The sequence below is a fragment of the Diadema setosum genome, chromosome 6 (assembly GCF_964275005.1).
Source record: "Diadema setosum chromosome 6, eeDiaSeto1, whole genome shotgun sequence".
Classification (NCBI taxonomy): Eukaryota; Metazoa; Echinodermata; class Echinoidea; order Diadematoida; family Diadematidae; genus Diadema; species Diadema setosum.
This window is the reverse complement of record NC_092690.1, coordinates 12504324-12648502: the sequence shown is the minus strand read 5'-3', so window position 1 is coordinate 12648502 and position 144179 is coordinate 12504324. Positions and strand designations below refer to the sequence as shown.

General features: G+C 37.7%; 4 protein-coding genes across 4 annotated transcripts; 2 read left to right on the top strand and 2 right to left on the bottom strand.

Annotated features, from left to right (window-relative positions):
* The first annotated feature begins 18751 nt into the window (after nucleotides 1–18751).
* On the top strand, nucleotides 18752–51250 carry LOC140229537 (orexin receptor type 2-like). The gene is made up of 6 exons (XM_072309785.1): nucleotides 18752–19099; nucleotides 43240–43398; nucleotides 45115–45216; nucleotides 46859–47103; nucleotides 49089–49222; nucleotides 51027–51250. The coding sequence occupies exons 1-6, from the start codon at nucleotides 18752–18754 to the stop codon at nucleotides 51248–51250; spliced, it is 1212 nt and encodes a 403-aa protein (XP_072165886.1).
* Nucleotides 51251–57752: 6502 nt separating this feature from the next.
* On the bottom strand, nucleotides 57753–77641 carry LOC140229958 (conserved oligomeric Golgi complex subunit 8-like). Its single transcript, XM_072310158.1, is given in 17 exon segments — nucleotides 57753–58990; nucleotides 60186–60429; nucleotides 61847–62015; nucleotides 62709–62896; nucleotides 63751–63835; nucleotides 66803–67002; nucleotides 70818–70981; nucleotides 71426–71452; nucleotides 71455–71518; nucleotides 71520–71639; nucleotides 72378–72549; nucleotides 72954–73057; nucleotides 73919–74025; nucleotides 74028–74042; nucleotides 74748–74805; nucleotides 74807–74820; nucleotides 77575–77641. Coding segments are annotated over 17 exon segments (1926 nt in total). The 3' UTR covers nucleotides 57753–58862.
* Nucleotides 77642–86800: 9159 nt separating this feature from the next.
* On the top strand, nucleotides 86801–108899 carry LOC140229535 (sodium-dependent phosphate transporter 2-like). Its single transcript, XM_072309784.1, has 11 exons — nucleotides 86801–86838; nucleotides 87441–87792; nucleotides 88513–88653; nucleotides 89615–89700; nucleotides 101600–101696; nucleotides 101927–102067; nucleotides 102578–102643; nucleotides 103729–103827; nucleotides 106556–106820; nucleotides 107507–107692; nucleotides 108654–108899. The coding sequence occupies exons 2-11, from the start codon at nucleotides 87450–87452 to the stop codon at nucleotides 108889–108891; spliced, it is 1662 nt and encodes a 553-aa protein (XP_072165885.1). The 5' UTR covers nucleotides 86801–86838; nucleotides 87441–87449; the 3' UTR covers nucleotides 108892–108899.
* Nucleotides 108900–131181: 22282 nt separating this feature from the next.
* Nucleotides 131182–132228, bottom strand: LOC140229534 (allatostatin-A receptor-like). Its single transcript, XM_072309783.1, has one exon. The coding sequence runs from the start codon at nucleotides 132226–132228 to the stop codon at nucleotides 131182–131184; it is 1047 nt and encodes a 348-aa protein (XP_072165884.1).
* Nucleotides 132229–144179: the final 11951 nt, after the last annotated feature.

Sequence of the window (144179 nt, the reverse complement as noted above, 5' to 3'; positions counted from 1 at the left end):
CTTGGTGCTATTCACACATGAAATTTCTAATAATCTAGCAGCTGGGTATTGAGTGTGAGAAGTGTATGAAATCTTACTCTCAGAAACGGAGAATTCGAATGTTGCTTAGAGAAGGCTTGCTTTGTGCAACATTTTGTTCATCTTTTATTTGTATTTGAAAAAAAGAAGAAGATGAATTTCCGGCTTGATAAGTCATGTTACTTTCTTTCCCTTGTCTTCCTGGTAACATAATATGTCGCGGAGTTATTTCCAACCAGTCTACAGTGTAGATTCAGTCTCCGATAAAACGCCATCCGGTCGAAATTAAAATGCTAATCCTGAAAGAAACGCGTGGAAACAAGTGGCAATTTTCAACCGCACTGCATTCCGCAACCATCGGGTTTTGCATGTCCCCGAATGAGTCACTTCGGTATCAAGGAAGGAAGCCCAGGTTTGAAAGCCAACCTAATTTTCCGTTTTATTTCGACTGCGCGGTCTTCGTAATATTGGGAATATTGCGTTTCAGATTTCCTCACAGTCTACAAGTGACAAATGCGAGGTTTACTAATGAAGATCCCTTCAACAACCACGTGCAGATAAGAATGTGTCAAGTAGGCTACAGGGGTAACACGTTATATTTTGCAGGAAAATTCATTCATGCACTTTTGCACTGAATGAGGCATCAATGTCTACCAAGAACGATATCGTCCATATCGTTTAGAATGTAATATATACTACCAGCAAAACGTAAGAGATCGTGTACATTATGTACCCAATATTTGCATTGTATCTTCTTCGATAAGTACCACGATACCCAGCTATCTAATATCAGTACTTTTGTTTATCATAAATGACAAAACATCGAGAATTTCTCACAGGTATAAAGTATCCATAAGCTTTAAAAGTTGTGTCTTGAGTAGACAATTTGCGATTTTCAATTTTGGTGTTTTCAAGCAGTAGAAACATTCCTTTCATCTCATCAAATTCACAGTTTAGAATCATAATATGAAAACATGAACAGTTTTTCGTAGTCCCTCCTCTTTTTTCAGTCTGACATTCGTGTTTTGTCTTTGTCATTTTCCGATCATAAAACAGACAGTCAATCCCCCCCCCCAAAAAAAATACTGTTCCAAATATTCAGCACACTAAAACTGAATTTTTTTTTTTTGTTTGGGGGGGGGGGGGGGGGGGTGGGGCTTTTGATACGTATAGAGTGCGCATCATGAGTGTGCCAAATTGCAGGTGTATGATTTATAATCGTTTGAAAGTGGTTACTGAGGAGTCATAAAACAATTTCTGCGTGGGCACATCGGTAAGTAAATCAGCGCGCTTCTTTCGAACTTTAACTTTAAGCCCCACTTATTTAAAACAATACTCTATTGCCAGTCTTGTTAAAGCAGCATGACGTCATTCTAATGTTAAAAATCTCAAATATTCCAAAACGTGTTCTACCATGGAACCCCCCCCAAAAAAACCCCTATCTTTGTTATATCAAAAACCAACAAAAGAAATATTAAGAAGGTTCACACTCGCTACACAATTTTAGTCGTTCTGAAAACGTTCAAATTCTCCGTAAGTAAGGCGGTTGTGCTTTAAACATCCTCAGTGATAATGTTTCGAACGAATAAACTAAAGAATATGAATGTATTTTTATGCTATTAATTGCAGGACATTAGTATGAGTCTTCCTCATTTTTTTTTCCCTTCTTTTGTGCTCTATTTAAAACAATGTTAGTTATATTGTGTGACACATACACCAGGTGATGAGGTATCCCTGTGTGGCATTTTGAGCGTATTACCTCAACGTGTATCACATATGCGTAATCACTCATTCATTGTTGGGATATGGTCCAGATTTATTTAGGATGACCCTTTGCTCGGTGTTGACCTTTCGGTGTCTAAGTGCGCAACTACACGTGGCTATCTAACGTAGATGTGAAATACCCATAACTTCACCATGCATTGCTTCGACGGGGAAAGTGAACTTTAGTGCTGACCCAGACTATGATATGGTATGTCATGAATATGCATATATGTAAATTAGTATATTTATGTATTCTTGGATGAAATGTTTCTGGAGAGAAGGAGATCACACGCATGGCCGTCGAGAAATAAATTTGGTTTTTCGACTCCTATACATTCGATGGTGATGCAGCTTTACCATCGGTCGAGTGTCACAGAAATGGCGCTGGAGCTGTTGGCTCATCTCCTTCCTATCTACTTGAGATTATAACAGGTAGTTGATTATTATGCCCGAATTGGATAAAAGTCACCATCGGCAATTTCTTCCATGCGAATCTTACAAACAGGAACTGATCATAGAAGTTATCAAAAACTCGAGATATAATCATGATTCTATTGGTGGAAAAAAAAACATGTCTTATATGCAAAGAATACTCACACTTCACAAGGCTTGTCTTGAATACCCATGACTACAGTATATAGTCGATGATCTACAGCTTGGAAAGATTTCTTTAAAATATTTGTCCTGGCATGTTTATCATCAGGTTTGTTTGTTTGTTTGTTTGTGTGTGTGTTTTATATTCATAATACGAATTTAATCAACCGTTTTATAGAAATGATTTTTGAAAGAGAGTTTCTCAGAAGCTATACTGTACATCATTAAACAACGGACTAAAGGACGGACTAATATGAATTACGAGCACAAACTTATGGCATGAGAAATGTTTGATGCAGAAAAAACGATGTGCTGTTAGGAATCATTGTAACAAGCATATGGAAAGAGAAGACAACACAATCTGGAGTGAGTTTCAGAACAACACTTATAAATATGACCTCATCGCTACGTCAGTTAAAAAAATGATGTGCTACACTTAAACACACACACACACACACACACACGCACACAAGATATTTACTATTTGTACTCATGTATAAATCAAGAGCTCGAATCGACTGTTGTTGACAAAGATGCGTTTATTCGCATTCACTGTGATAGGAAGTCCTTTTTTTTTTTTAATGCAGCCCCCATTATAGTGATGCTGGTGGCAGAACGTAGTAACTATAGTTGTTGACAATTTGTGGGTCGCCTTCTTCAGGAGCGGACTCTAGAACCTACTTTTCTGTGAAGTGATATTAAATTTGAAACTCACAATCATCATCGGGAAAAGTCAATCTGAAGTGTCCCATCTTTCATTGAGGGTTAGAGAGAAGGACTGACTTCATCTTCGTATTCGTTTCATTTTTGTAATAATTTTGCTGTTCCCTTTGTTATTTCTACGTCGTTTCTTTTATGTTTCTTTTCTTTGAGATATCTGGAGTAGTGCCATATTTTGCAGGATGCTCTTTAGTATAAAATGTCAAGTGGGTGTTTAAAAGATCAACCGACTGACAAAGTTTGTCTGTTTGGCTGTGGTCTTCAGTCCTCCCCCTCCCATTTAACAAAAACACAAAAATAAAACCCAATTTCGCATCTAAAAATGTTGGATTGGACTAAGGAGGGAATGGACGTTTATTCGACGAAGTGAAAGTGTTGATTAATTTACAAAATACCATTTTATTTGCATTTACATATGTAATAAGATACACCATACATACGTTTTGATGTATGTATCGGACCGATTGGATGTTTCAAATGCTCCTTGTTTCATATTTCTCTGAACAAAATAACATCTTTTGCATAAGAGAGTGCATAGCCGGAACCGTATTTTGCATACCATATTACAGAGACTTGTACCCGCAGCACTGCTGGGGATAACCTGGCAAGTTAGATAGAAGGTAAATAGAGGGATAGTACTGTAGTATTTAGATAGTAGTATCTCGCATGCAACGGGTTAAAAGACAAATTTCGTGCATCTCTGACAAGTCGATTCCCCCGTGCCAGAGGGACTTTTAACTTTTCCTCGATGTCTTCAATATTGACTGCACGGATTCACTTCCCTTTTCAGCTCTGTAGTATCGGAAGCTGGCACTCCTCGGAAACTCTATCTTTCGGCACTCGACATTGTCATTCCCAACATCCGATTTAATTTGCCCGGACACTGGAGTTAAAAACGCGAGGCGCGCTTTCATTGGACATCCAGTCTCCATAATGTTTTTTGTTGCTTTTCTTTTATAGATGAAATATTTTCCCTTTCGTTTTCCTTTTTATGATTAATTCACTAAAATTGTAATGATATCTATGGAAGCTTATCTTCAGTGCTTCTTCCATTAATTATTAATACTTCATTCCAAGTTAAGTAATCAACTTTGACACATGTTTTCAACTGTTTTACTCAAGGGAAGAATGTCAAAATCATTACACTTTATATCTTTTCAATAGAGTTACTAACGATCGAATCTCAATGTCCTGTAAGATTAGCTTAATTATAATAATTTCTGTGAAGATGGCACCTGCTAGTTAATTACATCTGTCGAGATTATAGTTCATGGACTATAATGCTGAAGAGATTTCAAAGTAACGACATCAAAAATAAAAGTATGAAATGCAAAGCTGCTGAATGTCGATGATGCTACTCCATGGCATGTGATTGTATGATCTGTATTGGCTGTCGGATATGAAGATAATATTTGAACGTCTCAAGATAAACAGCAAACAAATTCTTATGTTTGTAAAAGCATCAGCTATATGGAGGAAGTTTTGAAACAGAAATCGTTTTCTTTCACCAGTATGCGCGTGCTTCACTTCTCCACAGGTATAGCGAAACTCTTGATATCACTTTACACGTAGGAGAGTACACATGGGTGATACCACCTTTAAAAAGTTTTGATATTATCTCAAGTACATTGCAAATAGTGACGAATTTGCTAATTTGACATATGAAACTTCGCAAATGTTTGCACGCTTGCTCAGATGAGTTCCACTACATTTGTCTGACTGCTTTTGTTTCATTATTGCCATTGTTCATATGTAACAACGGATTATATTGCGGGGAAAAACACCATTCCACTAGGTAGCGTCATGTGGTTTACAGTAAGACTATCAGTTTCCACATAACTGCTTTAGAATCGTACATGAATAGTGAGCCTATATGTTTTGTTGTTTTCTTTTAATGGCACTTTCCCCTGTCTTGTGTCAGGCATTTGTTAGAAATGAACTGCCGTTGCATTTGACAGTCTCTTGTTTGTTTAGCATGATATTCCAAAGTTCCAAAGATGAGAAGAAATATATTTTATTGAATTCCTGTGAAAACCTACCTCGCGAGAGAAGATGCGAGTGAGTCTGCATTTTTCTCCTGTGCTGACCGGTTGGTTGTCCAGTCTTGTTGACCGCTGCAAATCATCCGGTCATTCTTGGGTGTATCTCTTCAGGTCCTTCTCCTCAATATTAAACTCACTTGTGCTTTCCTTTGTTGTTGTTGTTGCTTTTTTTTATTAAAACCGAGAGAATGATTAAATTGCCGTACACTCGTCTTCCGCTCCGGCCAAGTGGTATTAAAGTGCGAAAGGCGCTTATTGTATCCTCCATGGCGTTAGTATGTTGACCTGTCGAATGGCTGCTTGTAATTATATCCTTGATGCTCTGGATAAGTTTTGTCCTTTTTCTTTCTCCTCTGGATAAGCGAGCAGAAAGACTTAAGCCACGAGTCCATCTTTCCGACACCTCGTGAGAATATTTCTGCCCTTGTGGATGTTTGAAATAGAATAGAATGGATGTCAACATGGAAGATGTCTTTACACACTGTTTTCGAAATGGCTGCATATATCATTTTGGAAAAAAAAGGAGATTTTAGAAAGGAAGCACGGCATCTCCGAACGGAGTAATTTCTGCATAAAATAATGTTTCAAGCAATTTTCTAATCTCCAAAGAATGGTTCCCACCCCTTGTAATTTTCCCCCTTCTATAATCTGAAGTCTGAATTAAGCACTTCCCTTACCACGTGGTTAAACAATGCCCCGATGCTGTCGTGGAGTTATTTACATAGGTGCTTGTCATTCTAGTGAATCGCTCCGTATCATTTCCATGTAAACGAACGCTTTATGACAGCCGAACATGTGGAAGGCATCGCACCACCCCAATTATTGGCACAGAACCCTGTCATCGACTGACTATGTCTTTCGATACCGTCAAATCAGCACAGGCAAATTACACCGCTGGATGGGGTCGTTCACTCTACACGACATGAAGCTCGGTGTCCACCACTATGTAGTGTCGACTCTTGTCACATCCATCATTATTCCATGTTTTCCCGCGCTGGGGTATAATTTCCACATTACGTTGCCTGGTGAGGCGAGTGTTATACCAGAGTCTAACGGAAGCTACGGACCGCATACAACCTGGATGTTTCATGTTTCAAATGGCGATTATTAATCTGATAGGATTCGAGTGGGGCAGGTAAAATCAACGTGGAAACGAAAAGTGGATCCTTCTCTACCCCCCCCCCCCCTCCCCCTCCCGCGCACTTCAGGTTCAACGGCCTAGATGCTATCGCGGTACACTTTCATTCATTCATTCATTCCTGTTTTATTTTCAATTCCAAACAATATACATGGACAACACAGACGTCAAAGTGATGTATTTTATTATTCTTATAACGTATAATGTCGCATGATCCGTAGAAATATATTTGTTTCATCAAGGACTTGATAAAAATGAAATGGAGCGTCTGCTAAAAAGCGAACTTGTATTAGTGCAGTCGATCCCCTCAGTTACTTACGTTATATTTATACAATACATTTATGCAAAGCTTAGAAAACTACAACACATTTCCGAACCGGCGGTGTTACCCCGATTGTCAAAAGTCTCTTCATTCAAACGTTTGTAATATTAATGCGGATATGAAGTCTGACTTCACTCCTTAAAAGGGAAAATCCAGTCCAGATATATATTAGTCTGATAAGAAAGAATAAAATATTACGAGTTCAACGGTATAAATTTGATTGAAATTGGATGAAATTTGAGGAAATTATGACATTTTGTAGTTTCGCTACTTTTTCAGGAAACAGTTCTTGAACGGTCAATATGAATATGTAAATGGCAAAGTTAGCATGTCATCCTCTCACAGCTTACCATACCTATAGTTTGTTCATAACAAATGTTGAAATTTCCAGTTTTTCATTCAAACGCAATTATGCTCGAGGCTCAAGTCCTCGTATATCAAACTGATCACTATACTGAAGTTATTCATTCAGGAATAACATCATGTTACAGACTTCAATGACAGAAACATTAAATTTTCATCATTTCTTTGCACACGATCAATGGAAAATTGTGGGGTTAGACATTGTTAGCTCACTCATTTGCATATTCATATCCACTGCACAAGAACTGTTTCGGAGAAATTGGCAAACTTCAAAATGTCATAAATTCTTTATTTTTCATCCGATTTCAGTCAAATTTTTACCACGGAACTCGTAAGATTTTGTTCTTTTTATCAGACTAACTTATATTTGGACTGGATTCCAATTTAACAGCACCTGTCAATCAATATGCAAAATTCGTGAGGTTTAAGACATCAAGTTGTCCCACTGTGGTTCTGAGAGCTTCTTCACATACATTTACACGAACACGTTCTATCAATGTCGTTGTTATAGTAGCGGGGTGTGTACATATATTTATACTCAATTAAAATTTGAAGAGAAAGAAATAGCTATATAACAATCACTCAAATTGTCGACTTGCTGTTAACCTGATGGATGAAGAAAAAAATTCGGAGTAATATCAGTTGAAGAACAAAATCTTTGTGCATATCATATTGATACGTTAAATGTTAAAATAATAGATTGACATGGTAAAATATGACATCTATATAGTTATTCTGCAGGAGCCACTACATATCAGTCTTTACTTTGGAGAATAATTCATTGGACGGGGTAAAAATAGGGCACTCTGTTCAATGCCCAAACTGTATTTTAAACATAAACACATACACAGCCCCGCACACACGCAAAAATAATATGAGTACGCACATACACGCATAATGCATATATAAAGGCTTACAATAACCGAAAGTCAGAGGTAAATATTTTGAAGTATTGTGGGAGCAAAGTTAAAAGATATAAGAAAAGGCGTCATTTGCTTCAATAATGTGAGAAACCAGTTTTTCCACAATAATATAGAAAATGGAAAAAAACAGAGTAACAACAGCAGCAACAAATTATTTCAAGCAAAAATGTGCCGAGTGATGAAGAGTTTCTTTTCAGTGAAATTACAAATGAGATCACAAATAAAGGCACGGTAAACTCACAGAAAGGATTAATTTACTTTTTTTTTTTATTTCTTTCATTTATGAAATGTTTGATTTTTGGGATGCCTGACAGCAGATAAAACCGTATTCAGCTTCCAGAAAGAAATATTCCCTCGATAAATGCTATTTTCCTTCTTATGCATGATTTTTCTTTTCTTCCCACGACGCATTTCAAGTGTCTGCAAGTCGGTGCATGATGAGGTCTTGTTTAGGGCAGTCGTGAATATCTTTAAAGGGGCATTCCACACGATTTTTTTTTTTGCTGTAAATTTACATCATCGCACATAAATCAACAGTTCAATGCATAGATAATATGTAGAATTTATTGTGGTCCTTGAGCAGAGAAACCAATGCTCTTAAAATCTTATATAAATTACATTGGACAGTGCTGATGACGTAGGAGCCTCACATATTACAGAAATGTAGCAGTGTAATTTCATTACAATATCGCTTGCTTAACAAGTTCTTCTGTGTAGAATCTATTCATGCCTTCTCCTCTTGTTCTACTTCCTTGAGCCCCAACTCAATGCATTCTTATGGTGAGGCTGCCATGTCATCATCCTTGTTCATTGTAATTTGTTACAAATTTTGAAAACATTCTTATTCCCTTTCCCAATCACTATAAATTCTGAAAATCTCTACACGTGTACTCAGTCCGTCAGTGTAACTAATCTAGGTTTATATATATATATATATATATATATATATGTATATATATATATATATATATATATATATTTCAAATGTAAAAGTGTGATAATCATCTGGAGGTCTCCTTTAATACGTGTGTGGAACTCAATGGCCAGGGAGTTTCGCGTATTCCTCCGCGAGGCTTTTGTTCCCGATTTTGCCACGATAGTGTGGGCACTGTGTGGTACAGTGGATAACCCTTGACTTTGAAAAGGAGGTCCTAAGTTCAAGTCTTGCCGAGTCCTTACTTCCGTGGGGAAGACGTTTTTACACCCACAATGTTCCTCTTGATCCGCCACGTGTAAATATTGGTAGGTCTACCTGGCAGTGCCGGGATAATAATAGAGACAAGACCCTCCGGAAGAACAGTAGGAGCTATGTAGTAACTATGCTATGTTATCATCATTATTTATTCATGTCTTCTTTAAAAAAAAAAAAAAAAAAAAAAAAATATATATATATATATATATATATATATATATATATATATAGGGTAGACACACTCAGTTTGCTAATCGCTTTACAATGCCGCCCTATACAGTATGGTATAGTATAGTACACTCTTAGAAAAAAGGTTCTTTCGAGCACCATTAAATGGTTCTCAGCACTGTCACAATAGCGACACCCTTCTAGGTGCTTGTGAGAACCTTTTTTAAATGGTGCTTGTCGGCACCTTTTGCAAAAGGTGCCCATTAGAACCTTTTTCCCGATGAAATGGTGCTCGTGAGTACCATTTAAAAGGTGCCCATGGGCACCTTTTTGACTCTTTTTCAAAAGGTGCTCATGCGAACCATTTCATTGGAAAAGGTTCTAATAGGCACCAATGTTAAAAGGTGCTGACAGGCACCATTTAAAAAAAGGTTCTCACAGGCTCCAAAAAAGGTGTCGCTATTGTGACAGTGCTGAGAACCATTTAATGGTGCTCAAAAGAACCTTTTTCTTTTTTCTTAGGATGTAGTATGTGAATTGATGTCTGTGTATTTTTGGTGTGTTTCACATGCAGTGCTGGTAAGGTGCTTCACTGGCACCATTCTTAAAGGTACATATTATCTGCATTGAAAATGTGCATCACAAACTCAGTTGAAATGAAATGAATTCATCTGAGTTTCATCTCATCAGTCAAACATACCTTCAAAACATGTATATTTAGCAATACATTAGCATGTCATACATTATCATTGACACTGGGAAAAAAAAAAGAGCAAGGATAACACACCCATGCACACACAGTTTCACAAGCATGAATTCATGTATATGACATTCACCAATATTTTTTCATGAAACATTACTCAATAACTGAAAACCATTTGAAATTTGCTCTTTCACAAATTCGCAGAAATGTATTTATTCACCTTCACTTTTACAATCTAAAGGTGAGGTTTGTATTTGTCATGTTATAATCTGTCAAATATTCTTAACAAAATATTTTCATTTGTTCATTAATTTTTTTTCACAATATTTGTCATTTGTGTATCGAACAGTTCTTATAACACCATCACATATCTCTGTACAGATGATATGAAATTAACAAGAGGTGCATCAGGCTTTTGAAATACATAACAAAATTTCTAATTCTCTGTGAAATAATCCCTGCGTGGATGAGATACAGTAATTGTGTCAGTCTTAAGATAGGCAGAAGTCAAGTACATTGCTTAAGTAGTATGAGGCACTTTTTCGACATATTTGCTAGTTTGTTCGGTGTTGTTATTGTGTTTTTTTTTTCTTTTAAAGCATATTTGTCCTAAAAGCAAACTACAAAGGGCAGGAAAATAATTCCATTAAACAGGACCTTTGGTATTGTCACAGAAAACATACATTATATTGCTGGTATGATACTTGGGATAGGATAAGCTTTACACTTCTTCACTTCACTTCACTTTACATTCATAACGTCGAGTACTTGAATTAACTTATCTTTGTTTGTATACGAGTGACCTTTTTGTTGTTGTTCTGCAATTTGAAAGCACATAGACACATCTATACAACTGCAAATACAAGAAGAGTATCAATTTAGGTTAATCATGACTTCTGACAATTTACAGCATGTCCTACGAAAACACACACAAAAAGAAAAGAACACATTGTTTTATAATGTGAAGGATAATAAGAATCCCAAGGGGAAAAGAGCTAGGATACCACACCCACACAGTTTCACAAGCAAGAATGAACAAAATTCCTCAACCATGATCTAAAATATATAACATTGGGAATCAATAAAATTTTACACTTTTTTAAAAGCAGAGCAACAAATTCATTAGAGTAAACTCTGATACAATGCAGGCCTAAAGCTGAGGTTTGAATTTGCTGTCCTATAACCTGCCTATGACAATAATATGTTGTTAGCATTTGTCATTTTGTTCACCAAATTTGCCAACAGTCTTTTAAACACCACCACCACGTACATGTACATTTTGTATTTCTGCAACAGCAATATAAACTGGTGACAAGAGGTGCATCAGTGCTTTGAAATGAATTACATAATCTTCAATTCTCTAGAATACGTAATTCCTGCGTGGGTATGAATGCAATAAGTTTTACCAGTCTAGGTGCAAACTTTAAAAGTGTGCAGAAATCGACCACACAATGACTGGAGAAGTATAAAGAGCATTTTCCGTTTGTGCTTTTAAAGTTTAGAACTATGAATGACTCCACTTCTCAGATTGGCATCTGGTCTGATCTCATTTACGTCTACCCCCCCCCCCCCCCATACAGTTGATTCAAAGCTGTTAAATGCAAATTATAGTGAAACATTATCACTGGTACATTGTAAGTTGCAAATACTGTATTGGGATCATAACAAAACATATGCGACCCTCCATCACACAAACCAACAAAAAGTCGCCTGACATGAATATTTGGTTGACAGCAGATTCTGAAAGAGCAGCTATAAAATATACTATAAGTCAATGCAAACGGACTTACCTATCCTATCTACATATTTCTCAAAGGTTTTCTCTTGCAGCATCAGTGTTTTTTCTTGGACTCAGCTCATTCTTGGCTAGCGTAGGTTTCTGGTCGATGCTGTCAACGGGCTACCGGGATAAAATTGTCATTCTGATCGATGTATTCTTTTGGTCACCCAGCTCATTCTTGACTAGCCCAGGGTTCTGTTTGATGCTCTCAACGGGCTATCACGGGCTGTCATTCTGATCGATGTATCGTCTTAGCCACACAGCTCATTCTCGACTAGCCCAGGGTTCTGGCTTATGCTGTAAATGGGCTATCCCGGGTTCTTATTCTGATCGATGACACACACTTGTGGCCGCCCAGCTCATTCTTGGCTAGTGTTTAGCCTACGGTTCTGGCCGATGTTGTCAACGGTCTGTCACGGCTGTCTCTCTGATCAATGTAGAATCTACCTTTTTCCCTAACCGCTCCAGCGACCCAAACACGTACGTTCTGCTTCATCGTCCCGGCCGGAGTTACTTGTTCCCTGGTTTCTGTGCATGTTGGTGTGTCCACTTCCCTGACATATGAATTGAAATATACAAAAGACCTACACCGCGTTAATAAAACAAAGTCATTGCTATAATTCGATAAACAGAAAACGGCATTACATGACGTGACTCCTTGCTTAGAATAAGCCTGAAAACATACTTAAGAGATTTTGACCAAACACATTTAACAGTCAGGCCTACTGGGCTGTAGACAGACCTCTATTGGCTCTAACGTTTAAATACCGACAGTTAAACGCATACAACAAATTTCCTTATTGCATGTACCGGTATAGACCTTACCCCGGGGCGCTCCTTGTACACAGTTATCTTTGCGTTCGGGCTGTGTTTCGGACTTAGTAGACTTTATAGGCATAAACGTTACATGCAGGCCTATATAGCTAAGTAACTTAGCCCGGCCCAGTCGCTGTAAAAACGTGACAGCCATGCTCCGCCCCGCACGGCGTCTGTTCGGGCTAGCCCATGGGCCATTATTGCTATGCCAAATTTGTAATTGTAAAGTGTTAGGCCTAACATGTTATTGTTAGATCTGGATCTACTGTACCTGGTAAACATTACACAAGATAGCAGCTTCGATCAAATTAGATCGAACATTAGGATCTAGCTAACCGTTAAAGGTTAATCACTGACTGAAAACGAAAACTGAGTGATGAATCTAACTTGATTTTGTGCCAACGAATGTCATCTAAAAATGAAATAAAACCACCTTAAAACTAAAAAGCTTACCTATTCTCCTAAATTGTGATGACTGCCATGGCGAAAATGGAATTGACAGTGACACGTTTCCAGTCCACTTTGACAAAATTAATGTCTAACGTTACCGGGTGCCGTTCGTTTAATGGGTGTGATACTGGTGATGCACTAGCCCGACCAGACCCCGTGCGCTAAGCTAGCACGGGGTCTGACGGTGTGTGATACTATACAAATGATGCACAGGATAGAGTGTGTTAGTGAAGGTGCGGCGCGCTCGAGAGTATTGACAATGGTGCGAACTAACGCCACGAAATAATCCTGTGCATCATTTGTTTTATAAAATGGGTCGAAAACTAACAGCATTATTCACGTACCTATGTGGGTCAATACCAGTCAGCTACATGTAGCACTCGCTCAAAAGTCAAGATGTCCGAAGTTCGTCCCAAACATTTACGCACGTCGCACTCGGAAATCCCGCACATAAGTACTGTACGTACGTATAAGAGTATACGTATGCCACGTACTAGTTATGCACAAGAAAGGCAGCCGGCTGTTGTGGCAGCCCGCGGCCCGAACTAGAAGTTGTTTACAGGATTGACAGCGCGTATAGTAGCGCGTGACGCACTTGTAACAACTGATTGAGTGCGCACTGATTGCACTAGTGTAAACATTGTGACGTACGTCAGGCCAGGGAGGTGGAAGCAAAGAGATTATAACAATCTCTTTGGGTGGAAGAGAGACGATACCTGAAGAAATTAATGCACGCACACGTGACTCATTTCAGCGCTTCCAATTGGCTACATTCTTGAACCCATTTTATAAACATATCTACGGAACCCCATGTATCTACTAAACCCCTCGAACACGGCCACACAACAACAAAACTATTGAGAATTTCGGTAATCATGTAGAAATGCACACCTACCGTTCGCTTCGCCGTTTGTCAATCAAATTGTGTGCAGCTATTGGAGATGCTAAATTGAACCATTATCAGAGAGTTTTAATGGAATTAGAAAGCCGAAAAGAGAAGAAAAATGAGAAATCGGAGTTGAAAAGTACGTCGGTCGCGAACATAGTCTCCGGCGTAGTAAGTAGGCATGGATGTCAGCGTTTATAATCGATGCTGGTAGTCTCTAATTAGCCGCTTACTAACAATATCGAACACGACTTACGCAAAACGTGTAGGGCCTACTTTCTTTTTCGTATTTTTTTTCTCATTTTCATTGCCACTATCAATTTATATCATGATTATCAGTATCTGAATATCTGATCATCCATCATGCTACGCTGACACAGGGCGTACTTTTGAGACAAAATTAGCTACTTCTTCTGTAATTGGCTATGAAATTTCATGAAACCGTCAGATATGGTCTATTTGACATTTCTGATAGCCAAAAGAAGTTTTCATTTACAAACTGAGGAAGGAAATGGTAGGTGTGCATGGTGTGCATTTCTACATGATTACCAGAATTTCTACATTCTTTTCACAAATTTTACGAATCACTCACGTGAATTGAGATACTTGGACTATGAGCATGGTATTTCAGTCCATAGTGAGCCCTCACGCAACATACACTGAGCAAAAAGTCCAATCTTAACCCGGAATGCTGTGATCATCGCGGGGCGGGGCGGTTACTGTACACAGTCCTACAGTGCAGTGCAGTACTAGTATGTGTACGTTTACGCGTACGCATATCTGATCGAGCGCTAAAATTGGATGGTGGCAGCTGTCAGTTGGCACGCAGCCAAGAGAAGTCTTTAGTCTACGATAAAAACAATATGTACTTTTTATTATTACAGCAGTAGAAACACATACAATATTTTTGTACAATACCACAGTTTTGGTGATTCTTTCATCTGGCATTCGAATATACAGCAAGGGGGAAAATTAAAAGTGGACCTAAAGATATTGTTTGACCTACAAGAGTACCACAAATAACACTCGGGGACTGGGTCGCATACTAGCAAATGGTGACGAACGGAACCATTTCGATTGGGAACCATTTATAGGTGCTCATCAGAACCATTTTGCGAGAACCATCTGATGAGAACCATTTTGGAGCCGACGAGAACCATTTGAGAATACAAAACAGCGTAAATAAGAGAAACAAACTTAACTTTACTTCCGTTAAGTATTGTACGATTTTCCAATTTAATTATCAATATAATAATTGTAATTATTGTCATAATATTAACTATCATTATCTACACTTTTATTACCACTACATGTATTATTATTATTTTCATAATCAATAACATCATCATGAATATCCAAAGTGACTTTCTCATAAGCTTTACGGATTGCTTCTTGAGGGTTTTACGTCACTGTGACGTATATTAATCCATATATATGAGAGCGCGGCTGTAGTGCATCTTGTTGCGTGGTTTGGTTCTATTTTGTTGATGGCATCTGGGTTATGGAGTTATGTTGGAGGTGGGTGACCCAAAGGTTGATTATTTCCAGCTCAGGCACGTGTAAGGTCAAACAGACCCACACTCGATCACCGATACGGAATAGCGATTAGCACATGGATATGACATTTCGCCATCCCGTTTTATCGTTGTTGTTGTTTGTTGTCGTTTAATGTGTGACCAAAGCTTTCAGAGTAATGCCTGTAGTCTGTTTTCAAGTCTTAGAGTACATGTCGTTTGTCTTGTTTGTGTTTCCTTGTACCCTATTCTCTTCTCGGTGTGCGTCATAAGAAGCAAGTTCAAAGACGATATTCCATGGCTATGCTTGAGGAGTTGACCTATTATTTTGTGACATCTATTAAATGTGACCAGAGAAACAGTATTCATCAGCGAAGCAGGATCAAACATGTCCAGCACAGCGGAAAGGTCGCGACGTTTCCTATCATAATAGAGTTCGCTTACACGGACCTTTCCTCCAATTTGATATTTTAAAGAATGATGTTACCTTTAAAGCATCAGGAGTTGTGTGGTTTAAGGCTCTAGATTTAAAATCAGGAAATTACGAGTTCAAATCCTGCATTGAGAAACTGATAATCTCCATTTTAAACTGTGCTTCCGGATTGTTCTTTATTTCTTTTGTCCCCCCCCCCCCCCCCAGCGCGTAGAAACATAGATTACCATGCGGTGCATAATCAATGTACAATTATTTAATGTTCATAGTCATTATGATTATAATGAGATGTTATTGACATTATCAATTTCGTGGCTGTGGATTATTGCATTGTTATTATAATCCTAATATTCATTATAGTCGTGTAATATAGTTGCAAATACTAGAAGAAGCAGTAGTAGGCCGTTGTAATTTGCTCATTTTAACATTTCCAAAACGACATTTCCTACTTTTTTAATTGATCAGGCACTTCACTTGTCTTTTTAGCGACATGTCTATAATGCATAAGCTTGCCCGACGTACTCCAGTCTACGGAATTCAGGCTCAAACAAAAAATTAACTTGGGCACAGTTTCATGAAAGTCGTGTGACCTGACAAGTTGTCACTCTTTGAAAATTTCAGTAAAATCCTTGGTTTTGATTGGCTGAGATGCTCTGGTCACTGACTGTTACTATGGTAATTGTCAAAGACTGACAACTTGCCAGGGCTTTCAAATCTCATAAACCGGTGCCCAGGTGACCGAATGGCTCGTCAATTAACAATTGGGAAAGCTTCCATTTCACCGCCTCGCATTTGTTGTAATTTTCGATGCATTTTTTTTTTTTTTTTAGTATTGTAAACAACGGTAAAGTTTTGATATCAAGAGCACTTTCTGCGCGGAAGATGATATCATGTTCATGATAAACTGAGCTGTAAACATGTTTATACCGCACCGTTATCCATTTTGATGAAATGTTCAAAGCGCTTCCCTCGTCCTTTAAAGAAGGATGCATTCAGATTTTACCCGCATAACGTACACTTTTATTGTACATAGAGATCATCATTGTGACACCTCCCAATGACACACATGTGTAATTCATCCCAGTATAGCTTCTTGGAGCTGCAAGAGGGATTACAGTATCAAGTTAGTATCAAGTGACAAAACAGAAATGATAATGACAATATTATTATCATCATCAGTATTATTATTACGTATATTATTGTTATCATTATTACCATTATCATCATTGTATTAAAACCTTTTTGGTTTTGCCGAATGCTAGGCGTTAATGGCCACTTTTTTTGTTCTTAGTTTTACTGTCTGGTTGATCACGCTGGCAAACATCATTTATAAGGATAATACTTGAATCATTAAAACATCATGGTTCTTTTCTTAGATAATTAAAAAAAAGTGCTTGCTATCGCAACAAACTTTTTTCTTCTGCTCGTTCGCAAAGGCAAACTGTTTTATTGCCGTTTAGTTTGTCAATTTGTTTTCTCTTATTTCCTCTCAAAGCAAGCAGGTCTGTGTCGGATATCCGAAGAAAAGTATATAGTTATCTTATCCCGAGAAACACTGGGTCATTGGCTGCCTTAGAATTTGTGCAGCTTTCTTTTTAATCCCTTTTGACAACACACATTGGTTAACAACAGACTTCAAAAAAACTTTCCGCCTCGCCCAATATTCGGCTTGTTCTTTAATTAACAACGAGTGCTCTGGCTGTACAGGCGCACGCTGTACATTAATCTCTGGAGCAACCCAACGTGGCTATAGTAATTCTTTCAAGATTGCATCTTTTCTTTATTCCTTTCTCCTTCTTTTTCCTCCTTCTCTTTTCCCTGAGTTCTTGTACACTTTTTTTTTTCATTTTTAAGATGCATAGCCGGTCCTAAACTTCACACGAAAGCAACAAAATAGGAAACTTATCAATTAAGAATAACATTCAATGATTAAAAAGATCTATTTCTATAATGTGACACGGAAAGCTATATCAATAATTATGAATGCCATGACACACAAATTTTGATAACTGATAGGAGAGAGTCATGTTTGTAAAGTCACCATCATGGTCACAGCATAATTAAACACTTACTTACAAGAATGAAACTAATAACAATGAAATATTCCATTTTGGGTCATCAAACTTTTATTAACTCACTTGAATTAATTACATAAAAATAAATATTTGTAATTCAAGTCAATTCAATTCATGGTTTATCAAAATTATTGATGGGCTTAATTGCGATAATTGTGCACTGCTTAATCTATAGTCTATTAAAGCACAAAATATGAAATTAGTGTATGATTGTACTTTACATTCCACATATTTGTTACAGTTTTAAGTAACGTAATTAGTTAATCATAAAACTAATAGTGAATGGATAAATACGTGCTTATTAAACACTTTATCTAAACATCTAATCAAGAGCACTTTCATATGAGATGTACAAAAATAAGTTCACAATTGAAATGTAACACAATTAAAATTAAAAAAAAAGATCTTAGCTGTTAATATAATAAGATACAGTATACAATACTGCTGATACTATATATTTTGTTTTACTTATTTCAAAATCAAATGAAATTAAAGCCTAATATGAAAAATCTTAACTTTTCGAAAATGATAAAAATAACGAATTATCTATTCATATCAATTTATATCATTTTCTTTGATATGATTTTGTCTGTATTTTGTAGGGGGACTACATTTTAATAACAGGCAGTGCTTCTAAGTCTTCCCCTCCGCATTTGTACGTGGCGTAATTTTATCTAAAAATATCACAATATTTTGTATATATCATACTCTGTATAGTTATGATATAATGTCCACTATGTGTTATACTCTATATATTTATGATATACTGTCCACTATGTGGAAAATGAATAAATTTCTTTTCATTTCATTATCTCGCATCTACTTTCCTTTCTAGGAGTTATCGTGAACAATGAATGAGTCCGTGGCGATGGATTTGAACTCCACCTACCAGGAATCAGCTGACTACATGTATTTCGTCGATTATGTGCGGGAAAAGGTCTTTCCCCAGACCCACGAATGGTTCATCATTGCCCTCTACGCGCTTATCCTTCTTCTCGCGCTGGGCGGGAATACGCTGGTGTGCTACGCGGTCCTGCGAAATGAGCACATGCGCACCGTAACGAACTACTACATCGTCAACCTCAGCGTGGCGGACATTCTCGTCTCTCTCCTCTGCCTGGGACCGACAGCAGCTGTTGACGTCACGGAGACTTGGTGGCTGGGCAAAGTTGGGTGTAAAGTTATACCGTTCTTTCAGGTAAGCAGTTTGGTGAACGCCACGAGCTCGACACCCACGAGCCATAAAGCCCACGTGTCATGATCGAACATGAGTTATACAACCCACATGTTATACAGCTCAGGGGTTAATAGCCCACGAGCTCGATATCAAGTAAAGTAGACCCACGGGCTATATTGTCCACGAGCTATACAATAGGTAAACAAGGCCCGCGTGTTAGACATGAGAAAAATAAGGCCCACGAGCTCGACATTACATCATGGGGCTAATCATCCAGGGTCAAGATCGTGGACCTTTTTCACCAAGTGTCAAGCTCGTGGGCCTTGTCAGCCTAGTGTCGAGCTCATGGGCTTTAATTGCCCAGTGTCTATAGTTTGTGGGCCTGTATGATTTATGAGTGTATGACTCATGGACCTTTTTTTTTTTTTTGCCGAGCTCGTAGGCCGTATTACCCGTCCAGGTGTTTTGCTCGTGGGTTATCATGAGGGGGTCATCCCACAAGACCGACACCCACGAGTTCGACATTGAAAACAGGTCAATGATTCATACAGCTCACGAGTCATATAGCCCACGTGTTCGACACTAGGTAAAAACAGCCCACGAATTCGACTCGGGGCTTAATGTGTCGGTCATGGCAGTATATACATTGAATTTTACAATTATTTACTACTTTTCGAGGATTGTTGATTTTATCGGGTATAGTTGATTTTACATTCCCGATGGATCTCAACCCCATATGTTATGACTCGAGAAGCTTGCTGCGGGAGTCATAGCTGTAGCTTTGAGTTGAGATCCTGACACTGCCTGAGGACAATAATATCAATAATGCCGCGAGTAGAAGCAGTCTATATTTGTTTTATATACGAAACGAAATTACAGGAGCATTCTGGACACTTTATGTAATTTCACTTACACTTAAAATAGAAGAAAATAACAAATAAATAGTATGGAAGCACACACACAGGCGAATATACGCTCGGGGGAAACGAAGACCAAAAGTCCGGTGTTAAATAAGAAACTGGTGTTAAATTTCCGGTGTTCATTTATGGTGTTAAATTAACACCTCCGGGTGTCATTTCAAAATATAAAATTGTTTTTGAATAGTTTCTTAGTTACTGTTCTTCTCGTTGATTTTGAACTTTAACAAGACGACCAAGAATGTTCAGATAAAGTACTTGATTTTTGAAGAAAAAAAAAAATTGTGAACACATTTACATCACAGTAACACCAGTTGGTGTGGTCTCCTATTAAAGCTGGACGGGTGTTAATCCATTCGCAATAACACCAGCAATATCAAATCAACACCATGTGATGTCATTGTTGAATTAACATCAGCGCAGTGTCAAAAATATCGCCAGCTACAGTGTCAAATTAACACCACGAAGTGCCGGGTGAACACTTTTCAACACGATCACAACATACTTTCTACACCTGTGGGTGCTTTTTGGTCCTCTATTGACACTTGATGTGTGTTAGATTTAACACCCATGGTGTTAAATCGAACACCGATGTTTTTGCAGTACAACCACTATCCATTGGCATGGCACAGTAATTTACATGAAATAAATCATGCAGCTGAGATGGAAAAAGACAGCAAAACCAAATGTTATGTAAATGCTCTCTACTAACCAAACAAAATTGTCTTTCATTTTCGTTTGTTATACAGCAAAACGTATACTACTGCGAGAGCCGTTTGGCATGAAGGTGCAGTTTGGCTATACAGAGTGTATACTATGAAGCTGCGGTGCGAACAATAATTATTTCTTAGTTTACGCCCGTGATTTCACCCAATCGAAATCGAGGACTCATCAAAACCTGATGTATGGATAATAGATATCAGTTATTGATAAGGCCCAAAGTTTGGAAATTTTTGCAAGGGAGAGAGACCACTCTTGTAAGTATTATAAAGTAGGACAATGCCATTCGAAGATGGATGTAGATATACACTAAATCCATTTTTTTTTTCATTTTTAGAAGCGCCATGAACATCGAAAGGCGGACCTGTTACTGTTGTGTTTGTGTGTCGATCCGGCATGTTCAGAATATAGATTCTATTGCTAAACACGTTAGTAATCATAGTTATGACCCCGTAACTTTTGCTGGTGTTTTGCCGAGGCTTATTGATACCCGAAAGACAATTCTGCAACGCACCTCACAACTTGTGTGATTGTGTTGTATGTCGATGATGGGGAGACAAGAGCAAATATTAGATTCCAGCTTTAGCAGTAATCAGCCAGCAAAATTGGCATACCTTGCATAGAGCTCGCGTCACGTGTTGTCTGGGCGTCACGGGTCGCTTGACTTTACACATCGCACTTCTCGATGTTTGACGCATTAGCATCAGCACGGCGAAGCGCGGTGGAATATTTAACACAGAGTATTAAAGCCGCAAAAAACAGCTTGGTATGATATCTGTCCTGCGATCGAGTTCCATCACGCTCGCATCACGGAGAACAATAGGAGGAATCCTCACTTGATAATGAAATGAAATGAAATGAAATGAAATGAAATGAAATGAAATGAAATGAAATGAAATGAAATGAAATGAAATGAAATGAAATGAAATGAAATGAAATGAAATGAAATGAAATGAAATGAAATGAAATGAAATGAAATGAGATGAGATGAAATGAAATGAAATTTATTCATATTCCACATAGTGGACATTATATTATGATAAAATATACAGGGTATAACACATAGTGGATATAATATCAATACTATACAGAGTATATTACATGTATATACAAAATATCGTGATATTCTGAGATAAAATCACACCATGTACAAATGTGGAGGGGACTACTTAGAAGCACTGCTTGTTAAATGTAGTCCCCCTACAGATTATAGACAAAATAATATCAAAGATAAGGCTGAGTGGAATAACAAAAACACCATATATACACTATTTACAAGGGCACAATTATTATGAACCGTACTATGGATATACAACAAGTCATGTATATGTTACAAAGCAAAGGTTTATGTATAAAGTGTTTACAGTGTACATTATATACCATTAGAATAATGAATGAAACAGAAGATAACCTTCCGAGTATACTTAATGAAAGTGCTTCTATAGAAAACATTGATTGAAGTATACATACGTTTTATTACCATAAAACTGTTTATCAATACTTATCAAGAAACAAAGTTTTGAGCTTATACTTAAAGCTATTCAAGCTCTGAGCTTGTTTTAGTGAACGATCAAAGGAATTCCAAAGCTTAGGACCAGTAAACATGAAATTTCTGTTACCAAAACTAGTTCTATTTTTAGGAAGATGATAATCATTCGCATTCCTTGTTGAGTAATTATGTATAACATTATTTTTTCGAAACATTTCCTAAAATACAGCAGGGGTAGCGTTAATTTCTACATTGTACATAAAACAACCCAGCTGAAGACGATATAAATCAGTAATCTTAAGAATACGGTTTTCTTTAAACAAGACATCAGTGTGTGATCTATAAGCGGTATTGCATATCAAACGCATCGCTCTTTTCTGCAAGAGAAGTACCCTGTCCATTTTTGTTTGTATTGCATTTCCCCATGCCATTACGCCATAATTAAGGTAAGGAAGAATAAGAGTTGAATATAACATAAGAAGCACTGACTTGGGGAGAATCCGTTTAACGTGATTATTTAACGTTTGTGTAAGAAAAAACAAGAACATTTAAGGACAGAAACGTCATGTACCGTGAGTTATGGTTTGTACTTTTCGATGTTTTGGTTTATTGAATAGCTTGGCTTATTCCCGTGTTTCCATACCTTTTTTTTTCTTTTAGCACAATCCAGTTACCATTATTGGTGTGTATGTTAACCTTAACTATGAGTTGAAATCTACAGGAGATATTGGACTATTGGACATTCAATCAACGTAAACGAAATCTTTGTTGGAAACTATATTCTTATTTTACTGTCAGTCTTTTCTTATATAAAAATCAAATGCATACACAACACAATAATTTCTGATATTTAGGCGGACATGTACATAATATATACACACAAATGTGTATGTGTGTGTGTTTGTTTGTGTGTTTGAGTGCGTATTGTGCTCGTGCACAAAGAGAGCCATGGAGGGAGAGAGAGAGAGCGCTTCCTGAAAACCATTAAGCCGTCTATAAAACAATATCAAATATTTTCGCTGCCGTAAACCTGTCACTGTGAATACAAGTGGAGTCTTTATGAGATTTGCCAATTTGAAACTTCCATGAACCCGCGTCCTAAAACCGAAGCTATGTATAGACGTTGTCTCCCCCCACCCCCTCCCCACCCTCTCCACCGCGCGATCGTCCTCGGAATATTACGTAAGAAAGTGGACGCGTGGCCTCAACTTGTTGGTCGTAAAGCTCATCACCGAAGAAATTAGTCACCCGCATTAGTGAACGGCATCATGAAGGATTAGAATGTCTGGAATCTTTTCATTGATAAATGATGTTACTTACACTGAGCGGCATGTACTGCGGAATTATTCTTGAGACTGTGACGAGACGAGGTCGCAGTTTTAAACAATGTGCGCAAAAAATCGTGATGGGAGTGGGAAAATAATTGTGTAAAGCGATTTTATCGCATAAGAAGGAGATAAGTTTGCATTGCAGTGACGTAACGATGCGAAGAAGTCTGAAAACTGTACATGCGCAACGGTTGATAGATTTTTATCATATCAAGCATTCTTTTTTTTTTTTTTTAGGACTTAGGACGGTCACTTTGTTTCATTGTGTTCTTGGGTATCTAATTTCAAAACAAATTTCTCTTAGAATTGTTTGCTCTTTAATATTTCAGGAGTGGATTCTAATTATCTCGTCAAAAAGATAAATTCTGAAGCCACCATCTAAATCCAAACTATAACATCCCTTCAAGAGGAGACATTCAACTCATCCACCAGATTTTGGAGTCATTCTTTGGGATAGCACTAAACACACTGTTGATAATACATAAACTTTACTGCCATTCGATGTCAGGTCACGAGCTTTTAACCTGACAAAAATTGATTCCTAATGACTTTGTTACGAGTATATTATTAACACCTCCATCACGCAATTGTTGACGTCCTGATAACATAAAGACAGGAGAGAGAAAAAGAAAGAGAGAGAGAGAGAGAGAGAGGGCGGTTGGGAAGTGTGGTGGGGTGGGGCTTAGGAATGCGAGTGTTAGCTTGGCTAACGGCCCTGAAAGTCCGCTGACCATTTATCATTTCGTCGACACTTCAATAGACGCGCCTCAGTAAACCGTATCCTCCGACCAGTCTTCCAGTATTATGATACAGGAGCGATTTAAAGTGATGACGCCGCACCGTGCATTGCGTCTCTATTCGGACCACACTGTGCCACCGCATCGCTGCGCGCACTCAGTCTGCTGGCAGACAACAAAATGTGAGAAGAAAACGCGGGCACTTTATTCGTCTTCAGAAGATATCAACTCATTATTTTTAATTATTTTTGCTTTGATTTATTCTGTTGCTTCTGTAAATGAGCTAAAGGCAGTGAAGCTTAATCTGCCATTTTATTTCAACACATTGTTACATATTCACACACACACATACACCCACGCTCGCGCGCGCGCGCACACACACACACACACACACACATATGTATATGTATATATATATATATATATATATGTAGCATGCCCCCCCCCAAAAAAAAAAAAAATTACAATCAGATTTTCGCATTGATAACATCCAATATGATTGATTATCTTGTCTAAATGCTACTTCAGGGTCTTAAAATATAACATTTTAGCTCTATTTTGCAGAAAACCCCATTAGATTTGGTTGAGCGGTCACAGAGAAATGTGGATTGTTGTCAAGCATGTCATGAGTCTGATTCTTCCAAGTTTAGCACTTCGATAATCTTGTGTGTCAATACAATACACAGAACTTGGAGGGAAGAGATTCCCGACATCCTCTACAAAATTCCTCATTTCTCTTTGACCACTGAAGCCAATAGAATGGGGTTTTCTGTAAGATGTGGGCAATGAGTTATAGTTTCATACCCTAAATTTGTATGTAGATTGATTCTATATTTTTAAAGATATCATTGCGGAGGGTCCCATTGTAACCTTTTTTTTTTGTAACCTTTTTTTTTTGGGGGGGGGGGACATACTGTATATTGATATGTATACGTATATACCTATTGATTATGTATACATTAATTGCATGCAGTGTGTTTATAAATACATGCACATGCAGATACATTAATGTGCATGGGTGTGTGTGTGTGTGTGTGTGTGCGTGTTTTTTTTTTCTGATTTTTTTTTTCAAACTAAACCATATTAGCAGTTTGATTAACAGTGTTGCTGGTTGCAATAGGGGATCGCTGGCTTCCCGATCCAGAACCCCGTGGACCATACAGGATGTGCATGAGTTCAGTGATCAATTATTGGTCGTAAATCCGTTCCACCGCGCTGATATTTTGAAAGTGAAACGCGCTGATCATAAATCCCATCGCGAAGCAGAGCAATTTCTGGAATTGTCACCATGGTTTAAATCAAAACTATCTTCTCCAGGGGAGAAGAGGGGGATGGGGGGGGGGGGGGTTGGATGGATGGGTAGGTGGGATGTCACTACAAGAAAAAAAAAGAGTCAAAGTTTATAATCAAATACTTCTACTAAGATGATACAATGACCGGTTTCACTCGCACGCCAATGAACCAGTGAGTCCATGTATATGGTTTCAGCATAACGACCATGCTGATAATTATGATATTCTGATACGGCCTGCTTTGTGTCGTCACTTGTAAATGCATTGATCAAAAACATTTCGGCACGCATAAAATCACGTCATGAAACATTCGCCCTGGATTTGTTTACTCACTATCAACACAGCGGTGACATACAAAGTAAATATTGCATGCTGCGACACAGGAAACAGACGGAAATGCGGATAATAAATAATTACCTGGGAGGCAGCTATATAGAGTGGAAAAGATATATTGACTCAGGTAGACACGATCAGACAAGAATTAGAATGAGATAGAGAGAAAGAAAGAGAGAGAGGGAGGAGGGAGGGAAAATCAGAATGAAAGACAGGGGCTAGAATAGGGTTGATCTTGCAAAACACGCAACGCTATGTGCGCAGGGCTTTCGCTATTTTTTGAAGAAATCAAATCTGTTTCTCCACTTGTTAGACAAATTAGACAAATAAACAAACAAATAAACACACAAAAATACGATGTGACAACGATCAATGAATGTGATGAAAATATGATATAGATTATGCAATCTTTTATATCCTGGAGGGACAAAGAGATTTATGCTGATAACTCTAAGAAATCAATAGATTTACCCCTAATCTACAGCAATAGAATAAAAACATTAAGTTTTGTCAGAAATGAAAGGATCGTGATTTAATAATATTAATGAAAGTGATATGTGTCTCTTGAAGGGGTGCATAAATAACAAAGACACAGGATGTATATAGGGTCTTTTACACAAGTTTAAATGTGCAGGGAAGTGACGACCGGATTACCCCGAAATGCAATTGAAGGAAAAGAATCTAAACTGAAGAAAAGTGAAGTCGTGTGCATGTGGTAGAAGAGAGACTTCGCGAGAATTAGGATATACTAGGGAGGTAGTTTTAAAATGGGCAGTGGAAGTCATTTAAAGTTAGAACGCTTCATTATGTCTCACCTGTCACGCATTCTTTCTGCACCAATAAGAAAAAACGCCCTTTCTGCACTAGCTGTCACCCTGTAGGAGCGGCTTTAGGGTAATATACTTCCCCCTCTTCCCGTCCCCCCCCCCCCCATGTCTCACATGTTCCATGCACTGATTTAGATTCCGCCTTAAAGCCTCCCTGCGCTGTGTTGACCTACGCGTAATGATACTTCCAGACTAGCTTTAAAGCCCAAGTCACCCATTTTTCGGCAAAGACCATCAGGAATTAGAGTAATATTGAGCAGAGTGCCCATTGGTACAGATTGTGGATAATGGATTTATACAAACAACTTTTAGTCTCGAGTTTGAAGTCTACTTGGTATCTGCCTACTTCATTATTAGACCTTTCACACTAATGTTCAAGGTTACTGTCTAAAAAAGCAATGGGATTTTGGAGGCAGTGGTACTGAAATAGTTAAATCACGTTTTAGCAACTCGTGCTTATATCCTATGGCTTTGAAGGATGTTGATAATGGGATAACATTGATCACACAGACGAGGCTACCCTGAGTGAATTACAGTAGATCGTTGTGTTGACATCAAGATCTATGCAATCGTACATTGAACTCCATTTACATTTGTGTCTACGCCACTTGCTGTGTGTATGTAAGTATTTACAAGCCCCTCAAAGCATGTTCAGCAATGTTAAAGCCTGATACATCGTATTTCTCATTATCGAAATTAACTATGACATCCTAAGAAAGCCTGATTAATTGCCTTTAAAAATAACACCTAACTTGCTGTGATTGGGTGTTTCTGGAATATGAGCAAAACAGCTGAGTATGGGGACAGATCAAAAGTGAAAATTCTCAAAAATATTTGCTATTGATAATGTACTTTTTCGATGAAAAGAAAGAGCAACTGGAATAGGCAATGCTAAAATGTGAGCACTTTCAAAAACTCCTTTTCCATAAGATTAGATGATTGTTTGACCAACATTTATGCGTAATTTTAATTTTCAGATACTACTGCAGTTCTTAATTCATGGATGAAGCCTGGAATCTAATGATAATTTCACGATGCATTCTTTTCACTCACATGCCTTCCCTGAAAAGACGAACCAAACGGGCATTACACTGCTGCTGGCTTGACATAACACATTTTATTTTGCTCCATTTTGCAGCATTTCAAATCTAACCTTTCTTCATACTTTCTGTTTTACTATGCATGCGAGGAATGCATGATATAAACAAAAGTTGTAATTTGTAAAAAAAAAAAAAAAAAAAAAAACACCTAGTTAGGCTTTCTTATTACGTCACATTTGAATGAAACTATTTAGTCCTAAGAACATCAAACTGAAATTGCAAGACATTTTGAGGAGTTTATTTACCTGTGGATATTCACATCATACATTTAGATTCATAATATATTTGTGTATACTTTGAGGGGTCGACATTAACACGGAAATCTTTGAATTTGACATTCTGATGGCCCGAAATAAAAGGAAATAATATAAAAATCCATTTTGAATTAAAGCTGCCCAGTCAGGCCACTACACGATTGGTGGCCCAGCATCAAGTGTTAGTGGCCTCGGGCTACCGGGCCACCGCTAATATGGAGCCTGTATGTGTGGGTGCACGTCACGAGACCGACAATAGCGAGTCATACAGTTTACAAGTCATACAGCCCATGAGTTATACAGCTCACGAGTCATACAACCCATTAGATCGACGCTATTTAAAGCTAGCAAGACCCACGAGACCGACACATTAAGCCCCGTATTGCATCTGTCGAACTCGTGGGTTGTTTTTACCTAGTGTCGAACTCATGGGCTTTATTTGCCTAATGTCGAACTCCTTGGCTGTATGACTCGTGAGCTCTTTGACTCTGTTTTCAACGTCGAACTCGTGGACTGTATGACTCCTGGGTGGCGTTCTAGTGGGATGGCCCCGTATTATTATATGCATAATTATAAAAGTATTGTCCCACACTCAACTGCTAAATAAGATTGATTGCTACAGGGTTAATTGAGTGAAGTAATGCGAGGCTCGAATCCACAACCTCCTCAATGAAAGCGCAGTGCAGCTCAATAAAAACAATCTGAAACTGAAGGATTCGTTACAGATATCAGCTATTTTTTTTTTCGTCTTTCTTTCTCAAAGCTCTCAGGAATATGTGATATTTCGTCGTCCGGTCATTCTCCAATTGACACATTATAATCCAGAGTGATGTTTTGCTTCACGCCTCTACATTCGGATGTTCAATCGTCGAAGCTGGGGAATAGGTCGCACGGGACCTTTCCGGAGGCTTCTTGAGGTGGGAAACTCGAGTGAAGATGGAAGGTCCACCTCTTTAGCTTCATCCTTCCTGGCGAAAAGAAAGAACGAAAGAAAAGAAAGAAAGAAAGAAAGAAAGAAAGAAAGAAAGAAAGAAAGAAAAAAGAAAGAAAAAAAAAGAAAAAAAAAAGAGATGTTGGGAGTCTTTCGCCTATATAGGGATAACCCAACTAGGGGAGCCACCTCCCTGACCCAACAAGTTGTACATGGATACGAGAGAAACAGGATGTGGGTTGGATGAGAGGACGCGGAAAGCCGGTAATTCTGGGATGAAAAATATGAAATCTTTATAGGAAAGGTAATTGCTCCCATCGGTAAGATCTAGAGGCATTTTTTTTGTCTTCCCCTCCACGTTTTTTCCAGACGTGTTGAAAAAAAGAAGAAGAAAAAACAAACAAACAAACAGGATATCTAGATTTTGATACATGTTTTCGGAACTTTGATTCGTCTTCTGCATGTGTAATGTTTTCAAGACTTGAAAACGGAGAAAGAAAAAGGACTGTTTAATCAGAGAGAAATATGGAGGGAAATATAAACAGATTAAGAAACAAAATATCATCGATATGGAAGAAACGAATAAATTTTTATTTTATTTTGCTTTTCGAACCAAGGAGATAGGGGGCCTACTAGAAGGCTCCTCCGTGATAGTACCTTCTTGGTCAAACTTGTAAAAGTATTCTTCATGCATCCATCCATATAATGCCCAAAAAAAAAAAGAAAGAAAGAAAAATGCATAAGACTAAATTTACTATGACAGAAGAAACAAACAGATTGTGAAGAAATGCACACAAAAACCCAAACACATGTATACATATCTGTGATCCAATTTCATTATTAAAGTCACTTTTCTCTAATAGTTGTGTTTCCGGAGTTATCAACGATCCAGCGTGGTATAATGTTTGGGTTGTTTATGCGGTTACAGCTCGTTATTCCGAAGGTTCGTTATTCCGAAAGCTCTTCAGTCCGAAGCTTCCTTATTCCGAAGGTTCGTTTTTCCGAATTTCATTTTCAAATAAACAAATCTTCGGAATAACGAACCTTCGGAATAACGCCACAAATGTTCGGATTAACGAACCCTTTTTCATTTTCGGATTAACGAACCTCTTATAGGTATAGGGAATTTGCGTGTTTCGGATTAACGAACCTTCGGAATAACGAACCTTCGGAATATCGAACCTTCGGAATAACGAACAGCACCCGTTTATGCAAGGTATCGTTGCTTTTATCATCTAGCAGACATCTGGATTTAAATTTCCCTCAACTTTGCCCTGGTTTTAGTATTTTAGTATTCCGCCGAATGTAGTGAAGTACATGATTCAGTTGATCTGTTATCTGGTTATAGGAAGTAAAAAAAAAAGGATGTTGAAAATAGAAAGAATAGAGAAAATATATCGGCAGCAACCAACTTTTACAAGAATGCCTGGATACTGGTAGTTAATACTGAAAAGAGCCCAAGTTTTGTCTGACGTGTTTGTGCCAAGGAACGTGCTGTCCTTGTACTTTTTGCTGTCGTACGTGATCACTGCAGCGTAAAGCGGCTGCGAGGCGAGGTGGCCTCAGGCGCAGCCTCGTGCCCAGGTCGGGGCTAAGTGAATTACATGACGTTAACTGCCCGTGCTAACATGTGGTATTGCGGCGGTCAACATGTATGAATGGAGACGAAAGCTTACCACTGGTTTGCTGCAATTCAATAGCGCGAATTACAGTTACATTTCATGTGAGGAAAAGAGTAAGAAAAAACAAACCCAAAGAAAAACAAATACAAAAACCAAAACTAAACCAAATAAAACATCCCTTTAGTTCTCTAATTTTTAGTTTCTAGCTTTTAAAGGGCTTTTTTTTAATTGTAAGTAATCTTAGCGCTTGATTTGTAAAAACATGGATTTAAACCAGTCTTAAATTTTAAACTAAAATCTTGTTCCAAAGTCATTGTGTTCGAGTCAATTCTATCAAAAATTCATATAATTTTACAACAGGATACAAAATAACACGGAATGTCAATGACTCTATATATTGAAATTCTTCTCAAAATATAGATATACCTCCCATAATAATGAATAACAAGTTTAAGAAATGTTCAGAAAAAAAATGGTCTTTGGACCCAATGGTAGCGAGTGCCTGCATTGAACTTGACCATCAAAGAAAATCCGCACCAATGGTTTAGAAATCATTTAACTTCACAAATAGATATAACTCGGATGTATATTATTGTTTTGATGTATATACAGTGATGTGAATCTTCCTAAAACCGATAGAGCAAATGCATGAGGCAAGAAAAAAGTGAGGGAATGGTACCTTTCTGTATTCAAAGGTGAATTCTTCCTCAGTGGAATCAGTGAGTACAGAAATACCGGAAGAATACATCAATGAAGCTTGATGTAAATCGGACTATTCGTTTAAAAGTCTGACAGTTTTTATTCAATGCATGTGTGTTCCGATATAGGTGGATGACAATGCTGTGCCATAAGTATTGTCACAGTATAGTGGAACGATATAGAAATGAAGAGAATTCCAGAAAAATTCATATTTTATATAGAGTACACACACCTCAAATTCATTACTGAAAGAAAATGTGACGAGAATTCAAGAAAACGTGGTATTTTATATGAAGTACACATACCCTAAATTCATAACCGACACAATGGATATTCTGTTATCCACCTGCCTTTATAAAAGAGGCAAATCAAGTTATCTTTCATTATGCTAAAATAAAACTATATAAAAAAAAATGTGGAATTATCTTTACATTTCATTTGTATCAGTCCACTACCATGATAGCACGATCTGTTCTAATCTTCTTATCCAGCTATGGCGGTAACATTCCCAAATTTCTTCAAGCAGAGAATTTTGTTACTTTCTGCTTGAGAATGATTTTGTTTTTCGTCGGTTCTCTTTCTGTTTTTGCACGTTATTTCTACACCTTTCTCGAGCCTTTCTTTTAAATCTCGCGAGACGCCATCAAACCGCTATGCCATCCATTTTAAGACACATGTTTTTGCACCCGAAATTGGTAACAATCCATCTCTTTTTCCCTCCTAAAATACGGCTCAGTGGTGCAACTCTTCCATGCCAATCTCGACATTAAAAAAAAAAGCGGGAAAAGCGAGTTGAGCACTCGACTAAGGTGGCAATGAGATGGATGCGATAAACCCTTGGGATGATTTCTCGGGGATGGTGTATACTGAGATTGTCTTACATCATTCTTGTATTTCGCTACCTGACTTCCCTCCGTCCCTCTGATTCCCCCCTCCCTTCCTACCACAACATGCAAATAACTCCCTTTACGTCATTCCCGGGTACTATTTGAAGTCACCTATGCCTCATAATTATGGATAATCATTTGTTTTGTAACAGCTGATATTCCTCTTTGCTTTTACATTGTTTTGGGGACATGACTTTATAGCTATTCATGCTACATTTATTTGTAATATTTCATATTATGTATTATATATAATATATTATATGTTATATATTATATATTGTATATTATATATTATATATTATATATTACCATATATTGTATATCATATGTTATATATGACATAACTATTTGATGCACGCGTCTCTAATCACTGCACACAGACGAAATTATACAACAATTGCATCAATCGTTAATCAACCATTGCTTTGTCATTCTTTTCAGTTCATCTTACTTCTGGCCATTGCAACGAATTTGTTTGTTTATGATTTGTTAGCTTGTTGTTTTTTATCTTATTTACATCGAATCGCTGCATCTATTACATGACATTAGTGTCTGTTATATAGACGAGTCTAAGTAATCAATAAATGATCAATCTTTTGACCTAATGTAGCATATCTTATATTCTATTACTTATATAGTTATATCATCTTCTCTTACATTTGTCCTTAAAGGAATAACAAAAACTCATTGAACTGTCAGCGTGTTGTTGTTTAAGCGCGTCGCTCATCCTAGCTCATGTTTTGCCTCAGTAATGCGATGAAAAATAGTTATAAAAACATATCAATAATCACTCATCCTCCTTTCTCTTCATGTTATTTTTTTTTTGCAACAAGTATTACGAGCAGACAGGTGAGTAATTGGGAGAGATCGCTAACCGAAGCGACGTACTCGTCGCTCCTTAATTTGACGAGAATTCGAATAGAGTTCACAGGAATTCGCTTTCAGAAGTCATTAGAATTCTTGATGTTTGGCCCCGGATGGAAAAGGGAGGGATGAAGAGGAAACAAAATAGATGTTTTGGTCTCGCACTGTGGCATCCATCGGGGATAACGCTTTCCGCATCTTTCGTGGCAACACATCCGGAGAAACAATCGAGTAGCATCCTTGTGCCGCGTGGAATCTATTAGCAATGTCATGACATGCTGATCGCTATTATGTCTTCAAAATGATATCGGGGAAGACACTTGAGACACGGAGACAACTACCAACACGGAGCACCATGCATGGTTCTTGAACCCATAAAGGAAAACCTTCTTTTGACAGTGTTGCAACTGCTCTACCATTAATGACCTTGCAGATACACTATACCGCAGCGTTTCCAGGTACCCGATCTGTTGGGGTCATCCCACAGCTTGACACCCACGAGTCATGCGGCCCACGAGCTGGTCATTGAAAGAAAAACAAGTCCATGAGTCATACACCCACGATTCATACAGCCAGCGACAATCCACGATATAGACATTAGGTATGATAGACCCACAAGCTATGTAAACACTAAATGAAACAGGCCCACGAGCCAGACAAAAGGCAAATTAGGCCCACGAGCTCAACACCAGGCAATGAAGGACTTCGAGCTCGACTTGGATGTTGAGCTCATGGGCCTGTTTATTTATTTATTTATTTATTTATTTATCCTTTTTTTTTTTTGGGGGGGGGGGGTGTCTGGCGTTGAGCTCGTGGGCCCTATTTGCCTACTGTCTACCCCTTGGACCGTTTAGTTCGTGGACCTATTTTACCTGATATCGAGTTCGTAGGCCTTGTTCATTTTGTTTCTATAGCTCGTGGGCGGTATGATTCGCGAGCTGCATAAGTCATGGGCTGTATGATTCCTGGGCAGTATGACTCGTTGACTGTATATTCTTTAGGCTGTATTACTTGCAAGTGTAGAGCTCGTGACTTACACTAAGATATACTCACCTTCACATGTGCATGAAGAGGGACAGAGTGATTAAAAGCAATATACCCTCCAAGAACGAGAGTTCTTATTGTGGGATTCGAACTCGTTACCTTATTGTTTGAGTGTAAAGTATCATATACCCACTGTTTCATAGTGTCCGACGAAGTATACTTCTGGAGAAGTTTGTCCTTTTTAAAAGCTCAATTTTCTCTCAATGTCTCAAAGAGTCAAGCGTTTTCATCAACTAACGTCATCGACGCAAAAATACTAAAGAAACAAATAATCAGTCACCAAGAAACTGATGAAGTCCCTGAATATCAATTTCTGATGTTTGGGTACTTCTAAATTCTCAAAGCAAGGAGCACAATGATGACCCACGGCTTGCTTTATATCTTACATTAATTTTGCTGAAATGATCTTCTCTTATGTCATGAGTGTAAATCAATATTATTTTGTTTTATTGTGTATACCAGTCATCGCCCGATAAAAGACAGAAAATGAAGTACTATTCTCATTCAATAAGCATAATGTATAAAGGAAACGAGCATTTGCTGCAATCGTTTATGAATATGAAAATGCTTCAATGCGATTTCACGAAGTCTAAAGGAATGAATGCAAGTAGGTCTACCTAAATACAGAGATGTATAATGCAATTATTATTAAAAAAAAATACACAGCAACGATAAGTGCATAAACCACTTAAATAGCAGCATGAAAACATTTGATCACATGTTATATATGAGATGGACAAGAACATTTCATGCTTTTATTGCTCGAAATTCCTTGCTCCTAAACAAAGTAGAGTGTTCAATTGAAGCGACGGGTTATCACATCTCCGTCTCTCGCAAAACTGAATCATCACTTCGCATATTTGGAGTGCTTTCTACAAATTTACATAAAAAAGTTTATTTTTTTTTTTTAGGCATGAGTTACCATATTCTACTGATTATAAATCGATTGAGCTACAAAACGGTAGTGTGTTGCTAAAACCATTATAACTCAATGATCGCGAAATCATTTGACTTGTGAACTTCCGAAAGAGATGGACTGAAAAACCCAGACTTCTAAACGTATAAATAATTGACAGAGCGACTATAGCCGAAAATTAGCATATTATGAAGAATTCATACAAAACTAGAACCAAAAAAGACTAAACAGTCGACATCACCATTGTCGGTATCGTAATATGGGATGTAATTTTATTTTGACTGCCTCTTTGAAATGCTGCAAACATCAAATACTGAACATCATAATCTTTATTTGTGAATTCTAAGCGTATGAGAGAGAGAGAGAGAGAAAAGAAAGACAACTTCTGCCGTATGTCTTGTTTCTCGCTTTATTGCAGCGTATGTCATTGTCGAAGTTTGAATTCTGTAATACATGTTCGTAACAAGTACATGAGAACTTGCACATTGGATTCCCAACAACCATAAAATCATTGGGGTCCGTAAAAGCGGTTACGTACTACATACGAAGCACATCATCATAATGCATTCTATGGACCGGTGTAGAATAAAGAGACTGTCTGTAATCGGCCTTTGAACTTGTCTATTATGCTCATAATCCCCGACTTTTCAGACGGCGTCTACGAGTGCGTCTTAGGAATGTTTTTGTATCATCATCCTGTCTATTCAAGGAGGTACAATGTAACCTGATACTCTGGCCACCTGGTCTATTCAAAATGTTCTTGCCTATAACACGCGCACATGTTACGCTGTGTTTCACCATGATGAACATAATAATTGTAAGACCCCATAATGGCAATATCGGCTCTTGCATTGTATGAAAATGATGACTATTATACAGTATATCCTCTATTTGGTTCGTTGGCCGAGTAGATTTTTTGAACGATCTTATAACATAATCACGCTGTCATTCATAAGTATGAGAGAGAGAAAAAAAGCTTCAAGCAACATCGAAGTTGAGTTTCTCAAACCAATCTTCCATTTGAGTTTGTTTCTTGGTTTTGTTTCAACAATTTTCATAATGTTGACAAGAGCCTGATGGATGTTCGATATTCAGATAAATCGTTGCATCTTTCTTGCAATCTTTGACAGCTAATGGTGACTAAACCTGCGAACTCCATGCATTTTTGTATAAAGACGTTTCCTTTGTGAAATTATCCATCATGACTGCCTCCAGATTTCGACCATAATTATATGACTTAGGTTTCCATGAGATGAATAAAGGAGATCAACGAGCGCATTTGTAAGTTTACTGTCGGGTTTTATGTTGCAAATTTTATGTGCAATCATGATTCCCTTACAACTCTACCGTAATGGCGGGAATGTATCGTTCACTGCACATCACTTGAGATTAAACGTCACACAGTGATATGATAATCATCAGCAAACGGGATAGATTATTGTTTTATATGTATATATATAACACCTATTCAAGTCAGTTGATGGAGCATTTATGAGCTCTTCCGGTCTGCAAACGAAACATCGGAGTCTATGCGATAAGAAGAAAGATTGAGAGATAAAGAGAAAAAAAAAATAGGCTGGTCTTCTAAATTTAGTTCCATGGACGGTAATCTAAACACACTTTTGCAAACGAAATGAAATATTACACACGGCTATGTTTGCCTATAATCTGTGTTATGGTGATATCTTATGAGATTATATATAATAATACGGGCAAAGTATCTTGGAAAGGTGATCGCCACCATCAATGGGGATATTCAATCTAAACGATTAATTGTAGATGATGGGAATGAAGAAGTGGATAGCTGGAAAGGAAAGTAATGAGATGCAATGAGATAAATCGAAGCAGCACTACTCGAGGCAACTGTATTACAAAGGAAGAGCAAAACGGCATATTCGAGTGTTCAAAATGGTCAACATTATGCAAAGATTTTGCAGTCATTGTGTGTGTGTGTGTGTGTGTGTGTGTGTACGTACGTTTGTCTTCTAATTTCAGTTAGGTAATTCAAAATCGCCTAAAAAAAAAAAAGATCGCGCAATGAAGATGTTCATTCAATCTCAGTTTCCTTTCACTATATATTATCACTTCAAATTACGTAGCCTTAACACAATTCAAATTAGAATGTCCATTGAGAATTCAAATTCGTCTCAATATGAGAGAGCGTCTTTTCAAACAGGGTCGCAGGTGAGCATTCCCGAGTTCGACGGAGAAATTCATTCAATTTAGCAACAAAAAAGGTTGGCCATCCGGCAGCTGTAGAAGAAGCCGACATGATCATGGAAGTATGGCAAGCACAAGTTACACAGGCTTCAGGGGCGGACCCAGGGAGGACAGCAACCGGCGCACGCCCCCCCCCTTTATTTTTTGTTGAAACAAAAGAAATAAAAAGAAAATAAATGGGGGGGGGGGTGCGTGCGCCCCCCCCTTTATTTTTGTAAACACGCCCCCTCTTTACGGAATTCCTGGATCCGCCCCTGAGCTTGAAGGCCTAAAATTATTACATCACTTCAGAAAATAAGGAAAAGACGATATTTTTGTTGAAATAAACGACATTTCTCCCGGCATTCTTTGATATCTCATAACAGACGGCTAATTTTGCTGAAATGATCTTCTCTCATGTCATGAGTGTAAATCAATATTTTTTTTTTTATTGTGTATACCACTCATCCCCCGATAAAAGACAAAAACAAAAATGAAGTAGTAACAATCTCATTCAATAAGCATAATGTATAAAGGAAACGAGCATTTGCTGCAATCGTTTATGAATATGAAAATGCTTCAATGCGATTTCACGAAGTCTAATGGAATGAATGAATGTAGGCATACCTAAATGCAGAGATATACGTAGACATAAAAAAAATACACGGGCACGATAAGTGCATAAATTACTTCAATAGCAACATGAAAAAAAAACAATTGATTACATCGATAAACATGAGATAAGACAAGAACATTAATTGCATATTTTTATTGCCCGAAATACCTTGCTCCTAAACAAAGTGTTCAATTGAAGCGATGTGGTTATCACATCTCCGTCTCTCGCAAAATTGAATCACCACTTCGCAAATTTGGAGCGCTTTCTACAAAGGAAAAAAAAATCGGGTTTTTTCGGTATAAGTTGTCATATGTGACTGATTATAAATGGATTGAACTCAATGATCGAAAAAGAATTGACTCGTGAACTTACGAAAGAAGTGGACTGAAAACACCTCAGACTTCTAAATGTATAAGTAATTGACAGAGCGACTATAGCCGAATATTAGCATATTATGAGGAATTCATACAGAACTAGAACAAAAAAGACTAAACAGTCGACATCACCATCGTCGGTATTATCGAAATGTGGGATATTATTTTATTTTGACTGCTTCTTTGAAATGCTGCAAACATCAAACACCAAACATCAGAATTATATCCACAATTTTTTGGCGAATGCTAAGCGTATGAGAGAAAAAAAAAATGCCATATTTCTTGTTTACTCGCTTTATTGCAGCGTATTTCGTTGTCGAAGTTTAAATTCTATACATATATGTTGGTTACAACCACATGAGAACTTGCACATTCGCTCCCCAACAACCATAAAATCACTGGGGTCCGTAAAAGTGGTTACGTAATACATACGAAGCACATCACTACAATGCATTCTATGGACCGGTGCAGAAAAAAAGACACTGTCTGTAATCGGCCTTTGAACTTCTCTATTATGCTCATAATCCCCGACTTTTCAGATGGCGTCTACGAGTGCGTCTTAGGAATGTTTTTGTATCAACATCCTGTCTATTCAAGGAGGTACAATGTAACCTGATACTCTGGCCACCTGGTCTATTCAAAGTATTCTTGCCTAAAACACGCACATATGTTAGGCTGTGTTTTACCATGATAAATATATAGGACCCCATAGTGACAATAGCGGCTCTTGCGTTGTATGAATATTATACAGTAAATCCTCTATTTGGTTCGTTGGCAAAGTAGATTTTTTGAACGATCTTATAGCATAATCAGGCTGTCATTCATAAGTATGACAGAAAAAAAAAAAACTTCAAGCATCATCAAAGTTGAGTTTTGCAAACCAATTTTTCATTTGAGTTTGTTTTTTGGTTTTGTTTCAGCAATTATTCTTTTTCATAATATTGACAAGAGCCTGATGGGATCTTCAATATTCAAATAAATCACTGCATCTTTCTGGCTGTTTTTGACAACTAATGATGACTATATCTGAAAAATCCATGCTCTTGCGGTACCTGCCATCCACACTGAAGTTTGTGTGTATAAAGAAGTTTGCTTTCTGAAATTATCCATCACGACTGCCTACAGATATAACTTAGGTTTCCCTGGGATAAATAAAAGATATCAACGAGCGCATTTTTGATTTTATGTTGGGGTTTAAATGCTGCCAATTTTACTAGTGCAATCTTACGATTGACTTATAACTCTATCGTACTGCGGGGAAGATATTGCTCATTACGAATCACATGAAATAAGATTTCACAAAGTGATAAGACATAAGTTATTCATCATATGATAAAAAGTAATCACTAACAGGAAAGCTGATTGTTTTGATGAATATGTATATTTGATATAACATTTATGAGGTCTTCCGGTCTTCAGGCGAAGCATTGGAGTCTATGCGATAAGAAGAAAGATTGAGAGATAGAGAGAAAAAAAAAATAGGCTGGTCTTCTAAATTATGTTTGATGGATGTAATCCGAACACTCTTTTGCAAACGAAATGTAATATTATACACAGCTTGGTTTGCCTATAAGATATGTGTTATGGTAACATCTTTTTAGATTGTATATATATATATATATATATATATATATATATATATATATATTCATAATACAGGCAAAATATCTTCGAGAAGTGATCGTCACCATCAATGATAATATTCAATCCACACATTTGTAGATGATAATGAAGAATTGGATTACGGGAAAGAGAGGGAGAGAGGTGGAAAGGGGGGGGGGGAGAAATATGGTGGTCTTCTAAATTTTGTTTGGTGGATGGTAATCCGATCAAACTTTTGTAATCGAAATGTAATGTTACACACGGCGAGGTTTGTTATGGTAATATCTTTTTAGATTATATATATGTATATATATATATATATATATATATATACAACGGGCAAAATATATTGGAGAAGTGACCGCCACCATCAATGATAATAACCAATCTATACGTTTGTAGACGGGAATGTAGTGGATAGCTGGAAAGGAAAGTGATGAAAATAATTTAATGTAATGAGATAGAATGAAGGAGCACTAATCGAAGCAAATAATGTGTCATAAAGGAAAAGCAAAATGGCAAACTTTAGTTTACAAAAAGTTTACAAAATGGTGCATTATGCGAAGATTTTGCAGTCGTTTTTTGCCTATGTTTGTCTTTCAATTCATAGTTAGGTAATTCATAATCGGTAACAAAAAATATAGTTCCATGAAGATGATCATTCAGCTTTGTTTTCCTTTCGCTATATCCTATCACTTCAAAAATGTAGCATGAACACACTTCAATTTACAATGCCAATCGAGAACTCACATTCGTCTCTATGTGAGAGAGTTTTTTGGGTTTTTTTTCAAACAGAGTCGCAGGTAGCATTTCCGAGTTCGTCGGAAAAGTTCATTCAATTTAGCAACAAAAGGTTGGCAACCTGGAAGCTGAAGAAGTCGTCATGATCATGGAAGAATGGCGAGCACATGCCACACAGGCTTGAAGGCCTAACATCGTTACATCACTTCAAAAAATAAAGAAAAGACAACATGTTTGTTGAAATTACACCATATCTCCCGACATTCTTCGATCTCTCATAGCAGAGTGCTAATTCCACTGAAATGATCTTCTCTTCTGTCAAGAATGTAAATTAATATTTATTTCATTGTGTATACCAATCATCCCCCGATAAAAGACGGAAAATAAAGTACTTTTCTCATTCAATGTGCATAATGCATAAAGCAAACGAGCATTTGCTGCAATCGTTTATGAATATGAAAATGCTGCAACGCGATCTCATAAAGTCTTTAATTCGATTGAAAGTATGTACCTAAATGCAGAGGTAGATAGAGAGAAGACACATGCACAATAAGAGCTTAAACCACTTTGGTGATAGCATTAAAACATTAATTACATCAAATAAAGAGAAGAGCATTTCGTACTTATATTGCTCGAAATACCTTACTCCCAAAAAGTCGAGTGCTACAATTGAAGCGCTCCATAATCACATCTCCGTCTTTCGCAGAATTGAATGACCGCTTCGCAAATTTGTAGCGTTTTCTACTACAGTGTAATTTGAATGAAATATATATATATATATTTTTTTTTTCGGCATGAGTTGTCATATCCGATTGACTGAAAATGGATTGTGCAACCAGTGGCGTTTGGCTGAAATCCTTGGAACTCAATGATAGCAAAATCATTTTGACTTATGAACTTACGAAAGAAATGGACTAAAAACCCAGATTTCTAAACGTTTAAATAATTTATATAGCGACTGCATCCGAAAATAAGCATATTATAAAGAATTCATACAAAGAATAGAAATATAGACTAAACAGTCGAAATCACCATGAACGTAATGAACATGGGATATAATTTTATCTAATATACTTTTTTGAACTGCTGCAAGTCCCAAATACCGATCGTTTTTTTTTCCATAGACAATTTCTCGCAAATGCTATAAACGTATGAGAGAAAACTTGTGCCATGTGTCTTCTTTATTCGCTTTATTGCAGCGCATTTCGTTGTTGCACTTTAATTTCTATAATAAATTAATGTTTGGAACATGCACATGAGAACTTGCACATTCAATTCCCAACAACCATAAAGCTATGGTTACATATACGTACGAACATGGACCTAAGGTCCATGGTACGAAGCACATCGCTAACATCCATTCTATATGGACCGGTACAGAAACGAAAAGACTGCCAGTAATCGACCTTTGACCTTCTCTATTATGCTCATAATCCCCTGCCCTTTTAGGTTGCGTCTACGAGAGGGTCTATCTAGGAGTGTTTTTGTATCTGCATCCTGTCTATTCATAAATATACAATGTAACCTGATACTCTTGCCAGCTGGTTTATTTAAAATATTCTCGCCCATAACACGTGCACATGTGACGCTGTGTTACGCCATGATGAATTTACGACTTCGATGAAGTAGCACAATCGACTGCGTTGTTTGTATGCAGTATACAACCCCTACTCGGTTTGTTCTTGGCCAAGTGGTTTCTTTTTTTTTAACGATTTTATAACATAATCAGAATATTATTCATGACGGTAAAACTCTTCAAACAACTACAAGCAACATCGCTGTCATGATAACAAACAGACACAAAAACATTCACACATATCACATGCATGCTGGGACACGCAAAAGATTTACTTTTGAATTTATTCAATTCGCCGAGTTGTGGTAAATCCCAGGACTCGGCAGCGGAAGAAGAAGGCCAACATTTCATGCCAATAATGGTAAGCAGGTTGCCATGCCGAGATGGCTTTCATAGAAAATCCATAAGTACGACATTGCATTACTGATATAACACGAAGTAGTATGCTACAATACTTTATCATGTAAATGTGTGCTAATAAGGTAGGTGCGTGCACGCAACGGTCTTGACCGCCGCACGCACGCTTTTCACTTGAGTGTGACAATTTGCATACCGATGCAAATGAGATCGCCAGAGCGTGCGGCTGGTCGCTCGTCATTGGTCAGTTTCCGGACCGTTGCGAAGGTCTGAATGTCGTGAAAATTGCACTCATGTTTGTCAATATTTTGCTTGTTTATAGACATAAGATATGACCAATCATCACAAAATGTTCACAGATGGCAACTTTGATGTATGTAGTCCCACAAAATATAAATCATTTTCAACATAGGCATCGTATTGTTGGTGAAATTCTAAGTTTAAAAATGCGTGTTCATTTCACTCTCTCAGCCCGAGTATACTCGGGACCAGTCCACAGCCTGGAAAACGTCAGCCCGAGTATACTCGGGACACGTCCTAAACGGGTTAATATGAATCTTGAATATCAAGTATGTGTGTTGAGTGTGTGCATGTGTAATGTCTTTCTACTTGTCTATATCTCACTTTGTTTGTGTGTGCCCATTTGCGCGTCTTTGTGTTTTTGTGTGTATGTTTCTGTGGCATGTGGGCTTTTTAATACAAGAATTCCATGTTATTCTTTCGTCTCACCATACAGCACGTGGCAGCATGTGTATCGATCTACACCCTGACTGCGATAGCTGCCGATCGATACCTGGTAATATGCCATCCCCTCAAATTCCGTATCAGAGCCTCCCGTACGGTCATCATCATCTGTTTAATATGGATCTGGTCCGTCATTGCAATTTTGCCTCAGGTGATGTGTAACAATGATCATTAATTTTTGTCTCATTTGCATGTCAAAACACGACAATGATGAATCGAAATGGAGATGTTGTTTCCATTTTCATGGGCAGGGAGAAATGAATGGATATTTTGGTTCTTTTGTCAAGTGGAAGGCATTAATGGGGGATACAATATTATGGATAGGATATTTTAACTGTATGCCTGGTTGCATGTTTCTCACGAGAACCAAATTGCGCATGCGGATCAATTTATTCTTGTTTTAAGATGAAAAATGGTGCTCATCCTGACATACAAGTTTGTGGGGTTTTTTTGTCAAGAATTTTTGAAAATGACGAATATAAATCATAGGTCTGAGTTGGAAAGGGCTGCGGGGTGGTCTTTTTTTTTTCAACATCGAGACAACTTAAGATTTTTCACTGTAAATTAATGATGTGCTCTAGTGGTATTTGAATAGAGCAACGATTTTAAGTAAAATGTTTGATTTGTTATGATAACATTAAAGGTACTAGCCCACATTTGCAAACCCACGAAAATCAAAACTGCATAAAACAGGTCCAATATGACTTCAAGTACAAGTTATAACAGTAACATACCTCACCTGTCGCTCTTTGTCTATACCATTCGATAAAAGAGAGAAAAATCATCGTTTTAAAATCAATTTTCAAACCGGGACAACCCGACCCAAAATCGAATTACGAGCGCGGGCTATAGCTACGTACGTTGTACATGTAACACTTACGTGGACCGGAGCTAGCGAGCGTTATACGCATGCATACGGATTACGGTGCATTTTCATTTATTTTTATGAACGTAATGGACTAATTGGAACGAAATTTTGCACAGGTGTTACTGCAATCATGCCCAAACTCCATGCTAACTATGAGACCAATTGCTGCAGGTTTACAAATGTAGGCTAATACCTTTAAGCACTTTATGTTTTAAATGTTGTACTATATTGGACATGTCATATCATTTATATATCATCTCAAATTACAGGCGGTGGTTATGGAATTCCAAAATCAAGAATACATCCTCGAATTCAACCTGGAACCGTGGCTTTCGAAATGCTATGAGGTACATACAGACAAAAAAAAAAGAAGAAAAGTTTTCAAGCCGTTTGTTCATGATTACGTCCTAACTATTCTCATTGTTGTAATTATCAGTACTATAGGCTATTACCATCAATGTATTATCATCAATACTGGCATTATCTTCGTTGCAATTAGCATAGATTTTATTATTTCATATAACATCATATAAAGCAGCAGGATATAACTGATATTCATGGCAAAGTTCAATGGCTAAATAGTGGTATCTGACACCCCTTGGTTCGCGTGTGTGTTCTCTGTGTACAAAGTTGACGGAGATGAATAGCGTTTACCTGCAATGACAATTTAATGAAAGGCACAGTGAATGGTGACAGATATTCATATGTATTTCCACACGAAGGTGGCAAGAAATGTGATTAGGAAACACTAAAATATTAACGTACAAACTGAATATTCTAATTGTTGCGTGATTTTCTCATTGACTGGTCAAAAATGTCTAAAATATTTCTGCAAGGGAGTCTCCTTGCCCCCGCTTGGTACAGGCGTGATCACAGGTGATCGTCATAATCACCGTAATATGCTGAAGAGTATAGAACTAGGAGTATAAGTGAAATTAAAAAAAATGTTTGCGTCTGGACAAAGTCTTAATTGTGTTATCTTTTATCTTCCTTGAACAGATGAAGTGGCAGGGCTCTATGCTACAAAAGGTCTACTACGTTGGGATTGCCATATTCACCTATCTCTCTCCTCTTTGCATCATAACTGTGGCTTACGCTAAGGTGAGTGAATGAATGCATGAATGAATGCATGGATGATTGCATGAATGATTGCATGAATGATTGCATGAATAAATGAATGAATTAATCAATTAATCAATCAATTATTGAATGAATACATTAATGAATGGATAACTAGGTTAATAGTGTATGAATGAATGAATTAATTAATCAATTAATGAATGAATGGAATAATTAATGAATAATTAATAGGTTAATAAGTCATGTAAGTTTATGAATGAATGAATGAATGAATAGTCAAATGAAAACTCACTGGATAAACGAAAAGGGAATACATTGTTGACTGATTGAGTGAATGAGTGACTCAACTAATGAATCATTATGAATGAATTAGATGAGTGAATGAAAGACTAATGGTGGAAGATTCAGTGAATGAGTGAGTGAGTAAATGAATGAATAACTGAAAAAATGAATGAATGAAACAAGAAAAATGAACGACCCATCGATTGACGAAGTAATGATGTTTACCTCTTTTAATCACACTACAGAAAACAGCATCGTTTATTAATTCAAAATCACTGGGCCGAATGGCATTTCCACAAATTCGAAATATGTCCTATATAATCGATTTATTGTGTAAAGATATAAGCTGCTAAGCAATCAATATATCAATTTGTTGAAATGCAAATAGGTAAAAGAGGATTTGGCGTATTCCGTGATTTGACAACGAAAACTTTAGATGAAGATTAGTGGGGCATTGAATGAAAAGTCTTGTTACATGGGTTGTTGTTACAAGACCAGTATCTGATTGTGCCAATTTTAAAACATCGAGATGAGGTCAAACAACGTGCTGCGAAGGTATGGTATCATTGTTGCAACTAATCTCAAAGAGGTGATTTATAATGGACAAATAAAAACGAAAGACCCTTGCCCCCCCCCCCCCAAAAAAAAAAAAAAAAAAAAATGTGTGATCACAAGATCAAGGTAGCCCAGTTGTTTCTCTATCTAGCTCAAACCACTCTGCACTAGATTGTGTGACCACAAAGAAGGGCATTGGGCTTGGGTATATGGTGAGAGCCACCAAATCTTGACCAACATCGCGGTAGGAGCGACTCGTCGGCTTCGATACGCATCTTAAAACAGACCAACTTTACCCCAAATTCGGGCAGAACATGGTGGGGGGGGGGGGGGTGTGAGTGGGAAAGGTGTAGCTGAATAAAACTTATCAGAATGGTAAATTACCCCTTTTATCGATTTGCACACTGCGGTATCAAGTAATAAGTTTCACCAAAGGTTTCCCACCAGTAAATGAAATGAACTGGCCCTAGCCCCATCATTTTTTTTTCGTACCAAAGATACTAAAATGACATGGAAAAGAAGCCTTACAAGCCTGTCAAAGAATAGCTTTTTGTGAGTAATTTGAGGGAACGGGGCCGCCAGATGTCTTTGAACGCATTTCCCGAGTATCGAAACTTTCTGCAGTCACTCAATGAACATAGATTATATTTGGGTTTCATTTCATTTTAAAGATTTTCACTTTATTTTACTGGTTTTATCTCGTACGTGCGCATAGTGTAGAGTTTTCCCTGTATACTTTCAAGAATGTTTTGCAATGTTATAAGCCATGAAGGGTTCATTGCTATAAGGTCAGATGCATTCCCGAACGATTTTGTCCAATCAACAGGTGTGCATACGTCTTTGGTCGGCGATCCCCACCGAAGAAACAAGTCGCACGAAGCCCAGCGAGTCGAGCGGCAACCAGTCAGCTAACTGGGCCGCCTCCGAGAGCGGCGCCACAAAGCCCGGAGCGGTGAAGACGGGCACGGAGACTCAGATCGCATCTCGCCGCAAAGTGGCCCGGATGCTAATCGTCGTAGCTTTCATCTTTGCAGTGTGCTACCTGCCCATTAATGTCACAAACACAATCAGGTACGATATGGGCTGAGGCATTGATTTTTCTTTCTTCCCTGCTTTCTTTCTTTTTTCTTCGTGATTGCTCTTGTTTTTAGTTTCTCTTATTCCCTCTTTTTTTTTTTAACTAAACCTTTCCCTCAAATTCCATTTCTAAATATCGCTTCTTCTTCTTTTTCATATTGCTTCTTCTTCTTCTTCTTCTTCTTCTCCTCCTCCTACTACTACTACTACTCCTTCTACTTCTCACTTTTGCTATTTTTTGAAGGAATAATTATATTAAACATAATTATTCAGGAGGCGACTATAACAGTATGTTTTACAAAGATACGAAATCGTATAATAGTAATGACACATCGTTTCCCCATGACAAAAAGAAATGGTGTAGATGTTATACTGAAATACTACCATTAAAATATTGATATTTTAATTTAAAAAAATTGTTGCTCAAGACAATGATATACTGATATACAGCAATATCCGTTAAAGGGATCGTATATTTTTGATTGAGACCTAACTCCAGGTTTCAAAAATTTTTTGGTGAGATAATGAGAAATCTCTTTTAAAATATGAAAGAGCATGTATGTCCAAGAATAATTCAATGTTTATTTGACGATAATTGGTTTTGAAATGGCTGAGATATCCAAAACAGAGCAATGATAAAAGGTTGGACCCACCTTTTGGTACGATCGCTTTGTTTTAATTTGTTTTTTGATGTCTTACCCATTCAAAAAATAGATTTTCAATGAACTTTAAATTCCTCTTAGAATGGTATGCTCCGTACTATTTCATGAGTGTTTTCTTGGTATCTTACAAAAACTTAAACCCAATCCTCACCTCAACCAATACTTTACCATCCCTTTAAGCTTTAAGCATTCCAGTTGGTGCTCTCTCAGGTCATACGTTCAGTTATACTTATGCAAAAACTATAATTATGGTTATTCATTGTTTGTCTGATTTTAGTTTGCCGAACTCAGTTGCAAAGTATTTGTTTTTGTTTCTGCATTGTGTTCAGTTAATTTGCATAACACTCCGCTGGTACACATTTCGTACTCGCGAATTCGGAAAGAGAATTTTGTAATTACTCAGTACATTTTGCTTTTGTATTGTTTGTCTTTATTTCAGAAGTATTTTATTCTCTATAGAGGGCTTCCTTGAAAAGCAGGTTTACTGGTTATCAGCAAATGAATGAAAGAAAGGAATGTCCCTTTTAAAAGATGTTGTGGATAGATAGATAAATAACGAAAAAATGCTCTGTGTCCTTGCACTTCACTTTGGGTTTTCTTAGCCAAAACCTTGTAAATTTCGTCTCTAACTTGTTTGGTAATACTTCCTCTGAAAATGACTAAATCAGATCATAGGGCTATCAAACCAAAATCGTATACAACGAATTGAATAATAAAGTAAAAAACGGGTAACTGGAATTAATGTGATGATCGTGCTTGGAGCGCCACAAATTTGTTCCAGTAGTAATAAAATAAGACAAGATTTTTTTTTTCATAATACATTATTTGAGGAGTCCATTATTAAATTGATAACGGCAATGTTACTTTCTTTAATAATCAATAATCTTGAACTAGTTACTGTGAATACATGTACCCATTTTGCATTTCCATCCACCAAACTGTAACAAAACATTTACGAAACTGCCTGTCATATCTAGCACCCGTTAAGAATAATACCCGTGAATACGTTTGACTGACTAGGTTTTGATTTTGTTTCTTGGGCACATATCGTAGGGATATTTCCCATCAGTGTACGATGCCCTGATTGCAAATTGATACTGAACCAGCGGCAAGTAAAATATTAAATGATATTCAATATTATTAGATATGAATATCATATGATATATATAAATCTAATAATAATATAAGGAATCTAAATGATGATATATTATTACGCACAAGTAATTATCATATTTCTGCGATAAAGTCGAAACTTTCCCTGTAATTATGAAGATGATTATTTTTGTTTGTTGTGTCCATTTTGTCATTAATTTTTAGGCACTTTGGTCTGATGGATACAAATACTCATGATGTTGCGCATAGAACGCGGGTTCACTTGAGCTTTCTCGCCTCGCACCTGCTCGTATACATCAATAGCGCCATCAACCCTTTTATCTACAACTTCCTCAGCGGTAAGTCTCGGGCTCACACCTGTAAATAAAAATCAATATGGAATGTCTTAAATAATTGAAGAAAAATGAATTAAAAATCAGAAATGCAAAAGGTTTGGCAAAACATTGAATAGCTGCAGATATTGAGTATGAATTCTTCTAGAAACCTGCATTTTCGTTGGAAGATGAAAACTTTTCTTATGGAATTTGAAGGGCCTATTGGGTGCATGCACAGAAAATTGGTGATTTTTTGAGTGAAAAGAACTTGTAGTCTGTCTTGCGAACCCTTGAACAGAGTTTGAGCTGAAGAACTCCCCTTGGAAATTTGATGAATGAAAGGGTATATCTCACTTTTTCAGGTTGGTGAAAATAAAAACACCTCATTTCTCCCAGTTATTTTACATTTCTTTTTCTTTTTTTGAATTTTGAATTTCAACACACGTCTCTATGGGGAAATATTAACCCGACAGTATAGTGTGAGCACTCTAATGGCGCGTTTACACCGAGCACGGTACGGGCGGTTTTTTTTTTTTTTTTTTTTTTTTTTTTTTTTTTTTTTGCTATGGTACGCTAATAGGAATCATGTGTTGTTTTGTTAAATAGAATAAGTAATTCAGTACAAAATCACCCAAAATGTTATTCTTATGTCAAAATCAACAGCAACAAAATCAACGAGTAGAAGATTAATTTTGTAACATTTTGCGGGGAAGTGATATTGTAACATTTATGTTGGGGTTACAGAACCAGACACGGTTCCTCTTGGCGCACCATAGCAAAAACCAGTTCCGTGACCCGTGTCGGATTTAGTGTAAACGCAGCTTAAAGAAGTTCGCCAATGGGAGTAAAAGTCGGTTTGTAAGCACTGTAACTTATTTATCGGCCATTATGGAGGACTTTTTGAATAGAACAGCTGATTCAATGTGTTATGCAATGAGTCAGGTGCATTGATATTTCAGTGCATTAACTACAACATTGTAACTACTGGTATTGTTAGATATGCCCCTCCCCTTAATGCTGAATATATAGGCCTACTGGTATATTCATAATCATAGGTTTGTTTGTTTGTTTGTTTGTTTTTCGTATGATGGGCAAAATTTATAAGCTTATCCAGACACTTGTTGAGATATAGTTCGAACAACTCCTGGCAAACCTTAGGCAAACTACATTCCGGTTTTCTGGAAATGTCTTTGTTTGATAAAGGTATAGAAAAATTTGGTTATAGTAAACTGGTTTATTCTCATTTTAGTCCATGGGCCAAGACCCGAAAAGAAGAGCACTGTCTTCCGTATGTCCACAGGTGTTCTGTTGTAAACGCGGTGCGCTTAGTCTTTATTCAAGGCAGCGAAGGGAATATCCAAAGGGTTATGATGTCCACAGCTGTCACTCGGTGCGCTTAGTCTTTATCTAGACCAATGTACCGTTATCATATCTAAAATTCCTAATCAAAGGGATAATCTATACTGTTTTTGTACTACCCTCTCAACAAATACAGTATCTTTCTCATTTTGATTTTTGAGTTGTTGTTGTTGTTGGTAAAAGCTGTCCTAACATTTTACCCTACGATACCATGGTTTGCGTCTTTCGAATGCCTTACCGCAAGTGATATATTTATCAACTGCACGGGTATTCTTGATATACTCGACTATCGCGTCATTATTTTCATCATTATTTTACGTAACAGCGCCATGAGCATCATTCTTGATGGACTTCAGTGCATTATAAAATATTACTGTTATTGTTGTTATTATTATTATTATTATTATTATTATTATTGTTATTATTATTATTATTATCATCATTATCATTATTATTATTGCACACACAGTCAAATTTCGACGGGAATTCCGCATGGCCTTCTCCACGTGTGTGTGCTGTCGCTCTCGCAAGCGAAGGCCGGACACCATCGGCCTGACGAGCGCCAGCACGACGGCGAGTCGACGGGCTCACCGCACGAACACGACGGGCCGGACAACGAGCACGGAGTACACGCCGATGTGGAAGGTTGCCCTGCGGTCCAATCGACCGCAGTCGAGCTCGTCAGAGTATTGAAGAGAGGTCATCGACGTCGGTTTGACAAGAATCCGGACGGTGTCTCTCATTTTCGACAGAATCGGCCTTGCTAACGCGGCCGTACATTTTGTGGATTATGATATTATGATGTAAAAGATGTTGCCTCCCTGCTGGGACACAACTTTACTCACTGAGAGTAAAGTGCTACTTTCTTTGATCGACTTTGATGAATAAATCACAGGCAAACAACCAGACTGGAAGACGTTTTGTAATTAAACTCGAATATTTTGATGATAACGAAATTCGTTGAATTTCTGATTTTTAGATTTTACATCTTCTCATGTGGTATTTCATTTGTTTGTATCAAATACTTTCAATCACAGACAAAATAGATAACACGAAGGGGGTGATGACATTCCGTTGCATTTTTGATAATTCTAGTTTGTGTAAAGAATACAATTTATAGTCTTTAATGCAATTTCAGAAATCGAATATTCAATGTGGGTTTGTGTCCAGGTCAAAACGGGTCATCCCACGAGACCGACACCTACGAGTCACACAGCCCACGAGTTCGACATTGAAAAAAGGTCCATGAGTCATACAGCTCACGAGTCATACAGCCCATGACTTGACAAATAAAACCCACGAGTTCGACACTAGGCAAAAACAGCCCACGAGTTCGACAGATACAACAGGGCGCTTAATGTGTCGGTCTCGTGGGCCTTGATTCTTGTTTGTTTAGTGTCGAACTCGTGGGCTGTATGACCCGTGAGCTGTATGACTCGTGGGTGTCGGTCTCATGACGTGCACCCGGTCAAAATGGGGGGGGGGGGCACTTTCCTCAAGAGAGTTGAGGACTGCACCGTTTCGTTTTGTTTGCAGAATGTGGTTATAACCAATAACTCCCTTGCTCTTAGTCAGTTTTCACCAATCTTTTTTGTCTGAAGTTGGCTCTACATTAATATGAAAGTCTGCTTGAAGATGAGAGTGTGAAGTACAGGTCTTTTCAATTCATTCTTTTTATACACCACGTACGTCTCTGTCGATCGTGACGTTGATTTGTAAGGTAACTTTAAATAAAGCGAATTAGGAAAAAAAATAATGTATATATAAATTCCACAAGTCTGCTCCTATTCCAGTGAGCAGGACTCGACATTGGTGGGGCCCCGGTGGACCGCGGGGCCCACGGGACCACTAAAAATTGATGTCGGGCCACCAATTTACAAAAATTCAATATAACTTTTTTTTTTTAATTTCCTTTTATTTTTAGCCACTACATTGCATTTCTTTTTGTCACCCAAATTCAAATTCAAAGATTTTAGTGGCCCAAACGGGCCACTAGAAAAAAAAAATGGGCCCTAAGTGTCGAACCCTGATATGGGTCTTCACTGTGTCATAATGTCGGCGGCACAACTGTTATTCTTTTAATAAATACAACAGATTACTAGTAGAAGTACGAAATAGAAAATTGTGGTGGCGGGAATTATTATCAGTAGTTTTAGAAGTACATGTAGTCTGTCAGTTAGTGAAACCATTGGAAAATTAACCACTGTTCGTAATATGGTTCTCTTCTTTAAAAAGGAAAAAAAAAGAAAAAAGAATACTCTCCGTGATCATCGCGACCTGAAAATTGGACGCAAATGCGACGTAAAAGACTGGCAAAAGTGTGTGTGAATGTACGTGGGATTGTGTGTGTTTGGGTGTGTGTATGTGTGTGCATGTGTGGGTGTGCATCTGTGTGTATGTGTGTGTGTAATATTGTAATGATACAACATATATTATGACCTGACTGAGTTTGTATATAGACACACACGGGGACTCATCTCTACTGCCTTGCCCGGCCTGTTCTCTGCGCCGTCCGTTGCCTAGGATACCAAGGAGGTACTAGTGGAGCTCGCCTAGTAGTACTTCCTCGGGATAACCACAGTGTACTAAATCAGTGTACACGTGTATAGTAAATATGTTCTACACCTATCACTGGGTTTACTGTAGTTATGATACCAAACATGAGTTTTGTAGAAATTGTTCTGATGATCGCAATTTTATGAGAAAAGACCGTGAACTTTACCAGCTTGACAGCTTTATGAGTTAACCATCAGCACGCAACCCTAGTTTATGGTAAATTGCTCAGTGGCTTTAAGATAAAAACAAATCTCTGTATCTGCAAACCGTCCGTTCACAACCACGAAAGGAAACGACCTCTTAACATCTTTTATATCTGAAGCGGGTTTCCCTTTTGATACATTCAAAGATATCTAATCGAAAACCTAATACATTTACGTAGATTTTTTTTTTCTTGCATAGTCACTATTATACTACCAGCTCCAGGAATGTCAACAAGTTATCAATCATGATTCCGTTAAGGTACCAACGGCGATTTTGTACACAAGATGAGGAACTTTGTAGTAGTGTATCAATGTTTCAGCGCATTCAGCAAGTTATATTTATTCTTGTACATAATAGATATTTCATGTATATACAGGACAGTGAATCGAACAATCAAACATAAATGTGTACATAGTCCAGAAACATGAGACCTAGTCCGAAGATACAGTGATGAGGAGGAGAGAAAGGGAAAGAGTGAGAGAGAGTGAGGGTGAGAGTGAGAGAGAGAGAGAGAGAAAGAGGGAGAGAGAGAGAGAGAGAGAGAGAGAGAGACTTAACTGATATGACAATCTTAGTTATGAGATGTACACGTGATGCATTGATTTATACGTAAACCAAAACATAACCGTGGAATCAGGGAGGTGGAAAGCGATGCATTGCTACAGAGAGATGATAAAACCCAGTCAGTGACATTTGAATGATTATTTGGTAAACGTCATCAATTTAAGGCTTTTAATATTGCTTTCTGTTTGTTCTTCATGCTATTGATATTGCCACAACCATGTTTGTTACGGTGACACGGCATTAATTGCTCCTGTGACAATATTGTTCCGGTTTTATTTTCTCCAGGGATTTATAGTTAGGATTGGGGTCGTGAAAGGGATTCAGGTTAAGCTTGATTGGAGGATTAGGATGCATACGGTTAGATTATGTTTGTGGGTAGATCATAATGTTATATGTTTGGCTTAGCATGCAGCAAACATGTTACTACTATATGTTTGGCTTAGCATCCCATTTCATGGGAGCAATTTATTGTAGCAGGGGCAAAACCGTTTGTGACAACCTTCTCAAAACCCATTCTCGATCTCGACTGTCTGTATATCATGTAAACCGAGGAGGGCCACTGTGCATAAAACCATGGTAACTTTACAGTAACTGCAAAGGTATGGTAACCCTGTAATCAATGCAGCCAATCAAAGCCAAGAAATCCTTGATGGTTGCCATAACAATTACCATAAGCATTGTTAAGCAGCGGGACCCAGATGCGAGTCTTGAGGCGCAAAAAAAAAAAAAAAAAAAAAAAAAATGAGCGAAAAATATGGCGCAATTTCGAATCTTGTTTACGTTTACTGTGCGGAGAATTGTGCAATGAATCATATGGTATTAAATGTCGTAGCGCGATTCATTCATTTTTCTTTTCTCTCCGAATGTAGTACATGTAAACCAGAATGCGTTCATAAAACGACTGTCATAATTTCAATGCACGGTGCTGATGTTCTCCACACCAATTTGCACATCTGCAATATCACCCATAAATCAATTATATGAGTCTGCAACGACCTGCCCGTGTAGACAATGTGAATGATGTCTGTACAGAATGATACTCGTGAATCTGTGAAAATATTTAGGGATCCGTTTCCATAAAAGGCTGAAATAAAGTGACTTAATTTAACACCGATTCTAACCCTTTGGTTTCTTTCAGATTAAAAGATTTAAAGTATTCTAGCGATAAATAATTTGTCCGGCCTTACCAGAAATGAAAGCGATTGTCAAAACATAAGGAAAAAAAAAAAAAAAAACCTTCAAAATTGTAACGATGAAATAAAGAATATACATGTACATGTTTGTAGTAACATAATATACACGTAGTACATTAATTTTATTTTGTAATTCAGGTGAAGGAGAATAGGCATACTAGAAAAAAACAAACAAACAAACATACCAGTAGTTCATTTCAAAACACTACAGAAACGGGCTGAAAGAGATCCGAAATTTGTACAGGATATAGCCAAGATATCAGGCCTTACGGGGGTTTAGTGACAAAGACATATTGGGAGTATACAATCGTGAAGTTTGAGGAAGATCGGACGATTCGTCCGAAAGTTATGAATTTTTAAAGTTTTAATTTGATCCACGTGCCATTATCGCTGGATAAGAAGACTACAATTCGAGATGTCACAGTTTGAGTAGCCAATGACAATACAGAAAATTGAGAAAATTCACACAATTTATATTTTATTAAGGACATCACACTCCTTCTACTTGTTACTTACATGAAGGATAATTTAACATCCTCATGCTTTCTGAAAGAGCTGCATCGATGCCCTTCTCATGACATGAGAAAACGGGGAAAAAAAAAAACACGTGAATTTTCGTGATATTTACCTGTTGGTTGTTGCCCTACTATGACGTCAGGAATTGTTGTAGTCTTCTCATCCAACGATTGGATTTAACCAAATCACACATATCACTTTTGAATATTGGCATATTCAATAATTCAATAGATATTGAATTGATTTTCCTCAAACTTCACTGATGAGCACTACTAACATTTCTGCATTGCTGCATGAAAATCATCCATGGGCAATTGATGGGGGTTAAATTTTTGCCTTGACAATTTAAACTTCCCTATCCCCCCCCCCTTTTATAATAAAGCTTTCTCGCTGTAAATGCTCGCGACTTCATTAATTAATTAATTAATTAATTCATTCATTCATTCATTCATTCATTCATTCATTCATTCATTCATTCATTCATTCATTCATTCATTCATTCGTTCATTCATTCACTCATTCATTCATTCATTTTATTCAATCACGGTACTAACATTAGCCACGGCTGTTTTTCAGTTAGTCCGTGCAGTTCGGTTCAGTTAGACTTCATCAGGGATTTAGAATCACAAGCTAGTCATTCAGTCTTACTCGAATCGATTGTGAGTAACATCATTGTACAGCTGTATTATGTAAATGACCATAGTGTACACTGGAAATTTATGAAGGTTTGGCCAGGGTTCTGTACACTTGTTTGTTTGTTTGTTTGTTTGTTTTCAATTCACTGTAATGTTTATCTTACTTTGATACATTGTTTTTTGATACTTTTGATGTAAATATATACTGGAGGTATTTAGACTAAAGGTGTTTGATAATTTTCCATACTTGTTTAAAAAAATGTGTTTTATTGTTAGATTTACATTTTTACTTTCGAACAAATGCTACTGATTACTACTGTATTAGTCATTTCAATAAACACACACACACACCCAAAAGCTCATCAAAAGCAGGTAATGTGACATGGTCATTTTGTTTACCAGTTTGTAAGGATTGTAGGCGTCTATCTTGTGTTTTTAAGCATTTGTATAATTTAGCTTCTGTGATCAATAAATAAGTTTTATATTAACTGTTACGCTATATTCATTTTTATTTGTTTGACTGACATATTTCTTAGTATGCATTATTGTGCATTTAGAATACTGTTTTTCGGTTTAATCAGTTGAAAATCATGAAGTCACTGAGCCGGTCTATATGGTCATGTGTGCCGATATAACAACTTGAAACTGTGATATGTTATGTGTGTTCGTATGAGTAATATCATTTTCATAAAAGTACAAACATGTACATTACTGTAACGGTGAATAATAATTACGATTAGCTTGAAATACGACTGCTTAAAATCCAATCAACAAAACTAATAAATGAGATCATAATGACTGAAAATTAAAACACGAGCGAGGGTCATCGACCAGGTCATCGACCGACATTGTACATAGCTTTGTATCCGACTGTGTACAGGCTGTGGCTCCATGACAGTAACACATGCAGTCGCATTTAGTGATTCTAATTTATGAAATTGTTGTTAATTTGCTTATTTATTTTAGATCTCCTCCCGACAATTATAATTCACCCTATTCTTGTCCTAAGTTCTTAATTCCAGTTTACATTTCAGGTCGTCTGGCTAACCATTTCATTCCCTATTCTCTTTTGTTGTACTGAATTTTCTTGTGCCACAGTAGTGTGTATACGAATTCTTCTGTATATTGATGATTGTATGCAAATGAGATAATCTGGTGTGATGTACAAAGTTAAGAAATGTTATTTGTAAGTATCAACAACTGCGTGCACATTCTATAATTGGAAATAAATTATGCACAAAACTTGAATTGTCGTTATGTGTGCAGTGTTTCTTCAAGAAAGCTTGTCAGTGTGCGTAATTAACAAACCACAATAAAAGTGTAAAATTGCATCTGAATAGACTAAGAATATGTATGCAAGGAGCACATATCATATTTTCTGAAATTGACTAATGTCTTGACCTTGACAAACAGGGTAAACCCAGTGTATAATGTATCTTAATCCTGACCACTCCCTCATTACATTCTACATGTATGTCAGAAACTCAAAACAATGCATTGAGGCAAATTTTGTCTTGGAATCTTTACTTTTCTTTACTGTAATCTCCTTTTTATTTGAAGCAACAATAATAAAAATGTATGTATTACATTCTCAAGAACAGGTATGTCTGTAATGATACTTGTAGCTCAGGCCCTGGTCTATTCATGTAATGATATTCTTCCTTCTACAAATTCTGCCATGGATAAGTTTCATATTATTTACAGATAAATATAAAGCTTTAAGTCTTGTTTAAACTGTCTCAAACAAAATACCTTACATTTTCAAGGAAAACAATGTGAATACACTTCAAAAAATAGAATAAAGTGTATTTTTCTGAAGCTGATAAAAACAACCTCTCCCCCGAAAATATAATCATTTATTAAATTATAATGTCTATCTCACAATGACTTCATGATCCATACCTTCATAGTGTTGCAAGGAGCATGAGCACAACCTCTTTAAACTTATATATTACATTCACAAAAAGAATCTACTCGCAAAATTTTAAAACTTTCTGAGAATGATGTTACAAACTAGGTTCAAAGAAGAGAAGAGAAACTTAAAGAACATGAGATTCTAGCCAGAAGTCTGTACTGTTTTCACACTGCATCATGGGTCACCTTGATGCATCAAGAGGTGGTCCTATCTTTCTTCAAACCATCCCGGCATCAAATACATTGACTTCAATCACATCATAGACTTCAAAAGGGCTATGAAACATTTAAACCTCTATGTCTCTCCAGTTACCGCGTTCTTCCCACAATTTCCTTCCAAGAACCCTCAAAGCCTCCAAACGAGATTCTTTTTGAAGGCTGACAAAGAACGGACAGGTTGGTATCAAATCTACCTCTGCAAAAACATTCAAGTACCTGTAGCCTGTGTCCATGGTCAACTGCCTATGCCACAGAAAAATGTAGATAATTGATTGGATTTTAGATATGAATGGAATGTGCACTTGGCTCTTCTGTTTACACACATATAAGGGCACCTGAATGGGGTCAGCGAATGTCAAAATCTAGTGAGCTCAGCCTACAGACTGAATGAAAGGTCACAGCTCAATGTTCATTCAGGTAGACATATGCATGTCTCTGCAGTCTGTAAGTGATTGTAGCAGTCCATTCTCCATTATTTCAGACACTTGACAAACTGTGATGAGTTCAGTCCTTTTTCTGCCGTAAAATCTCTGCACTTGTTTCCGTCCTCTCTTGATGGATATCTCGGACAGGTTCTGCTGGTTCATCTGACTTGCGTTCTTTTGAAGCTACCACATCGGTACTGGCAATCCCTTTTAACAGAAAGATCAAAAAGGCAAAAACACAACAAAATGATGGACATGAGACATGGCAATGACAAAAAAAAAAACAAACAAACACACAGATGTCTGATATAGATATATACATTTAAATTTACAGGATAATAAAACTCAAATATACTGTATTTTGTGGATTGAGGGAATGCAGAAATATTAGTGGAACTCATCAGTGAAGTTTGAGGAAAATTGGACAATCCATCCAAAAGATATGAATTCTTAAAGTTTGAGTACCACAATCACTGGATAAGATGACTACAGTGCACTCTCGTAATACTGAACATGGTTTTAACGAAATTCCGGCAACAACAAAGTAGAAATTTGTGCCACAACTTTATCCACTCTATGCATATTTATTGTTTGTTTGTTCAGTTATAACAAAATATCAATAAAACAAAAGAAAACTGCCAGTCCAGAGGACTTCGTTATAACAGGAGTCACCTGTCCAACAATTCATGATGTCTGAGCAAGATGCCAATATAAAGAAAATATATACAAATTCCACAAAATATTCGTTACTTAAAGGGGAAGGCTAGTAACTGATCAGTGGGAATCAGTGGAAATGCTGGGAGATGATTGTTCCAATCCTTATGGGATTCATTCAAGAGTTCATTGCATATCTATTGTTGTGTGAAAATTATTTGCTTCAGAACGGTCTCATATTCAAGTAATGTGCAGATTAATGCTCCGTCACTGACCAGGGACGCTAACCTGGAAGCATTAAACTGCACATTACTTGAATATGAGACCATTCTGAAGCAAATCATTTTCACACAACAATAGATATACAATGAACTCTTGAATGAATCCCATAAGGATTGGAACAATCATCTCCCAGCATTTCCACTGATTCCCACTGATCAGTTACTAGCCTTCCCCTTTAAGGAAAAGTACACATTCCTATCACTTGTTACTGACAAAATGTTTCCCTGCCTTCTGAAAGAGGTGAAATAAGTGGTCTTTCATTATGCTTGAAAAACTGCAACAAATTACAACAAATTGTAACGTGAATACTGGGGTACACTGACCGTAGTCCTGGGGTACTGTACACTAATGTGTGTCTAAGAGTACACAAACTTGTGTCTTGGGGTACGTACACTAACCTGTATCTTGGGGGTACACTAACCCACTTCTTAGAGGCACACTAACCCCTGTTTTTGGGTACACTAACCTGTGTCTTGGGGAACTGGCTGAGTTTCTGCTTCTTCCACTCTCTTTTCAGTCTCTGCTGTTTTACCATCTGTCAGTTCAGCCTCCTTCTTCCCCTCTTCTTCTCCCCCTTTCCTTTCATCCTCCTCTGCCTGTTCCTCTTCTTCCTCCTCAATATCTTCTGGTACAGCTGGCTGCTCCTTTTCAGGAAGCAAAGGTTGCAGTGGGCTGGTAATTGATGAGACATCCAGCGATCCCACCTGACCCTTAGAAAATAAAGATAGCGTAACGATATGCCAGTAATAATGATTTTCATTTTTTATTTTGTACACAAGAAATTTCTTTGTTATGTTTGTTTCATTCTCCATCTGAGAAGATGGCTGGATAGTCTATATTCAGCTGCAATAGCTGGTTTTTGCGATGAATGAATGAAGCGGGATCTTTTACTTGCATGAGTTGCTACTCTCTCACACACGGGACCTCCATTTTATACATCCTATCGGAGGGACAGAGTGTTTTGTCTCTTACTAGAGAGGACAGTATGATTGCACACAACATTGCTCAGTCCAGATTCGGGTTCGAACTCGGGTCCTTAGGATCATGAGGCAGACATGGTACCGACTGAGCTAACTCACCGCCCTGAATAAGTAATAGCATGAATTTGCAGGATCTTCAAAATCAAGCTTAAAATCTTCCAGGCAAAATCAGGATGCATATTATTCAAAACAACATCTTGTGGAGGACAGTATTCTATAGCTATTTTCTGTTTCCATTAGAGAAGTATATGTTGGTTGGAATATGCATCAGAAGATATGAGATATCTGCTATGAAAATTTGAGATACCTAATTTGCATTCTTTGCTGGCCATCGCCAAGATCAGTACACAGATATACTACAGAAATCACCAGAATCATTTCAGCAACCATACAATCAGCCAATTAGCTTTAATATCTTTATAAAAAGCAGTTCCGTTGCCATGGTAACTACACTTGTACAGTTTTGTCTTTCAAATACCACGACAGTGGGCTCGCATGTATGTGGGAATATTCTAGGTGCAAGAGGCAGAACCTTGTTTTACTGTCTGCCCAATGTTTTATGATTAAATGGTAATACCCGATTTTGATGGTGCTGAATTTGAATGTGGATGATGCACATTTCCCATTCTTGATGGTTTTGAAACATTCAAGATGGCCACCAAAATGGCTGCCAAAATGTGAAATTCATATATATTTCCTTATCAATGTTTAAGATTGTAAAGATTTTACTACAGTTTGAGGGCGCTGAATCCAAATCTGGAAGATGCAACCGTTGCATATTTGAGAATGTTGAGATATTCAAGATGGCCACCAAAATGGCCACCAAAAATCTTGAATCATCTCAAGATTTGATTACTAAAGATTTTTGTTGGCCCTTTTGAATATCTCAAAAGCCTCAAGGATACAAGAGCTTCATCATCTGTATCGGGATTCAGCACCTTTAAAATAGAGTAAAACCATCAAAAAACACTGGGTGGACGGTAAAACAAGTTCAGCCTCAAAATATAACCCATTGAAGATGGACTGATTTTCCTATAACATGCATTTGCCATCTAGCCCAGCCTAAGAATCCTCGGGACTACTCTTAAACAATTAGTTGATTTTGGAACAGACTAAAGGCTCAGACAATGAGGGGCCCAAGTCCTACCAGTTTCTGGAGCTCTGTGAGGGAGATGCCCAGGGTCTGTGAGATGATGGCCGGTGGGAAGAGAGCCAGCAGGCAGCGGTTGAGGAAAGGAACCATCTGGGAACTGGCACACTCGCACAGGGACTGGAACTGGTCCCGTTCCCGCTGGTTGAACGTGCTCTCTTCAGCCCTGGTGGAGGCATAAGGGGGGAAAACACAATCACAGAATATGATTCTCATGCAGAACCATGTCACACCAACATTTGCATAGGTGATGGATATGTTATGGTATACTGTCCTTGGCATGACAAGACCTTGTATCTCAACAATTATGAATTTTCAGAAAAGGACCAAGACTTTCAATTTTTTGCAAAAAAAAAAAAAAAATGGTTAAATAATATCATTAATAGTGATATGTTAATGTTAATGTTACATATCACAGAAAAACTTTGGACTACATAAAATATTGTTGTGTCTTAAAGTTCAAATCAGTATTTTCTCTTTTTTTAATCATAAGGATGGAAGAAAATAATCCGGGTTATATGGCTAGGTAAAGATATATGGAAATGCATTTGATCTGGTGTAAACATTTGTGAAACATCCATAATAAACATCATCTGCCCGAGATTGCACAAGAAAAGCAAACACAAAAACAGTAATTGAAGTAAAAAAAAAATCAATGAGTTAAATATTCCTCAGTGAGAGACACATCAACTTAAGGAGTAAAATGAGATGACTCCTTCAGATTTGTAAAGTTTCTTTATTACACACACTAGGGAGGGGGAGTTTTCTGACCTCAAATGATATGAATGGGCATTTATACTTATGGGAATAATAAAAACAAATAATAAAATTCAACAACTACAGAGGGACTGAGACCCACCTATGGAAAGCAACAATGGAATGAACCACTGTCTGAAGTGACTGCTGCAGGGCATCAGAGACGTGCTGGGCCACTGCCACAGGGGCACACAGCCTGAGGTCGTTGAACCCGGCTAGGACGCTATTGGTGTAGGTCGCCAGTGGGGGGTGCTCCATTAGGGACTGGGGTGGGCTGGTGACACTGTCCCCCTAGGATTGATGCAAGCACAATCAAATGCACCTTGGTTAACTACTTACGCCTCTTTGCACACTACAGGAGTACCTTGTTATAAAGAGGTCCTAAAAACCATGATAATTTTGCAAATCACTGTTGGACCATAAATCTAAAAACATGGAAAAAATGTCGCCATGCCCTAGGGCAATAGTTCACTAATGATAGCCTCGTTGTGTCAGTTCACGAAAACTGCATCTCGCAAAAATGCTTGTGACCTCCTCATTTTTTAAAAAAGAAAAAGAAAATCTGTACGCAAAAATAACAGCTTATACTGTACACTAGTACAAGCTATATTAAGGTATTAAAAGCAAGATACCAACAAACTCCATGATGGAAACAGGAAGAGGCAAAGGCAACATGTTTAAAGTAGAATATGAAATTTGTCACAAAGATCAAATTTGCCACGAATAAATGAAATAAACGGCAGAGCTCTCAACTTTATACAATGTAGCAGGTAAATGAAAAGCTGAAAGACATTGTTTAAAAAATATATAATCAGATACATATCAAGTATTACACTTGCCTGCTACTTATGATTGCAGGAATATACCACCCAGAAACAAGATTTTCTGAATTTAAAGTGGCAACTTTGAGATAACTTGGAGGTAACAGAAAGATAACTTTAGAATGGGCGCTGCTGCTGTCGGTTAAGTATTTTATGATGGATATTTCTTGAAATACACATACCTTTGAATTAAGCACAATCTTAAGTACATTTTACTTGTTCTTAGGAAAGGGTTTACAGATCCCTGAAAGATGTCTAAGGTAACATTAGAGAAGATATTCTGGAAGGCTACCATCCAAAAATAAGCCAGCTTTCCTTCTTTACCTGGATACTTGGAAGAGATACTGATGACATGGCAAGAAATGCCTGAGAAGCCACAGGTGTGTATGACTGCATTGCCCCCTCAAACCTAGAAAGTAGAAAAATGTTTCAAATTTAGGGTTAAGGAATACTGACTGGCAAGGACTTTCCTTTTATCATTCCACAGATACACCAATCATAAATCGTCGCTGTGTTCAGGAGAGCAAAAAAACATGGCAACCAAAGCATTATATCAAATGGGAGAGCCTTTCCTTTGATGTGCCGCGGTGGCTTCATTTTTGGGGTAAGACAGCTAGGACATCACTTTCTGATTATCTGACCATTAATCTAAAAAAGTCATATTCACCAAAATTTTATATGCGAGGTCTTGTCGTCCCAGCGACAAAATGTAACTATGGACTTCATTCATCTCACAATATTCCTAACGACTCCAGTAAAGGCAACATTAAGTGTTTGTGCAATCCTTTGCCATGTTGACCCACTGTTAGTGACAATGTATCACTTTATGCAAATCACTGCAATGTAGAGCAAAATATATTTCCAGTTCTACATCTCAAACAAGCAAAAAGCTGAGGACATGTTAGAGCTTCTCTCGACAGTATAATAGTATATCAGGAAGCCAAAGACATCATGTAATAATTACAGATGAACTCCTGTCATTTATTTATTTATTCAAGATTTCATGCGTGTTCACAAAATAGGAATGCATACAAATGTATGCAAGTACATCTCATATAGCCAAGACAGAATATAATACAATAAGTATACATTGATAAGAAGTAGTTACAGGATAGTATACAACTCCACTAAGAGAGCTACATTATTCAAGGTAACGAACACGCAAAGGAATTGCAACATAAGCTTAAAGCTTGAAAATCGTTGCAAACCCCGTGAACACAATCTATATGCTTGCAAATAATTTAAATGATACTTGATAGGAGTTAGGGGGGGGGGGGTATTTACAAAGAGAGCATGGGCACATGAGGGGGAAAGAAGAAATGCATGTGTGGTGCCTATTTGTCCTGTCGGACATTGACAAGAGAGAGAGCAAGAAAAAGTTTAAAGTGTCAAGTCATTATAAGCAAATTATACTGATTAAATTGATTAAATTTCTCATAAATCCCATTCAAATGTCGATTTCAGGGGAAATTATGATCACAGCAAGTTTAATAGTTAATAGTATCCAGGAGTTCATGTATGTAGCTCCCTAAGCATTCTACCCCTCTTCAGTCTGGGCATCATCAAAATATTTCCAGTTCTACATCTCAAATAAGTGCACAGCTGAGACATAACACAACTTCTCTCAACTATATGCAACTGACATAAGCTGGCACATGTCATTTGCATACAATACAAGCCACAGACAGACCTATACTCAAATTCAAATTCAAATTCAAATTTATTTCACATGCTAAAAAGAAAAAAAAAACATCACGTTCACAATCAAACAGAAGAGAAAAATATACAATCAACATAGCACGTGAGGGATCAGTAAAGGCCGTATGAGGCCTATCGAGGCCGATTCCCTTACATGTACCACATCTGTACTTTTCAGAGGGGAATGAAATCCACCCAATTGGATTGAGAGAATGGAGATACATAATATACAAAATGTACATATTAGTAGAACAAATCAGTGAAGTTTGGGGAAAATTAGACAATCCGTATATTAAAATAAAAAATTACACATTCTTAGTTGTTGGTACTGCCATCGCTGGATGACTACAACAATTTGTGATGTCGCAGAAGGACAATGATATAAGAAAATGTAAAGATAATCCCATGAAATCAATGATATTGGAAAATATAAAGAGAATCCCATGAAATTAATCATTTCTAGTAAAATTGCACATTCCTTTCACTTGTATTTGATGTACACTGTATGTTAAGCGTTATATTATTTCCCCTGCCTTCTTAGTCAAGTGTTCTTTTATTATGCTAGAAAAATGAAAGCATGTCGAATTCTCTTCATATTTTCTTTATATCGTTGTCTTAAAGGGATCATATAGTTTTGGTTGAGACCTAATTTCAGGTTTCTAACATTTTTTGGTGAGCTAATGAGAAAGCTCTTATGAAATATGAAAGAGCATGTAATTCCATGAGGAATTCAACATTTATATGATGAAAATTGGTTTTGACATGGCTGAGATATCCAAAACAGACCGATTCTAATAAGTGTGGGACCCACACTTTATTACGATCGCTTTGTTTTACTTTGTTTTTGGATGTTTAAGTCATTCCAAACCCGATTTTCTTCAAATAAACTTTGAATTCCTCTTAAAATGGTATCCTCTGTACTATTTCATAAGTGTTTTTTGGTATCTCGCAGATATTTAAATGCCCAATTCTAATCTCCGCCAATACTGTATCATCCCTTTAAAGCTGGGACATTATCAACTGTTGTGATCTTCTTTTACAGACAGTAATGAAAATTCATAACTTTTGAACAGATCCTCTGAATTTCCTCAAACTTCACTGGTGTGTACTGCAAACACAGTATTCATTCAATCCACATGTTATATAGGTTTCAATCATTTCCTTTCTCTTTAATGGTAACCAGGGTCTTTGGCTGGGGTTCAACAAAATAACACCAACAAAACAGACTGATACAAATAATACCGCTGGGATTTATGCATTACCACAGCCCTTGTGCAAGCAACAAGAGGAAATTTTCAAATAGAAAAGTAACGTCTTCATTTAAATGTCTACATCTTTGGCATTCTCCTGGAAGAAATCATCAGCACTCCATGGCTTCACAACAGAAGAGGAGAGTGCTGAATAGATGGTCACATGGTCTTCCAGCTAAGACCAACGTGAACCAGTCAAACATTCAAATGCCTTCAGCATGACACAAATCGCCCCTTCGAATCCTGTCACAATTTGGGGAGGGGCATGAAAAATACAGAATGCAAAGGCTATTTTGTTGTTAATGCGGGGGGGGGGGGGGGGGGGGGGCGGCATGGGGGAACCAACATAAAACAGCAAGTCATAACACAGCATAACAGCACCAAGGTACCTGGACACAGTGTAGTTTGACATAAGGGCGGGCACTCACTTTTCTGTAGCCGACTTGATCATGGCCAGAAAGCTGTGCAGGGCGGCTCGCTGGAAGATTGGAGCCAGGAGGCCCCGAAAGTCTGCCCCCACTCGGCTGAAGGAGAGACCAAAGTACATGCACTGGCCAAGCAGGGAGTCCAGTCGATTGCCAATCCCCCTCTCCAGGTCCTGCTCCAGTGTACGCAGGAACTGAGACACCTGGATGATAGGGAAGAAAGAGACACATATATTCAATTCAATTCAATTCACTTGTAATATTATTATCAAATAATTGGGGATTTTTTGACAGGTTTTTAAAGGGGAAGGCTAGTAACTGATCAGTGGGAATCAGTGGAAATGCTGGGGGATGATTGTTCCAATCCTTATGGGATTCATTCAAGAGTTCATTGTATATCTATTGTTGTGTGAAAATGATTTGCTTCAGAATGGTCTCATATTCAAGTAATGTGCAGTTTAATGCTTCCAGGTAAGCGTCCCTGGTCAGTGACGGAGCATTAATATGCACATTACTTGAATATGAGACCGTTCTGAAGCAAATCATTTTCACACAACAATAGATATACAATGAACTCTTGAATGAATCCCATAAGGATTGGAACAATCATCCCCCAGCATTTCCACTGATTCCCACTGATCAGTTACTAGCCTTCCCCTTTAATCTTTCATTAGGTACATACGTGTATATGTGACCCGCCACAACAAAAGGATCCTAAAGTCGCTGACGGCTGAGGCGAGAAAATTGAGTTTGAAGTCAGATCATCAAAATCGATCAAAATGATTGGATTTCTGTCCTTGGCATGATTTTGTAGTCTAATGTATCATCTATCATCTGTCGAAACTTTGAAGCTAAATGATCAAAGAAAAGGCAAGAAATTAGCGTTTTTCTAGGCCGTGATTTTCTGACTTTCAACAGAAGAGAAACATGTCCGAAGATTTGGATTTAGTGCCGCAGATAGACTCTGCCCCTAGTAACAAGGGAGTGATCTTATTGGTCAGTGCATGGCACCCTGGTTACTGATTGGTCATGCGTAGACCGCTGGCACTATAAAGCTTGAATGAACATCACGGAGGTTGCTATGAGCAGACCTTCTATTGTCAAGAGGTGAAAACTGTCTTCACTCCCCTTGATCATGATTGCATCGGAAAGAAAACTTTGAAGGTGGTTTTCTTGAAACGCTGATTTCCTAGACCACTCGACATGGTCTCATAAAATCATCAATATCTTCGCAACCGAGTACTTTTATGAATAGTGTTATACATGAAATTAAAGGTAGGGAATCCCATATCCATGCCTTAAATGAAGAGTTGTATAAATACAGTGGTATGTTGAAGAGAGTATCATTTTAGAAACTCCCATAAAGTGTTGAAAGTGGAAGGTAACATTTAGTACATTTTTATTGACCGTTAGATTTTGAATTGAATTTTTTTCGGGGCTCACCGTAAATTCCAGTACATTACTAGGCTACCTTTGCAGACCCATGCACTGCATGTGTGTCTATCATGTATATTTTGTGAAGAAAGTTCATTAAAACTTACAAACATTTCTATATACATTCTTGCCACTCACTCTATATGTTATTACATCAGCTCTTAAATACTTTTAGATTTGTGTTTATAGATAAAAAATACAGAAGACTGCAACAAAAAGGCTTAAGTGTGGCTGACACACAGATCTACTGAGTAGTTGAGTTTTGTGCATTATTCAAATTGTAGATAACTGTTGACTTTCAAATTTCTCAGCAGTGGCCGAAACAAGTCCCCTGAGGTTCATATTTAATTAATGTTTTGCTGCATTTTGGGAGGTCTGTAAAAGGTCTCCCCTACCTTTAAAGCGGAAGAGTAAGGGAATAATGTCATGTCATTTTCAGAAAATTGTCCTCCGGTGACTTCCGTATCCTTTTGTTTTAGTGGGTCACATATAATCAGTAGAAATCACAACCTTAATATTTCTTTTTTGTTTTTTTTTTGTCTTTGTCCATTCTCACTGTGCAATATTTACGATAAATATCATTGATATAAATTGTTTAATTATACATATCTTTTATTGTTTTGTACACATTCCAATGTACTCAAAGTGGTTTCATGTAAAAAATGTCTGCAACTCAGCCTGCAGGCTGCCATGGATAACTCTGATAATACCTTTCAATCTATCAGCCCTGGATGAAAAGACTACAGTGCAGGCAATTAGACTGCTGCTCCAGGTGTCAAAAATGGTGACAGTGATATTGCCCCTTTTATTTTAAATAAAGACAAGTCAAGGACCTTTTCTTCTTTCTGAAATCACCAGTGTGAATAACTTGTCTCCTACACAGGATGTTCTGAAGCTGGCAAACAAGTTTTGTATTTAAATAAATTATCATATAAATAGATAAAAACAATAGCACAGAGCTGAGATCAATTGGGGCAATAATATCAACAATGGCCTGAAAAGCAGTCCATATCTGTACACTAAATCTTGCCAATGGACCCAGACATGGTGTTCGAATGAGCTTTCATGAAGATAAACCTGTCACAATTGTTCTTCTGTTTATAATCTTGGCTGAATATTGTGGCTCCTCTGGCAAAAACAAAGCTTCAAGGGCTCCTATTATCAAACACTGTACTGTATGTGCATCATGTGCTAAATGTTTTGAGAGTTTTAATAAACAGACCAGAAGAAATAAACAGTGTATCAAAAGTGCTGATGCCCTTTTCTACTCATGAGATTGACTCCGCACGAGCCTACCAAAGGTCAATGCAAATGAGAATTATATTTTTCAAACAGCTGCCTGTAGAAGACTGTAAGGCTTCATCACATGGCTCTATTTTCAACTTTCCGTGCATCCATCGTGCAAAGAAAGCCATCAAAAAATGATCCTCGTTACTAAAAAATTTGCACTTTATAAACCTACTGCTTTCTGCGACACATCAAATCAAAAAGCACACATGTTCCTGTCACACACAGAGTACTGCAGTGATTCAAGGAAAAGGTGCATGTTTTGCTTTGTACCGTTTACCTCATCAGTCCCAGATGCCTTTCCTCAGAGGCTTTCTAAGTTAGCAGACATTTCCAGCAAAAGCGATCATACCTTCTGAACTTTCATACATCTGAATCAGAAGAACAGCGTTCAAAATCAACCTTACAGAAATTTGATCAAAGCAAAAATCAGATGTGGTGAGGAAAAAAAAAAAGTAAATGCATCCTGTTCATTGCATGTTTCCAAATATCTGATATACAAATAATGTACTTGAAACTATCATGGCATCCACAACGATACTATTTGAAAATGCAAGAACCAATCTATCCGACAATACACATATTATGGATTCTAGAATTTTGCCTTAATCTGTTGCTAGGTTCCAGGGAGCAATACTACTTGTCATTCGAGACATGCTGCCTCCCCCAATGCTGAAGTTGCTGTATATTCAAGAGAGGGACATACATGCATCACCTGCATGTTGCACCTAAAATGTAGCACACTATACAATTGTATAGCATACTGATGATGCCACCACAAGTCACCACAGTTCCATGACATTTGCTCCTGCAACAATGCTCCCATGAAATATCTGCATGCTAAGCTGAACATAAATTCTACTCTCAAACATAGCCCTAACCCTAATCCTAATCCTCACATCGAACTAAACCTAAAACCCTAACACAACCCTAACCCTTATTTTCTACTGGTCCGACCTGTCTGTCAAACCAGTAGGTACCCAGTTCTTCAATTTTTCACTGGTCCATCCCTGAAAAAGTTACTGGTCCAACAGTGATTTTTACTGGTCCTGGACCGTCAGACCAGTCCCAGTGTGCAACACTACCTAACCCTAAGTCTTTGTAGAAAATAAGAAATAATATTGCAGGAGCAAATGTCATGTCATCATCACAACATCACTGGAGAACCAGCAGCCCTTGAGACAGCACAACCCTCTCCAGGACAGCATCTATTCTTTTTGGGAGAATACAATTAATTTGTACTTTTTCAAGGTTCAAGGTTCAAGGTTCAAGGTAGAAATGAAGCAGCACTCCTTACCTTCTGCACCACCCATCCCTGGAACAACGCAGCCTCGTTGGTCACCGAGTCATGACTGGTGGCTAGGATGGGGTCGTCGTCTGAGAAGATGGCCCTATACTGGGTCACTATGTCGAACAGGTGGACCCGGCTTGCCTCTATGACCTTGGTGATGTGTGTATATGCTGCAGAATGCATGAAAAGTGGTAACAAACACTCTTTAACGACTACATCTAACACAAATACACACAAGAATACAATCAACATTCAAGAGCCAGTTTGAACTGTCTCCCAGTTCTTTTCTTTTTCATTCCTTTTCACTGCTGGTCTTTGTTCCTTGTTTTTTATTTCTGTATTTTGCTTTTTTGTTGGCATTTGAACTTTCATCAGTGATGCTCTTACTTTCCCCTCACTTCTCTGGTGTATGATTACCAACTGTATCGATGTTCACATGTTGTACTGTGTTATTATGCTAAATGAATCAGATGCTCTTATTTCTACTGATATCAAGAGTTACTGATTTTGTAATGTATGTTCACTGAGAAATGTGTAAATGAGAATACCTTTGTTCTTCTGATCAATAAAAATCCAGAAACAATAACAAAAAAGTCATTTCTCCCTCATCTCACCATCGTCCGTCTGGATGGCTGCCAGATGCCCTGGAACCAGGCGTCCCTGGCCTGCAGGAACTTGATCCGGAGCTCCGCCTCTGTGAAGAGGTCCCATGCGGCGCAGGTAGCCAATCAGGCGGAGACAGGCCGGCAGCTGGATGGCAGAGCGAAGCTGCTGGATGAGTTGGTTCAGCATGAGCTGGCTGGATGAGTGCACCTCTGTCACTATGTCCTGTGGGTTAACAGAGATAAAAGGAGTACACACAATGATAAATTGATTGTGATGATGATGTTGATAAGGATGAGGATGATGAGGATGATGAGGATGATGATGATGATGATGATGATGATGATGATTGATGATGATGATGGTGGTGGTGGTGATGGTAATGGTGGTGGTAATACAAATGGAAGTGCCATTAGCGGCAGTTGCAGCAGCAAATGTATATAATGACAATCACCATTATATCAATGAAAGTATTTCTGACGGTATCACTAATATTTTTCAAAATCTGCCATAAAGACGGGGACAAAAAATTACTATTCTTTGAACACAAGCACTGCTCTTTATCTCCGGTACTTGAAAGTGGATCTGAAATGAATTTTCACTTGAGATGAGGCAGGTATTACATTTGATTTTGTTCTAATGTAGTATACCACTGACCACCACTTGATTGTCAAGAAAAAAAAGAAAATTTCAGAGGTAACAGGAATACTTTGTCTTCTTATACTTTGCATATTAATTTATAAAATGTGTGTTATTTAACAAATTGATACGCAATGCGTATCAATCATTAAATGCGTGTTACAGCAAAATCAGTCCGTCCTCAATGGGTTAAGGAAAAAGAAAGGAAAAAAGCAAAAAACAACAACAACAATATCATTGTAACCCTATGCAACCAAATGGTGGCAAAGTATTCGAACAAAAAAAAGCAAATACAAAAAACAACAACAACAAACAGAAACAGACCTTGATGACAGGTATGCTGGCGTGTTTCTTCTCAAGCCTCTTCACGTACGCTGCAAGCTCCAGTGCTTCGTCATAGTAACCGTTTCGCACGCAGGTGTCCATGAGCTGAGGTATCTCTAGGATCTCCAGGAGCTGGGTGTGCTTCGACAGGGTCAGCGAGTTCATCCGCCGGCTAGTGAGGGGAAAATGACCAGGCCCTCATTACTGGTTTTGTCAGCATTGATGTCACAGAATCAGGCGATACAAATGATATAAAGCAAATACAATGGTAATAGGAGTGCACTGACAGGGTTATTGACAGGTTCATTGACCTGTCAGATAGGAAGTTGAAGTACTTAATATCTTGAAGTACTTTATATCCCTGGGCAGTATCTAGTTGAATCTAAATGTATGCAAAAGAAGAGGAAAACAATCTTATTCTTTTTTTTTTTGAAGAAAAACAAAACAAAACAAAAGAAATGACTGCAAAACTGCAAAGAAAGATGATCACTGCAATATCCTTAGCTTGTCTCATTGAAACTTTGCAAGAAAGAGAGTTGCTTGAAACAAGACTAGCATGTGGAACAGTTCATTCACCTTGTACTGATCTGCTGTGCCTCTTTCAGGAACTGGTTGCATCTTTCACCAAAATCAGGCAGCTTGTCAAGAAGGTTGTTGAGGTGCTGCTCCACATCTGTGAACTGCAGGCAGAAATTGCTACATCAGATGCAAAATGACTGTTGCACATGGCATAGCTTAAATGTATTTGATATGTTTCTGAAGCTAAGTCAATACTTTGTTTTTAGATTGTGGTTACTGCAGTTCTTTCCTGCGAATACAATGTACATTCTGGTTTTTGGCTTTGGTGCTACATTTGTATTTTGTTTCTCTGGCTTGTACATGATACTTACACATGTTAAAATTGCATGTTTACAAGACAAAGAATTTACCCATGAATGTTTGCATTGCTAAATCTTTGTTAGTGTTTCAATAATCTCCCATTATAATTTGATCCTTTTTTTTTCTTGGCATAAATGCATACCATGTGAAATCAATGATGAAGAAGGTTCTGTACAAGTATCCAATAATAAATGTCACCACATCTGAGGAATTTGTATCACAATTACAACCAAAGGAAAATGAAACATACAGTTGGATCACTCTTCAGTAGGGGAGCTTTTAATTTACGAAGCAGACGTTTAAAAGGCAATGTTGGCATTTAGCGTTCTCCTGTCTCTCTGCATTATGTCGCAAAATAGCTTTAGATTTTGCAAAGACGCAGACTAAAACATAAAGTAATGGACCCATGTTGTTCCTCATAATGGCATCAAGTAGCTCTCTGCATCATGATATTGAGCGGAAACTAATAATGCTCAAACCTGTTGTGAAAACTCAGACAACTTGAGTTTGATTCGATGAGCGGTCTTGCGCATGCACAGAACATTTAAGTTTTTCCTCTTAATATCCATGTTACAGATCTTAAAGCTACCTTTCAAAGGGACAGTATGAACATCTTGCACTCTTCTTGTAATCTAAATCATCTATCATTGAGATACACTCACATCTTCCACAATCTCTCGAGAGCAGTCTGCTGTCTCGATGAAGGTCTTGTAGTTGTCAAAGGCCAGCTCCTGGGTCTGCTGCAGAACTTGAGCTCTCTCATCTGCCACCTTTCAGGTTCCCTGGCTGCATCACAACACATTATTCACCAGGATTTCATTTCATAGAATACTCTGTCAAATTTTAAAGTTTATCTGAGTCCATTCCTGATGACATTCTCAAGTTGCCAAAGGCTTCCTACAAGACTCATCAAGTTCTGATAGGAGATGGACTAAGCAAACAGCATCTAATAATCATATCATCCAAGCTACAAGGTAACTACCTGGATTTTGGAAATACAGTCGACCTTGCTCTTAAGTCCACCTCGCATTTAAGTCACAAGCAAGGTGAAGGTGTTTTCAAGTCCTCTTCTCTTTTAATATATTTTATTGATTCTAATCCCTCATAAGTCATATTTTCTCTATAAAGTCGAAGCTATTTCTTCAGTCCAGATTCGACTTAGGCGAGGTTGACTGTACTTGGAAGGTTTCCTTATGTTGCAATAATTGTAAAGGTAAACATGGAACTATATTTTTGTTAAGCAAAAATATTGTATTCTCTACTTTATGTACCTACCCGTAGACAAAGACTTAAACATTCAGGACATACATAACATCATCATCTGTGGTAAAGTCTAATCTAGCAACTCACTTTTAAAAAGTAGCCTGAAGTATGTAGTTTATGAGGGTCAATTCTTAGAGGTGAATCTCCATAGTCAGTAACAGAATGGGAATCAGCAAGTAACATATAGATACACTTACTGTACGAACAATAATGAAATCACAAACTTACATAACTTATCGACTCCACATGAGCTCAGTTCAGCTAGATAGATTGCAAAATCCGGATTTTTCCCGCCATGATTCTGTGGATATATGAAAAGGGGGGGGGGGGGGGAGGGGGGAGAAGAAGTAAATTATGCCATAGAGAAGTCAGAGAAGTGAAAAAGTAAGCATATTTATAAATAAAATATTTTGATATAGTCTGATTTTCTCCAGCAGCATTTACTGTAAGTACCGGTACCATATCAAAAAGCCTTTAGATCTCAGTGCAACACAGCCAATTAAGTACCATCTGTTAACCCATTGAGGACTATGGGAAGTGCATGTTGTAGCAAAATCAAACCGTCCTCAACGGGTTTTTTTGTAAGTGTTATCACACTTGGGGAGAGAGAGAGAGAGATTTTGTTGCAATCCCTGGTGTGTGACTGGGATACACTCCTCAAAAGAAAGGGGGGGGGGGGGGACAAATGATAGAAATACAGACAACATACATTTTATATCATTGGTTCCTTGTTGCATCTAACTAACTTGATTACTGACTCAGATTGGCCCTGAAAACAATTTACACTGTTGACTTGGCATCTAAAAACACAGAGATCCAAATAAAGATAGCAAAAAGGAACCAACCACCCACCTTACCTGGAAATGGCTACAAGGTACTCAGTTGTCAGTAACATTTGTTGATTTGTCGTAAACAAAATTCTTGCAACCTATGATCTGCAACAGCTCTTGCTCTTTATGTTACAGAGCCTCTACGACTTAGTTTGAAATGATTACAAGTAGAGGCAATCTAAGGCAAATTGTGGTGAAAGGCAGAGTCCACACAGCCTCAGGTGCAGCCTTCCATTTTCAGAATTCACGGCATATTATCACTAAATTTGTGCTAAGTAATCATTATTTTCTGCCGTCAAGCCGACAACCATGTAAACTCTAATTTCTGCCAAGGAAGGTTTAAAGCATTTTTAATATAGCTAGAAACTCTGGTAAGATACTCTAACTTTACTAAAACCTTTACTTTTAGGCCGAGCCCTGGCCGATTGCATGTGATGTACATGTAGGTCACTAGGTGTCTATAGTGACTAAAGTGAAAGACAAAAAAAACAAAACACACACACACACACAAAAAAAAAAACTGAATTAAAATGTAATTTTACACACTAAGGCAAGGGGGGGGGGGGGGGGGGGGGGAGGCCACGGGGGAGTAAGCCTAAATTAAATAGACAAATAAACAAATAACAATTTGTAGTTTTGTTCCCCCTTTAGACAGCAATATAGCTGGGATCCAACTTCAGCATGCCCATTCAAGCATTCCATACTGGTATATGTAATTTACCCCCCACTAAAGATTGAAAAAAAAAAGAAGAAGTGATAGGTCCCATGCATCAAAGTAATACAATGGTTAAATTTATGTGGTTTTAAGGGTTTAATAGGGTTAAAGTTTACGGTTAGTTAGGGTTAGGGTCGAGTTTAGGCCTAGGGTTAAAGGTAGGGAATCCCATTTGCACACCTTAAATGAAGAGTTGTATAAATACAGTGGTATGTTGAAGAGAGTATCATTTTAGAAACTCCCATAAAGTACTGAAAGTGGAAGGTAACATTTAGTACATTTTTTGACCGTTAGATTTTGAATTGAATTGTTTTCGGGGCTCACCGTAAATTCCAGTACATTACTATAGGCTACCTTTGCAGACCCATGTACTGCATGTTTGTCCATCATGTATATTTTGTGAAGAAAGTTCATCAACACTTACAAACATTTCTATATACATTCTTGCCACACACTCTATATGTTATTACATCAGCTCTTGTACTTTTAGATTTGTGTTTATAGATCACAAATACAGAAGAATGCAACAAAAAGGCTTAAGTGTGGCTGACACACAGAACTACTGAGTAGTTGAGTTTTGTGCATTATTCAAATTTTAGATAACTGTTGACTTCCAAATTTCTAAGCAGTGGCCTAAGCAAGTCCCCTGAAGTTCATATTTAATGTTTTGCTGCATTTTGGGAGGTCTGTAAAAGGTATCCCCTACCTTTAAGGTGGAGGGTTAGGTTTTAACGATAGGGGCTGTGTACTGTGCATGTGTTGAAGTTAGAGAAGGCAAAAATAATTTAGCTCCTAAAAACCCACGGCTAGGATAGCCAATGTTAGGTCTAGACTTGTCCCTTCGGCTTAAAAGGCTTTATCTCAGTGACCCGGCGTCCCATAAGGGCAAAGGCATGCATTTTTGACATACTGAGATTACTGTATCACAGTATAGTGTTGTCTAAAGCATTTCTGTGCGATGAGAAGCTGGTTACCGACAGCTCCAGTTAAAACTCCACAGGAGATGTTTAGGAGGTCTACTTATCCAAGATCCAAGATCCAAGACACTGACTCACTCAATCACCATGATCACTGGGCAGTGGCAGTATTCCCCGAGACCGAAAGTAAATTCTCTTCTCGTACAACACTGAGCCGTCTGAAGATTTGTGTGCAGGCATGTTCTCTGTCATAGTCAATCTGCATTAATTTATCTGTATTCTGCAGAGTTGAGTGTTATTTACTGTTAAACAACGACTCAGGGCGCTCCTTGTAGAAACTCTAACGAGTTTGTTAGTGAGGCTCTACACACAGTTTGAACGCAGAAGGCCTGGGCCAGGGCAAGGTCTAGATAGTACAACAAACACAAAACTCAACGAATGGGACTACATAACACCCACAACGGCGATGATCCGAGGATATGACCCATGGTGAATACTAGTACCAGCCACAAATGGTCATGTTATTGATAATTACTAGCCAAATGAATATGTACGAGCATTAGAAGCCGAAATATGTCATATCTTTTTCTTACCTGGAAAGGAATCACGAAAAACAGCGGTCAATATAGTCTCATCTTCCACGTCCACAAAGTTTGCCATTCTCGGTTTAAGCCATCGAATCGGTTACGGTAACCGCGCCGCGCCGTACGTCAGATATCCGGATTGCGCGCGGTCCAGCAGAGTCCCCCGCCCTCCTTCCAGCTCCCCCCCCCCCCCTGTCTTTTTTTTTTTTTTTTGCTTGTTTGTTTGTTTGTTTGTTTGTGTTGTTTGTTTGTTTGTTTGTTTCTTTGTTTCTTTGTTTCTTTCTTTCTTTCTTTTTTTTCTTTCTTTCTTTCTTTTTCTTTCTTTCTTTCTCTCTCTCTCTCTTTCTTCAAAACCACCGACAAGTCTATAAAGTTTATAAGCACCGCCGAAAGTGTGGGGGGGGGGCACTTCCGGGTTTCATGAGAGAAAAAAAAAAAGAGAGAAAAAGGTCTTCAGCGCAAAGAAAAGCCTTACCGCACACTTCAAGGTTTCTATCTAATGTTACATGTATTTCTTTCTAGTGCCACTTACGCATTTCCGGGGTAAAAAAAAAAAAAAAAAAAAAAAAAAAAAAAAAAAAAAAGTGGGGGGGGGGGGGGGGGCAAAGTAGACTTGACACCTTATGTACTCCTTTGTATGGTGCAAAAATATGTGTGTGTGTAGGGGGGGCAGCCCCCCCCCCCCTCCCCCCTTCAGTTCCGCCGGCCCTAATAGGCCTATACAGGCCTACTCGCAGCACATGCAGGCCTACTCACAGCACTGCTCGAAAGGTGCTGTGTTCATAAGCCCCTGCTCACAATAGATGAGCTCATTATTTACTGTAGGCCTCCATTGAATACATGTACAATGTATCATGTGAGACACAGAGGTTTAGACATTTTTTTTTTTATATCATCTTAATAGCAATAAGTATCTTACATGCAAATACATAACAGATCGGTCTTTTAAGCTCTAAAGGGTGAATGAGGCTATTTCTATAACGATAGGGCCTAATGTGATCTCATAATCATACAAACTTATATAGGCTCCCTACTACTATTAACCCTTAAACCCCCCCCCCCCGGGGGGGGGGGGTCCCCCTCCCCTCCCATGCCACTTGTTTATACATCCTCAACTAGACTTCAACCAAATTTGGTGATTTTTCCTAAGTGCAAACATTTGATGTAGGTTATATAAATTACGATTTACCTATGCTGGTTTATATATTATATATATATATATATATATATATATATATATATATATATATATATTATATATATATAAATATATTGCTGGTTCCCATGGCAACCGTAAACTTAGAACCATCTCAGTCAGATGTCAATGCGTGTTTACTTTTCTTTTTGTTCCAATGTCAGTTAATGTAATCTAGTAAACAAAATGGAGTTTTCTTGGCTATGATTTGAAGACCAAATTGTGGTTGCGATCGGATTGCCCTGAAGTGATCTACTTTCTTTATCTTTGCTGCCCTTACTGCCCTTATCTGACGAATGAAAGACAAATCAACAACTTGTACCGCTTTGAATCATGTTCTCTTTTTCTTTTTTGATGATGAAAATAAATAAACTAGTGAATTAGATTGAATTGAATGTGGCAAAAAAAAAAAAAGGTTTCCCTATATTATTTTGTATCATTTTCAATGTTTTACATACGTTTTGCCTTTAGTAAGGGACTATCATTTCCTGTATTAATTTGGAAACTCAAGATTTCCGAAATTCTGGAAAATATGGAATGTGACACCTATACAATCATGTAGGGCCTACATGTTCCTACCCTAAACATGTCCTCCCCCCCCCCAAAAAAAAAAAAAAAAAAAATACTGGTTTGTATTTCTTTATAATGAATAGCGCCCCCAAGTTGCAACCTCACGAGAAATTTAATCACGTAACAAACAGTGCAGTTATAGTGTTGCTCTTCTTTCCTGGCAAATATCAGGGAGGTGGACCAATCTTCCACCTCCCTGCAAATATGAAAGTAACTGGTGTAAATATAATAAAACACTTTCAAGGGAAAACATGATTCTAGCATTATTTTTTGTGTAGATACATGTATTTGTGGTCAAAATAGCTCCCCTAATGGGTGACCTTAAGAAAGTTCAAAGGAGGTATCAAGTGTAGGGCCTGGTACAGTGTGAGTTGCTCTATGGATATGCCAAAATATATATTGTGATAGCTTTATGTTTATGAGCCTAATTAAGCATCAAGACTTGGATTTGAGATCATTAAGACTTTTTTTTTTTAATTGGAACTGATTGGACAACTTAATTTTCATTACAATTAATTTGCTTATAAAAGGTTAATCAAAAAGGATGTGGGACTCGTGGTCGCTCTCAGTTCGTTTGATGACGGCTAGGAAGATAATTGACTTCTTATATCACTGTATACCATGCTACGTCATCGCATAACTTTGATGACGTCTTTGCAGCCGGGAGTTGACAGATGTCACGTCTGCACTGTAGGGTCCTAAATAGATCGCAAAACAGAGTATGAATTTAGATGTCAACGGAGTTCCCAACGTGTCCGTCTGAAATTGCAATATGGAGTGTATGATTGTGTTTGTGGACAATTTAAAACGAGTATATTGAACAGTAGACTTTATACTGTTTGTCATTAAGGTAACCGCAGCATAATATAATGCAATAAGAAAAAACAAACAAACAAACAAACAAAAACATTGCTATCATTCATTCTAGCTGATGCAAACATAAATTATCAGGTTATATTACAAATCATTGCTATCAAAGGAATTATAACAGGCACCCTAATCCCATTGTTACTTTGATAAGCCTTTGCTTAATGAAGGATGATACCCTCATTTCCTGTTTAGTTTGTCTGTGTGTCGGGTTAGCTGTTTTTTTTTTTCAGTTTTCAGTTCGACCTATCGGTTTTAAACGTTCTTCATTTTCCAATAAAAATCAGGGGCGAATCGAGGAATTCCGTAAAGGGGGGGGGGGGGTCTCCAAAATATTTCTGGTGCCACTTCGCAAAAGAAGGGCATCAGCGCAATTTTCTGGTGAAAAAAAAAATCACTTATTCATTGACTTCATTTTTAATTTTTTTATTAAAAAAAAACAATAAAGGAAGGGGTGCCCCCGTTGCGCCCCCTGGATCTGCCACTGAAAATCATGATATAATCAATGATGTGCAGATAATAATGCAACTATTTGGTCTATAATAAAAATCATAGCTTCAAGAATCGGCCGTATAAGAAAATTAATTGTTTTGCGTACAGTAAGGACGGTTCTGAATGCTCCAAAAGAAGGCAGTAAGATGATGCTGCTGATCAGTGATGATAATGTATAATATAAACATAATTATGTCTATAGCATTTCATTCCATTTTTCGTTTTCATTTATTCATTCCCTTATCAACAGCAACGCACATCAGATGTGAAAAATAAATATCAAAATATTCTTCATATGCATAATTTGTATGCATATAATAGTGTAATTATGATTGTTTAAAGGTTCTACATAATATTAAGTTTCCTCAAACTTATTGCACTGTTTATGTGTTGGTTCTGTAGAATGCAGCTCATCAGTGAGTGTTCCTTAATCCACTTAACTTCCCCATTAATTCGCTGCTTGTTGTGACTTTGAAATGACATTGCTTTGTGATAGCCCATCAGACTTTGACCAATCACAGTGCCATTCCCCTTAATTGCAAATCTCAAGAATGTAAATATTATGGGATGCTCACTGTACGCTCTAGGCTCTGCATAATAGGCAAATAATGATAAGAATTGAACATCACTCGGGAGCAAGTGCATGCTACAGATACCTCCCCATGATCACTCGTGCAGTCACACCCCCCCCCCCCCCAAAGGAAAAAAAAAAGGAAAAGGAAAAAGAAATTCGCAACAGATCACACTCAACACGGAATATTTAACTTATGTAATCTATATAATCAATCATAAAAATCTATAATCTAAAAATCGTAAAAAGCCATTAGATTTGTTTGTTGTTTGTTTTTTTAAAGACACTCTGCAGTCATCTTCAGGGCATATTGGACAATATGATATTATCGTGTTTAGGCCTATACCATTGTGTGGCAGCTCATTATATATTTTATACCAAATACATACGAATGTTTGCATAGGTCTATAAATGGGTATAGGGGTAAAAATATATGCCATTGTCATCTTGTTTTATTATTAGGGCCTTGTAGAGCAGGAGAGGCCTATGCGTGACATCAACGACTATTGTTGTGGCATTAAATTGCCAAATTTGCCCCCTGCCCCCCCCCCCCAAGGAGAGAGACAGAGAGGGATAGATTGGGAGGGAGAGAGGGAGAGAGGATCTCGCTCCCAACGCATGCATCACACGCGGTGGGGGGGGGGGGAATCTTGTAGACCGCAGCCCATTACCCCCCCCCCCCCCCCCCATTGAGGGTTTCAAAAGAGAAGAAAAAATATTTACAATCCCACCCTATAGACAGCAGGGGACGCCTTTACGAACGCCCCCCCCCCCATTTTCTTCTTTTTATTTCAGATTTAGATTTAGATTCAGATTCATATTTAGGAATTCTTCTTGTTGGCATATGGGCGTACACATATGATTATCTTCATACATACATACATACATACATGCATGTTATAGTCATGTACATGTACACATATAAATAAATACAATTTTCAATACATTTCTTTTGTTTTAACAAAAAAAATAAATAAATAAAGGGGGGTGCATGGGGGCGCGCCCGGGATGCGCTAACCCTGGATCCGCCATTGGACAGGACTTCATTCCTCACTTAAATCTAGGCCCTGTATACTGTGTGGTGATGCTGAGCAGCTCTTGTAAAACGCAAGTGTTTTATTTAAAAAAATACATAAAACTTGATTTTATTTATTTTTCTCAATGGGCACAGGTAGAACTTTCGTGTTGTAAAAAACAGAACTCATCCGGCCGCTGCTATAGATAAGACAGGCACGAAATGAAGGCTTACTTTTTAAGGACAACATATGGGCCGGGAATTCCGTAAAGGGGAAGCGCCCCCTCTCCCCTCGATCATTCTTTTTCCTTATAAATGAAAGACAGAGGGGCGTGCGCCCCGTGCTCCCCCTTCTGGATCCGCCACTGATTCAGAGACATGTGGATTGAGTAAATGCAGCAATAGCAGAACACATCAGTGAGAATTTGAGGCGGAAAATCAGACACTTCCGTTCAATTTAGTTAAAGTTTTCAGTGCCGTCATCGCTATGAACGGTATAAATAGGAGACAAAACGACTTACAGGTACTTACATGACTGAACAATATACTCATCGTATATGACGAAGTATGTCTTTTCATTTTTTTTTTTTCTAGCATTATGAGAGAGAGCACTTGGCTTACCTCTTTCAGAAAGCAGAGTATTATCCTTAACTTAGCTCGGGCCCTGGAATGTGTACTTTCAATTTAAAGAAATAAAATGAAATTTCGTGGAATTCTCCATACATGTACTTTCTTTATACTGTTTTCCACAATACGTCATGAGCTGTAGTATAGTCTCCTTATCCAGCAACACTGCACTGTAAATTTAAAAAAAAAAATCATAACTTTTGAATTTACTGTCCGATTTTGCTCAAACTTCAGCTGATAGGGCCTATACGTAGGCCTACTTTAATTCGCCCAATCCAAATTCATCATTTTGTTGTTGTTGTTGTTGTTTTTTTGAGGGTGGTGGTTTCTACTCTTTGAATCAAGAATTACCACACGTCTGAAGAAAAATTAAATTGGGAAAAAATGTTAATCTGTTGTTTTATACAATTAACTAACGTAACAAGATGGAGAACTGAATGTTCAACACGTACCATACATCACCCACATGCGTTGCTGTTCATATTCAAAGTGTCTGATTCACTTCCTGATTTATAAAGTCTGTGGTTCATATAGACTATAGGCCTACCACACACCCGTAGAAGAAATATTGAAATAAAACCAAAGCGTCTATAATGCGGTTTTTCATGTTTTTTTTTTCTTTTGCGTTATATAGGACCTAGGTTCGCGCTTGTCGTTCAAGTGTCGGTCCCTAAAAGTAACATACAAACAAATCAAATAGGCCTACAAGCACACAAACAAAAAGTGGATGGGGATCTTTCTATTCTTGACAGTTTATAACAGAAAACCAAAGCAGATCAATAACAGAGCAAATTCCCCCGTTAAGTTCTTGAGAAATAGACAAAGCCACAAAAAAACAACAACACCCCAATGCAGACACAACATCTAGGTCTGTGAAGACAACTAGGAGTTGTCAAGCAATGCATTCTTTCTTTTCATCTGTTCGATCACATGTACATCACATGTGGGAACGGTGGCTGAATGAATGATAGTAGACTGGTATATCGACATATCTTTCAGTCATGCGTGATCGTGGTCCTCGGTCAGCGGTTGCAAAATATGATGAAAGTTGAGTTGTTACCAATCTTCTTTCTACTACGAAAACGTGCTTGCATTCTATGATTGAGCGCGCCTGATAATTAATCTCCCGCCTTTTACCGGGACTTCGTTCTGTGCAAGCTGGTGAGCTGAGATTAGATGTAAACATAAATAAAACCGTGTGGCCTGCTGTTTTTATTTGTCTCCGCAGCCTATGTAGGATACTTTCTGTGAGGAATTCATATCAGACAAGAAGTAACAGGTAAAGTGAAACCAAAAACTTCTTTTAATCAAGGGCAGCTAGCTGGCAGTTGTGCAGTTATCATGGTTATTTGACCTCGGTAGTCGCCTATCGTTAGGTAGCTAGCCGATGAATTGAAGTTGAACATGTTGTTTGAAGAATCGAATGTGTAACGTTAGTCATATGGTAGTAGGCCTACGTGAATCATAAGAAAGGGAAAGCGAAAAGAGGGTATTATTTTGTTGCAACTGTTAGGCTTAGGCTACACTATTCACCAAGTCTCCACAGTGTTAGATAACAACACTGCCAAACAGAGTGTCTAGGCCCTAGGGCCTATTTCTGCAGATATTCGAGTGGTTTTCAGTGGTAAATTTACAGTGCAGTGGTAGTCTCTGATCTTTTTTTTTTTTTGGAGGCTTTTTTTTATTAAAGTCTGTAAAATTCATGTAACGTTAGGCCTAACGCCCTACGCGCACGCCTAAAAAGTAACGTTAGTCGTTGACCGAAAGATCGGTCTGTATCTGGTCGTCGGGGAAATGTTCCGCGGAGACTGCGTCTGGCACACAGATCCCCTCCTTATACAAGAGGAGATCGAGTGATATCCTTATACAAGAGGAGATCGAGTGATAACGTCAAAAAATAAAAGACTCCTCCGGACAGACGGATCTTTCCGTCTACGTCTGTCGTTAGTCTTTAGTTGTACCGATATTCGATAAAGTCAAGGCTGTCTATTAATGTCAAATACAATGTTCAGAATGTGTTTTGTAAACAGTGCATGCGGGCAGCCCCCGCCGGCCCTGGCGCCTCCCGCACGCCCACGGCTGCGTTTCACTGCACAATGCCCTGTGGCACGTGCATGTGGTGGTTATGGCCATGACCGGTCATCCGTGTCCATCCCAAGGCAGAAATTGATTGACCGAGGATTTACTTACAACAGTTAAATTTAGATCTACAACTGACCGGCCCGTGGCGAACATGAGTTCACCATGTGCGTGGTCATATCTCTCACTGAGCCACAACTCCTCATATCAGCTGTTTGGATCAGGCGTCTTGCGAAGTTGTGTTGTGAGTGGTTGTAGAATATCCTAGAACTCAAATGTTGCATATTTAGACTCGACGGAGGTCAGTGACATTGTCATTTCAGCTTCATACAAAGCTCATGGATGCTCTGAATCTGTGAATAGAACTTGAAGTTACTAGATGTTGGGATTTGATCAACACTCACACTGCGTGTCTACGGTAGGCCTAGGCTTGTAGGGATATTTGTTTCTATATATAAGAGTCAAAATGCAGATAGACAATCTAGTTACTTCTAGATATGTTTTGGCCAAATCGTGATATCGGTCCCCTCTTGTTATGCGTGTGTGTCTCCACAAAATGTGCAAAGTATTGAGGTTGAAGGAAGTCCCCAGCCACGACGAAATGAATGGCGGTGAATGGAGCTCAGCTGGAGTGGGGACCTACAATTGTATTTCGCGATATATAATTAATGCCTTTAGTTTTGTAAAGAATCTAACACTAGATAGACAAGTGACATCTGAGAGTGTTTTTTTTTTTTTTTATTTGGTACAATATTGTCAACACAGTCAAATGTTTACTTCAAATAATGTAACATTGAAGGTGTACGTCTATAGGCCTACATTTCTGATTATGTACACTTTTGTACATGTAGAATGAAACAAAAACCCACATGTACACTGTAGGTCTTGACCAAGAGCCTACATTTATTGTACCGTTGGTTTGTAGGAATGTAGAATTCTAATAGATGAGAATAGAATGTTGTATATAACTATAAGATTTGCAAATAAATACAACTGTATGTGGTCTCAAAAATTATAGAATTGTATATTTACAAGGTGGCAACATGTTGTTCAATTTACAGTTATGTAAAGGTGAGGTAAAATGGAACAGTATTGTCAGCACTGCCTCAAAGTGGCTTATTTACAGCTGTATGTTTAAAGGTGCAAATATTCAATGAGTCGTCTGTTATTACATCCCTGTGCATAACTGTCTGTACTGGGTACCTGGTAACAAAAGTTATTTTGATACACTACAGTGAAAACCACCATCAGCACCCTAGATACACTGTATATTAATTTGTAGAGGAGAGCAAGGTAAAGACAAGAAAAAGAAGGGATTTTTGAACAATTTTTTGTATTTATTTGTTTATCTTTTTTTCGTATGCAGCTGGACATGAAATCTTTCACAGTAGGGACCACAATCAACTGATTTTTTTTTTTTTTTTTTTTTTTTTACTACTAAAATTGATGTGAAATGCATGACAATAAGATTGTCCCTGATAAAAAGAAGAAGAAGAAAAAAAAGATGACTTATTTTGACATTAGGTAATATTTCTTGTTGACCTTCTGATGCCTACATGTTGGAAAGCTTTAGCCCTCCCTGTGGCAGCCTGATAGGAACTGACATTGTGTGGAAGAGATATCAAACTGAAAGTCATGTGACCAGCGTTTGCTCTGATTGGCTGGAAAACCAGGCAGGGTGGTCGGAAAGTTTGGTAGTGGGTGGAAAGTGGAATCGCGTCCATGACGATGGCAGTACAAATACAATTTTTGTGAGCTGACAGCACCACAGGGTTAGCACAGCCTAGTGGGACGTGGTAGACTCTGTCCGGGGATCTTGTCATAGCTCCTGAGCTCTCTTCTTATCAGGTGGCTGAGGTAGACTTGGTACTTTTTAGCTCTGTCAGCTTGCCATCATTTTTTTTTTTTTTTTTTTTTTTTGTAGTTTGAAAATTACTTAGGGGTTATGATGTAGATATAGATTGGGTGATCTGAGAATCTCCTGTAATCTTTCATTATTTTTCCTTGTCGTGCAGTGAATGTTTATTTTGTGTTTTTTTTTTTTTTAATTTGCTTGTATGTTTCCATTTGTCTTTCCAATTGTATTTCAAGTTAGATGGCCTTCAGATTGTTTGTTATACATCAATGGAATGTTACTTCAGTGGCAGACTACGTCTATAGGCCAAATGCTGACTTTGACTTTTCTATTGTATTTCAATCAAATGGTATTCAGATTGTCTGTCATGCATGGAACATAACTTCAGTGGCAGACTTGGCCAAAGAATATTCTGAATTGAAGAAGTTTGATGTGAAAATGCTGAGGTTATGATCTCAAAAGAGAAATATTGTACATCTTTTATACGAGTATGCAATACATTATTTTAGCTGACACTAAATAAAGGAAAGGGGTAGATTGAGAGTATAGTAGGTTGTACGTACAATCCATAGTTCTTCAAAATTGTGTTCTGTTAATTATCCAGAAATTCATCATGGAAACGACAACAGACTTTTACGGAACCGGCGTGACGACCGTGTTTGGCACCATGGAGACAGGCGATGTGCTATGGATGCTAGTGAGTGGCTTTATCATGTCGTTCATCCTCGCCTGCGGGCTGGGCGCCAACGACGTCGCGAATTCCTTTGCGACGTCCGTCGGGGCAAAAGTCCTGACCATGTCGTGGGCGTGCATCCTCGCGTCCATCTTCGAGACGGCGGGAGCGGTGCTGCTGGGGTCCAAAGTCTCCGACACAATAAGGAAAGGGATCTTTGATGTCACCCTCTATGATGGGAAGGAGGAAGTATTGATGCTGGGACAAGTGTGCGCACTGGGAGGTACGCTATCGTGAGAGATTGTAGAATAGACTGAATTCTGAATGACCCTTTGAAGGAATCTCAGAAGTACAGTTTGCCTTTGAAAAACACATTCAGATTCATTATTGAGAACAAGTTTAGATTTCGGTCGCGTTCCCAAACTCTTCTCTTTGTATTCATGCCCAGATGCTAGCATGTTTCTTAGTTTGGGAAAGTATTCAAAGCATCTCATAATCTAAAGATTTCACGTATTATGTGTTTTTTGGCTATTTTTTGTGCCTCATGAAACTGAAGAAAAAATAAAAGCAAGTGAATATTCTTGCTTGTTATTTGTATCAGTGCGTATTAATGTTTGATTCTGCAGAATTAAAACATAAGAAATTTGTCTTATGAAATGCTTCAGAGCACGAAAAATTGCTCACTTGAAAATATCCACTTTTCATACAAGTGAGTTCTTCAGGTGAGAGTTTCTTCACTTTGTCTCCCTTTCAAGTGAGTTCTTGTTAGATCAAGGGGCACTTTTGCGTTGCATCACAGTGAATATTTCTCGTTAACATTTTTATGCACCTTGAATGTATGTATAACTACAACAAACACCAAAATAAAGAATAAAGAAGGAAAGCAACCAGGGAACTGCACAAAATACACCAGTTGCCTTGGATTATATGTCTTGTGTTGTGTTTGAATCAAATTTGCTCAACTGGACCTCTTTTTCTCTTTTTCCTTCTTCTCAATTCTCAGGTGCATGTATCTGGATGCTGTTGGCCACGTGGCTAAAGATGCCCGTCTCCGGGACCCATAGCATCGTGGGAGCAATGGTAGGATTCCATCTGGTTGTGTTCCAACTGGAGGGTATCAACTGGAAGCAGTTTGGCTTTATCGGTAAGTTCTCTTCCTAGCGATTGCTTTTCTAATGTGAAATTTCATTTTACTGGGTATACAGTAAACTCCCATTATATGTTAATTTACATGGTTGTAATGAAATTTCATCACAACAAAGTCAAAATTCAGATCCCAAAATCATCATCCATGTATCTGTAATATGGAATTTAAATGTATCAAACGGAAACTGCCGGTTCCCAAGGACTTCGTTATAACTGTAGTCGCCTGGTAGGCCCTACTGTCTTTTTGTGTATAGTGGACTACAGTGTACAAAGGAGTGTAAAAAAAGTGTGTATCTTCCTTGACTGCAAGTTAACATCAACATCTGTAGAATAAGGCCAAGTAGTATTAAGTGTCTTCTCTCTGTATCAAGTTTCCATCAGTAATCTAGGTTTTGAATAATTTGTATGGGAGTATGTCCATTTGTTTTTTACCTCGCACTCTTTGTACACAAGATGTCGTACAAATTCATGAGAAGTTTCTGTCCTGATAAGGAATTTCTTCAGACCTGTTTCTATTATACGTAATCTAATCTAATAGGTAGGGCCTCATACATGTATTTTTTGTATGTCCTCCTCAGTGGATAAGTTGGCGCTGATATGCACAAATATTTTAGAAAAATGAAAATCAGTACATTTTGTGTATGAAACTAGTGGAGAGCTACCCAACACCTAGATCACACAGAGTTTCCAATTTGTCTTATGGACTTTAGCAACTCATAACTTTATTTTTATGTGTCCACCCCCTCTCCTCCCCCCCCCCCAAAAAAAAAAAAGACCCAGAAAATCACTGATTTACATTTTGTACTTCCTGATTTGTATGTTTTCATACAAAACAACATAATGCCACAATGGAATTTCCCTAAATACATGTAGCATTGTCCTGATTGAATTAAAAAACGGAATTCATGCAATGATGATTTGTGATAAAATGAGTTTTATGCCTTCCATTCTTTGTACAGTGGCCTCCTGGTTCTTGTCTCCAGTTATGTCAGGCGTTGTATCCAGTGTAGTCTTTGTCATCTATAGGAAGCTTGTGCTGAGCAAGGCAAGTTAAACCCCTTTCATGGTTCACTACCTTAAAGGGGAAGGCTAGTAACTGATCAGTGGGAATCAGTGGAAATGCTGGGAGATGATTGTTCCAATCCTTATGGGATTCATTCAAGAGTTCATTGTATATCTATTGTTGTGTGAAAATGATTTGCTTCAGAACGGTCTCATATTCAAGTAATGTGCAGATTAATGCTCCGTCACTGACCAGGGACGCTAACCTGGAAGCATTAAACTGCACATTACTTGAATATGGGACCATTCTGAAGCAAATCATTTTCACACAACAATAGATATACAATGAACTCTTGAATAAATCCCATAAGGATTGGAACAATCACCTCCCAGCATTTCCAATGATTCCCACTGATCAGTTACTAGCCTCCTCTTTAAGTACCACAGACATTGCATACAAGGAGGATGCAAAAAATATGATAATAATGAGGTTCATGTACACTTGTATGTATGATTAACTTTGCATTCTAATATCATTCATATCAATCTGCTGCATGATCCCCTGACATGTGAAAGTAAACATTTACCCAATTGAAAAAGTGAAAACTTTTGTGTTTTTACCGTCAGGCTTTGATTATTTAAAGATGTCGAATGGAGCGAAGTATGAAAATTATTCCATTCATGGGTTGAAATGATCATTTGTCCACTCAAGGTGAAAGAAAGGAGAATGTTTTTACTGTTACAGTGTTGTGGGTAGCTTTTCTGAGTAAATTTGATTGTCTGAAGCACAGCATTAAAAACACATCCCTTCCATACCAATGGAGCCCTATCAAGTGGTGATGAAAACAGTAAATAAAACAATGAGATAGATGATAATCCCAGGGAGTTAGCCTGTGAAGAACAGCTTTTTTTATCTTTCTGTGCAACTAAAGCCGAAGATATGTTTGAAGTGCCCAGACACAGATAAATCTTCAACACTGAAGCAAGCAAACACAAAGCAGACCTGTTCACACACACTGAAAAATTACAGTTTTTAAAAGCTAACTTTCGAAATGCAATGCAAAACCCATTATTTCAAAGTGTTCTTAATCCCACAATCCAACTACTGTGCTGGGGATGAGAGTGCCCAAGGTCATGCCCTAGCCATCATTTTAAAGGGATAGTATACATGCAGGGTTCAAAATTGGCGATGGTCCGCTGGCCATTGGCCACCCAAAATCACGTCGGACTAGCTAAAAATCATAAAATTCTGAAGTTACTAGTCCGTCTGGCTAGCCAAAATATTGCTTCAGTGTCAAAATTGATTCTAAGTAGTCCGCCTGGCTAGTTAAAAAAAAAAGTTAAGTGCGACCCCTGACAATCAACATGTAGTTCTGGTTGAGACCTAACCTAATTAGAAACCTCTAATAAATTATGAAAGAGCATGTAATTCCAAGAGGAATTCAACATTTATTTGATGAAAATTGGTTTTGATATGGCTAAGGTTCCATTCAAAACAGAGTGATCGTAACAAAAGGTGATGAGACCCACCTTTTGTTAGGATCGCTTTGCGTTTTTTTGTTTTTGGATGTCTCGGCCATTCCAAAACCGATTTTAATCATACACTGTATAAACTTTGAATTCCTCTTAGAATGATATGCGCTGTATTATTTCATAAGTGGTTTCTTGGTATCTTGCAAAAAGTTGAAGCCCAATTCTCATCCCCACGAATACTATACCATCCCTTTATTAAAACACACGCAGTTGGGAGATTCAAAGTGCCTTTTGCTTTGCAGCCAGGTGACATTTTGCACATCATGACCAGCAAATTGCTAATGCACAATAATATCACACCAGCAAGGACATTAGTAAGAATTACTATTGGGCAAATATACTGATGCCTATAAAGAACAAAATGATGTGTGTTATTTGTTTTATAAAATGATGAAACAGATCCTTTGTGAGCACATGAAAAACAATTAGATCTCACTCGGTCACCACTACAATGTGAAAGTGCTATAAAGGGTTGTTAAATTACTTATGACCGGTCATAGGGAAATAGATACATAACAGGCAAAATGAATGCGTAGTCATGTGAATGCTCTCAGCCAATCATTTGATGAGGATTTGTTTTATGTTTTGATTTGTATTAAAACTCTCATTGAATTATCTTATAAGTCCAAAATTGCAAAGTATTATACTCAGGAAATGTGTGACGCATACGGTATCTGTCAGTCGAGGGATTGATCAATCTTACCAATGACAAGCTTTGAATGCCCCCCCTTTAAAGATAATATAAAGTTTTGGTATTACCTCAAAAGTTTCCCTAAATTTCCTTGTCTTAGTTTGTGTTTCAGGTTAAAGTACCTTTCATATAACTAACACTGTGAGACTTGCTCGCCCCAAAGTGCTCTCATGTCTTAGTAATCATGCAATAATGGTTTCGTACCAGAGCCGCCGCCGTACGGCGGCGAGGTAGCACACGTATTGTACGAAACCATTATTGCATGACAACTGTGACCAGCAGCGTGCAGCCCCATACGCATACTGTGTAGCTAACTGCGACCAGCAGCCCCATACGCATAGCTAAATGGGGCTTCGCATTGTAGCTTACAGGATCATGACAGATTTAGTATCGCGGGTAAATATCAACTTAAAATTCAAAAAATTCTTCAATTTGAAGACTTACCAATTAAGTTGAACTCTTGAAAACAGGCTTCGAGCAACGTTTGGTTCTGCTAATAGTCCCTTTCTGTTCGAATTGATGACTGAATGTGACTCGGTCGAGAGGACCTTGGGAGAGCTACACTGAATTGACGGCCAGCGCATGCGCACACAAACATCATATCCGTTCGTGGATTTGAAATTTGTTCGCATGTGATGTGTGCGTATGCGCTGGCAGTAGTAATCAGTGTATGTAGCTCTCCCAAGGTCCTCTCGACAGAGTCACATTCAGTCATCAATTCGAACAGAAAGGGACTATTGGCAGAACCAAACGTTGCCCAAAGCCTGTTTTCAAGACTTCAGCTTAATTGGTAAGTCTTCAAATTGAAGAATTTTTTTGGATTTCAAGTTGATATTTACCCGCGATACTACATCTGTCATGATCCTGAATGCTACAATGCGAAGCCCCATTACGCTATGCGTATGGGGCTGCTGGTCGCAGTTATTTGCATGATTACTAAGAAATGAGAGCACTTTGGGGCGAGTAAGTCTCACAGTGTTAGTTATTTGAAAGGTACTTTAACCTGAAACACGGAAATTCAGGGAAAATTTTGAGGTACCAAAACTTTTTATTATCTTTAATGTTCGTCCATTTTAATCATCTAATTTCAGCAAGACTTACTGTAGGGTAGAATTAACCTCATGTTAGATAATTAATGCTGATACAAACTGTCTTTATGCAGAGGTTTCATAGAGCTGATGCTTCGTCATCTGAGTAATAATCAAGTAATCTGCCATCAACATTACATACCGTATCTCTAATGTGTTTGGACTTCATCTACACTCTATCAAACCAGTACACCATGCAGTCCACAATGGAGGGTACACTTTGTATGTAATGGTTGTAAAGTCCTCTAAGATTATGGTTTCCAAGCAAAGCCATGCATGCATGTTAATTAGGAGCATGTACACATAGTAGTAGCAGTGGCTGCGTGGCCAAAATCTGGGGTCAAAGATGTACAATGTATACTGCAGTTACTGGGCGTGGCACTGTTGTGTCGGGTTTGTTGCGTCATGTCAAGGGCAAATGTTCATTGGTTGCTTTTTTGTAGATCATGTGCTGAGTGTACTGAATTACAGTCGCATGTTCTCTGACCATGACGTTTGCCAACGGATTAATTGTTTCATTAAAGCGCCACCGTACATTGTACATGTACTTGTCCCCCACCTCACCCCACCCTGATATCTGCAATGATTCCGAAAAGCATTGAAAGAGCAAACAAAAAAGAGTCAATATTAATTGAAGCAGAAGGTGCGTTGGCTGTTGTTTACTGACGCAAGTATGCATTTCCATTGCATTCACCCTCAAGGACTTACTGTTTACAGGCAAATGTGCATTTATTTTTTATCTTGTATTTCTTTTGCCCAGTGGTGCGAGGTTTTCAGTCACTGGTAAGCATGCATTGCTTTACAACAGTTGTAGATCTTCATGGTACTGCCAGACATGACCTTGTGTTTGCAATTATAGATCTACTCCGCTCTTACAGATATTTCACTACTTTATTCATCTTAAAAAATTCCTACCTTTTTCACAGAAGGACCCTTTTTTGTTGTGGCCAAATTGAGTGCGTAATTTTATTCATTTTTCCATGAAAAAGTGTTTCATGAGCTGATAGGTTATTGGTTTGCTAATATTCACCTTTAAAAGTAAACGTAAATATTTTCACGCGATTCATTTTTTTTTTTTTTGCACTGAGTGGCTGAAAAATTTTTAGTCTCGCATTCTTATTCTCCCTGCTTAATGACTTTCAAGTGTTTTATCTATTCACACGAAAGATAATGTGCTGCCCAATCCATTCAAATGCAAGGCCTGCACAAAAATTGTGAAGACTGCACACTCATGCGCTCAAATGAATATACATGTACATTACATGTACTAGGGGACAAACACACAAACACATGCACACACTTGTACCAGGGAGGCGCCATTGACAAAGCCATCAATTCAACACGTTTAAGATATGCAGAGAAAATTGTTAAGATGTTTTCCCGGGTTCTAGAACTTGCGCCAGCTAAAATTGCCGGTAATACATGTACGTGAAGATGAATTTACCTGGAAAAATGCTATTTTTACAGTATTTTGGCTAATACCTGGTATTGTCATTTTTGAAGAAGCATGTGTAGTCTTGGATATTAAAGGACCATCTTTGTAACCCCCCCCCCCCAATTTGTATTGCATAGATATTTAAGAATTAAGTTTAGAAATGACATGTACATGTGTATCACAAATTTATATTTAAAATGTTGGAATTGAGTGCAGTTGTATGACAAATCACCTTTTTTTTTTCTTTTTTAATGGGCACTAATTGGCTCCATTTTTAAAGTCTGCCATTTCTATCAAAACTCATAGAAGGAAAGGCAAGGGCGTTCAAAGTTCAAATAAAAGAGGTCATTTCTGGGAAGATGTCCTGAGTTTTGTCCATTTTCCCCCTCATTTTTTGGTGCCCTACTTTCTCAATACTTCTTTACAATGAGTGGGTATTTAAGTGGTGTTCATTTTGTTTCCTTGAAACCCTGCAAAGGGAGGAAGCTGACGGCAAAAGCTGCAGACAATTTGATACTGTAAAGGACTCCAGACACTTTACAGTGTTTTTTTTTTTTTTCTCTCTCTCTTTTGTCTAACTCAGATGTTTAGAAAGCATGCTTCTAGGGTCAAAAGACTCTGCCTTCCCACATGCTGCCCACATGCAGGAAAAGAGTGTTTTTTGAATTGCCCTTTTATCACGGTGGTACAAGATATCTTGACTCATCAGCTTCAGTTTTATCTGTCAATTTGGTGCTACTTTCTGTTTTGCTTGTTCCTTTTTTTTTTAGCGCTCTTTTTTTTTTTTGATGGTGCAAATACACTTTGCAGAGAGTAGATACGGCATGTCGTACTGCTTTTCAACTCAGACCTCCTTTTTTGTGACAGCGTCACGAGAGATTTGATCCTGCCCTCCATCTTCCACAACTGGTGGCAAATTTTTTATTCATTTAATATTATTATTATTATTTATTCATTTATTATCATTATTATTATTATTTTTTTTTTTTTTTGGGGGGGGGGGGAGGTATGGCAATATTGATCCATGCATTTGAACCAGCAATGCATTAATCAAATCACCAAGCTGTTTGCAATCAGTCTTTTGTTTTTTCATTAATGGGGAAAAAATGATGATGATAGCAATATGATAAACTAGAATTTAAGAACTCGGAGAGCACAGACCTACAATGTAGCTCTGCCAAAGCAGCTCATTTCCATCCATACACTACTACACGCATGCTGAAAATTGCCTTATATCCTTATGAAAAAGGAGCCTTTCTGTATGATAAAAAAAAAAAAAAAAAAAAAACAAGCCTTACTTGTGTTCCTGGAGTCTGCAAAATACTTAATTCTTTCAGCTTTACTGCCTGCTCCTCCTTGTGCACACACTCAGTGCATGTATGCACATCTCAAATAGGTGCAGCTTGAACTCCCACATTTATTGGCCCCATTTGCCTACCCATGATAATCCTTCAACAAACGAGAAAAGATTCCTGGATCCAGATGATTTAAAAAAGGATCACTGCCAAAATTTAATCATCTGTTCCTTGGGCTTTAATCGACTTTGCCTGTAAGTTTCATCCACGTCTGTCCACAACTTCTTGAGTTATTTTGCGAACAGACAGGCAAACCAATGCTGGCAAAAAATCACCTCATACAATGTAGGCAGAGGTAGGCCCTTGCTAACCAAGCAGATTCAAAGGTTTAAGGAATTCTGATAATCCTGTCATGGTTGTCATGGAGATTTAACTCAACCGCCTTCTCCTTTTAGCCATGTATTAATTTTTTGATAGTACATGATACTGCATGTAATAGACCCTTGACTTCAAAAGCCCTTCTCTCAAGAAAAATATTGGAATCAACAGGACTTTGATCTCTTATATATAATTCAGTGGTCGACTAGAAGCATCAAATTTGGATGAGCTCTGACATTTTACAGCTGAGAATATTTTCCTCCATACTGTGTGGGAGACTCACTGAAAAACATGTGGAGATCTTTTGTTGGCTTTTGCCATGCAAGGTTACATATGGTCACTAGCCGGTGAATTTTGATATTGAGTGGACACCAGAGATGAAAAACAAATGGTCTGCATTGTTTCAGTGCTTTCCGTGTCACCTGATAGAGGCATTCGAGATGATGACCAATGCATCCTAATAGATTGCAGCTGCATCAGTTATGCTCATGAATCAATAACCAGGTCCCGTACATAACAAACATTGTATATTTTGAAACAAGAAACTAAACAAAAAACTAATGCCAAAAAAAAGCAATAACCAAACTGCAAGAACACTACACCTCTAGTAAATGTTATAGGGTTGTTTATTGTCTTTTTTTAAATTTTTGTTTTTGTTTTGCTGTGTGTGTGTGGGGGGGGGGGGGGAGGGGATTGAAGGCTCAGTTCCACAGGTAAAATACCCCCCCCCCCCCCCGCATTTGAATAAAATCGGTTGACATATTAAATTTTCTGTCATACAATTTGTACATAAGAGACTTACAGATAAAAGGGGGGGGGTCCTGATTATGTGATACACAAGAACACTGTACATGTATATTGAGATATCAATACATGTAGCTCAAGGCGCTTGATTTTACAAAACATTTTCCTGGGGGGGGGGGGGGGGGAACATGGATATAATTACTGAGTATGGGAAGGACACCCTTTATGCATTGATAGGAGTACCTGGTACATATGTACCTGACATGTACAACTGTACATTGTACATGTGGACAGCATGTGACACATCACCCTGATGTTTGTACTCTGTCATTGAATTGGTGTACTCCTATTACTGAACTCTGCTTCGCAGTGTCTGCTATTGACACTATTAAAAAGAGAATGGTACATAAGTGTTGATGCTGTTCTTACTTGTAGTACATGTACATGTAATACAGGAATATACCGGTATGCATGTGAAATATACGGTATGTATAATTGTCGCAATATCAATCCTAATACGCAGTGTATTACAACCTTTCTACCTTCCTTTTTGTTTGCCTGTTACAGAAAGAAATGTGTGTTTCATCACTCTGATGATGCAAATGAAAAATAAGAATTTTAAAATTTCCTTGAAGACCTTTGTCCTTGGGCATTATTGATTTGATAACCCAGTTCTTTGTGTGTTTTTGGGAACTTATCTCTCCCTCACTCACACATCGTTTACGATGAGTTGATTTCAAAGCATATTTGCTCAAGGCGATACGCGCATGTGATGTTTTGTTGACATGAATCTTTGAAGCAGGTCTGAAATGTGGTACGTGGTCAAAAGAAGAAAATTGCCTTTAATAACAGTCTAATTGACTTACAGTCTGCAAAGAGCATGATAGTTTTATAGAACGGTTAGTGAATCCTTTTGCATGTGATACTTTGATCTGCATACCAGGTATTATGTGCTTGAAGATGAGAATGAGTGTTTCTTTGGAATGTGCTAGAACATGCATGAGACTGACGTGCGAGACATATTCAAAATGATAGAGTGGCATAATGCGATATGATGCAATTCTTTTATAGTGAGGAAGACCCTGATTCGTCAAACACATTCAATACTACGTAAATCAAATCACTTTCTATATAATGTACACTGTATGCTCAGATGCCATGCTGTACCTACATTGTATAAAACTCCCTCTATTTTAATACCCAGTGAATCCCATGTATACACATGTATACATACAAAAAGCACATTGAAATTTTTCAAACAAGTCTGAAATGTGCTGTATGAAAACTAGCCAAATAAAAAATATTATTATTGCCATGATTTGCGAACATATTCAGGAATGTTTAGTAGTGAGTAGGAATGTTTACCCTTCTTGTACATACATTGTAGGCCTACATGTAAATGGCGTAACTTTCATTAAACATTTTTTTCATGTTTGTCTGGTTGTTAATTTAAAGGTTAGCTTTTGGATGAGCATTTGTAGAATCCGTTACAATAGTTTTCATTAATGCTTTGCAATTTATGAAAAAAATATTTCGAGGTAAGATGTGCCAATTTAGGCCTTCATTTGTACTTTCATCACTCTTTATATCTGTATCGAAAATTCATCATGTACTGATTATGCACCAACTGATTGAGTGCAACCACCTTTCAAAACAAAACAAAAAATGACATAAAGAATAGACACCGGAAATTACCAAGGTTGCCTAAAAGTAGGCAGAAGATAGCTATAACCTGCATGTTTTAAACTCCATTGTCGACCCACTAGATAAAAAACAAACAAACAATACAAAACATAAAGAAAACAAAGACAAGAATGGAATACAGTATGAAGGTAATTAGATCTCTCCCCCCCCCCCCCAAAAAAAAGATGTTGCAATTGCTGTATAGTGTATTTGTGGACTCCTGTCCGTGTAGAGCTGTCATTTGACTGTTAAAATATGCTCTTAAATTACAAGCCAGTTTGCCAGCATGACATGCTGTGCAAAGTGAGGTTATAAAAGCAATTTTTCCAGGTGTGCGTGTATTTAATATACCGGTAAAGCATGCACGCGGGGAGGTCGTGCTAGTCACCTGCATCCCCCTTCCCCCCAAGAAAGAGATGAAGCTGGTAATGAAGGTGGAGTATTGTGTTATTTGAACTGTGAAGCAAAAGTCAATTGTTCTGTGATATCGTGACCATCCATGTTGGTACCACAACAGACAAGATGAATTTGTCTTTGTTTTTTCCGTGTCCCCCCCTCCCCCCCTTTTTTTTTTGATCAACAGTGCCGTGACCCCTTCACCTCACTGCAATTATACAGAGAGGATACGACATGGTACATTGTTCGCCTGCGTGCATTGGCCGTGATCATAAACTTCTGTAGTCTCATGTTTTACCATTCTGTGGATGATATTGGAAGGTAGAGGAGTTGGAGGGGGGTGGGGGTTTCAGAGGGGCAGTGAAGGTTATCATAGCTATAGCTCACTGAACATGGCAGTCCAAACCTCCATGCGGAATGTGTTTGACATTTGCATTGGCCGGGTCAGAAAGATAGTCCCAAGACCTACGTGCAAAGTGAAAGGTTCCCCCATCTCCCCTTCCTCTTTGTAATTTGTATCTTCTTCCTCTGTCCTTTCTGCGGTTTGCCAAAATGCAACATCCAAGCGCGCTCTCCAGCTTGAGGCTTTCCGGTGGTCCTTGCTCTCTTGTCTGTGCTGTTGCTCTTAGTGATAAAATGTGATATTTATAAAGTGGTCCTTGTTCTCTTTTCCATGATGTTGCTCCGGTGATGGAAAATGATTATATTTCTCTTTGTTTTCTTCTTGCAGCTCACGTGAATAGAGTAGAATATAAAAAGCCAAGCAAGGGTTGTTTTCTTTCGTAAAATAATACATGTGTACCTTCCTACTGTTTTCTTTTCATTCTTTCATCTTCTTCTTCTTTGTTGCTTCTTTTCATTCTCTTTGTCTATGTTTGTTCTTTTATTTCTTCACCTGTTTTTGATCTTTTTCCTTCTTTGTTTCTTCTGTCATCAATTGTTTCTTCTGTACAAAGTGCTTACAGATCTGTATCTACAAGATGTTCTCTATCCTACGTGGTGAGACTATATCTGTTTAATTTGGTATAGTGTCATGCAGTGGTGCAGTAGACATTATTTCAATTTAATTTTTACATCCAACTTTATTGCTCCAGAACTACAGAGTGGTGATGTCTTCGTAATGTCAAGTTTCTACCAAAGAAGAGGGGGGGGGGGGGGGGGGTTGGACAAAATTAGACAGGTGCATAAAACCTACTGTACATGCTCACTTCTGGGTACGTAAATGTATTGTATGTAGGACAACTGAAACTCACTGTTTAGTAGGCAAATAGGCTATTAAGATTACAACACTTCTAACAGTATGGGACTTTTCACCAAAGGCCCATTTTGGCAAATGACAGAAATACATTTTGCAATCCCTGTTTGTCTCAGACCAGATAGTTTTCTTTTGAAAAAATCAGGATTTGATACATGTACTGTAAAATGAGGAATGTTCGCATGCATTTTTATTTCGCAAATTTCGCGAGAGCCAATTAAGATTCTTGAAACTGAAATACACATGAAAGTTCTTGTCTACACTATACGCATTGAATGTCTAGGCAACTCGCGAAAATTTCATGCTGTGAAAAAGGCCGTCGGCTCCAATGCGCGAAAATTTCATGCCGCGAAAATATTGTGTTTTACAGTAGTTTGATCATCAGCACTCGTTCCTCTGCTGCAGAGCTATTCACTATTTGTTATTTGATCTTGTGTAAGCTGTGGAAGTCAGACATGATAATAATAGCAATGACTTGGCAGAAGGTCTGCGGTCTGTGTGCCCTGTTTTACGTCACACACACAAGAGAGATATTACAGACTTAGTGTCCAGCGAGTATTATAAAGCGGAAGGAGACCGCTATGTACAAGACAAACGCTTTGCAATGGTTGTCGAAGGTGTGTCAAGGATAGAACAGAATGTCAATGCTTCAGTGTGTAAAACGTGTTTCAAATTAGTTTTCTGAGGAGGTGGCAGTGTGCTTTTCTCTGTCAAAGCCGTGTGACATTGTACAACACAAGGTTGTCTGACCCATGCTAGAATTGATATTTCATCATATCATAACCTGGCCTGTATAATGTGGCAAGCAGCCAACCTCTTGTAATTTGTTGTATTTGACCAGTCAATATTTTAGTGTCCACTGACTCCAGGTTGAACCCTGCACAGTTATTGGAAACCCTCTTCGTGCTTTTACTATTTGGCCAGATGGAACAAATTTGTTTTAATGCCCTGACATTTGTTTGCCAGCATAGTTGATTGCCACTATACTTCTAAAGCCATTTTTGGTTTTGGTTTTGTTTGGTTTTTAGGGCTGATTGCAGGAATCAAAAAGAAAATAAAAATAAAAAAAACTGTATGTATTAAGTACATCATATGTACTTAATACATGTACATCACATGTACATCACATGCATTTTAGTTTTGCTTGTTTTGTTTTGTTTTGTTTTTACTGAAAAAATGACAATGGGCTATACATGATAAATGTATACAATTTCACTCATACATTGTATGTGCTGTTGAGGTGATGAATAGGGAACAATGAGGATAGTATTTAATAATAAATATGGAGCAAATGCAATACAATCTGAATGACCTCCAACTTGTCTAGAATAGTCTCTTGTCCAGAGATGCTACATAATGTTAATTTGAAGAGACTTTTGCCTGCTAAACAAGTTTGATGGTAACATTCTCCCATATTTTATCTATCTGTCTCTGTACCGTACAGGAGGAGCCCCTAGAACCAGGACTGAGGGTTTTACCAGCCTTCTATGCCCTCGTTATGATCATCAACTGTATATCGATATTTATTGATGGTCCAGAAAGTAAGTTTGCTCAAGACTTTTTTTTTTATAGTAAAGATAACACTGTAATGACAAAAGGGCAAATATTTCAACGTTATGTACTTGTGTAGATGATAAAATTGGTTGAGAAAAGGATATGAAGAATCATGCAGTACTAACTTGGTGAGTTGATGCAGAAGTCACAGAGTTGGATAACATTATTAGTGTGAGTGGAAAGTATACACTCTCTTGTCTTTTCTCCCCTACCACAGTACTCTACCTGCATGTCATCCCGGTGTGGGGTGTCATGATTCTTAGCTTCGGCCTCGGTCTCATCGTCGGACTCGTTGTCTTCTTCTTCCTGGTCCCGTATTGGAGGAGACAGCTCCAAGGTATCACCAAAAAGAGAGAGAGTGTGAATATGATGAATTGATGTCTACTGTAGACTGCTTTTGTAACTCTGGGCCCTTTTGGGCCAAGAAAATCTTGAAATTTGAAATTTTTTGTGACCTGAAATAAATGGAAACATAATAATGAAATAATTAAAAAAAAATCTTTTACAGTATAGTTACCTGCTGGGGCTACCAAAAGGTAACCTTTTCTGTAAGCTTGGTGGCCTGGCATCAATTTCTCATGTGCCTGGGCAACCAGCCACCACTAAAATGGATCCCTGAACTACATGAGGAAGAAACTTTTTTTTTTTTTTTTTTTGAAATATCTTGAATGAAGGTATCGTCTTATGAATATGGATACCAGCTTACAGCTTGTATGTCAGCCTACTGTGATTTTTTCAAGGAAGTAACAGAAAACATAATTTTTGCTCTTTTTGCAACAAAAGCTCACAGCAAAGTTTGACAGTTTCCTCAATGAACCACCACAGTTCTTAAACAGTTTTCATTCGTGTTTGATTTTGACTCGTGCAGACATCCAGGCAGCAGGCAAGTACTCCGGGGAACTGGATGAGGTCAAGGTGGACCCAGAGACTAAAGGTGTATATTTGTTTCATGGTACATGCATTTGCGTGATGATTTTTATGAAAGCTAGCCAGAACATTGGCTAAAGAAATATATGCATTCTCGTCTAAAAGAAATTTGTTCATACTTTCTGTCTAAAACATTCTTCATCGGGAATGTCAAGATTCTGATGCTGTTATAGAAAAGAAAAAGAAAAAAAAAAATGAAGACTACAATTTGGAGTGATGCTATAAAAGATGTTGAGATCATTACATTTTGCCAAGTAAGCTGTCCTGGTTTTGCGAAGTTAGATGACTTCCATTAAAGGACAGTAAATTTTTTATGAGCTGTCTTCAGAGCAAACATCAAGGTTTCAAAAATGTTTTAAGCATTCTTGTAAACTGGACATTGGGGAATCATTTTATGTTTGTAGCTCTAATTTTAGGTGATTCATAGAGAAACAAAGATGAGCAGCATTAAACAGCAATATCCTTCAGGCTGACCTTGTTATACAACGTAGTAGCTATCTAAAGACATTGGCATCAAATATTTACTTCCACTTATCATACCCTGCTTATCATGTGTGCTTAACCCAAATTCTACAATCATAAAGGTTGAAGAGTTAATATGATGAGATGTCCCTAGTAGCTCCAGTCTGCATTATTATAAAGCAAACATACCTCACAGAAAAAAAAAAAATCAGGTAAAATATTAAAAGCAAAGACACCGGTGTATTTCCCTCTGGTACTGCATTGTATTTAGATTCATTTCAATTCAATTTATTGGTTTCATGAAGCATTTTAGACAATGATTCACATGCAAAGATTAAATGATAACGAAATCACTAAAAATAACACTGGCTTTTTTTTTTTGTATAGGGTTGCAATTCTTCTTTACAAAGATGCATAATATCAAAGGTAAAGATAGATAAGTATGAAAGTAGACACAATAAAATAGATATCACTACCTTCAAAATTTGAATAAATGTGAATAGAGATGAAAGGCGTGAGATATGGATTTAAAATTGCTGCATGGTAATAGGAGACATATAGAATGTGAAGTGAACTTGAATGTTGATTGTGATCACATTCTTAAGGTGAACTATATTTCTGTCTTTTCAGTCCCAGTTTGTGATACAGAGGAAGTCAAAGTCAATCTAGCAAATCACCATAGCAACGGACAGGTTCACTCTGCTGAGAGCCAACCTATGGTAGAATCAGGTATGTCTGTCCCTAAGGCTTATACACGCTTTTAATTGCTACACATGTAGTTCAACACGCATCACCATTTTATGCAGTGGCCCATTGAACCATAGCTTGGCGTGATATTCATGCAAGGGTCATAAAGAACTCATTGCTCTTTTCTAAAATGCAAGTGGTATCTACCCAAGAAAGAGACAAATGAGAAGCATCTTGTACTTCTGAATTTAATAAAAAACAGACAAACTACAAATCAAGTTTGATGGTTATTTTGTGCAGATCACACAGTGGAATGCACACATTATGGCATGTCAAGGTTGAGTGAAGGGTTCTCAGTTCATCTTGGTGTTAACAATGAATTCAAAATTATGCAGCACTTTACTTATTTCATGATGTTTAGTATCATACAAATCATGAGAATTTATTAAAATGATTTCATAGAATCTTATACTCCCACCTACAAGATGATGACCTTTGATGCACCAATTACCATGTGTAAGATGACAGTGCATGTTAAACAACACCTACCGGTAGTAAGAGTCTAATCATCTGATTGGTCGATTGCTCGATCGTGTGACATGCAGTTTGAAGTTCCATTGCACGCTATTGCTATTTCGCCGAGCAATTATATTTTTTTCAGCAAAAAAATCGGATAGTGTAAAGCTGATGTTGCCAATTTACATTGGCTCACATCTGAAACTCATGATCAAGTCCAAGATGGTCAACAGCTTTGAAAATTCAACCATGTTGCAAACTCTGAACATGAGAATATATAATATTGCAAAAATTGTATCATGCGCGGGGTGCACATAACAAGCACTGTGTCCTTGCAGTTGAGGTCCAGGGCCTGCTTAAAGCCTCTGTGAGTCGTAAAGCTGTAAGTTTCTAGACAGTCTCTGCCACTATCTGAAAGCTCTGTACTTTGACATGTGTTACTTTCATTTGACTGTACAGAAGAACATTTGCTGTGTTTAACACATTGTATATTCAGTTTGTAAAATACATGCTTTATTTTCTCAAGCATGAGGCGCAACCTAACTTAGGGCATCAACACGAAGTTTATGAAAAAGAACAAAAATAGACTTTCACAAAAATCTTGGATGTATCGATCTTGCATGACAAAACTGATTAACAAATCAATTAACTTCTGACTTCTCTCTCTGCGCCATCAATGCTGGCGCACTTGCTGTCTGGTTGGCCCCTGCTTTGGGGTGACGAACAGTATCCAAGAAGAAGAAGAAGAAGGAGAAAAAAAAAATCATATTGCGCCGCAGCAGCAGATACCGAGAGTGGCCCAACTCATCGCTACTTTGCGGCGCCTGGCGCATCGGCATATGGCGCATCGGCGTGTTGTTCCTCTTTCGAGGGCAACATGTGCCTGAGCTTGCTGCTTGTTGTACTTACTATATTACCACTGCCACAGTAAGTGAACAAGGATTACTGGTAGCAGGTCCCTTCCCAGCGATTGTCTTGCTAAGATGTTACATATCTTTCCCAGCTAGGGCCACCAAATGTCAATGAGTAAGCACTTAATTTCAGCTGCAAATTCACTGATGCGAATATCCCATGCCGCATGCAGTTTGCTGATAAAGTCTTCAACGATCAATGCTCCTCTTCAGTGCCTTTCTATCACTTCTTGGTACAATTTCCCTCTTTATGTCACTTCATTCCCTTTATATTTTGAAGAACAGTTCTCTCAAATGTGTTTAAATGTGTTTCTGTTTGTATCGGTAGATTGTCAGTTTTGCTGCAGTGTTTTGAAGGAAGTTTTGATCTTATCGCTTTGCGCTATTCATGGCAATATGATCGTCTATGTACATCGTAGCTACTGGAGTGTAGTAGTACATATACTTTGTGATGTGTTTCTAAAGGCATATTGTATGTGTGGCATTGGAATGAAAGTTATGAAACAAACTGTTGGCACTGCGCTGTCTGTGTTGTGCGGTAAACATCTTGGGGCAGGTGCTCAATATTTCACAACTTGTTTCCGGTTGTGCTGCTTACACGTACAATCGATGTTCCATCTCGTGTTTTGCGCACAAATTTGTTGAAATAGATGTTTCTCAAGTTTTGCACATGTTTTGAACATGTTTGTTTTGTGTTATTTTGTTGTTTTTTTTAGCATGTTGCCAAGTCTGGAGGATGTTGCATAGCATGTCGCTGTCTTTGAGGATGTTGCACAAGTTTTTGAGCATGTCGCAGCGACATGCTCTCAAACTCCTCATGGACCATGCTGAACCCATAGATGTTGCGCCATTGCACACCTACGTGTATGACATCACAATAAGCATACCTTTGCTGTGCGCACTCAATCAGTTACACGCGCCCATTCAGCCACTCATTTTACTGTTGTCAACAACTTCATCTGATCTTGATGTTCAATTGTACCCACAGACTGTACTGTGCCACTTATTTGCCTTTCACACAAAAGCAATTTCTGTACTTAATTCAAGAATTGATGAGGACCACATCCGGTGACGTCTGAGGTGTTGTATAAAACAAATAGTGTATGATCTTTACTTGTGAACTGGAACACGATTTTGCGCTGGGTAAAAGATTAAGCACACTATTAGCACAGCTTTGTACTGTTGAATAGGCTGCCTCTATTTTTCACCTTGTGCAAAATCTGGTACCATTGCACTTGTGACCACTGGCTATTTGCATATTATTGAACAGTGGCTTGATATAAAACCAAGTCACAACATAGCTCCACCACTGATGAATGTCTCTCCTTTCCCTTCGCCCCTAGCTGGCCACATCATGCCCACGACGCCCACCTCACCGACTTCCAAGGATGCCAACGGCTTTTTCAAGGTCAACGGGAACAAGTGGAAGCGGTTGCTAAGCAACGAGCCAACAGGCGGTGGAGACGCCCGGAAGAGCATGAGCAAGAAGATGGAGTCGGAGGAATGGAAGAGCATCAAGGACCACCCGGTGGTGGCCAAACTCTGCACCCCTCTCCAGATTCTCTCCGCCATATTTGCCTCTTTTGCTCATGGTGGCAATGATGTCAGGTAAGCTCTTTTTCTGGTTTTCTTACCATCTATTACCATTGGTGAACAAGAATTTTTAGAAGATATTGGTACATACTTAACATGTCTCATGACTGATAGTCATTCAGAATGTTTTTGAAAAATAAAGCCTCTTTCCAGGTTCATGTTATGTTCTGATGCAGGTAATATTCCATGGTCTTTCAAAGTTACATTGTTTTTTTAATGGACAATCGTACGTATAAGTTAGAGCTCCTTCCAATACAACTTTTACCCTCTGCATCCCACAGCACAAGCTAATATCAGTTTTACTCGTCACTTGGGGATTAATGCGCGTACAATGTTTGCCATTTTGTGCCTGTCTGTGTTGTAGATACCTGTTTGGATTTGAAAAGTCTGTGATAATATATGTTTGGATTTGAAAAGTCTGTGATATGGAAGAATAGATAACGTAATGCAAACATGAAGAGTTAAGGTTGCGTAGGGAGCAGATGGTGAAATAATTCCCACATGTCTTTCCAGTGTAGGTCCTAAAGATCCGGAAGAGTGAGGTGGTTATGGTTGCCAACCAAGATATGCATGTCAACACTCCACCAAAATGTTGTTATTATGGAGTATTGTTAACCTGTTGAAGACTGACTGATTTTAAAATCAAGATTTATCTCAGGAATATAATAGCACCATGTGTCACCAACATATCCATTATGCAGCAATGCCATCGGGCCACTTGTAGCTCTCTGGGCCATCTACTCTTCGGGAGGTGTGGACCAGAAGCAAGGTACGCCAGTCTGGATCCTGGTCTATGGTGGCTTCGGCATCACGGTGGGCCTGTGGCTGCTGGGGCGTAGAGTCATTGAGACCGTGGGTTCAAAGCTCACCCCGATGACGCCTTCAAGGTAAAACACATTTTAAGAAAAATTTAAAGCCTGGAATATTTATGAAGTTTTTATATTTTGTTTGGATATTGTGTTCTTGTTTTCGTTAAAATTGTATACATTTTGAAAGGCTGAATAGCAGTGAAGACATCTTTATTTGTCTTCCCATATCTGCCATAGGATTTATGAAGAAAGCCTTGTAAACTGACTCTGCTGTTTGCTTCGTATTTTCACTGTTTGTATTTTTTGTATCACATCAAGGCAGTTTCACTGGATGCTTTTTCACTGGCAAAAAAAGTTGACTGCAACTAATGTGCCATGGGTACATCTCTTCTTGCAGTTGTCATTACGTTGTATTTTATCAGGGCTGGTTCTGATAAGGGCCACGGTGGCAAAATGCATCAAACATGAGAAATTTCTTCTGTTATCTTGATGAGGGCTTGTTGTCATGATGTAATACTTTGTTTTTAAAATGCTTGTAACTTCTAAACAGGGACTTTTAATCCATAAACACAGTTCAGGTTATTGTAGGTGTGCTCACAACTGACATATTTTGCATCATTTCGGAGGTTCTTTGAATTTCAGAAACCCAAGACGTGCCACATCCACACTCTCGACTCAGTTGATGGCTTGTCGACTTTGCATATTTTGCTCAACCTCCCATAAACCACACTCAAACCCATCGATGTTTTGAATACTAGCCGTTTGCAGGAAAAAATAGCCATAGCCTTGTCATAGCATTTACTTCAATGCAAAGTTTGCAATTTTTCTATAAGACTTTGCTGTACTGCATTTCTATTGCAAGAGAAACGTTTCCTCAAAAATTTACCTGTTTCCAAAAGCTCTCGTTTATTGCGATCTCAGAGTATTATGACATACGGGTGTTTGCTTTGTGGCGCACAAAGACGTGCTTTAGCGTGTAAGCATTTTGTAGCAGTAAGGCTAGCGTTAATTACCATTTTACATCTTGGTTTTCTCGCAGTGGCTTCTCCATCGAGCTGGGAGCTGCAGCCACGGTACTCCTCGCCTCGAATATCGGAATCCCGATCAGTACGACGCACTGCAAGGTCGGCTCCGTGGTGGCTATCGGCAGGGTCCGAGCCAAGGCCACAGTTCAATGGAAGCTCTTCGGTAACATCATCCTGGCATGGATTATAACCCTGCCTATAACGGCTGGACTGAGCGCAGCTCTTATGGCTGGACTGAGGCTCGTCTTATAATGATTACTGAATGCCATGTTGGCAAGGATGTGTAGATAAAACTGCAATTGTTATTTTTCCCATTTTTTTTCACTACCAGATACCTTTTCTGCTCTAGTGCATAGGTTCTGCTCGGATGACATGCAAAAATCTCCTGTGTTTCAGAGCCAGCTCTGAAATGACGCAACAATTCAGTCCTACCTCAAAGGTACGAAGGAGTATCACACGGATATGAAAAGGACTACAAACAGTAAAATCTCCTTTGTAGGGGATGGCCGTGTGGTAGCACGGTGTCGCATGTTGTGTGCAGGTCCTGTGAGAAATCCGGGATGAAAGAACAGACGGGAGCTGCTGCCATGGTTTTCCCGTGGAGAAAAGATGGAAGATCCATGCTGTCACGACGGAGACAACGACGGAGAGCCGTCTGCAGTCGGAATCGCTGAGTGGTCGTGTCTCGCCCGATGCTCTGCGAGAAGCGACAACTGGCAAAGAAGGCTGGCAAAGGACATCCCGGGCACATTCTCTTCTGTTCACTCAGCTGTCAGATGCGCCAATTTCTTTGACCGTTTCTGAGAATAACATGTGACACTAGAGAGCACACCAGGAAGAAAGGTTGAAGGTTAGGAGGGATAAAGGAACCAAACCAAAGGATAAGGTTTCCCGATCTTTCAGTGTGCTAAAAGTCAATCTTTGTTTTTTTAAACAGAATTTCTTACAATGAATTACTAGCCAATAGCAATGACCATATTTTTTTATTTTATTATTATTATTTTTTTTAGGTGATACGCCAACAGTGTATCACCTATTGTGTGTTTCTTCTTTCTTTCTTTTTTTAAAGTACTGCAAACTTTTATGCTGCCACCAGGACTGATGTTGTTGGCCACTGACTGATAAAATTTCAGAATTTTTCATTGACCATTGTTGGTTTGAATTGAAATTGCCATTAGTTGTACAAGGAAAGAGTTTTCAGTGTAAAGAGACACTGCTTTTAATACATGGTATAGGTGAGTATACACTGTTTATGAATCTCAGAACAAATTTCAAAGTTAAAAAGTACAAACAGACTTTTGAAAACAAAACAAGTTTTTGTAGGTGTTAAATGCCACTTAATGCTTGAAATACAATTTCATGCATATATGCAAAAGTAGCAAGTGTTTCACTGCTTTTATAGTTATGTCCTTTACCAGACTTGGATGGTGCCTTAGTCTGAGTGAGGAGAAAACAGATGGTACATTTACCTATGTTATTAAGAAGTAAGGGGTTACAAAATCCTTTTCTTCAACACTTGCTGTGCAAACAGAAGTCACAGCATGGCTATCAAAATATATATTTGCATTGAAAATGCATTCTCACTTAGAGATGCTAAAAAAATAGAAAAAAAAATCGCAGGCACTTTCGTTCTTGCTTTTCAGTCCCACTAGATTTTATTAGTCGGATTAAAGCTAAGGAAAAAGAGTGAGTGAAAGACTGAATTAAAGTGTGAATAAAATAATGTACATGATCAAATGGGTTATTTGTTTTATAGATGGCCAGGCCTTAATGTCTGATGTCATGTGCACAGCCAATTTGAGTCAAAGAATTTTTAGAGTCATAATGTGATGCCCTTGCAATTTTTTTTTTTTTTTACAGTGGTTCTCCATCAAACGGTTGAAAAAGTTAATGTAAAGCACTCGAATGAAATTGCTTGCATATGATTGTGCCAAATAAACATATATTTTGTTCATTCTCATCATTACACACCTATGATATAAAAAATGAGAAAAAATTAGATAAGTTTTTGTCCATTTGATTAGTGGTAACAAGTTGATGTATATCTGGTACTACTAGTACATGTCACATGGAAGATTGCAAAGTTTTTGACCATTTATGAATACATGACATGAAAATTTAGTGAATATGTAACTTTTTTTTCTGCCTATAGTTTTTATCTGCCTTTTTCTTATCAACTCTAAAGCAAAATGTTTACTTCAAGGAAAATACAAAAGTAGAGCTGGGAACCGAAGTTTATTATAATGTCATACAGCTTGTGGCTGTTACAAAAGATGTATTGAATGCCATCAAAGATGGTAGTTTATGTTTGCGTTAGAACTGCCATCTTATTTAATCCCATGCATAGTCATGACTATAGTAAAGGGCATGCACAATCAGTACCTCATATAGTTCATTAAACATTCATACACTGTTGAATCATTCAAATAGGATATTTGTACATGTACTTACAGTAATTGTGTTGCGTACTGATATATTGAAACCCCTACTCTACATTGTACCAGAACTTATAAAATACATTTCATACAATCAAAAGTGTTGCTGATTTTTTTTTTTTTTTGGTTTTTTGTTTTGTTTTGTTAAGGTACTTTGTGTACTAGTTGAATCTTTCCCTGCTCTCTACAACAAAGAATGTTGTACAGTACTTGTAGAGATATATCTCATGCTTCTGGTCAAGTGTTTGGGGATTATAATTTGCTTTCAGTCATACCAATATTTACATCTGGACACACACGATTAGTAACGCACAGCAAGATTCCCCTTTCCTTTCCTCTCCCCCTCAAAAAAAAAAAAGAAGAAGAAAAAAAAAAAGAAACAAACAAAAAACAAAAGACAGGCTTTCCCTTAACCCGTTGAGGACTGGCTGATTCTTCTACAACACGCATTTCCCACCGACACTTGCGCGAGTATACTCCGGACACGATTCTCAAGGGGCTGAAGAGAAGTAGGCTTTAGTGATGTAGCATTTCCACCACATTTTAAACTGGCGATTATTCCAGACAACAGTAGTGATTGTTGACAAAATGCTGGAGTTTGCTTTTCTTTTGATTTGTTTCAAGACCATGTAATGTGTGGGACTCTTTTCTTTTTACATTTTTCGAATTTTTTGTTTTAATGCACATGGTGTTTTGATTTTAGGGCAGTTTTTGTTCAGATGTTTCCACTGCCCATAGAGTGACATGTAAGTCAACAAATGGAGGGACATTGAAAACAAAGTGACTCTGCCCTGTAATACTTCATCCATATCCTTACTTAAAGCAAAGACAAGACTACATGTACAGGTGGTACATGTATTTCATATGGCAGTGAAAGTGTTTCTTCAATGTTGGATTGGAATTCAATGTATTGTTCTTTTCTCTATATATATATATATATTTTTTTTTTTTGGGGGGGGGGGCATGGGGGTGGGGCATGGGGGGGGGGTTGATGGAGAGGAGGAGTTAGAACTTAGTAGACATGTGATTAGACACATTGGTCTAATTAAAGCTTTGACGAGGGAAGGCTTTTGGGCAGACCAAGTGCATGCCAACGGTATTTTGTATTGGCAAGCTTGAGTTTGAGATCGGCGACATTGTACCATGTGAATGTGCATTCAAGGCAACTGAAATACAACAAGATGAAATACAAAGGTTATTCTGGAGCAGCAGACATTGCAGAAATGACTGAAGTTCATTCTAGCTTATGGTTTATCTTTCTGTGATTGTACTCAACTGTATTTTTTTATTTATTTATTTTTTTTTTGTAGTCTGAACAAGGGTATATAATCATGTCCTATTCAGAGAGAGATAAACAGGAATATGACAGGAAAGAAACCACCAAATACCTCATCTGTACAGCATTAACTCGTAGAAAGAGAATTTTACAATATTAGGTCTTATTCGGTGCAGAAATAATGAGTGTACAATGTGTGATAATTAGACATTGCCAGGATTTGACTGAGCTGGAATTATGTAAATATTCCCTAACATATGAATTTGACTGACTTTGTGTGGTTGTACAGTTGTTGTTTTTTGTTTTTTTCTTCATATTTTTTTTTCTTTTAGAGCTGAGATGACTTTTGCTTGTGTGGATGTTTTGTGTCATGTATGCATATGAGTTTTTTTTTTTCCCTCTCCCTTTTTTTTCCCCCATCCCTTTTTTTTTTTTTTTTTTTTTTTTTTTTTGGGGGGGGGGGGGGTCTTGCACTATTTCTATGCAGTCAAAGGAACTTTTGTTTGTCATGGTAGCACCGATGTAGTGGTGGTACAATATATTAAAATCATTAGTGACTGCTACCTCTATTGTACATGGTTAAAAGTCTATTGTTCACCAGGTTCTTGTGTACAACTTGTCAAAAAATGGTCCAAGTGCAAATTTTAACGTACTTGGCTCGCTGCGGATTTTAGTGAAAGGGCGTTAGTTTCCTCAATCTGAAAACTAATTGCAAAGATACAGCACTTTTTATGGGTACATATTTTGTTCATGTTCACTATGTTGGTGTACTTTGTTGTGGGTGTCCTCTGCATGAAAAATATTCTATATTGTTATTTGCTGTTTTTGTTTTGGGGTTTTCTTTAGTTTAGTCGGAGAAAAGTCATTTTGTGATAAGGAATTTGCTTGGAAATGTGTATGTGGAGAACTCTCCATGATTTTAATGCCAAAAATCAGGGTAGATGAACTTTGACCTTTGCCCTCTTACCTAAGAAGTATTTCTACATATGTGGATGTTGTGTGTTTGGGAGTTGAAAATGAGGAGGATTCACAACTTCATAGCTTTATATTTGATGTATCATTGTTATGCATTGTTGTTGTTTTTTCAGCTAGTTAAAGCTGTCACATAACAGTAACTGTAGAAACAGTTATATGAAAGTATGATGATATAATATGGTACTGTAAAAGTGGAAATTTTCGCGGTGTTGAAATTTTGGCGCATTTCGCGCAAGCTAGTGGGAAAATAAAAGCACGCAAATATTTTTGCGTGCCATGTGTTCCAGTACTTGATATTTTGTCTAAAAACATGCGAAACTCTTCTTACAGGGCCAAGCATGAAAAATTAGTTGTGCGAAAATATCCACTTTTACAGTACCGGTATATTGCAAAGTTGTCCCTGCACTTATATGTATCATTCTTATCCCTCTTCTACAGCCACCCCTCCCCCTACCCCTCCTCCTCCCCCTCCAGCTCCAAGATCTTGTTATACCCAAGAGCATTGGGCCATGCACTGAATACAACTATTGATGCACACCATATACTGCATTTAAGAAACAGACAACCTTAAAGGAACTATACAGTGTTTCATGTTGCTGTTACAAAATAATGTACAATGTACAATGCACTACATGTAGTACATTATTGTTTGACTGTGTGAGTCACCGTCTGTGTAATTGTCTAGGAATTAAGTCCATGTTTCAGTATTAAACATCAAGTATCCAAATGCATTTACTAAGCAACTGCTAGTATTATAATGTACAGTAGGTATGAATGTACTTCTTGAATCGTATGTGCTAAGGTACCCATTTCTATTTGTGAAACAAAAGAAGTACATGTATAAAACATTAAAACACTATAGCCATTAGCCTTTTCGAAGTGTGTGCAAAAGGGTATGATATAGATTTTTTGTTCGTTGCTTATCTTTGACTTGTCTACAGCCAATGAACAATGAAATGACCATTTTTGCCACTTGCGAGGTTTTTTATTTCATTTTGTTTTATTCCATTCTGGTTTTTAATGCATTGTGACAGACCATGGACAGTTGCTTTCATATGATAGGAACAATAATGCAGATCAAATCACCCCTATGTGTGAAGAAAAGGAACTTCACCTAGATGCCAGTGTTCATGTTTTTGATTGTTTATTGTGCTTTTTGTTTGCAGATGCATTTTTAGTGTCTATTTGTGTTTGGTATACATCTACCATTCACCTTCAGAAAGGAGTTGACTTAATGATTTGTACTAATACTGTACTTCATTCTTTACCTTTTGAAAGTTGTGAATTACTAGTATGTGATAAGAACAGTATATCAAGTTGTATTTATTAATGCATTTGTTTATTTCACTTTTTTTTCAGTGTGTGTAATGCATTTGTTTATTTCACTTTTTTTTCTGTGTGGGTAATAGTAAATCAAGCAGTCTCTTTATTTAATTTTTTTTTTTTTTTTTTTTTTTTTTTTTTTTTTTTTTATTCATGAACTTATCATGTTTTCACTTTAGTGTCGCTACCCTTACTTTGGCAAGTATTAAAGAGCTACTGCCACTGGTCATGCATTAGCGTTCGTCCCTCTATTTGTGTAATTTGTGTTGTGACATTACCACACTCAACCGTGCTGCATAAGAGGTTACAATAAAATGTGTTTGAATTTCTTATTACATGTAACATAACCTGTTCCATGGTGTTTTTCTTTGCAAAGTGTTGTTGGTTGCAGAAGGTAGTTAGTGACATCGCTTCCGAATCTGAGTTGTGTGCCTGAAAGCGATTAGAGTGTGCATGTTTTGTTTGGATGCCAAGTTATAAACCGAAACATACATCTGAATGAAAGAAGCACCGAGTCTTGATGAAGACATGCCTACCCAGTACTACATCTAAATTGCAATTCCAAATGTAAAATTATTGTACATTTTCACAAGTTTGCTCATTGCGACAAGTGGTACAACTTTACTCCTGTCACTTGCTTCCTTTTACTGGGTGTTCAGAGTCAATGAGAGAGAGAGAGAGAGAGAGAGAGAGAGAGAGATAGATGGAGAGAGAGAGGGAGGGAAGGAGAGGCAGGCAGACAGCAGACAGACAGTGGACCGGTGGAATGTGATGGGGTACTTGTATACGTACACTGTATTTTACATTTATTGGAGAGGCTGCACAGCTAGTGCCCGAAATCTGGGGGGGGGGGGGATTTTTCTGCAGTTCTTCACACTTCTCGCTCCCAAAGAAGAAACAAACAAACAAAAACAAAACAGCCACAATTGTGAACAAGAATAAATAACAATACTCCCCTACTTTGGCAGAAGGAAGCAAGTGACAGTCATATCATTTGAGGTTGTAACTTGTTTCCTTTTGCCAAAGTATTTCAGATTTTTAGCAAACATGAACAATCTAGCAAAAGGAAGCAAGTGACAATCATATCATGAGAATGTTACTTGCTTCCTTTTCCCAAAGTATTACAGATTTGTAGCAACCCCCCCCCAAAAAAAAAAAAATGGCAAAAGGAAGCAAGTGACAATCATATCATAAGGATATCACAGTATACTTGCTCCATTTTGCCAAAGTATTTCAGATTGTGTGTGAATACATGCATAAATGATTTGGCAAAGGGAAGCAAGTGACAATCATATCATGAGGTTTTAACTTGCTTCCTTTTGCCATTTTTTTTCAAGCAATTTTGTGCACTTGCTTTTTTTTTCAAATTCAAATTCAATGAAGGTTTATTGACAATAAAAAAGAACATGCAGCTCATTAGCTGAAATTGTTCAATTTACAATTAAAACAGAAATACAACATTGTACAAAATAAATATATGTATTTGTGAAATTGTCTATCGATATGTATCGAAATGACGGAAACACTGTACAACGATATGACGGAAACACTGTACAAACAGATAAACATTGTTGTTTCGACCCGGCCTCAAATCCCTGAATTTTGAACCAAGACCCTAAAATTCCCATGGAAATTATCAACAAACAGTACATGCATAAATATTTTCTTTTTCACTGATTAAAACCTTTGACCTCTTAACCCTCAATAAAAATGCATGTATTAAAATCATCAATAATGGAGTACGAATACTGAAAAATATTGCACATGTAAAGAAACTAATGATTGTAAAAATCATCGAGTAACTGAACTGAGCAGGGAGTAATTAAATTTCTAAACAATAAAGTAATTGAGCTTAATTATCGATACGCATCATAAACACAATCGATTATGAATGTAAACAAACTCAAGGCGCCGTTATGGCACAACATGTGGTTCTCAAAACAAGTCTAAAGCACATCTCAAATATAAAACAATACTTCAACACAATTGACAAAACATTAAAAAACAGTGTATTTATCATAAAGGTATTGAGTGCTTCCCACCCCCCACCCACCAAGTCCAAATCAATGAACATCCAAGTTATTAAATAAAAAACAAGATATCTAAAAATCCAAAAAGTTTCAACTTACACCGAACCTATCACAAATCCATGCATCAAAACATAAAAGAGAAAAAAAAAATCAGCACTAAACAACAAACTTATAGCATTCAGCCTAACCCTTGACCCTTGACCTTTGACCCCACGCCCTCAAAACTCTCAAGAGAATCATTGATGGGCAGAGATATGCGCTTGAAATTGACCTTGACCTTTTGGACATGAACAAAATACGCATGAAATTTACTATCAAAAACACAAAGAGAATACTTTACAAAAGGTCAGGAATATTGCACATTGATGAGTAGAAAAGTCTACAAGCCATCCGATTATCTCAGAAATAGGCCAAAATTGTAACTTGGATTTTCAGTTAAATAGAGCATGCCTTAAATGCCAAATCAATAAAAAAAGTCTTTGTCCATAGAAATGTCACTTTCTTCCTTTTGCCAAAGTAGGACAAAATAAATACATGTACGATTACTTATCGGGAGTTCTGCTCCGAGATTCTTTTCATTGGGGGGGGGGGGGGGGGGGATGGATCACCTACTAAGTAATCTCACAGCGCTGCCAATATTGGAAACTAGTTGATAGTGAGACTCCCATAGGCCAATGCTATAATTTAGGAGTCAAAATGAGCGAGATCAATAGAAATGCATGCAAATGAAGTAAAGTTTTAGAGTGAGAAAGGACCAAAATGAGTGAGTCTCACTCTCAATGAGTGAGAGTTGGCAGCCCTGATCTCATGAAGTCAGCACTACATCGTGCGCATGGTTCAGTAAGAAGTCGTGTAAATGACATACTGTATCATCTCAGCAATGGTCCTGGGTTGTTAACTATGATAATTAACTCTGCTCTGCTCTTCTGTATTGCATTGTATTTGATAGCAGTATAAGCAGACACAACAGAGAAAAGAGGAAGAGCAGCTACTGTAATTACATTGTCATAACAAATTTAGATATACAGCGCATTATCAACAACTGAACTCGGTTCCCAGGACCACCACCACAACACTGCAGCCACATCAGATACTCCATCTTTTGTGTAAATTGAAGCTCGCAAGAAATGACTGGCAATCCAAATTATAAGAATGGTGTGTGAATTGTACTTTGCAGAAATATCTGTAGAGGTTAATGATTTTCCGTCCGATATCATCTCAATTCTTGAATGTAAAATCTCTCGTGTAAGAAAAATGACAGCCGATCCGGACTATAAAACACTTGTGTTTACGGGAGATGTCTCTGTATCCTATGAAAGCTCGGGTGAATGTCAATTTTGCGAGTGACGTGTTATAAACTCGTAATGTTAAATTTATGACCAGAGGCTTTATGTTTCTTTAGTCTGTCGAAGAAACAAAAAAAAAAAAAAAAAAAAAAATGTCTCAATGAATGGACCACTTTATACTTTACAGACTTTCTTTGTGTTTGTTTGGGACTGGTTTGTGTGTGTGTGTGTGTGTGCATGTACACTGTGCACGGTACGAGGCCAATGATCGGAGATCACGCAGGTTATACCGGGAGGCGTTTTAGGGTTTATGGTTAGGGTTAGGGTTAGGGTTAGGGTTAGGGTTAGGGTTAGGGTTGGGGTCAGGGTTAGGGTTAGGGTTAGGGTTAGGGTTTGATGATTAGGGTTAGGATTAGGATTAGGGTTAGGTTTAGGGATAGGGTCCCCAATCTGTGCCGTCTAAAAAAAAAAAACCACGCTACCGGGAGGGAGGTAGCCTTTAAACAAGGCGACTCGCTCTGCGTGCCCCCGTAGCGCGTTTACCCCCGGCAAACCTGTTGGCCGGCGAGTGGAGCGAGCCGCCTTTATCCACTCGTTCAGGGATGTGTACTTTTGTCGTTGTTGTTGCTTTATATTCTTTGACAAATTTGCGTACAAATTTGACGCAGAAAATACACACGGCACCAAGGCAAGCCTTTAATATTAAGTAACTATTCTTATTCTACTTAGTATTAACGAGGCTTGCCTTGGTGCCGTGTGTATTTTCTGCGTCAAATTTGTACGCAAATTTGTCAAAGAATATAAAGCAACAACAACGACAAAAGTACACATCCCTGAACGAGTGGATAAAGGCGGCTCGCTCCACTCGCCGGCCAACAGGTTTGTGGGGTAAACGCGCTATACGGGGGCACGCAGAGCGAGTCGCCTTGTTTAAAGGCTAGGAGGGAGGGAGCACGATCACTGGTAGGAAGAAATTGCTGCCATACGAAGTTGAAAACGGCCGTAGAGGGAGTAATTCCTCCTTTACGAACTGTAAAGTTGCAGGGTTTCCAGCTTTACCGGCGGCATAGCCAGTGAGATGAGGTGTCTCCTCCCCCCCCCCCCAAAAAAAAACACAAACAAACAAACCAACCAACCAACCAAACAAACAAACAAACAAACAAACAAACAAACAAACAAAACAAAACAAAAACATGCGAGAGCTTCTTGGGTTTTGATGTTGTTAATGGTGCAATTTGGTGCATTTATTTGATATGTTTATATACGTTAAACAGTCCTCCTGGTTTGAATTAGGTAGCAGTATTTTGATGTCGATATTAAATATCGACTATTATAACAAAACAGATATTTCTAATCAATTTCTATATTAAAGTATTCATTCTGACAATAAAAAGTCCCGCTATAAAAACGTACTAGAAACGCTAATAGAGAAAATCGGTGTCGAGGCAATAATTTTCCGTTTCGATCACAGCGATGCTATTCACTTTTAATTTCTTCATTTCCCAGGAAATCACGCAAGCGTCTTTGAATTTACAAAAATAATGCACTGGAGAGAACAGTATGGATGATTTTGAACCAATTAGACATTTTAATTTAAATGTTAATATCGGTTGCTTTGTGCTTTCCACTTTGTAGTGGATACTGTTATTGTATTCATTTTTAGATAAGGACAGAAATTATGTGGGATTTTTTTTCTTCTATTTAATTCGATTCGATTCGATTTGATTTATTTAAAGTCAATTATTTTGTCATAAAAAAAAAACAACTCGTGCAAAATCGCAAAAGTTGTTTCAACTTAAAAAAAAGTTTCCTCTAGACTTTTGTTTGTAATAAGATTCGTCCTTTCTCTATTCTTCATTGTCTTTCTATAATAAGTTTTCCCGGACAATTTCGTAAAATTGTCATTCATTTTCATGCAATCTGCATTCAAGTTCGTATGTTTAAACGATTTCACGTTTAATGTTTTCAGATTCGTTTTCGGGCACCCAAATTAGTGGTCACAAGTTCAAATTTAGATGTAAGCATTCAATTGGGCATGGATTTCGAAGTATGTGCTTTCAAATTCGCGCGATGGGCTCGATAAGCACATAAAAGCACTTTCAATTTCGTTTTTGAGCAATCGAATTTTACAATGCCATGGGGAGCATTGAATTTCGTAATGCACGTGTTCTTATAAACAAGTAAGAGTGATTATGTCCAGCTAAACATTGAATGACACTTTTATTTTCTATCTTAAATTTCATCATCATGTGAGCTGCAGCCTTTGTTCATTTGAACAGCCATAGTTTGTTTGTTTTTTTTTATTAACATGTTACATAAATTTCAATATAAAACCCTTATTTTTCCACGTCATCACATGGCTTTTCTTTAAATCTCTATATTATTTACAGTTTATTTTCACTAAGATTATCATAAATTACTGTGTTTATAAATTTCATTTGACATCTCTAATATGAACTTCATTTTACACACTTATTTGCATCATTGTGTGATCCACATGTGGGCGTTTTCAACATTCAGTTCAAAACGCAAAACAAGTTGAGCACTTTTTAGTCGACATCACGCAGGTTTGATTTGAATGATATTTTTATGAACTTGTTTAACCATATTCGAATTTGAATGCTCGGAAAGAGGTTGTGACAGGTGGAGACGAAATTGAATAACCACTCCCTGCCGAAAATGTATGCCCATTCGATGAATTAGAATGCTCAAATACGGAATTGATTGCCGAATTTGTCAATTTGAAGGAAGAAAGTTAAAATAATTGTGAATGACGGTATTTTGATGCCTGAGCAAGTTTGACGAAAATGAATACTTCTTATATAAATCTGAATGACAAAACAATGAAATTGGCCGGAAAAACCTACATAAAAACTTGTCTGTAGCAGACTATATTATTTTACGAAGTGTTGAATGCCTATGAAGAGCAGCTGAGCAAACCCATGTCATCGGTGTGTTCAAGGACCTAAGGAAGGCATTCGACATTCTTGACCACACTATTCTTTATACACAATTAACATTACAAGATTGTCTAGACAACCCCAAAGAGTTTTAATGATAGCATTACTTTTACAAAAGAAAGCCACAGTAGCGTATTAGATGCAATAACTCGGGTTTTCAGGATCATTCAGATCGCGTATCCGCAGAATATTAATAGTAATAAAAAACACACTCAAGGTAAATTACATTATTTTTGTCTACATGACAGTCAGTTACCATTTTCTTTGTCTTCTTCATCTCAGGTGAACAGGGACACACCATGTCAGGGTTCCCACAGTCATGGAAAATCCTGGAAAAATTTTGTGGTCCTGGAAAGTCATGGAAAAGTCAGGGAATTTGGAAAATTTGTGAAAAGTCATGGAAAAGTCATGGAATTGCATTTACCTCTTGGCTATGGCAGCTTTCCAGTTTGTCGAAACTCTCATACTCTGTGATCATACTGTGGTATTATAATTGGTGTTCTATGATTTCCATTTTTCCCAGTTTTGTGCCATCCCAAATTCTACATAACTCCCGGGACATATACTAATGATAATAGATGTACATGTCATGAGTAAGATAGTGGGTGGAACGGATGGCTGTGAGGGGAGGTGGAGGCCATCATAACGTGTCTGATTTTGGAAACCGTGAGAAACCGTGAGAAAAGAAGTCATGGAAAGCAGCAATTTAGTCATGGAAAATTCATGGAAAAGTCATGGAATTCTGTTTTCAATTTCTGTGGGAACCCTGCATGTACACCCTAATCCTACAAGACAAAAAAAAAAAAATGTATCGTATGTTTGTTTAAAGAACGCTGTAAGAACAATGCTGCACCCCAAATATCAATGATGCTATTATAATACAGTGCACTCCCGTTATAACGAACACGGTTATAACGAAATTCCGGTTACAACGAAGTAAAAATTCAGGCCGCAACATAATCCGCTCTACACATATTTATTGTTTGTTCGGTTATAACGAAATTTCGATATAACGAAAGAAAACTGCTGGTCCCGAGGACTTCGTTGTAATGGGAGTCCACTGTATATGTTTTCCCGCTCAATTTCATCAGATTTGCATTCGATTTAACAATGCGATCATTCAAGTTCACGAGTGAATTTGAATGATCACTGAGATCAACATTAAAGAAGGTAAATAGTTCATTCGATTTAATTTTATCAGCATGCGATTTCATGAGTTCCTCAAATTATCTTGTAAAAAGGCGTTCAAATTAAAAATGCGAGTACAACCCATTCAAATTCCCATTAGCGAAGGCAAACATTTATAACATAGGGACAGTGTTTTCGTTGTTGTTTATAATGTAATTACTCATTTGTTTGAATATGCAAGCTCGATATCTATCTTAAAATGAGACTTATGCCTGATAAAAGCTAATAGCTCGTATAACTCCACATTCTAGTACTTATTCATACACGACTTAAGCGGTTGCTATAGAGCAGAGTGGACATGAATATCTCGAATAAGGACAGAGTTAGTGAGTATTAAAGCATATTATGACAATCAGCAAGACTACATCACTGGCGATACCCTTATATGAAACAGGTCTACAGGTGAGCCGATTTATGGTAACTTATGATAATGAACATGGGAAAGGCAGGAAAGGAATCCCAAATTTAGATATACATGTGTAGATTAAATAGAAGAAATTCTAAGATATAATATGGCCATTCCCTGTAATCCACAATACTGTCAGGGGATAGATTGAAAGTGGAATAAAGGTCGACAGGAAAGAAATAAATACAATACAATTAGAATTAACTGATTAAATAAAATTCTGAAATGAAAATGAAATGCTATAATCTAGTATACAATCACAACAGGAAAAGGACTGGTGAAAACGCGTTTAAACTTGTTTATGTGAATTGAATTTTAATGTTCAAAGTGCGAAGTTGTGTTCCTATAAATAAAATTGAAATTTAGTACCTGGGACGAAATTAAACGTCTGTCCAGCTGCCATGAAATTGAATTTTGAGTCGTTAAATTGCATGAACTTCTATCTAAATTGAATGAAAAAGAATTAAAGGGAATGACATGAAACGATATTGAATGCTCACAGAATGAAAATGAACCGTGGTATCAGATCAGTGACCAAAATCGCTGGAATCTGAACGCCTTTTCATTAATTCGAATGCAAGTCTGTTGAAAGTAAATCTGATTGAGTGGGGAAAATCTATATATGTTGATGCATGTGTGCTGTACATAAACTTCCCTCCTGTTGTTACTGTACTTGGTCTCTTACGTAACCAATGACCGGCCACAACCTGGCATATTTTATTCCAAAACTGTCCATCTATCGCACCTGTGGGTGAAAACAAAAAGAGAAGAACATGCCAAGGTATGCATAATTGTGACCCCAGGTTATACATTGTGTGTACAAAGTAGGCAACCTTCTCTGACAGCAGTCAAACCTCTTGATATTTCCCTCTTCCCATTTTTTCTGTCTATCCTGTCTTTAAGCAAGTCACTCTTAACAGGTCACTCTATTTCTTTTCTTCATAATGTATTATGCGTATAAGGGCTGCAAGCAAATCAAGATACGGTTAAGTTGTAGCCCTTCTGTATTATTCATTGTACCACGTATACACTTTTATCATACAACATTGAAAACAATGTATGTGTGCATACTATGTGTGTACACGTACAATGATGTAAAAACTAATACATCAAATCAAAATCAAAATCAAAATCAGAATAAAGCCAGTAATTTACATGCACAATGATTAAATGACGGAGAACCCACTAAAAAGAGGCATGGGGTTTGAGAGTTAGATACATACAACGTATAGTAAATAATCAACCATGAAAATATGCTAGAGAAAAGTACTTATGCTATAAGAGTAAGCCTCCTGAAGGTGTAAGGGTAAGACGTACAATCATGTATTATTACAGGTATATTATTGCTTCTTCTTCTTCTTCTTTTTTAATCTTAGGAACTGGCGCCTTGGAAATGAAAAAAAAATAAACATACAAACACACAGACGAAAAAAAAACCCCAAAACAAAACAAAAACCGGAGTACACAAGAGTGAACAGTATTTGAAATTTGATATGAAATTGATTTGACACTAACCTTTAATCGTGCAGCAGGTTGTACAATATTTGTCCACTTTGCGGATATCATCGTTATCAGAGAGATAATAAAGGTGCTATGTGGAAAGCAGGGCTTCACGCTATTGCAGAAAACGGACCAGGGCTCTTTTTTTTTCCTGATTTGTCTAAGGATGGTTGCATTGAACGCTATAGATGAGTCATAACTGCTTGATGGCACAACACAATATAGTGACACAGACAAGAGAAAATGAATAATAGCGTCTTCAGACTTCCCGTTAAGATTATAGCCAAATGAATTCTCTACTCACCTATCTTGTGTCCACTGCAAAATTTAAGAAAAAAAAAATGAGAGCAATAGGAGAGAGATAGAAAAAAAAAAAAGGAAGAGAGAAAGAATCGGAACAAAAGAAGTATATGGCCAGTGATGGTCGAAAAGGGAGGTTCATTAACTCACCATCATTCTGTTTTATTCCTTTTAACTCGGTTGAATACTTTTTTTTTTCTGGTAAGTTGTGCTGACTTAATATATATATATATATATATATATATATATATATATATATATATATGTACATATATATTATATATATACGAAATGTCCTCAATATCTTTCTTTCTTCTCTTGGTCGCACTTCAGCTCTCTCTCTCTCTCTATCTCTTTGTCCACTCACCAACCGTCGATTATTGATTTTTTTTTTTTTTTTATCATCTTGTTAATGCGCTCCAAACATTTTGAGAATAAACAGAATAATGTAAGCAAACTGTGTGTGAAAATAATGCCCGTGCACATGGGCACGCATATTCACACTCACAGAAATCTTAAAATAAGTTCGTAGGCTATTCTAAGATATATTCTAAATCATTCCTATAAACTGTGTTTTTAATTTCATTCAGTTTTCTCATGGTGTTTTATTTCGGGATGTACACGTATCGATGGTAATCGGTTATGAACCCAAGTAATCATGCTCTACCCACAAAGTCTCATGGTATAATTATGAAATGAAACACTGCCATGAAATTTCTTCTTCTATGTTGAATCTTTTCTTATTCTTTGTTTTGGTATACCTGGAGACGGACAAATTCTCTTTGATTTCTTTTTTTTTTGAATAAAATTATATACATATATATATATATATATATATATATATATATATATATATATATACAATATTGTTATTATCACTATTATTATTATTACTATTACTATTATAATCATTATCATTATCCATTCATTGATAAAGTTATTAAAGGAGTGGACTATAAGTATGATATTGCGGGAGATATGGATGGAATTCTTAACTTATTTTGCGCGATACCAAGAAACCACTTACGAAAATAATGTAACAGAGCATCCAGCAGGAATTCAGGTTTATTTGATAAAAATCGATTTGGGAATTGCCGAGATATCCCCCCCCCCCCAATAAACAAAACAAAAACACATGTTTACAGATCGCGTTGTTTTGGATATCTCGGCCATTTCAAAACCATTTTTCATCAAATAAACGTTGTATTCCTCTTGGAATTTTATGCTCTTTCATTTTTTTCATTATAAGAAGTTTCGTATTATCCCATTTAAACAAAAAAAAAAAAAAAAACAAAAAAAAAAAAAAAAAGGTCAGAAAGCTCAAGCCGGATCTCAGACGTAACTATACCATCCCTTTATTTATTTCTCTTTTTACTTGCTGATGACAACATTACCGCTGTCTGTAACGAAGTGAAAATGATATACTCAGTATTCCATTTTTACAGGGTTTCTCTGAATCTCTGAGGCGAAATGTTGAATTTTCATATCCATTAGAACAAACGGACAGACATAACAAGATGTGATACCAAAGCCAGGCCTTACAGGACAGATAACTTCTGAATAAGAAAAGGAGTTTCTTACTCATAAATACTCCATATTTTGTTTCATTCCTCCACCAAGTCCTTTTCACTTCATTGTACATTGAATAAAAGGAGCCTACGTTATTCCTTTTCCCTACACTGAATAACTGAAATATAATTTAGAAATAATCGATATGGCATATAACATCATTTATAGGGGACTGAAAATAATTTGTCTGCAACTCTTGTGTTCTATAACCGACATACAGAGATTTTTTTCCTTACCAGGTTTGAGTAACGAAAATCAATCTTCTTTTATTCATCATTGGCAGAAGTGTCTTCATATAGAATATTATTCGTTTGTAACAGGGAAAAGAAAAACCAAACACACCTCTTATACCTTTCTTTGTGAAGTCACTTGGATGAAGGATAGAATGAACAAAATTGAACTTACTTGAAATCAGCAAACACATCGCAAATATCATTTTGTGATTTTTTTTTTCTCTCTCTCTACTTTTCTTTTCCAATTCATTCTGTTTCGTATAGAAGAAGCCATGAACAATTCTTTTCACTATCAAATACAATGTATTGCAGGAATGCAGGGCTTATGCATTCAAGATAGACTTCTCGGAAGAAACCTATTCTTTATTGTATTACTCAAACTGCTATTGGAATCGCTATTTCTCGCGTGAATAGGGTCTGTCTAGTGCGCTACAATGACATTATTATCCACCTCATTCCACCACAATTTATCAAGTAGGAATGAAAATATTTTTCAGCTCTTATAGTTTGACGTAAGTGCCAATCTGCTTTGAGTGACATATGATTGTTTGCTACAGATCTATTCTTCCTATCGGTTGGTATGTAAGTTCCACGTTCCATCTATTTCGATCTCTGTTGAGTCCTTTCTGATTTCTTTTCTCTTCTATTATCTTTCACCTCAAAGATCCTCCCTTTCTTTTAAGAAACAAAAAGACAAGCAAAAAATTGAAACAAGTGCTTATCAAAATCGATACACACAGTCTGTGACTTGCTACACTGTTACGGATAAAATTGAGATCGCATTGTGCTCTCTGTTAATCCGCTGAAGACGGTTTGATTTTGCTACAACACGCATTTCCCGCAGACGCTTGCCCAAGTATGCTCGGGACTCCTCCTCAAAGGGAATTGATGAATTATTGATCTATGCATAATATTATACGGTTGATAACCTTAACCAACTAAGATCAGGTACATTTTTTTTTAAACTTTTAAATCGTTTTGTACCTTAATAAGTATTAGAATTCAACATTATCACTATTACTAATAACAGTGAACGCGTTCCTTGGATAGAGAAGTTGCGTGTGTGCGTTTTTCTTTTTTCCCCCCTCGTTTTGTGTGACGTGGGTTCGCCAGGATGCGCTTTGTTTTAGTTTGTTTTGCTCTTTGTGTGTGTGTGTGTGTGTGTGTGTGTGTTTGCATATAGAATGTGCGGCGAAACAGTTGCCTCACAAACCCCCATTGAATATTATAATGCATTTCTTATTTTCCCAATAATAGCTATTGGCAAGGAGATCTATTGAGAGAGAGATGGAAGGAATTATTGAATATCAGATTTTTATAATCATGACTTCAAATTTTAAAACGTCCTTATTGCTCATACGCTACTAACAGGGTTATTTAATTATATATATTTTAAAACAGGTACTCCAAAGACCTGAAACATTTGCGCCACCCATGAATTTGGGTAAATCAACTATGCACAGTACCTGGTATGATAAATTGTGAATATATGCAAATATCCATAAAATGCTCGGATCCTCAAATTTGTGTACAGATATTTTTATAATATCCATATATAAACCCATCGACGTAACCAACTATTGAGACGTATACACGTAATTATATCAGTTATTGTAAATTGTTTCAGGGATATCATGCCATATAATATGGCTTATATTCATGCTCTGTGTCATTTCATAACCACTCATCTATATCTCTGGCCCAATCGCTGTTCTGCGTGTTGATTAATCCTCCCTTCACGTAGTTGAGGGTTAATTCTATCACATTGTTTTATAATCATTATGTTATGTTTTATGTATTGTTGGTTTGTTTTTTGGAAAAAAAAGAATGAAAATGAATGAATTGAAATTTTACATATTTAACTGACCACATGGTAGAAAGTAAACATATATTTTTCTCTCTTTTTTTTTTTTTTTTTACAGCAGTTAAATTTACCAATGTTTCTCACCACACCAAGGACTGCTTTGATTTATTCCATGTCAATTCTAGAAGTCTAAACGTTAAGGCTGATATGTATATATGTATATATATTATATAATGTGAAGTGGGCTTGGCCTCGTACGTGGTGGGTACTGCATCATTGGTATATGTGTGACGGAAGGAAAACTTGCAGTATAGACGTTGCAGTGATGTTCAGTCTTGCCTTTATTCCCCGAGCTTTCGGCTGTTTCACCAGCCTTTTTCAAGGGCTTGATGAGACATAACATAAAAGCAAAATAGCAACCAATTTGCATGCATTTGAACAGAAATAGAAATAGTAATAACAAGAAGCCAATCAAACGGAATGTAGGCAGTTACACCAATTTGCATACATTTCAACAGAATAAGGCAAACAACAAAACAAAACAAAAACCAAAACAAGGCAAGAGAAAATCGAACAGACATGGCCAGCAATATTACATTCGCTCGAATGGAAAGGCAGTATTATCACATACACTACTACTACTACTAGTACTACTACTACTACCATGACTACAACTTTATTCTTGCTCTGCAAGTGTATGTGATAATACTGCCTTTCCATTAGAGCGAATGTAATATTGCTGCCCATGTCTGTTCGATTTTCTCTTGCCTTGTTTTGGTTTTTGTTTTGTTTTGTTGTTTGCCTTATTCTGTTGAAATGTATGCAAATTGGTGTAACTGCCTACATTCCGTTTGATTGGCTTCTTGTTATTAATATTTCTATTTCTGTTCAAATGCATGCAAATTGGTTGCTATTTTGCTTTTATGTTATGTCTCATCATGCCCTTGAAAAAGGCTGGTGAAACAGCCGAAAGCTCGGGGAATAAAGGCAAGACTGAACATCACTGCAACGTCTACACTGCAAGTTTTCCTTCCGTCACACACACACACACACACACACACACACACATATATATATATATATATATATATATATATATATATATATATATATATAATATTATATATGCATATATATATATATATATATATATAACAACATCCCTTGAGAACTTATTGCCTGCATTTGGGCCCTTCAGATTCTCAGTCACTGCATGGTGTCAGCGAAAAGTGACTTCGCTCAAATTCTCTCTCTTTGTTTTGATACATATGAACATATGAAAAGCTTGATTCCAAAAGGCGCTAAATCCATCATTTTCAATGGATTTAGCGCTTTTTGGTTGAAAGCTCTTCATTATACTTGGATACCCAATCGGCATATCTACAATGCCATGGCTGATTGTGGAAGAGGAGGTGATGTTGCATTGTGTTTTCTTGATGATAGTCATTTTAGGTTTCGATAAAATATCAGATTTAGTGAAACTGAAGTGATTTTTATCCATAGCTGAACGGCAAAAACAAGCTAATTGATTGAGTTTGGTCTATAGACCAATTTACAATCTGACATTTCTAATGAAACGACGAAACTTGGTTCTACACAGTAAACTAAAAAACAAGTATGTGTATTTCAAGAGTGAGTTTACTATACATTTTTTTTTTTCAGTTTTCCCCAACAATACGAATGCGGACAAATTCAGGCAGTTGATATAGGCACACGTTTCTTCTCATTACATCACTTAGCCTTCGAGGATTAATACACATGTGTTCATTTTAACGAGCAAAATATTATTTCTAACCATACAAAAAGAAAATGAATTAAAGCTTATTGTTTTAAGACGTATTTGGCCATTATGTGTTCACAATGTGTAATCACAATTAATGCCACTGTAACCAATGTCAAATTCTTAATATATAGGGTTGAAACCGAGTGTATTGAATCACAAAAATGCAGGATTAAAAAAAGCGAATCGACACATGATTTTGATTTTATGATATGAATATCGCATACACTAAACACCATAATTACAATCGCATGAATGTTCTACTAGTAGGACGAAATGTAACTCAAAAATTGTGAGAAAAAAAAAACAACCCGTGAATTACAGAATGAATTTTGAACTTAATCAAAACAAGAAATCGTCTCTACGAATTAAATTGATAAGAAACGCAAAACAAACAACGAGAATTATAAGAAACATTGTAGGCAACCAATGAATATCAATTGAATGTCTCTTAAGTTGTACTACTCCCATCAACTAAAATAACGTTAGTTTTACCTGAGGCCAACATGCCATACAATATGTTGAGATAATGGGCAAGAAACGGCCTTTTTACTAAAAGTATATTATGACAATATTGGGCAATGAAATACCCCTCACAGGATTATTCTTATGCGTTTGATACTTATTTCAGTTACATTCGACCTTGAATTCGCATAAAACATAATACTCCGAGCAGTGGTTGCACTAGTAAATTCCTTTGAAGAAACCTTTGAAAATTTCTTTTTTTTTCTAATCCCTTAATTCAACCGATGTAATCAATATCAACAAATCTTCCACTCTAGTAAATCACATTGTCATGACAGCATTCGTATTCACACTTGTAACCTATCAAATTGTTTTATCGTTTCTCCTTTTGAACATCATTGTGAAATTACTCATTTGATTAAGTAAGAAAATGTCCAAGACTTACCAAAAATAGCGGAAATATTGCTTACCTTACTTATACAATGTTGAGGCCTACTCTCTAAAAAAAGTCGAGTGAAAATTTTCACTCTTGAAGGAGTGAATAACAGAAAAGTGTGAATTTAGAATGAAATTGGAGTAAATTCAATCCAATTTCACTCAAAATTCATTTTCACTCAAAATTCACTATTTTCTGTTATTCACTCCTTCAAGGGTGAAAGTTTTCACCCGACTTTTTTTAGAGCACGACATCGTGTAGAGAGTACGAATAAGTGAATAGATTGCTTTCATTTATTTTTCTCATCACTGTGCTCCACATTTCCGCGGTGTTACATGTCAGACGTTATTAAACATGTCATAGAATACTTAAACAATGATGTTTTACAAAACTGGAATCGCATCAATACTAACAATTTTTCTAATTAGGTGCCAGCTATGTCCAATGCTTAACGACAAAATTCAAGTTAGGACCTACAATCAGGATATAAACCATGTGTAATGGAAAGGAAAGGAAAGAGGAGAGAACAAAAGGGGGAAATCTAAGTTTCTTTTACCTTTTCCAGAATTGGCTTGATTATATTTGAGAGGAAAACAAGGAGGCCTCTTGACTACTAGACCGAAATCTAAACAGGTGTCTTATAGCCAAACGGAATTTCGGGTACTGCGCGGCATAAATCAAAGGGTTTGCGCATGAATTTATAAAAACGGCAAACGTCAAAACATAGTACAGGGGACTAAAGTAGTAACTCAGAACGTTCCCTGACAACGTCAAAACAACGGCGGTTATCTGACTTGGACTTACGGTTAGTATGTAGACCATGACGATAATGAACGTTAACCTCACGACGCGGTTGCGCGCAACTTTGTGAAACGACGGAACGGAGTCGTTTCCGACGTTACGCGCTGCGGCCACGCTCTTACGGGATTGGCGATGGAGAGAAATGATCACGAGAAATTGCGTCAAGACCATCAAAGTGACGGGAATACCAACCCGAATTAAAAAGGCAATGCAGCTCAGCATTAAGAGCAAAGGTAAGGTATGGGTGCACGCACATACATTACCGACACTATTGCAGCGGAGGAATGCCGCACAAGACAATACCGATCCTATAGCAACGATGAACAAGTAGATTTGCACATTGCGACGGGTGGCGATTAACTTCCAGTGTAGTGGAAACACAACAGCGATGAAGCGCTCAACGGACATTCCCGTCAAGGTGTAGGCGGACGCATGGATGCAGCTCCACATGAAGTATCGGGTGAAGATCATCTTGCAGTAGGCCTCCCCTAACACCGTATTCGGTACAGCGCTAGCGACAGGAATCGGTATGATGAAAATCGACGTGAGAAAATCAGACACGGCCAAAGCCCCAATAAAAATGTCCGTGGAGTGTTTGGTCGCCTTTTGTTTGAGCAACGCGAGAATGACCAGGAGGTTGCCTACGATGCCGAGGACAGCGAAGGACAGCTGGACGATGTTTGACCAGGCCCATTTGTAGGACCAGCTCCACTCCGCCTCGGAATCGACTTCGACATCATTAATTGAAAGCGCGGTCGAATTATCGGCCTGTGTTGTCCAAGATGTCATCATAGTTCCAAGATTTTCTGATGACTGCGTCATCACGTTATACCTGATGCTGGGTTCGGTTGACTTTAGGAATGCTGACGTGCGGGCAAAACCATATAGAGGACGGTCGTTACAGTCTTTATTGTTCAGAGGGAGAGAGAGAGAGAGAGAGAGAGGGGGGGGGGGGAGAAAGGGGAGAAAAAAAAAAGAAGAAGGTAATAAGCAAAAATAACACTATATTATAGTGACACGATGTTATCGTGATACGTTAGATAACAAAGTGTATTGGCCATCTCTGAACCACGCACAAGAATGCATATCTGCGAGTTTAATACAAATAACTGTCTTTGTGTTTATGAAGTGTGGACACATACATACTGAGTGTAATGTTGCAGATTTTACGAGGAAACGATCTACAAAAAGGTCTAACGACTGTCGGATAACGTAAAACATATTCCTTTATTACACTGCCATCACTTTCCGTCAAAGAAATAAGAGGTATGAAAGGGGACATTATGGTTCTTTGAAGGAGTAGTAACACAAAGTAAGAACCAATGGTAAGACAACTCCGGTCTTTCCAACTCCAAATCTAGTTATCAATAAATTGAAAAAAAAAACCCCAAAAAACAAACAAAAAAAAACAAACACAAACAAAAATGTAAACAAAAAATACACCAGAAATGAACAAGTCCATTTTTATAGCGTCCCAATTAGCTTTCCATCGTTAGAAAAAAAAAGAAGAAAATACAAAGAGAATTGAAATGATCAAACTTGCATTCAAAAAGAAAGAAAGAAAGAAAAAAAAAAAGAACCTGCAGATGACCTATACGAAACGTGAAAGAGTCCCTTCCCCACATACCCGTTACAAGTTTGCCGGTTCCTCCCACAGAACTGGAGACTCAGAGTTCCCCTTACCTTGCTAAAAGTTCCAGGGCAGTACAGAAACCGACCGTTTGGTCTCGTTCTCGAGAACGCCACGACAGCCACGCGTTTAGTGCGACAGGATGGTGTGGATTCTGAATCAATTTCAGCAAAATCGCTTTTTGAAGAAATGCGCGCGTGCGTAACGAACGGTCAGTGCTGAAAAACGTTTTGCAATTTAGTAATCGTACCTACTATAGCTGCAGCGCGTGAGTGTGGTGATGATTGTAATGCAGCTGATTGGATGTACGATGTAGCAATGTTGATAATACGATCTTCTTTATCCAGGGTAGCCTCCTCGGTGTTGCCACTGCTCTATAAGAGTACCCTGTATTATTCAGGTATCAATACACCAGGCTCAATGTGCCTTGGGAACCTTAGATTGTGAATTCATTTCAAAAGTAAGCACATGTAGTTGAAAATTCTCTTGAGGATTTGCCATATCGGCAGTTGTCTTCACGGAAGGGATTTTACCACTTCATCTACTGCTCCTAACATTATTAATTGTTTCTTCGAAATTTGACTATCAGTGACCATTGTTGTTTTTAATTGTTTTTCTGGGAAGTGGTTTGACGTACATGAGATATTATGAACATGGACGCGTTTATAGTCTTCCCCAACACATCGAATACAAGTGCATATATACGGAGAGGGTGAAAAGATTAATATCTTTAAAAAGCGACCACCCTCAAAAATGTTATAGCTGTGTGAATAATCATCGGATCAGACTAAGTCAATTATCATAACTTCTCAATCTATATCTCCGGCGTTCCATGAATTTATGCGTTCTTTGAATGAGCCTAACTCCCTCTCAGACTAGACAGTTCTCATATGGATATACCACGTATGGATGTAGGGTGTTTTATGTGTCTGAATACCCGGACATCCATAAGTTGCTTGAATGTACGCCTTACTGATGTGGAAAGGATGATTTTAGCATCATTTCCATATCACGACGTACATCCATACGACGTAGGTCTATAGGGCCTATTTGTGTCTGAATGCTAATATTACATTGATTATTCAAAAGCACATTCATTGGACAGTATAATGGTATATCTTGCACCGTTCTACATGTATCTTTCAGATGATTAATGAAGATTATACATTTAGTTCAACTTTATTTCTTTCTTTTTTTCAACATAACATTACACACATTCATGAACACAAACTCACTGACTGCATACATAGTACATTCTTCTGCACGCGAACTATAATAATGATAATATATTATAAAATGGGTTCAAGAATGTAGCCAATTGGAAGCGCTGAAATGAGTCACGTGTGAGTGCATTAATTTCTTAGTAAATGCACGGCCTGACGTACGTCACAATGTTTACACTAGCAGTGCGCACTCAATCAGTTGTTACAAGTGCGTCACGCGCTACTATACGCGCTGTCAATCCTGTAAACAACTTCTAGTTCGGGCTGCCACAACAGGCGGCGGCCTTTCTTGTGCATATTAACACGTGGCGTACGTATACTCTTATACGTACGTACAGTACTTATGTGCGGGATTTCCGAGTGCGACGTGCGTAAATGTTTGGGACGAACATCTTCGGACATCTTGACTTTTGAGCGAGTGCTGCATGTAGCTGACTGGTATTGACCCACAAAGGTACGTGAATAATGCTGTTAGTTTTCACTAACGCACTCTATCCTGTGCATCATTTGTATACTATAGCATCACAATTTCGGATTTGCGCACAACTACTGCGCCTGCATACACATCGACCCCTCGATGACGCGTAATGTAGCTATCAGATAGAACTTTGACTTAAACCCCGACTTTCATTCACTTCATCCCAAAGATCAGCTTTACACACACATTATGAAAATTAACTATAATTATGTGGATTGAATTTACTCTATCAAACTAACATCATTATCTCGTCTTAACATTTCAATGATATATCACCTGACGAACAAATGTTGACGAAATATTTTACTAGGCAAGGTAAAGACAGAAAATCTCATTAATTCTGTGTGTAAATCTTATGCCAACATGTTGCACCTCCCTGGTGAAACCAAAAGTTATCACAGAAACTCCAAAGTGAGACTAACGTGACAGTTACTTTCTGCTTCCTGTGTGACGTCATCTGGTTTTACTTGTGTAGGTGTGCACAGTTCGACACTTAGAAAAGGTTCACGAGTCGTACATCCCTTGAGCTCGACACTAGACGAAAACTTAGGCCCATGAGTCTCTCACGAGACAAACAAAGTCTACGAGTTCGACGCTAGGCAGATAAGGACCACGAGACCAACATAACATCTTAGGGACTATACTGTGTCGATCTCGTGGGCGTTTTTGCTCAGTGTTGGACTCGTGGGACTTTTTTTTTTCTAGCGTTTGATTCATGGGCCTTGTTTGTTTGGTGTCGAGCTCATAGGCTGTGTGACTCATGGGTGTCGAACTAGGGCCGTGGACAGTTCTCAAGGTTGCGTGCTGCGTCAGTCAGGTGAATCAATAGAGAAGCTTGTCGTCTCGCTTTCACATAGCCACGGCGACAGGTTGAGTAAAGAAAGTTTCCTATTAAAGCTTGATGCAGAGTACGAGAAGAAAGGGATCAAGCTAATCAACGTGTCGTCACAAGCGGTCCCCATAGTTATACAGTGTACGACGAGACCAGTCAGAGTGTCCAAAAACGGACTGCTCCGAAAGAGTGGACCATCTGAAACGGCCCTCGCCAGAGATGGCGCGTGTCAAACAACGCGAACATATCGCACTGCACTGCTTTTGGAGTTGTAAGGTTGGGTCATCTTGTGATAATGTGCTCATTGCGTTATCGTGTAAAAACCCATTGCTTGGGAGATGTGGCAAGCGGCAATGATATCGCAATAAATGCCTTTCCTACCACATCTTTTTCTTACATTTTGTGGAAAAAGCCTGATTCTGAGAACGCACACGAGAAAATATCATCTTTTCTTTATATTGCGTAGTGCTACGAGATATACAATTAAGAAAATTCTATTTTCCCGTTCGCTATGGCGTTTTCAACTTTATTCTGAGGAATGGTGGGGAAGTGTCGCCTGTAGGCATCCAGCAGCTCATCAGGCGATGAAAACACGTGGTGCTCAATGACGCCATCCTCCTTGCGAATGGAGCAGGAATTGCTGCGAATAAGAGACGCCTGATTTTGACTCCCGCAGATGAGTGCGAACACGATGTCGGGGAGTATCCTCAGCTTCGGACGTGGCAGAGCTCCAAACACGTATGACATTTGCTCGACAAAGTAGTCCACATCGCGCGGGTTCCGTACGTCCAGTTTTGTGTTCACCCGCCATGTCCCATGCCAGCTGCGTTCCCCGTACATTTCCTCGTCCATGCTTCCTTTGATTGGCTTATGAAGACGGATGATTTCCCCTCCCCGTGCTCTTTTGAACTTGTACGTCAGATACGAGTCGGTATAAATGGGACTCTCGTCATCAAAATCGAATGGGACCGGACGAAGCGTCGGGTCGCAAGCTCCAACTTCCGCCAGGTACAACTTGCCACTGGACGTTGCGTCGTGCACGACGTTGCTCACGTGATATCGATCGAAGCCCATAAATTGCCCAGCAATGAGAGTCACGTGGTAACCCAACACATGTAGCAGCCTGTTAATGCAAGACAAAAAGACTTATGTGTATGTAAAAATGGGAGTTAATTCATTCATAAGATTTACCAACTTCAAGACTGGATTATAGCGGAAATAAACATTTGGAAGGACTATCATTTTGTCGGCATAAAGTGATATACTACAAGCATATACAACTTGAGCAATATATTCTTAAGTAGCGAAATTGTGACTGCGCAGAATTATGCTCTATACTTCAAGTTAACGTTCGGAATGACACAAAATTATGAACTCATACACTTAATACACAAAGAAGTCTTGAATGTATTATCCATTTACTCTATTTCTTCTTCTTCTTCTTCTTCTTCTTCTTCCTCTTTTGTTAGGGGTGGAGGGACAGATAATTTTGTTTCTTTTGACATTACAATTGGTAACACTGGGAATATTAAAAGTGGCCCGTCCACCCCTTGGAAACAGGGGAATGCTCTATGGGGAAAAGGAGAAACTACGAGCTTTGCAACAATAATGATACCATCCGTACTCGTCTATCACCAATCACGGTTCACATTGTAAGCTGAAGCATTCAGATGTCTGTTATCTTCACATAACTATAAGAGTATCTGTGTGAAATATTGGGCCTGTATATGTTAACAGAGGTTAGAGGGGAAATCTAATCCAAATTTAAGTTGGCCTGATAAGAATACGTAAAATATTTACGAGTTCAACGGTAAAATTTTGATCGAAATAGGGTGAAAAATAAGGAAGTTATGACATTTCGAAGTTTCGCTAATTTTCAGGAAACAGTTCTTGGACGGTCAATATGAATATGGCAAAGTGAGCATGTCGTCCCCTCACAGCTTGCCATATTATAGTTTTTGCATAAAATTTTGAAATTTCCAGTTTTTTATTCAAACGCAATTATGCCCGAGACTCAAATCCTGGTATATCTAACTAATCACTATTCTGAAGTTATTCAACCAGGAATAACATGTTTCAGACTTCAATGACAGAAACATTGGATTTGCGTCAGGTTTTTTTTTTTTTTTTTTTTTTTTTTTTTTTTTGTACACGATCAATGGAAAATTGTGAAGGTATGACATGGGTAGCTCACTCATTTGCATATTCATATCCACTGTGCATTCAAGAACTCTTTTGCAGAAATTAGCAACTAACAAAAAATGTCATAACCTCGTTATTATACCTCCGCAACGAAGTGGCCGGAGGCATTATGTTTTCGGGTCGTCCGTCCGTCCGTCCGTCCGTCCGTCCGTCCGTACGTCCGTCCGTCCCGTTTTGTTTTTGTCGATATCTCAAGAACCGTGTTGTGGTTTTACATCAAACTTGGTATGAGGGTATATCCTTGGGGGATGATACTTTGCGTGGATTTTAGGGTCACAGGGTCAAAGGTCAAAGGTCACAGGTTATTTTGTAAAAAAAAATTGAAATTTCATGTTTTTTCCATATCTCGCAAATGGTTCAAGGTATCTTCATGAAACTTAGTATATATGCTTGTACTGATGGGCAGTGATTATCGAGGGAAGTTGGGGGTCATGGGTCAAAGGTCAGGGGGTCAAAGGTCAAGGTCAACTCCTCAAAATATCACTACTTTCCTTAAAATGCAATATGCCTGAAGGTTTTTTTTTTTTTTTTTAACTTGATGTATGGCATGTATTACCCAATATATATTTTTGGGGAAGTTTCTTGCCCAAAGGTCAAAAGGTCAAAGGTCAAGTGAAAGTGCTAAATTGCACTTTTTCCTCCATATCTCGAAAGTAACTCAAGGTATCATCATGAAACTTACATATTTATGCATGTTCTACCTAACAGTGATTCTCTGTGGAACTGTGAGGTCAAAGGTCAAAGACCAGGTTTAGATAATGCTATTTTCCCATTTGATACTGAAATTATACTTTTTCTCAATACCTTGAAAATTACTCAATGCATAAACTTATAAAAGGGTCAAAAGTCAAGTAAAAATCATCAGTTCCCCAAATACTTGCACTCTGACATTCTAATCATTCATCCAATTGAACCTAGTTCTAGAAAGTGAACATTCAGCACATTTGTGTCAAACCTGTCATTTTTAATATTTTGCCAATTGTGTGAAACTGTCATCACACATTGTCAAGACATTGTACTATAGACCTATTAGGAGAACCATGCATTATGGCGGAGGCATATCAGTAGCCGTAGCGATATATCTGGTTTTTCATCTGATTTCAGTCAAATTTTCACCGTTGAACTCGAAAGAATTACTCATTTTTTGTCAGACTAACTTATATTTGGACTGGATTTCCCCTTTCAAATACCGAATCATCAGAATTATATGTACGCACAAGTTAGACATTAATTGCAGCACTACTTCTTGTACTCACAGTATAGAAAGACAATCAGTGGAACTGGGTGCTAAACATCGATATTGCGTTCGTATTTACAAAATATAAAATGATATAGTATCAACCTATTTCGATACACTGAAAACAAATGTGTAGCCAAAACTACAGAACGCGATATTCCATAAAGTGTTCCTTCCAAGTACCCTGTCCAAGAATGGAATATCGCTTTAATGTGCAATGCACTACCTTGCAACGTTCGCTTTTAGAGTTGTAATATTAATTTTTGCAGCTTTAGGATTTTGCTTGATTTAAGCGGAAGGAAATAGGCACGTCTGTGTTGAATTATGAATGCAGATGGATTTCCTGTCTCCTTTTACTACTTTTTTTTTTTTTGCCTTATACAGCTTGGTGCCTTCCTGCTTCAATTGAAATGGTATTGATATTCTGATTGTGTACATTATATCTGCATGATACCGTCATTTTCATTGCTCTGTTCACTCCCGCGATTTGTGATTTAGGTCATGTGCACTAATGTTTCACGTATTTTCAAGTAGTAAACATAATAGGACGCCTTTTGAAGGAATCGTATAACTGAATACGACGACCCTTCACGATGAAGACAACGAATAAATTGAAAAATGTCTTAAAAATGAAATATTCTGTAGGCCTACATGAGCAGATGCCCACAATCGCTCCCAATGTTTATACACTGCCATATATCTTGTTTCGAAATCAGCGGTCATTATTCTGCCGCTCATTATGGGCTTTCTGCTGCTCATGAAAGACATTCAAACTTATATGCCTATCATTTCATTAACTTTGTGAGAGGGTGTATTCCCAATCCCACAAGAGGAAGCACGTGCATTTTCAGAATTGAAATTAAACTATCTGATGCACTCTAAGGGTTGAATTTCGGATATTTTTTTATCAAAATAAATAAAAAGAAATGATGCATTTCAGTCTTATCAAATATTTAAGAGATAAACAGATTAAATGACATCAGCAGGAGCAACAACAACAATAAAAGCAGAAACAACAGCACCAAACTCCCCCAGAAATTCTCACACGTTTTCCTGGATCGCCGCCTATGAAAAAATGATATATCACGTAATCAAGATTAATATCATTGTCTATGTGGAAAACTCACCTGTTTAGAAATGTGTTAAGTTCATAGCACACTCCCCCCTGTCTCGAGAACATTGATAGCTTTATCTCATCAAATGTCGGAATATGTCTTTCGGAAGGATTGATGGCGTAGTAATTTGTGATAACCTGAAAAGGCTGGACGTAGTGGGTCTTTTCGATGATCTCCTGAAGTAGGTCGAACCTATCGCGGCGTATTCGAGAACGAGCCGAAGCGATGCCGAGAACATGGCCGAGGTAGTCCATGGCTTCATTGTAAGAAAGTTCAAACGAGTCCAAAATAGGGGTGACGGAGGTACCAAAGGTAGCAAAACTCGGCGTTGTTTTCATGGTGTGTCTTGCAGTGTGTAGATTCGTTCTCCATTGTACAACACTGGAATTACTAGGGCAAAAAGGAAGCCTCAAATTTGCCAGTAATACTAAACGAAACATGACTGAACCGACCTTGATCGCCAATGATCAGTGTATCAGTTTAGCGAATAGTAAAATTTTTACTTTGGCTGGAGAACTCGGGTGCACACTACGAAATCAGAACATTATATACACCTATCTTTTGCGTTCCCAGAGATATCACTTCCCCTCCCTCCTCTCAACAGACAATGTAGTGCGGGCATAATGCTATCATATTTCACGCATGCGTATCGAACCAGAATACTATATATCTATATTTGTCACGCAGACCATACTCTTTACAGATTTATATATATATCTCTTTTTTTCCGCTTTCACAATATTCAGCTAAATGACATTAATATTATTATGCAATATACCAGCTTGATAAAAAACTTGACTTTTGCATCTGACAATAATTGGAAAGCTGGTCTTGGTGCTGTCCGAGTTAGCAGTCACTTATCACAAGGATTTCATGTATCCATATTAACATAGTACATCAGTATATCTCGTCAAACCTGCCTTCAGGGAATTTTAGGTATTAAAATCTGTAAACTTTAGTAATCTCATCATTGGACAGTTCAGTAAGCACTGTCAGTGCTGGTGGGGGAAAATGCATGCAGCGACCGGGGTAATTCAATTTCAAAATGATTTTATTTCCATATAAAGTAATACAAAGTAATACACATAACGCTTACTTGAGTACATAATATTTAAAAGAACTTTGAAGTTTCAACAGAGCATGAATACAATATTATTATAATGATATCAGCTCTGGTTTGGATGAATAAACAAGTAAGCAATACAATCTTAATTTGTTACTCTACATGGAAACGAGGAATTCATAAGAAAAGCAAAGCTTGTAGAATTTGTGAATTACTCTAGAAGGTGAGGGCATCTCAAGATCCGTCAATTTTGATCTCCTGGTGTCAGGCGAAATAATCAGAAAAAAAAGGACTATGACAAGGACAAGAACGAAAGCAGGGACGCGGGGTAATAATAGTATACGCTTTGAGCACTCTTACAGAATGGATTTGGCGCAATATAAGTTCCTATTATTATCATTATTATTATTATTGTTATTATTATTATTATTGTTATTGTTATTATTATTATCATTACTATTATTATAATTATTATTATTTATTGTTATTATTATTGTTATTATTATTATTTATTGTTATATATTGGTTATTACTATATAATTATATCATGTATTACTTATCTTTGATTTGACCCTATTTGACTTATGGCATTCTCGCCTGGGGTACCACTTATTCCTCCTACTTAGAAAGAACACTATTACTGCAGAAAAAGGCTCTTCGTATTATTTGTAGGGAATTGTGGACACGTCATACATGTCATATGACCTGTTTTATCAAAATAGTATTTCAAAAACTAATGATTTGTATTATTTAAATTCAGGGCGGTTTATGTTATAAACTAATGATTCATTTCCTCCCTATTGTGTTTGATTCTATGTTTATCAAAAATAAAACTGCACATTTATATCCACCAGACAATCAAATGAATTTCATTTGCCATTGCCGGTCTAGGACGATTTTTACAAAATCTATATTCTCCTTTGCCGGACCCAAATTCTGGAATTCTCTAGATAGTAGCATAAAAGAAGCCCTAAGGTTTAATACTTCTTCTTTTAAATTAAAGAATTTTGTCATTAATTCCTATATCACGAGGGACTTCCATCTTTGAAAGCAGCACATTTATTTCATTGTTTTAACGTGTTTAACTTTGTTTGATTGATTTCATATAACACACTTTTTATACGGTTCATAACATCTCGGTAAGCCTGGTCTCATGTGCTTTGGCATTGACCCTTGAACTCTTCCTCCTTTGCTCCTTTCCCGGTCTTCCTCTTCCGGTTCCTTTTCTGTGCTCTTTGACCACCTGTTTATTCTTTCAGCGCGTATGTCAGAGAGCTGCTTTGTTTCTGTCTGTATGTGCGATTGTCTGCGTATGATTTGTTTTATGTGCCCTCTGTTTCCCCTCTGTTTTCCCCCTGTTTTATCGTTTCGTTTGACTATTACTATACTTACTACTCACGAGGGGGCTGCATTCTACAAGCTAGGCTTCCTCCATTTCGACATCTTTTCTTTGATAAGATTCAGTTACACAGTTTGCCCATGCATTTCCTCGAGCTGCAAGTATACTTAGTTTTATTACAAATAACAAATAAACAAACAAACAAACAAACAATGATCTGCATGAATTTTGCTTGAATATGCACAAGTCACATTGTTCTCATTTTTTTGGTGTTTTATATGCAAATTCCATATTGTGTTGTCATAAATGAAATTAATGAATGAGCGTAACCATTAAAGTGGCATACATGTAACTATGGTTACAGCTCGTTATACCGAAGGTTATTCCGAAGGCTCTTCAGTCCGAAGATTCGTTATTCCGAATGTTCGTTTTTCCGAATTTCATTTTCGGATTAACAAATCTTCGGAATAACGAACCTTCGGAATAACGTCACAAATGTTCGGATTAACGAACCCTTTTTCATTTTCGGATTAACGAACCTCTAGGTATAGGGAATTTGTGTGTTTCGGATTGACGAACCTTCGGAATAACGAACCTTCGGAATATCGAACCTTCGGAATAACGAACAGCACCCGTAACTATAACAAACTGAACACAACTTCACAAAACAGAAAAAAAGCAACCCACAGATTCCTCACCTATTTGCACCCCTGCCTCCTAGAGTGAGTTCTAGAATTTTCAAGTATAAGGTCACAAGCTCAGAACTGGTCACAATGAGAAAGGGAAAAAACCTGAACAAATACGCAAAGGTTTCCAAGCAGTTCAGAGTACAACTAAGAGTTTAACTCTGTGCAGTTTGGTCTTCGTTTTTAGATAAAAAGTCCATCCTATAACTATGTTCGAGGCAACCTGGCAAGCAATAGAGACATGACACAAACAAATAAAGTTAATTACGGAAGGTTTAAGTAATTGGGAAAATTGGCGGAGATAAGAATACTTCAAGAATAAGAACACTATATAACATTGTCTGAAACATGTTTACATCGATTTTGCACAACTTTGTCTGCGAAAACTTTGTTTGCGAAATCAGTCCAAATTGTTTGTATTAGCATTGTGTTTTTTTTTTCCCCTAATATTATACCCTCAGAACACTTCCACGGGTTTGTACACAATAAAGCATACAATAAATTTTGCTCCCACTTGTAAAATCTCCAGATCTATGTGATATAAGGATATAAATTACCTCTTCTTGACCCTATAGATTAGAAGAGAGAGAAAAAAAGATGAGTCAAGGCTCGTATGCGAGTGTAGACAATTTTTGTTGCGTAAATTTGATTTGCATATATTAAGATTATATGAGTATAAGGGTGATTATCCTGCTGAGAGATAACATGAAAATTCCAAGACTTATAATTTCTGGTCAGATCTGAATGAATTTGTCACGATTTCTTGTTTGCGTTTTTACAAAAGACTATCATTCTTAAAAGTTCATGACATCATGGAATGAAATTTAACAGTTTATATGAATGCATGGTATTTGAAAATTTATGATCGACTTTGTGTTGATGGCTACATGATAATGAAGAAAACAGGCACTGCTCTTGCCTTACATACCATGTTTTGAAACAAAGTCTGTTTTCATCTAGCACCAAAA

What these genes read in the sequence shown, in the direction of transcription:
- LOC140229534 (XM_072309783.1), bottom strand. Translation starts at nt 132,228, where the DNA reads ATGACGCAGTCATCAGAAAATCTTGGAACTATGATGACATCTTGGACA.
- LOC140229537 (XM_072309785.1), top strand. Translation starts at nt 18,752, where the DNA reads ATGAATGAGTCCGTGGCGATGGATTTGAACTCCACCTACCAGGAATCA. An exon ending in TAACTGTGGCTTACGCTAAG is followed by an intron (nt 45,217 to 46,858) that starts GTGAGTGAATGA and finishes TCCAATCAACAG; the next exon opens with GTGTGCATACGTCTTTGGTC. An exon ending in TATCTACAACTTCCTCAGCG is followed by an intron (nt 49,223 to 51,026) that starts GTAAGTCTCGGG and finishes TTGCACACACAG; the next exon opens with TCAAATTTCGACGGGAATTC.
- LOC140229535 (XM_072309784.1), top strand. Translation starts at nt 87,450, where the DNA reads ATGGAAACGACAACAGACTTTTACGGAACCGGCGTGACGACCGTGTTT. An exon ending in ACAAGTGTGCGCACTGGGAG is followed by an intron (nt 87,793 to 88,512) that starts GTACGCTATCGT and finishes CTCAATTCTCAG; the next exon opens with GTGCATGTATCTGGATGCTG. An exon ending in GGTGGACCCAGAGACTAAAG is followed by an intron (nt 102,644 to 103,728) that starts GTGTATATTTGT and finishes CTGTCTTTTCAG; the next exon opens with TCCCAGTTTGTGATACAGAG.